This window comes from Salminus brasiliensis, chromosome 3 (genome assembly GCF_030463535.1).
Source record: "Salminus brasiliensis chromosome 3, fSalBra1.hap2, whole genome shotgun sequence".
Lineage (NCBI taxonomy): Eukaryota > Metazoa > Chordata > Actinopteri > Characiformes > Bryconidae > Salminus > Salminus brasiliensis.
In genome coordinates, this window is record NC_132880.1 from 40,462,824 (window position 1) to 40,572,741 (window position 109,918).

Consider the following 109,918-nt stretch of genomic DNA (forward strand, 5'->3'; position numbering starts at 1 on the left):
ATCTCCTTTTATTTAACTCGTCTCAAAGTAAACTAAACAGCATGAATTTTATTTTATATGAATGTTGTGAATGTTTATCAATACAAACGAGCTTTTTGACCGTATCAGAATATTTGGTCAGATTGTCCTCCTGTCCAGCGTTCAGTCTTTCCTCCTGTTCACTGTTCTAGAATGTGCTCATATCCACAGTGTCTAGAACGTACTCATATCCTGTGTTCTAGAATGACTTACTCCATTTACACTGTTCTAGAATGTCCTTCTGTCCAGCGTTCAGTCTTTCCTCCTGTTCACTGTTCTAGAATGTGCTCATATCCACAGTGTCTAGAACGTACTCATATCCTGTGTTCTAGAATGACTTACTCCATTTACACTGTTCTAGAATGTCCTCCTGTTCACTGTTCTAGAATGTTCTCATATCCACAGTGTCTAGAACGTACTCATATCCTGTGTTCTAGAATGACTTACTCCATTTACACTGTTCTAGAATGTCCTTCTGTCCAGCGTTCAGTCTTCCCTCCTGCTCACTGTTCTAGAATGTGCTCATATCCACAGTGTCTAGAACGTACTCATATCCTGTGTTCTAGAATGACTTACTCCATTTACACTGTTCTAGAATGTCCTTCTGTCCAGCGTTCAGTGTTTCCTCCTGTTCACTGTTCTAGAATGTGCTCATATCCACAGTGTCTAGAACGTACTCATATCCAGTGTTCTAGAATGAATTGCTCCGTTCACACTGTTCTTCAATGTGTTCCCCATTCACACTGTTCTAGATTTTATTGTTCACACAAATTTAAAGGGTTCTCCTACCAGTTCACTTGGTTCTAGAATATATTCCTTCATTCACACTGTTGTAGAATGTTCTTTTCCCATTCACACAGTCCTTCAGTGTCCTGTTCGTTGCACACAGTTTTATAATGATGGTGGTTAGTCAGTTCTCTGTCTCTGTCAGTTCTACACACCACATTAAACATTAGACTGCTGGTGTTAGATGCAGGGGGTCTGGTCTAGGGGGCCTCTAGTGTTTATTCACTGTGTTCTGTATGTTGTGTAACGTTTGCAAGCAGCAGTTACGGAAAGAACTCTCAGCTCTTTGGTCTATGCGTCTGCTGTGGCCATGAGAATCACTTAAACCTACAGCAGACATACGACTGCAAACCTTATCTTTTACCCGGTATTGATTAGCGTCTTCAGTTTATCAGCAGTGACTCCTGGGTTTGTCAGGAGGACCCCTCATGCGATGCTGATTATGTGGATTATTTATGAGCATGGATCTTTCCTGCCACCTACTGCAGCCGTGGGTAACCTGTCAGAAGACTTGATTTTTAGTGTGGTGCAGGAGTGTGATCGTTACCAGACGATTTAGGAGGACCAGAGCCTGGACTGGATCTGAAAAGGGGGGCCTGGAGCTTCTGAAAACTGGGACGGACATCCATGTGACCGCCTTGAGATCTGAAGGGAGAAGTTGTGAGTTAGTAATTTGCGTCAAAGCCACATTCTTCGATTGAGCAATGCCTTCTTAAAACCTTCTTTTTTTGGATCGTTTGACTCCATTAGAAGACCTAATGGTGCTGGTGATGTAAGGTGGAAACAGCTAAGCTTTGCTCAGTGGCAGGTGAGGGAGGGGTTGAGGTACAAAAGGTCTTTTGAGTTGGAAATGGGGCCTGGCACACTTTCTCACCCCATACTGCTCTCTCAAAAGCTCTCTTTCACTCAGACGACAGAGCTTCTGCTTGGTAGTAGGCACATCCCTATGGCCTTCCAGCCACTGCTGTGCCCTTCGGAAACTGCGATATCCACTTGGGTGACCTGTAGATATAAGTTTGGGGTTAAACCGAGCCGAACTCAAAGCCATCTCTTTGGATCCTGAAAAGCTGTTCTGGAATCTAAATCATGGTTTGACCTTTCCCCGTCATTTGTGTGTATTATGTAGCTTTCTCTGAAAGCAACATGCTGTGCTGTACAGGATCTAGGGTAAAGAGCAGAATACTCTGTGGAAGAGAGAGATTTTAAAAGTCAAATGTCACAGTGGGCTGTGGGAAAGGCCCACGGTTTGCTGGACGTCCACCGCAGAGCAGAAGGCCTGAGCAGAGCAGCTGATGTGTGTGTTCAGTTCTGTTAAATGTCCCGCTGCGGCTGTCTGGTGCTGGGTGGTTCTCTCTGGGGCGTGAGTGAATGCGGCCTCTGTGTGTGTGCACGCGCGTGTGTTTGGCCTGCCCCGTCACTGCTTATCCCCTTCTACGTCTACATGAGGCGGAAGACAGGAGGCTGTTCATGACTGTAGATGTGTTTCAGTACAGGCGTTTGGAGTTGACATAAACGTGTGAACTCAGCGTGTGTTTGGAAGGGTGTGTGTTTTCTTTGGGTGCAGACAGTGACCTTTACCAGCTGCTGTGTGTCATCAGCGCTACAGGATGAAGGGTGACCGTCACTGTGTGTGTGTTCTTTAGTGCCTTTGCCTCAATTACAGTAGAGTGTTTGTTTTTGTAGGAGTGACAGCAGGCACTGGTTTTGGATCTTACCAGTGAAAGTCCTGAAAGTGGCCTAGCTGTCTGATGAAGACTCGGTTTACCCAGTTTTGGGTGGGTGTACATACTAAAACCAGTCCTAGTTCTGACCTCTCTTTATCCCCTAGAACTAAACAGGCTGGTTTTGTTATCGTGCTACGTCTGTTCTGATCGGCTGTGCTGTTTTGAGCTTGATTTGAAAAGCAGTCCAAGCTGAAATGCTCCTTATACTGTCAGTAGAAATGTGTGCAGCAAAACTGTCAGTAGAGACAGGACAAGACAACCAGATTCACTGTTAGCGTCGGACACAGATCCGTCACCCATCCGTTCAGTGAACACACACAGTGACTATGAGCACACATGGCCGGGCGGTGGGCATCCATTGCTGCGGCGCCCGGGGAGCAGAAAGGGTGAAGGGCCTTGCTCAAGGGCCCAACAGTGGGGGCTTGCAGAGCCTGGGTATCGAACCCACAACCCTGTCATCAATAGCCCAGAGCTCTAACCGCTGAGCCACAATCCGGGGCACTGCCAGGGATTGTGGGTCCCATAAAAAGATATTACATTGGGCCCTGTCAGTCACAGGCCTCTAACATTGTCCTAACTTTTCCCCCCATACGGCGCCCCTGAGTAGTGGTGCTAGCATCCCGGAAACCGCTAACATCTTGGGATGTTCTAGAGCTGTCGAAGTGAAGGTGTACGGAGAGCGGACTTCTCTCACATTGACTGTCTAACAGTGGTGCATCATGGACAATTGATTCCAGAGCGGAACAGCGACTTCGGCGAGTGGTACAGAGAAATCGATGCGGCACTGTGGAGCAGTTCACCTCTATACTGAACACCTTCCATCAACTATTGCAGTCCATGCCGTAGTGTCTCGCTACTGTCAGCCAAGCCAAGGGTGGTTATTCCCACTATTAGATAAGTGGTCATAGTATTCTGATATGACTGTGTTAAATAAATGAGCCATAACATTAAAACCATCTGCCTTGTATTGCCAACACAGCTCTGCCCCATCAAGGCATGGACTCCACAAGATCTTTGAAGGTGTCCTGTGCGAAGGTGTCCATTAAGAACAGATCCTTTAAGTCCTGTCCAGATGGGCATTAGTAAGTCTTGAACATCCATGACCCTGTCCCCACTTCAGTGGTTGCCTTTCCTTGGAGCACTTTTGACAGGTACTGACCACTGCATACCAGGATCACCATATGAGACCTGACTGATGTTTCGGTGATGTTCTGACCCAGTAGTCTAGCCATCATAATTAGGCTCTTGTCAAATTTGCCCAGATGTTTATGCTCTGTCATTTTTCCTGCTTTTAACACGTCATCTTCATCAATGAACTGACTGTTCTCTTGCTGCCTAATACAGTATGTAGATCCAAACCCTGGACACATAACCCTGGTGGTCAGATGAATCATGATACTTTATTTAGCCTAGTGGTGAAGTTACTCACTTTCCACACAGGAGAAGAGGGTTCGAGCTTAGCATAGGGAAGCGCTTGTTAGCTTTTAATGCTGCATCTGTTAATATAATTGTCCCTTTGGCTGTGCATGTAGTGTAACTGGATGTTCAGCCATTAATGGCTTCTTTATTGAGTAAAATTGTGTGAGTGGTAACGGGACAATTGCACGCAGCCCTGTAATGAGCTGTAAATATCTAAACCACTGGTGTGGTTTCCAGGGGTCGAGTAATGGAAGACAGTACAACACAGACAACACATTTTTGTAATTAATGTGATAAGTTCAGGAGTCTGGAGCTTGTGCGTGACGCAGATGCACTCGCATGTTTAGATGCCAAAGCAATGGAAGCTTTCGACAAACATGCATGGGAAGTAATGCAGACTAATGCATTCTGCACTCCATCTAATGCACCACACGTTCCACAGATGCCGCGAAGTATGCTGTCCAAGAGGCCATTAGGATGACTTGCATAAAATCACATAAACCAAATGCATGGTATTGATTGTTGATATGCTGTCCTTCCACAAACTGCTCATGCTGTAAACACAGCATGTCAGGAGCATACATTTCTACATCCTCTGTGAGCATATTGTGAAGAATGGCGTATAGGGCACCTGTTCAGTTGTTAAATGGAGTGCTCCTAATGGTAATAATTCCATTAGCTTGTATCATTTTCTAACCTTTGCACATTTTAGCCATACATTTGACTCAGACATGTTTTTTTTTTGGTCAGATGACGCATGCGGAGAGCATTGGCACGCAGCGTTTTACAGCCCTGTTTTGTTCCCAGTACTCGGAGCATTGTAGTGCATATCCCCAGCACCTGTTCAGCTGGGATAATCTTGCCCTTGACATAAACAACATGGAATTTTGTGCTCATTCTCTGCACGTGGCACATGGCTAGTCGCATGTTTTCACAAAAGTACAAACGTCTCTCTCTCAAATACACACGTTATACACCGATCAGCCATAACATTAGTACCACTGACAGGTGGTATATTGATTATCTTTGTCTACAGTGGCATCCGTCAGTGGCTGGGATATATTAGGCAGCAGGTAAGCAGTCGGTTCCTAAAGGTGATGTGTTAAAAGCAGGAGCGAAATTGTGAAGGTTAGACATGTGGGTCAGAACATCTCCAAAGCATCAGGCAGGTCCTGTGGGTTTTTTCTGGTATGTGGTGGTCATAGGGGTCATGGGCACCTAAGACTCACTGATGCGACCCATGGAGGCCCCACCTCAAACCTTACAGGATTTAAAGGATCCGCTGCTAACATCTTGGTGCCAAATATCACAGGACGCCTTCAGAGGTCTTGTGGAGTCCATGCTTTGAATGGTCAGATCTTTTGTGCAGGCACAAGGGGCACAATATTGTGCTAATGTTATGACTGATGATACAGATAATTTTGTATGGAAACAAAATACAAGAAAAAAGACATTACGCTATTTGTCTGAGCTGTTGTTCATGTGTTCTATATCAAATATGAATGTTTTAATTACATGACGTCTGTGGTTGGTTTTGCTTTAAAAATTGGGGGTTTGGAGTTCTCCCATAGTTTCTCCGGGGAGGGGTTGGTTGTCACACTGCATTATAACTAACCCCAGTGGCTTGTAGTTTGGCCATCACAGCAAAAACACATTATTCCTTCTAATAATGACAGCGGTAATCACCACAGTTTCTCACTCCCAGACATGTTTTAATGTGTTTTGTGATAAACATTGGTGATAATAGCTTTCATGTTTATTTGGATTTTTTCCAACATTATTATTTCAAAGGAAAACACACACTGCATTTCTCATTCATTTAATTTTGTATCTCCATTCTTGCCTTTTTTCCGCTTTTCGACATGATTTGATTCTGGCAGTTGTTTCCATTTCCATTTCCATTTACGGCATTTAGCTAACGCTCTAATCCAGAGCGACTTACAAGGTTACTGGTATTACAGAGATGAGCCAATGCAGTGTTAGGAGTCTTGCCCAAGGACTCTTATTGGTGTAGCACAGCATAGCCACCCAGACTGGGAATCGAACCCCAGTCTCCCACATGGTGTGGTAGCTCACTGGCAGGTAGGGGTGTTATCTGTTGTGCCACAATGTGTGTGTTCTTTACATTGTGTCAAAATCTCAGGATGACTGGACTGTATTTGGAGGAAGAGTGCACTGTTTCTTCACCCCCCACCCCCCCACCCCCAACTGTCTGCTAGTCCAGAGGATCAAACTGGGAACCTTACAGTCCCAAATCTTCTTAAACCTTTAGGCCACATTTATTAATAAATATATGAAGTATGTTTATGGTCAGCATGCTCATACAGGGCAACGCATTTCTTCTCTCAGCATATTCCAGCAGAGTGGAGTAAGTGCCTTGCTCAAGGGCCCGGATATCGGAGCCACAACTTTGTGATCAATAACCTAGTCCTCTAACCATGGAGCTACCTCTACTGGGTTATATATATATATATATACATAAAATAATGAATAAATACTATATATTTTTTGTATTTATGTAATCAGATCAAGCTGTGCTCTTCAAAAGAACATACTGATAGATCAATGATAGATCAGTAATTGATCAGTGATTGATTATAGTCTCATTGGAAAGTAGCCCCCTCCCTATACACTCACACTCACACACACACACACACACACACACACACAAACACATACACACACACTCTCACACTCAGCCACCCTCCTGTCCTACCCTCGAGCCCGTGTGTATGTGCGTTTTTTTCCCCTCCAGCGCTGTATGCTGAGGGTCCCACCGCGCGCGCACACTCACTCACTCACACTCTGTGCTGTTCAGGAGTTCACGGCGCGTGAGCGGCCGACCTGAGCGGAGAGCAGCGCTGCTGTTACAGCTCGAGCCATCGCGGAGCAGAGAGCGCGTGACCGCCGACTTTCACTTCTCCACCGGCGCGTCGCTCCGGGTTTGGAGCCGAACTTTCAGCGCACACCGTGAGTGCGTGCGTACGCGCGCGTGTGTGTGTTTATGTGTGTTTGTGTTGGCGCGCTCCTCTTCCTCGCGCGAAACTTCTGCGCGTCTGCTCTCTTGCCGCTCGCGCCGCCATGAAGTGCTCTCTCTCCAGCTACGGGCCGGCGCGGCTAGCCCAACTTTTCCTGACGCGCTGAAATCGCCGCGAGCGAGAAAACTGGAACGGCTGGACCATGGTCGCGCGCGCGCTCGCTCTTCCTGCCTGGTAAAAGCTCGCGCAACTTTTCAAGCGCGCAGATGAAAGCGATGTCTCTAACGGAAAGGGCAAAGTGACTTTTCGCGCGCTCGTCTCGCTCTCCAAACAAAAGTCCACAGGCTAAAGGGGGCCGAAGGACTCGCCTCGCTCGTGCCGGGCGACTCGGTCGCACGCGCGCACCCCCTCCATAAATCACTCGGACGCTTATGGCGAAGTCGCGCTTGCCTTGCTGAGGCTCCGTTTCCGCGCAGGCATGCTGGGAAGCCCTTCGAATAACGGAGGCGTGAGGATGCTCGCCCCCCCGGGGCCCGGCGACGACCGGCGAGTGGAGTTCGTGGCACTGGCGGCCGTGCACGCGGACCGGAGCGAGCCGTCGAGCCCGGAGCGCGCGCAGCCGCCCTCGCAGCGCACGGGGCTCCTGGGGACGCCGCTGCCCGTGCCTCCCGGAGCGCGTGCCTCTGCCTCGGCGTCCAGCAAGCGCTACAGGAAGCTGCAGAACTGCCTGTACAACGTGCTGGAGAGGCCGCGAGGATGGGCCTTCATTTACCACGCGTTCATGTGAGTCCCCTCTCTCACCTGCAGCCAGGAAGAGTTTCAGCTCAATACCAGACACTGCTGTTACACCTGCTGTTACACCCACAGCTTTAGGGAACTCTAGAGTGGTGCTGGGGAAGCTCAAGCAACCGTTTGAGAGCTGCAGAGGCCTTTCTGTGTGAGGGGGAACCTGTATAAAGTTCTGTATATATTATATTCTGCACATATTATATAGAACCTTATTATCTGAGAGTCCACTGACCTGAGCATCTGCTACACTTTCACCTGCAGCTTAAATCTATAGTCAACTACTGTTAGACCAGTAAAAGTAACACACTGAAGTTACTACTGAAAACTACTAACTGAAGTAAATACTAAAAGTTACTACTAAAAAGATATACTATAAATTACTGCTTACTGATGTAACCACTGAAAGTTACTACTATAAGTAATTACTAACTGAAGTAAGTTATTACTACAAATAACTGCTAGAAGTAGTGAAAGTAACTCCTAACTGAAGAAACTACTAATTGTAATTACTATAGTAACTATTAACTGAAGTAAGTACTAAAAGTAGCAGAGTAGCAAACGGAGTAAAATGAATACTACAGTCTATTAATGAAGAATACACACAGATAGAAATCATACTCAGTATAATCATTAGAGTAGAAATAGGTGTAGCTATTAAAGATGAACTTAAAAGGAAAATAAAAAACAGTAGTTGTTTAACTGAGTTTTTGTACAGAACTGCAGAGGAACACCAGGAGCATCCAGCCAGGTCCCAGTATGTCTCTTTTGGGGTCCAAAATGAAATGCTTAAGCTAGACAATGGCAGTTGTGAGCAATAGGAGCTGAACTGACAGAGAGAGAACGAAAGAAAAGCCTAAAAAACTACATGCAACTGAAGAACTAGAACCTGAATAAAACCACCCTAACAATTTTCATAATTTTACTACAGACATAAGTAAATAAAAGTAATCTGTCAGGTCCATTCAAATGTTATTTAACTACTTGGAGCAGAGGAAGTAGTTCCCACCTACCTCTGATTGTCTGTTTGTCGGTGGCACTTGTGCAATGGGAAAATCCCAGATATCAGCTGCATGGTCTAAGCCTGATGAATTTTCACCTCTTACAGGCTGAACGCTATCAGAATTCCTGTCCAGCAGAGCTAATCAGGCTTAAACTTTCTGCGTAACTTTGTTTGGGTGCCTGCTGATGGTACAAATCAACACTACCATTCTCCCAACTGACCTCGCACAAAACAAAGCCGAGCGACGGGCCCTGTTGTTTCTTTCTTAGCATTGTAAGACAAGTGGATCCACACACATTCTCATCTGTGAAACCAGTTCAATGATTAGTTTATTTGTGAATTCAGTATAAAATCCTCAAACCTTTAAACAACAGAGATCGATGTAATAAGTAAACATTGTTAAAGTGACAGAACACCCCCACTCCTGCTCCATCCACTTCTTATATGGAGACTAAGCTGCACAAACAGCCTGGTTCGGTTGTTTGCAATTTCAGCCAGGACTGCTTTTAGAACCAGACATAACACAGGGCAGCCAATCAGAACAGAGATTATTTACATGCATCAGTTATTTACATGCATCATGAGATCATTTACATGCATCATGTTGTATTTGGACACATGAAAAATGTTGATACTGGCCCTTTAAGTAGACTTTAAGTAAGTTTAGCTTAGCAGTATGTAAGAAGTCTTTCTGCATTAAGGGGTTAAACCTCTGCAGTCACATAAAAAATAGACGAATAAATTAAATAAGAAGCAGTAAGAGTCCACTGACCAGGGCATCCGCTAAACTTGTGCACCTTTACCTTTACCTTTACCTTTTTCACCTGCAGTTTAAATCTATATTCAACTACTGTTAGACTGTTAAAAGTAACACACTGAAGTTACTACTGAAAACTACTAACTGAAGTAAATACTAAAAGTTACTACTAAAAAGATATACTGTAAATTACTGCTAACTGATGTAACTGCTGACAGTAATTACTATAGTAACTATTAACTAATTAACTAATGTAATAAGCCTTTCTGCATTAAGGGGTTAAATCTCTACAGTCACATAAAAATAAACTAATAAATAGAATTAGAAGCTGCAACTTAGAAATGGTAGAACTTGCTGATTGAATCCCCACACTCGAGTTTCTACACTTTTGTCCTCCTTTCGTCAGCTTGGCACACGCATCAAAGCAGAGTGATACGGCCTGTGTATCAGTCAGCGATTACTGTACATTTCACCGGCCTATTAGGATCATGTCCGCTGCAGTTAAGAGCATATCAGTCTAAGATGGCATAAACAGAGTGATGGCTGGCATGCTGGAGTGAGCGGGCAAATGTAGTCTATTGGAAACACTTAACTCAGACGGAAGGCCGTGCAATGTGGTGTCCAGTAGCTAATTGTCATCATTACTGGTATTGTGCTGAAATCCCACCGCAGTACGTTGTGAATGGGTGACTTCATGTGACCTTGAACCGTCCAGTAAGTAAACACCCGATCCCGCTGTGTGAATTACTGCAGGAGTACAGGATCTACTTGAACGTGCTTGTGTTTTTCTCTTGTGCAGTTATGATGTTGCTGCTGTGGTGTCAGTTTTCCTCCACACACTGTGATCTCTACACACAGAGCTTATCACAGCCTCTCACACCCAAAGTCCGTCCTTCATCTAACACGCCAGGCTCTCTGGTGAGAGGAAACCACAGCACAGTCTAAATCAAGGCTGAAAAGATCTCGTAGTTTTATGTTTATTTTCCCACTCAGAACTACGTCACATGCATACTAGTTTCATACCGCACTCTTAGACATTGAGGTTCCTAATAGAGGTGGGCGATATGCCGATATTTTATTGTATTGTGATAAATTTTGTTGTTGTGATACACGATAGGCTTTTTTAAGCAGATGGATGACGAGGATATCGTCAGTGCTTACAGAACACTGATCAGCTGCATGTTGCACTGCTAACTGTGTAATTAGACTGGTGTAGTGCTGCACATTTTGGCTAGAAAGCACTGCACTAGGTATGGCAGAGGAATAGCAGTTTTTAGAATTTGTTGCTACTTATGGATTTTGTGTGCGATCACAGGTATTGTGAGAAATATTGTGTAGCATGAAAATGTTATTACATATCTCAGTATAACATTTTTACCATATTGCCCAGCCCTAGTTCCTCAGTAGTTCTAGGCTTAAATGTTCTTGAAGCTTTAACTGATATATTGTGGTAATTGTTGTATATTTATGTGAAGGATCTACACTCACATATGGGTCCCTATTTACGGTACCTATTTTACTGCATTTTTATGCAGTACTCTTTATGGGAACTATGCCTTTTTACAACCTAAATGGAACATAATTTAAAACAAAAATGTATCCATGTCTAGAAGTTCCATTAATCTGTGTGGTTTTGTGTTGTATTGTGTTTTAATAGCAAAAAAGCTGCAGTTGTGTTGTCTGTTTTAGCTCACCATGCCCTTTTTAAAGAGAGACGTAAGTTGTGTTCACAGTGGGGGGATTCGTAACCCCTCATTGCTCAGTAGAACCTCAACTTGAAAGAACAACATTTACAGGGGATTATATTTTTTTGCTTTATATTTTATCACAGCTAGCTGACAGAATGACCACTGGGGATCTACAGGAAGACTACAGTACACAATTCTCTATCAATTGGTTCTTTAGAGCAGTGGTTTCCAACCCTGGTACCAGTGGATCCCTAGCTCTGCACATTTTAGTGTTTACCCTGCTCCCATTCCAGTATTCACCAACCGTTCCTCCTTAAACCCCCCTGGGCTGTTTTCATCCAGCAATGCTTTCTTATTTGGGATTTGTTCAGTTTATGAAGAGAATGAGATCCAGCTTTATAAAAGCAGAGCTGTGAACAACCACATCAATCTGACGTATCAGACTTTGTGTTAGGACTTGTCTAAGTAACACATGTAAGAAAGTTATTAGGAAGATAGTGGTGAACGAGGCCCACTATGAGCTTAGTTTTAACTTCAGCTCCTTATTACGTTTTATTTTCTCAGGAAAGCTTTGTAAATTCGTCCTCAGATCCAGCTAATCAGCTAATAAACAAACCCTTCCTCTGCTGAATGTGGTAGGTGGTGTTAGAGCAAGAAAACACACCATGCATGGCAGGGTCCTGCATCTAAAGGACTAGGGTTAGGAATGACTGCCTTAGAGCTAGGTGAGAGGTTTCAATGGATGACTCAAGGTTGGTGGAGAGGTAGAAAGGGGGGACGGTGCTGTATTTGGTCAATATTATTTCTCCCTGCCTGATTTTTATTGTTTTAAAGGATATGATAAATAATGTTTAATACAACCAGGCACATGAACTTGCAAACATGCTAGGTTTAACTAAGTAAACATGTTAAAAAACAGGTGATATGCTAGTCTATATCTGATGTACACCTATCTGTACTTACATATGCTGCTATAGTCTGTTTAGTAGATATTTAATGATTCTAATATACACAATATGGACAAAAGTATTGGGACAGACCTCTTAATCATTGAATTTAGGTGTTTATTCATCCCCATTGCCACAGGTATATAAAATCGAGAACCTAGCCATGCCGTCTGCCTTTTTGTGAAACATTAGTGAGAGAATGGGTGGTATTAAAGAGCTCACTGAATTCCAGCGTAGTGCTGTAACAGGATGCCACTATTGCAACAGGTCAGTTTGTGAAATATGTGTGAGTGATATTATTGAAAAGTGGAAGCATTTAGAAACCACAATAACTCAGCCACAAAGTGTCAGACCATGTAAAGTTACAGAGCATGGTCTCAAAGCACTGAGGTGCCTGTTGCATAAAAGTGGCCAACGCTCTGCTGACTCAGTAACTGCAGAGCCCCATTCCTGCTGTTAGAGCTGCAAAGGGGGGCCTACTCTATATTAATGGCTATGGATTTAGAATGAAGTGCTCCTGCAAGTGTAATGTGTTGGCGTCCCAATACTTTTGTCCATATACTGCAATTCTAAGGCATGTTCAGACAGTAGAATACTGATTATTTTTATCTTATTATTTTTGTCTTAGCGCTCTGGTGCCCATAGCTGCAAGCTAACTGAATCCAGGTATTGAGGTGCGTGGGTCAAGAGGAGTTACACAGTGTGTTGGGAGCTCAAACTGTATTATTGTGGTTAGTGTTTCTAAAGGGTCTTGCCCTTTATCCACGAGCAGAAAGGCTTCTGTCTGCTGTGCTTCACCCACCAGAGTTTAAACAAGCAGTGCTGTCTGTCACCAACTGTTTACACCAGAGGGAAACCCAAGACGGGACAGCATTCTCTCTTTCTCTCTCTCTCTCTCTCTCTCTCTCTCTCTCTCTCTCTCTCTCTCTCTCTCTCTCTCTCTGTCTCGTTCACTCACTCTCTTTATTCCTCTCTTTCAATTCTTCTCTCTAGTCCAGTGTCTCTCTCTCTCTGTCTCGTTCATGAGTTCATTTTTCTTATGTCCGACTCTCTCTCTTTTACTCGCTTCTCTTTTTCCTCTCCTCGGACACTTTTTTTCTTTGTATCGTATGCACCAGTAGGTCTGTGGGGTACCAGCATTATGCTCTAATGTATGGCTATATCATTGTTCCTGTCTGAAATATTACCGCGTATCACTGGCGTTGCAGTGAGTCAAAAATAGATCCAAGGCCTTTTTGAGCGAGAGGGCTTTTGATGGTCGCTGTTTCTATCATAAAGGTATCGTTCTGCAGTTTACTGCCTTAATTAAATGACTGGAGGAACATGTCGAAAATCTAACCTTTTCCATTATCACCAGCCTCATGCTTGTGTTGCTCCTTAAACATGCCTGGGGTGTAACGAGGCCATGTTGGCATTAGTAGTGAGATTGTCAAGGTTACTACCCTTTCAATAGTCTTGTGTTTCAGGTCATGTCACTACTGGTCAGTGCCTGATAACATTATAGACCATATCATGAAAAGCACCATATGATGATGAAGGTTTTGGAAATGAGCTGTAGAAAGTTTGAACTGATTTGAATTTACCAGCAGAAACCACCAGTGTGGATCTGACAGGACTCCTACTTCTGGTGTTTGTGGAGTTTAGTCTGGTGTCTCAGTCCAGTTTATTTGCTCCATATTGCCCTCAAACCAGGAGCAGCTCGCCCATCTAGGCTACGTCAACACTGCTTAAAGAGATTTAACGTTTTGGGGATTTGGGGATTTAGAGACCTCTCTGGTGAGAATGTGTAATTGCACAGAGCTTGAGCGGATGAATTTGAGGATTGCTAGTTTACGTTCCACTTCAGTGGAGTATTCAGAGAGAGGACAGTCAAAAACTGGTGAAGGAAATGTCCCAGTGGGGCAGTGGTGGCTAAGTGGGTAGTGATCCTGGCTATTGATAACAGGGTTGTGGGTTCTATACCTGTGCTCGGCAAGCTGCCACTGTTGGGTCCTTGAGCAAGGCCCTTCATTCTCTCCGCTCCCCCGGGTGCCGCAACAATGGCTGCCCACTGCTCCGGGCAAGTGTGTCCACTGTGTGTATTTTACTACAGTATGTGTGTGTGTCCAACACAAATGGTATATGAATTATGCACATGTGACATTGTTATGAGTATAATAACTGTGTTTATTTTGAACCATTTAAATGCTCAGACATATTGTTACTGCCTACAGAGAAATACATGCATATCCACAATAGTAACTTTTTAGTTGAATAATGAATGCAGGTTACTAAATAAATTGCCATGTGAAACTGTATTCTGGGTTTTTGAGCATATCGTTTTGTTCACTTATGATGAAATATTGTTTCTGTGAGGTGCAGCGATACAGAAATACAGTAGAGTCCCGTAGCTAAGTAAAGCATGCACTCAGTCAGGGAGATATTTAGGTGATCGTATAGGTTGTGTTCACGAAACGAAAGCGAGGAAAGCTTGAACTTTTCTGAGAATAGAAATGAGCTCTGTTTTTGCAACAGAGGCAAAAAAAGTGCATATAGGTAAAACAGCTGTAACACAGGTAGACTGTAGCTAATCACAAAAAATAAAATTACCTGCTTAGCAAGAAAAAAGCCAACACAGCTCACTGCTGAATGCTTCCGGGTCACGGGGCTCTCACCTTCTTTTACACATCAAGCCAGTGTTCGTCCTGGTTTCAACAAGGACTCTTTCTCTTGTCATGCTCACCAGTTCGCAGTAGCTTTCGCAGTAACCATTCTGTTTGTATCAGTGCCGTTAGCACACTGTGGGTTTTCATTGGCTGTGCATGTGATGTCAGTTCGTAAAAACGTGACGTAGGCAGAAAAACTCCCTCGAAAATCAACCAGACACCTCTGTTGTTAGAATGACGCTGCAGGGATGGTTGCGCCAGCACACATGGGACATAATGAGATTTGATATTCCCTATGTTTGATGGGTCTGATTGGTTTTGCCTAAACAGTTCATCCTTCTGTTAACAAATTAGCTGCGCACTAGCATGCCTGAATGGAGTGGATGGATCAAATCTTTTGTGCAATTTAATTCTAGAGGAACTTTAAATTCTAGAGGACTCTGATTGGTCAGGTATCATCACTTTTTAACACTGTATAGCAATTTTAAGCCAATTAATCAAATTAATCTCCCAACCAATCACTGTTCAGTTGCTGCCTCTAATCAGTTCATTGTTGAGAGAGGGGGACACTCAAGCACAGCTTCTCAGAACAAACCAATTCAGACGAGCTATCCTGATCATCCTGAAGGTGCTGGAGTTTTCATTTTATTTCTGCCGCTGTATCTGGAAGACCACATGCACAGCTCAGTGTTTAAATTATTAACAAGCCGTCTAATGAAAGCTACACTTCATATATTAGTTGGCGATTGGTGTGGCGCAACACGTAACACCAGCCCTTGCCAGTTAACTGCCACACCGTGTAGGAGACTGGGGTTGGGTTCCGGGTCTGGCTGATTACGCTGCGGTACACCAATAAGGCAAGCCTCCTAACACCACATTGGCCCACCTCTGTAATTCAAGTTACTTTGTAATTCGCTCTGGATAAGAGCATCAGCTTAATACCATAAATGTAAATATGGGTTACTGTTAATGGTGTAACACAGATTAGATAATCCTGTGGTTCAGGATGCACGTGAATCATGGATTAATCATCAAAGTTCAAACCTAAGAGTGTGGATTACAGTTTTACTGCTGCTCTTACTTTATACAGTATTAATTCACCAAATCTGGACACAGAGCCACACATGCTGTTTCACAGCCTACAAAGTGTGCTACATAGGGAAAAGGGGGTCATTTAAGACAGAGCCTCAGAGAGTAAACACTGCATGCTGCTTTTTGGAAGAGTGAAAGAAGAAATAAGAGTTCTTTCACAGATTAAACTCTAGGGGATCTTCTGCACGCGGCTCGGATGCGGACAGTTCTTGGAAATGCAGCTCCACGGGTTAGGAGGATACACAGTGAGGTCAGTTATTAAAAGCTCTAGTTGTCGGTAGTCACGGCTCCCTGTTACAATCAGAAAGAGAGTGTCTGATGTGCAAATAATTTGCTCCACTCAACTGTTACATCACAAATAGGCCATGCCAAAATTAAAGTCACTAATCCAAAAAAAACAGACCATGTCAACATAAAAGTCACTAATACAAATGAACAAACTGAGCGTCTCTAAATAAAAGTCACTAATATGAACGAACCATATTATTCACTAATACAAACGAACAAACAGACCATGTAAAAAATAAAAGTAACTAATACAATATATATAAATATATTGTATTAAAATATATCTTATATAAATGAACAGACAGTCTCTAAATAAAAGTCACTAATATGAATGAACAGACTGCATCAAAATAAAAGTCACTAATACAAACAAACCATATCAAAATTATTCACTAATACATATGAACAAACAGACCATGTGAAAATAAAAGTCGCTAATACAAACTAACAGATCTTAACATAATAAACATAATACAAACAAACCGATCATGTCAAAATTTTCTGCTATAAACATAGAACTAAAAATAATAAAAGCTAAAATTTACAGGCACTAAAATCACATTTGTCTCCCTGTGGTTTTTTTGCTGATCCAAATAATTATCCGATCCATGACTCAAAAATCGAGATCCGACCCATACTGTGAGATTTGTGATCCATTACACCACTAGTTACTGTATTTGCTTACATTAATTTGAAAGTGTTGTCTAATGCTAAATAATGTCACAGCACAGTGATACAGTCAGTTGGTGAGTTAGCTGAGTTAGCTTTTCTTAACGTAGCTGTTGTCAGGTTGATAAATTAGTCACATTAAACAGGACTGCAGTGCTCGCTATGTGCAAATATAAATACATTTTCACTCGCACAAATGCCTTCATTTATATTGAACCATCAATGACATTGAGTGTCCTTGTTTTGCTTGAAACTGGACTATATTTATACTGAATCAGTTCTTAGATGTATATATACAGAAAATGCTGAATTGACTATTTTTGCTTAATGTTTTAAATGTATTTTTGTGCTTTTCACATTTCCTTGGTGCTACATTTTAGTCTGTTGGCACAACTGATATAGGCACCAAGTGACTCCATGCCCTCTCACCCACTTGGCATATTTTTTGTCTCTGTAATGCTGCTTAATACCTAAACATGACCACCAGCTGGCAATGAAGCAAACCCAGAAGAATGACCAAGATACAGTCATCAGTCTTCCTGAGATCTTGGTCCCAATGATGTTGCTAACTTTGCTAAGCAGTTGGGAATCACTGCTACCCACACTGGGTTCTGGGTTGCGTAGCTCCGATGTGAGGTTCTTCTAGATCACTTAATTAGGTTTGCAATTAAGCACAGAGTATAAATGTCTCCTTTACTTAATTAGGTCTGTGAGTGGGGAGCAAGCAGCTGAATGGGGGGAGGGGGTCTTCCTCCCTCAGGGTGCTGTTCTTTTGGCATGGCTGCTGGAACAGGATAGATGAAATTGCTGTTTCATGGCATTAGCACACTTCCTCTCACACTCAGCGCTCAGTCCCAGCTGGTGCACAAGAAAAGCCTTTGCTTCTCACGATGTTGAGCATGTCCTTCGTATTAAAAGCCCGGGCTGGAGTCGAGATGACCCATGTTTTGACTAAAGCTCCAGCAGTGGAAAAGTCATGTCTAAGAGACCAGAACAAAGCACTTTGTTCTCCAGGCTTATGTTGGGTGAAAGTGGAGTCGTTAAAAGCAGATCATGCTGGGAACACCTGCTGTTCTTCCAGAAAATCCACCGCTGACAAATTCCTCTGGTCATGAACCTGATATGTTGCTAGGACATGGGTGGGAGTCCTAACACTTCATAAGGGTCCAAACAAAGGCCTGGCAGCCTTTAAAAAGGGTTTCTTCCCCAAAAGACACAACTTTCCTCTTTCACCCTACATTTTCCAGATCTTGTCTTGTACTCCTGTAGAAAGATGGCGGGAATGGTTTAAGTTGTTCTCATTTTACAACTCAGTGCGATTATTTGTGTGAGTGGAGTGTGCGGGGTGTTCAGAATGTGAGAACTTGTTCTGTAAACTAAGCAATTGCCTGTGATCCAGCTTGAGCAGGATCAAACCTCTGGCCTCTGGCCTCCTCTATTTCCTCTCACACCGCATATAGAAAATCACATGGTGATTTCAACTGACCCTTAACATTCAAGGCCTTTCTATTTCTCCTACTGTTCTTCACATTACTGGAGGCTATAAACGGGATAGTGGTGCTGATTACTCTTGAACACCAGGATACAGGTGCCGTATGGAGTCCTAGGTGGAGCAGGCTCTAATGTCTCTGTTTTTCTTTTGTGCTTTTGAGCAAGTGCCCATGACCCCATACTGACCATAGCGTACTGTGGCACAAACCCACAGCATCCTGAAACAATAAACTAAAGAAATTTCAGGTAGAATAATGACTGAGCGCTTGTGGAAACATAAAGCCAATTGTTTTTGCATATTTAGGCATATTTTAGTGCTTTAGCTTTACCTGGAAAAAGAACCATATTGCTCCTTCGGACCCTTTCCCAAACTTCACAAAGTCAGCCCGAAATAACTGCCTGCTCCATTTCTTAAAATGCTGCCCACATCCATTGAATTTGGGTTAATAAATATCTAAATAATAAACACGTGCTCACTCAGTACAAACACAGTCTGGTCCAGAGAGGAACTGTGCGTGTAAGAGAGGCCTTACTGCTCGCTTTGCTGTTATGCTCTTTAATAATGCATCATTTGTGCTTTTAAAGAAATGACTCAGCAATCACAAATCCGATCAGCATAGGACCCTTCCCTGGAAAGGTCATTGATTTTTCACCAGGGTGGCAAGTGCCTCGTCAGGTCCGGCCTGGTCTTGATATCGCCCAGAGATCTTAGAGACACAGCGTCTACAGTGATAGTCACACTCTGAGTGTGACTACCAGACTTAAGCATAGTGGTGCCAAGCCACAAGCCCCTGGCGACAGCAGCAAGAAAAATCTCCCTCAGAGTGAGGGTGAGTGAACACCAACCATCATTTCACTGCTCCACAGCTCAATGCTGGAGGGCTTTATACCCCTCTAGCCCACATCTGGCATTAGGCATGGTGCAAATATGTTGAGGTTTATCTGCATCCAAAGAGTCCTATTCTATTGGCAGTACTTCTCTACAGGGACTACACAAGCTGTGTGTGTATGTACAACCTAAAGTGGCTGAATACATTTATTAGAATGGCTGTACACAAACATTTGGACATATAGTGTATATGCAAAATGATGTGTAGCAGGAAGATGAATGTGAAAGGGGTTAAGGGGTTAAAATAACAGTTTTCTCTTCGCTGTTCACTCTTCTGTAGATTCTGCAGGTTCTGTTGATTTTCAGTTCTTGGGTCCGTTGAAAGCACACAGTGAATGCCCAAAATTAGGAATGAACCATTCACCTCATCTGTTATTCCTCTCTCAGCCCCTTCAGGGCCGCTTGTTTGACTCATGCTTGACTCCACATGCATTCAGGACAGCTTTTCCAACCTGCTGTATATTTTCTCCCGTGTGTCTCCCTATGCTGTCCTGCCATTTTAACGTATCCCACCATTTAACTTTTTTACGATACGATCAGGTGAGGTCAGTGGAGATGGATTCTGTTTATGAGAGCATCAGCTTAAACCCTCATTATTTATAGATGGAGGAAGAGATGGACCACAACGCTCTCTCTGCAGCTCCTGTCCACACAACAGGAGATGATACACAGCCTGTCAGACACAGGCATGGCCCAGACCGCCGGCCAGCTACCCTAATGAGCCTTGAATATCACGCTGGCCTGAAGGGTAGCGAGCGGAGGCGGTGAATTACAGGTGTGTGTGCGTGTGTGTGTGTGCGTGCAGGGCACAGCATGGTAAGCTCAGGTCAGTGGAGTGGAATGTGTCACCTGGACGACTATAAATATGTGAGAAGTGCTCTTAACCCACGCAAGCGTGTGCTGACTGTACTGCTCCCGCCATCACGTTCACCTCAACCACTGCAAGTAGGGGGTTATTCTGTTGTAGTGGGGCTTAATGGACCTGAATTGCCTGTAATTCTGCTAAAAGTTTGCCCCCCCCCCCCATAGACACCTTAAGACTGGCACTTTCTTTTCATTGCTAACCCCTCAAACTTGCAGTTAATGCTGGCTTGCTATAACTTTATATGAATTATTTCTAATGTTCTTTAAAACAGCAAAAGAGGAGACATTGTATTTATGATGACTGAAATATTGTATTTATGATTAATTTTGTTTTGAAAAGTTATTGTTGTGTTTAAAGGTTTTTGTGCAAGGATTCAGTGATGTGGAATTTTTGGAAGGATGGTGATATTTCATATTTACCCAGTATCCAATATTATGTACATTTGCCAATAAACAAACTGTTAAAAATGTTAAATTAAATGTAAAGTAAATTATTGTAATTACAATTGCAGTAATTACAGAGTGAAATATACATACACTCATCGTGGACATGGATGTCATCTTTAATAGGAAAAAGTTATATTTATTATTTATAGCAAAAAAATATTTTTTAAACTTGCCAAGGCCTCTTAACTTTCTGGTAGTGATCATGATTGACTACAGTTGGAAGCTGATTTGTTTGACCAAGGTCCAAGGTAGATGATCGTAGGTTTACACAGTCAGGAATGTCTTTTGGAGCCGTTTCGAAGCCACTTCTAAATCACGATTCTAAAATCACATCGATAAAACAATTGTATGTTAGTTATAGGGAGGTATAGTACTGTGCCAATGTCTGCAAGAAGGCCCAAACTGAAATTGGTTTGCATGGTTAGGAACAACCAAAGAATCGCAAAGGCACAGGCCTGCCATGAACAGGACATTGCTGGACCATCAGTGTCGCTGTCTGAGTGAGAATTGACTGAAAGGCTGCCATCCAAGAAAGAAGCCCTTGAGCCAAAACCAACACTCTCAAGCTCAGTTGAAATTTGCAGCTGACTACACTGACAGGGAAAGAGCCTTCAGGAGGAACATTCATGATCAGGTGAGACAATGATATTTGGAAGAGTAAATATGAGATCTTTAGCTCAAAGAAAGCTTCCCAACTGTTAAGCACGGTGGTAGTAGCACTTTGCTCTGGGTCTGTTGCTACCAGTGGAACTGGTACATTTTACAAAGTGGATAGAATAATGAAGATGCCATCAGTTAGACATTTGAAACTCGGACACAATTGGATGTTCCAACAGGACAGTGACCCCAAACACATATTCAAGGTGGTTGTGGCATGGATAAGGCAGGCTAACATTGCGCTTTTGGAATGGCCTACCCAAAGTCCTGACCTCAACTTTATTGAAAAGTGCAGGTAAACCAGTGACTTTAACTACCAGTTCTGCCAGGTATGCAATCCAAAGCTACCAAAGGTGTGGGCTCAATGGACAACTTGCTGAAGGACATTTATCTAAATATAATATGTGCTGCATGTATTTTATATGTTTTATATTGTATGTATTATTTTGATCCTAAGATGATTTCAGAAAACCTCTAAAATGAAATGTTATTAACCAAATGTTTTTTTTTATTACTGTTAGAGTGTGTAGTAACTCATTCTGCTCCAGAAAAAGAACAGTAAAAAATCACTGAAAGCTCAATATTGCTGTTCATGTAAGCGATGAGTGTAAGTACACTTGCAACCACTGAACTGGTGGAATTTTATTTACATAATAAGGTCATGTTTAGTCAAATGTTTACCAAAATGGCAATAATAACTAGACTTCTCAGAATGAATGAACTTCATTTCACTGGAAGCAGCTTCCCTGCCTTTTGTTTTCGCAGTTCAGGTAGGCTTTTGATTTTGTTTACTTGATGACTAAGGAGAGTGAAGCTTATCATATGGAGAGAGGAGCTGGAAGTAAAACACTTTCTGCACATCATCTCCATTTAACCTGCGAGCCTGTGCGCAGCCCCCTCCCTCTCCTTTTTTATTGCTTCACAGCAGCGGAGTGTGTAAATTCTGCCCCATTAAAGACCTCCAATAGCCCCTTATTTAGTTATCACTCTCGCCTCCCTCGTCGGCTTTACTGGATTATTATCTCTTTTTCTCACACCGTTTTTAATTGAGCCTGAAGCTGCAGATTGTGCTACAGCACACCCTGTACCTCAATGCCACTTTGTTTAGTTGGTGAACGCCTAGGATCAGGGTATGGAAGGCTGCCAAAAAGTCATCTTTGGAGTTGGGCAATAGTCAAAGTCTGTTTCCTTTATACATTAAAATGAGATGAACCTTTTGAACCATTTCCTGCTTAAGCAGAACATCCCTAGAATGCGCTTCCACAAAAAGTTCTGTAATGGTTTTAACCTGGTGATTCAGTCTAATGCAGTAGCTGTAATATCGGTATTACAATTACAATGCCTGTGTAATTCCTATTTCACGTCATTGATCCCCAAAATCCTAATTAGCCGTAAACCTTGCCCCAAAGGTTTTCTCCAGAATAACCTGGAATAAAATTGAGCTCCATTAAAAGTTCAAAAGTTTGTCATTTCCTATAGAATGTTTAATCTACATGTATATAATAGTAAGTCATATAATAAAATATCCCTTAAGAAAAGCAGGCCTGAGCTGTTCAACAGAGCAGTCCCTTCTTCCTTTCCTTTCTTCAGCTGGCTGTGTTTTAGTTCTTCTCTCCATCCAAACAATGTTAAGGTTCTGTAATTAATGGTTTTTCATATAATCACTCAGATCTAAGCCAGGGACCATTTAAAAGCTTTCATTTTTAGACTATGCCTTTGAAATCTGCCCCTTAACAGATGTAATGATGGTCATTGTCAGCACTTGTGAGTAGGAGTTTTGAGAGCATGATCTCAGAAACAAGCTGCACTCCAGTTGAATGGCAAAGAAAGTCACATTATCACACAAAAGCTGCAAGACTTAAACTCTGAATTCACTCAAACATACACTCTTAAAAATAAAGGTGCCAAATGGGTTCTTCAGATTGATGCCATAGAAGAACCACTTTTGAAGCTAAAAAAGAAGCTAGAACCGAAGCATTGTATACCAAAGGTTCTACTTATCCAAACCAAGAACGGAGTTCAGATGAGACCCTGTTTTTCCAAGGCTATAGCTGAAGGCTGAAGCTCAGCAGAGTGAGGTAAATTAGGTGTATGCTGGGAACACTCTCTGTATCTGCACTCCTGTCTGCTGTTGTTTATGGAGGCTTTGACTCACTTCATTATGTGTCATTATCGGAGAAGCAGCATCCACAGGAGGCCTTGAATGCGGCTGCCCCTTTGAAGAGACCCGCTCTTTTTTCACGCGGGACGTGCACGAAAAGCTAACATCTAATTGAGCAAAAAACGAGATTAGTGTCAGAGTAATTAGATTGCATTAACGTAGAGCAGGTGATTTGGTAGGATTAGGGCTATCTGCTTCTGGAGCCGAGGCTGTTTGGATAGAAGAGCATCAGAGACTGGTACATGGGCATACCCACAGGTCCCCCCTCCCCTCTCTCACTAGAGTGGATAGGTGTCTATGGCACACAGCACTCATTATACTGTACTAAATAATATTGTGTGTGTGTATATATAGTCTATGTGATGTTACTGTCAAATAAACCTTGTATCTCCATTTTTGCAGTTTTTCACACACATCATTTCATGATGAATAGAATAATCGAAATGCTCCAAAATTACTTTCTTTAAAAAATCTTTTTACATTGTCTTTAATTTAATGCAAAGAAGGTTTTTGCCTTCTGCTGTAAAGTTGCCAGTTTGGAGATATGAAGGTTTTGCTTGACAGTGGCGAGATTATACTTGTATTATGATACAGGATGGGTCAGAGCGTCTTCAGAACATCAGGCAGGTCTTGTGGGGTTTTCCAGGGATGCAGTGGATAGTACCTACCAAAAGTGTTCCAAGATAATACAACTGGTGAACCGCAACATGGTCATGGTCACCTACGGCTCATTAATTCCATCCATGAAGATCCATGGATCACACAACTTCCAGGACTTAAAGGATCTGCTGCAAACACCTAGATATACCAATGAAAGGTTTTTCACACCTTGTAGTGTGTACTATTTCCCTTATTATTTTACAAGCAAAGAAGGAACCTTCATATTTAAAAGTGTACTTTGGTCCTGGGAGGAGTGTGTGGTATTCTGCGGTGGGCCTGCCTGTCTACACTGTGCTTTTACAACCATGGTGAGAGTTTACATGCAGTATGTGTCTACTGCAGCAGTGGTATACCAGCTTGTTAGGGCATTTACTTTGTTCACATCAGAAGTATCATATCAGTATCAATTCCCGTAAGAAGCTGAAGAATATCTCCAGCATCGTTGGTGTAGCTGTGTTTGTTTACGTAAATCACCACCTTCTGAATTGAAATGAAATGTTATGCTGAGGTTATGAGATGAGATGGAAGCACACAGAGCTTAAACTAGCAAGGGTGTGGTGGGTATTACCGGCAGACATACATCGATGAACACAGGTGTTGCTGTGTTTTAGGGGCGCACTTTGGGCGGGTTAGATGAACTAGTGGAATTATCTAGTGGAATTGAGGTAGGTGACGTAAACATACTGCTAACTCTGATTAGATATTTGCTCAATCTGACATCAGATGGGTCAAATTTAGTCCTTTAATCCAACAGGACAAATCTCAGTGAGAAAAGAATCATGAACACGAGTAGACAGGGGCTTTACATTACAGTACTGTGAGAAGGTTGTACAAGGTTAGCATAAGCATTTGATTCAAGTTAATTAGAGGGCCAAGCCATGACAGTACTAAAAAAATTTATGCAAACCTTTAATCCACTGAAAAAGATTAGTCTCTTATGTCTTATTTTGAAATGACGTCTTTAAGGAAATAAAAAAAAGTACATACCCTGAATCAACTAACAGATGAACATACGGTGAAATGAAATGTATGGAGTTGTAAAAATCTTGTAAAAAATCTTTTACTTAAGCGTACATAAACTTTTGGCCTCAGCTGTACATTTCCTCCGGACTCTTGTGTAGACACATGAGCTTCTCTCCCCGTAGCACAGTCCAGCAGGGTCACATGCTCTTCTGTAAATCTAAATTCAGACATTTCCAGTCTTTTTAGTCAAACCCTAGCTGGTCTGTACTAAAATACGAGTATAAATAAAAGTGTTTTGCTCGAGAGAAACTGGATTTGTGCATGATCAGCTGCAAACACCATACCTGTCTACTGTGCATTACTGAGTCAGTATAAAGGGGTAAAATTTCATCATCTTTTTTGTGTTTCTGCTGGTTTGTAAATGAAATTGTAAGTGTAAAAGAACAATACTCTTCTGAAAGCACTTGAGTATGTTATTTCCTGTACTTGCATTCAGGTAGCTTGTGTAAGGCATGAATAGCCTTACTTCAGATAAACTGTATTTGTGTATGATAAGCAGGAAAAGCTGTAGCTTAATTTTGCTCACTGATTTTTTTCCAGGACAGGATTGGGGGATACAGTACTTCTTACATTGTTTCTGTCCTTGTCTCTTAATTGAGCTTTTGACTGCTATTTAGCAAAGGATTAGGTATTGGAAATATAAAGTGGTGGAAAGCATACGGCACTTGAGCAGGTTTTTTCATGGTACTCTCATTCAAGTAAGTGATCAATACAGCAGCAAACTTCTTGCTTATAAAGGGATGATTTTCAGCTGTCATTCCATACATTTTATTATAAGGTAAAAGGGCAGGTATTAAGAAGTACTCAGAAAGTACAGTGGAAAAAAATACTGGAGAGTTAGTGTCGGCTGTTGGCAGTCATTTACGGGACGTGTTCAGAGCGTCAGATGGCAGGTCCTCAGGGCCACACTCACAGCCCTGTGTTGTCCCACTGCTTTGAGTGCTCTATGGAGGAACACTTAGGCCTTGGTCTTTATTATGTGACAAAACACGAGGGAGCTTTTTGCCTCTGTTTATTTGTACTGGCCTCCTGGCAACATTGCTCATTGTGCTTCCCCTGTATAGGAATCCCTCTCCCTCAGTCTCTGTCTCTGTCTCTCTCTGTCTGTCTCTGTCTTTTTCTGTGTAACTCACTGTCTTAGTTTGATATTGCAGTTTCATTCTGTCACATACTCATGGGTGTGATTAGACATGAACATTGCATTGCATTTTCATTATTTTAACATCAATACAACATATACAGTGGCTTGCAAAATAACTTACAACCACAAACAATTTTATTGAAATTTGTAAGTGATAGACCAACACCAGGTAGCACATAATTGTGAAGTGGAATGAAAATGATACATGGTTTTCAAAAATGTACTTAAATAAAAAACTGTGTGATGTGCAAAAGTATTCAGCCATATCATATCAATACTTTGTAGATCCACCTTTGGCTGCAGTTACAGCTGGGGTCTTTTGGGGTATGTCTCTACCAGCTTTGCGCATCTAGAGACTGAGATTTTTGCACTTTCTTGCCTGCCATCCGATGCTCTGAACATGTCCTTTAAATGCCTGCCAACAGCCGACACTAACTGATGACAAGTATTTTTTTCCACTGTACTTTTCTCAGCCAGGTTGGATGGAGAGCATCTGTGAACAGCAATTTTCATGTCTTGCCACAGATGCTTAATGGGATTTTGGACTTTGACTGGGCCATTCTAACACATGAATATTCATTGATCTGAACCATTCCACTGTAGCTCTGGCTGTATGTTTAGGGTCATAGTCTTGCTGGAAGGTGAATCTCCTCCCCAGTGTCAAGTCTTTTGCAGCCCCCAACAGGTTTTCTTCCAGGATCGCACTGTATTTAGCTCCATCCATCTTCCCATCAATTCCGACCAGCTTCCCTGTCCCTGCTGAAGAAAAGCATCCATACAGCAAGATGCTGCCACCACCATGTTTCACAGTGAGGATGGTGTGTTCAGGGTGATTAGCAGTGTTACTTTTCTGTCACTCATAGCGCTTCGCATTTAGGCCAGAAAGTTCAAAGTCAGTCTCATCTGACCACAGCAGCTTCTTTCACATTTGCTGTGTCCCCTACATGGCTTGTGACAAACTGCAAACTGCACTTCTTTTGTCTTTCTTTCAACAAAGGTTTTCTTCTTGACACTCTTCCATAAAGACTAGATTTGTGGAGTGTACAATGTATAGTTGTCCTGTGGACAAATTCTTCTACCTGAGCTGTGGATTTCTGCAGCTCCTCCAGAGTGACCATCTTGGCCTCTTGGCTGCTTCTCTGACTAGTGCTCTGTCAGTTTGGGTGGACGGCTATGTCTTGGTAGATTTGCAGTTGTAAAATACCTTTTCCATACCTTATCTTTTTTATAACCTAACCCTGCTTTAAACTTTTCCACAAGTTGATCACTGCCCTGTCTGGTGAGGCCCTTGGTCTTCATGATGCTGTTTGTTCACTAGTGTTCTCTAACAAGCCACTGGGGCCTTCACAGAACAGGTGTATTTATACTGAGACTAAATTGCACACAGCTGGACTCTATTAACTATTAAGTGACTTGGATTGATTTAGGGGTATCAGAATAATACTTTTGCACATCACATTTTTTTAATTAAAATTTTGAAAACCATGTGTTAGGGCTGAGCGATATGGTATAAATACTATATCACGATATTAAAGACTTTTCGCGATACACAATATTTATCACAATATAATGTAATCACAGACTAAAAACATCAGTAGTGACAGATTCTTATAAACTACTATTCAGATACTCTCCTGTACTGAGTACAGTGATTTGTATTCAACATCTGTCTAATCCAGTCTAACCAGTCTAATAACACTGTTTGTAATAAAAGCTGCAGCCAATCAGTCTTTATTGAGCACTAACAGTATCCTCCATATGCTTAGAAAAGCATATTGTTATCACAATAACACAATTTATCACGATACAATAAAATATTGTCATATTGCACAGCTCTTCCATGTGTCATTTTCGTTCCACTTCACAATTATATGGTACTGTGTTGGTCTATCACTTAAAATCTCAATAAAAATAATAATTCGTAATGAAACAAGCACTTGCTCAGTGCTCAGATCTTGCTCAGATCTTATTGCACTAGATTTCAGTATCAAATCTATAATAAAGCCTGCCTTCACTTTAGATGGGAAAAGAGAGAGAATTGTTGAAGTGAAGGCATATTGGGCATTAAGATGAGGTTTGGACTGTGAAGGAGGCAGTGACCCATCGGTTTGTCCTTGTTACAGAGTACTGGTGGTGAAGTCCTGATGAGAGGTGACGCGACGGATTCATTTCTCCTTTCAGGGCAGAAACGTTTTCCCGCGGGACAGCCTGTCTCTCCCAGGATGTGCAGCGGCTGGTTTTGGGTTTCCAGAATAATGACAAACTGTAGCTGTTACCACACTCATATTCGCTCTGGACATTCACGCTGTCATTTCCAAAACGCTGTCTCAGGCTCGCGGGTGCAAGCTTGTGTGTGTGTGTACGTTGTAGTCTGTGCAGTGTTAGTGTTGCTTTTTTTGGTCCTTTCACCATGTATCACTATGATGAACTACCTTGTTAAGCCAACAAATATATATAAATGCTAGTCAAGTTGCTGCTTTCGCTAAGCCCTACTTGCTTAAGAGATCATCCTGTGGATTCAAGTTTTAAATATTAGCCACTAGAGTGGAAATCTCTGAGGCTTCAGGCTCTACCGTGTCTATCAAAAGGAAATACACACTAATAGACCTAGCATATGCTCATCCTTCAAGTGATCGAACCCACATCTAAATCCACTGGGGGAGGGGGTGCAAGTGTATAGCTGCTACACTCTGTAATGTGACCCACACCAGTGTTGACACCCCCCTAATCTGCACTAATCTGTGTTTATGTAAGGCTATTTTTGACTAGCGCTGCCGCAGACCAGCTCAGCTGGGCAAAAGCGCTGTGACTTTGCGAAGTTTATTTTAAGTGGATGAAGCCATCAGGTTGCCCTGGGGAAGGTTTCGCAGCCAAAGCCGGACCACTGCCCTGCCCTGCCCTGCCACCCCCCCAAGGCACTTCATCAGCAGAGCTGTAAGCAAATGAAGCAAAATAAAAAACACACAATTAAAAATACTGCTCAGTGGTGCATTTTCCTCAAATAAATGTGCCTAAGTCATATTTCTGGCATTCATTTCTGATTAGCCCATCACACAGAAACATCTACAGCCTGGCTGGTCTAAATGTACAGACATTGTGGTCTTACAGCAGATCGAGTTCATGTTTTGGTACCCTCACCTTAACTAACTCCAAGTCAAAGGGAAGTCATTCCATTGTAATGAACGTACTATGATGACGATGATTATGATGATGATGATGATGATGACGGCGATCAGTTTTTTCAGAGGATCATTGACAGTAAAGCTCTCTTGTTACCGGGAAATTCATTAGGATTACAGGATGCGTTTAAGCGTCACTGAAAGGTTGGGGGCCATGCCGTGTTCGTCAGTATTAAATTCTGTTTACATGAGTACGCCAGGGACCATTTTCGTGTTCACAACTGTCAAAGGTATATGTGTGTGTCTGTGTATGTGTGTGTTTTTATTTGTGCGCTCATGCCAGCTTGCTATTCAGCGTTTTTGACCTCTGTTTCATCCTGACTGCACAGTGCAGTCAATGTATTGCCATTGAATCCACAGGACAATTCACATAAATTGACCTTAAAACATTGTGTGGAATGTACACCCAGCAGCCATAATATTAGCACCACTGACAGGTGAAATGAAAAACATTGATTTTATTCATCTACAGTGGTATCTGTCAAGGGGTGGATATATTAGGCAGCATATGAACAGTCAGTGCTTAGATGAAGGTCAAGCTTAAGGATCTGAGCCACTTTGACAAGAGCCAAACTGTGTTGGCTAGATGTCTGGGTCAGAACTTCTCCAGAACATCAGGCAGTTTTTCTGGTATGCAGTGCTGAGTACCAACCCAAAGTGGTCCAAGAAAGGTCGACCGCTAAAAAGGCGACAGGGTCATGGGCACCTAACCTCACAGCGTACAGAACTTAAAGGATCTGCTGCTAACGCCTTGGTGCCAGATACCACAAGATGCTTTCTGAGTCCATGCCTCAAATGGTCGGATCTGTTTTGGTGGCACAGGGTAGGTAGTGCTAATGTTCTGGCTTTTGTAAATAAAGGTTATAAAATACCCCGTTTGGTAAGTCTCACAGCTTGTAAACACTTTTTCGCAGCGTCTAAGTCAGTTCTTGATTTGGGGCAATTTTGCCCATTCCTCCGTGTAAAAGGCTTCTAGTTTTGTGAGATTAAGCCATTAAGAACTGTGAGGGCCATTGCAAACCCTTCAGCTTGAGCCTCTTGAGGTTTCCCATTGTGGAGGTGTAGAAGCCATCCTCTTTTCATCTTCAGATTCTTTACAGATGATGTGATGTTTGCTGCCAGAATTTATTTGATATTTAATTAAAGTAATTTTTTCCTTCACCTGTAAAATGTTCTCTGTGCCACTGGCTGCAACACAAAGTCCAAAGCATGAGGTGTTATTTTCATGTAATGGTTGAGGCTTAATATGTTTCTTTCAAAACTGCTTAATGCTGAGGTTTGTGGTGAGGACGCAGAAAAGGATTTCTTCTGATGACTCTTCCGTGAACGTCATATTTGTGCAGAACTGTTCATCGCCACTCCAGAGTCTGCAACATGTTCCTGGTGGTCTTTTGCAATAAAACAGTGGATTATATTTGCCTTAGCAGTTCTCTCAGAACGTTTTCTTAGTCGTTCAGACCTCAACTTGACCTCCACTGCTCCTGTAAACTTCTCCTTCTCCTGCATTGTGGGCATCAGTTATTGTAATTGTCAGAATGCTAGACAGTTGCTTAGAGGAGTCCAGGGCTGCTAAATGTCGGGGCAAGGTTTGCGAATATTTATCACTTCACTTTTCCTACTGCTGATTGTGTGTGGTAAGCAAATTAAGATTTGAGACATAGTTAAAAGTTGTCTAAAGAAGCTGAAATCTGCTGGGGTGCCCAAACTTTGGCATGGTTCCAAAATAGAGGAAATACCGTTTATTTAGAAAAGGGCATTCAAACAGTTTTTTTTACTTTTTATGATTTGAAAAGAAGCATTGCCTTTAGAAGAACCTACTTTTTTAAGGGTGCACCCTCCACCTTTCAATACTTTATTCGTATGGTAGTAAAAAAATGGTAGCCACAGAAGCAGAAACCACAGAAGCAGATCACTGACAAATATGGAACCCCTGTCAAATCCTCCACTCAGACCTGGGGACTACCAGTATGTACCCCCATCTCTCTCTCTCTCTCTCTCTCTCTCTCTCTCTCTCTCTCTTTCTCTCTCTCTCTACCACCTGCTTGTTGCTGGTAGTCTGCAGTCTCATGTAAGGCCTGGCTTAAGTGTTGTTAAGACCGCTTTAATTTATAATGGCAGCTTTTATAAACATGTGGGGAAACCTCACCATGGAGACAGCACTAAAACAAATTCATAATATAGAGCCGTATTTATAAGGGTCGGCTTCCCCGCTCCTCACTCATGAGTCTGGCTTTTGTGTGTGTTGAACCTGGCTGATGTAATCTCTCTGTTTTTGAAAGGCTGCAGTGCTGTTTTTGAGCTGTAGTGCTCAGATAATACACTTTGCCCTAATAAATAAGAAGAAATGGTGAAATTAGACTTCAGCCTAATTGCTCATTAAAATTGCACAGCCCTGTTCTTCATGTGCCCCTCTACTGTATTTAAGGGCTGGAACACAGTTACTGAAATTTGAAACCCCATTCTTTACATGTGTGTACTGAATGTACTGAATGTAGAGGAGAGCAGGACACAAGCTAATACAGGGTTTTAATACAGGTGTCAAGTAGAATGTGCTTTTGGTTGTGGTACATTAGTATAATTATTTTTTAGTAGAGCTGTGTATAGAAGTTGCTTAATTTACTCCTACATTATTTAGGGCTGTAGTGGTGCTGTGCTATCATTTTGAAGCATGTAAATAACTCACAGGAGGTACAGCCTCCACACAGTGGCTTTTAGTAATATGGTGTTACAACTTAGCTCCCCTTTTTTTTTAAACTCACCAGACTTCCCGTTACATTTGCATTCATTTATTTTATTGCTGAAACAGACTTTGCTGAAAACAAAATATTATTCATTTTGCTCAAAAAACAAATGTGTATTCGCTGCCCTGTAGGCCTTGTAAGACTGAACCCTGGCTTATTGGCTTATTCCTTTTTTTCACGTAGACAAGCTAATCTATGCCAATATATTTGCACGAGTTGATGATTTTGACCATATTTGACCATAACATATTTGATAAGCATTTAAAATTCAGGATGTTTTGATGCAAGATTTGAATTGTCGACATATAATGTAGAGCTAGCATATGGGAATAATGAGACAACCATATTCACACACACGCTCACACACTAGTGATAGTAAGCATACATGCCCAGAGCTGTATTTTAATTTAATTTTAAGAGCTGTATTTTAATCCCAATCCAATTCCAGTTCCTAGTTGTAACCACGATATTCAGAGTGCCATCTGGTGTCCTCAAGACGCTGTTAACAGACATTAATGCCCACCTGGCAGAAGTGAGGATGTTTTCAGAAGGTAAATAAAAGAGTTTGGAGTCTAATAATAATAATGCATTATTAGATATTCGTGCATAGTGCATCTTATCTAAACACAAACATCAAACACTGCTGGTCTTGAAGAATCTCAAGCAAACAATTGGTCTCAGACAAATGATTCAACCCGTCTACTTTTAGGGGTCAGCCCGAGTGCCCTGCTTCTTTCTACTAGATATATGCTGACTGTATCAGAAGAAAAAAATGCAAAACACGCAGCTGGCTTTAGAAAAATTTGGTCAGGCTCACACTCATCTTTCATTTCACTAGTTTTGATGACTTAACTAATTTTGGTATGATAGTGAAATGCAATCCTACTATGTATTCCTACAGAACCTTATCTCTGCGTTCCCTCGCCAGGACCCAATTCTCTGACTCTGCACTAACTCAGTGTTAATAGTTTCCATTATGAGAGAATAGAGAGAGTAAGCTCTGCCTAAAGGTCAGCCTGATTGCACCATAAATACCACATCATCAGCTCATTCTCCATTAAAGCACATGACGATTTTGCGCTGTGCAAAGCTCTGCATCTCATCAAGCCATAAAGCCACCGACCTGTGTGTGTGTGAGTGTGTGTACATCAAGGGAAAGGCTAATATTTTCTCTCGCTTGTTGTTTTTGGATTTTTACCCATTTTTAACTTTTCTTTTTTTTAATTTAATTATGGCTAATTTACCTCTCGCTATGCCACCCCCATTGCACTATGCTACCACCCTCAGTTGGTAAATGCTTCCTCTGAGGCAGTTGAAACTAGCTAACACATTATTTTGTTGCTGAACACACTTGGAGGAGACTGCTACCTGTGTGGTTAAGCTGCATATCTTTGATTATCTAGAATTGCTCTGAACAATAGATTCCTGGCGTACCTTTTGCAGGGCAATGCCGTTCCAAAGTAGGCATTGGGCAAAGTAAATGTACTCACTTTACTATCCTAATGCTAATTTCTTCCCTGAAAGTTTGCTTGAACTTACACTTTATAGACAAAAGTAATAGGACACCCGGCTCAGTCATTGTTTCGTCAAGGGTATTAAAATATTTTATCTTGCTTTTGTCGGAGTTACTGACTCTGCTGTCCAAAGTGTGTAGTTTGGGACACATCATCACTGTCTAACGTTAATGTTAGTCCTGTCTCAGTCTTGTTAAGCTCATACTTTTCAGTGTTTACCTTAACGTAAATTGTTTTGTCGTCTCATTTCGGCATAATGACTAAATGTTACTTAAGTTTGATAAAAGAGTTATTTATTATCTGTTTATTGTATTTCCAAATCGGTGCACACACTGTTTTTAGTGCCTTAGCTAAAGTGCAATCTGCTTAAAGCTAGCTAATATTTTAGGGGATGGTGTGGGGTTTGATTCATAGTAGCCAATGCCCTTGGGTGCAAGCTGTGCTTTGCTGTGGTTGATCCTAAGGGTGTGTTCAGGGAAGTGATTCAGGACAATTTTGGCAACTTGCAAAGATTGTGCTGATTTCAAAGAGCTGATGCCTTGTCTTCAGTGTTCTTCCTCTAGGGCTGTTTATTCAGCAGCAATTCTGACACACCATCATTTGGGCCTCTTAGCCCCAGTGGCCCAGTGTAAAACTATCACTTCCAATGTTCCTGCAGTGGAGGAGCTCCTTAGATTTGGTGAGATAATAGGGTCTCCTTTTATTTGATAGAAGGTTTCTACTGCTAGTACAATCATTTTTAGCCATGCCATTCCACGATTGTTGGGACAGGTGAATCAGCCTCAAAATCAGGCCAGTTGTCCTGAAGCGCAGCCCAGGCATTTGCTGGACACATTGCATGCAGAACATCAGGCACGTTCCTGTTGGACTAGGGGAACAGTGTGTAAAAGGACTTTTGGCATCAAGTATTTCTTGAACCATCACATTTTCTCTCATGCATTCAAGGTGCTCAAGTTCTCATGGATCATACTCCTGCTGTCTAACATCAACAGACCCTGATATTATTAGAGATAATAGTCTGCATCCTCTCCTGGGCAGATAGGTGGCCGGTATCATTGAGAGTCCCTGTGTGAGGATGGGAGCCCACCATTGAGTGGTCAAGTGCATTTAGAGGTCTTTTGCAGAGCAAACATAGATATGTTTGCTTGTTGGCGGTTGACTCATTGCCCTATTTGGTTTTCAATTTATGAGATCGACACATCACTAGAGCTCAATGCCCTTGCACAAGTGTGGTCCAGCAGGTTCCAAAAACCCTCTCCATCATTCCTTTCCTCCAGGCTTTTCTCTACATAGATGATACAAGTTCTGACTGCTTCTCTCTTCCTGAATCAGTCATACTTCCCCTGGATGCCTTTGTGCTAGGCCTGGTGCCCTTTTGTCTACTGTGTAGCTCTCAGATTTTGATTGAGAGGAAATTTCAGTTGTGTTTTAACCCCACACCACAGTAGACATGACCTCTGGCCTCAGTAAATATGATGGCAGAGCTCACTAGCTTTTGAATCCACATGGCTAGCAGGCAATATCAAGGAATGGATGCTGGAGCTCCAGCAACCTGGTCTAAACACAGCCTATGTGAGCTCCAAAATAAACCATATTTCTATACAATGTAACCTGAATACACTAAAGAATGAATACAAATATGCTTTTACTCACTTATTTACATATTTATTTACTGCCTGAAATAGAACTTTATTTTAGCAAATACATTTTAAAACAGCCCATCTCACTTCAGCAGAGCTGCTGTTTTGGTCTTGTTCCTCATTATATATATTTTGGATATGTCAGCGGTTCTAGGTCAGCCCATGAATGCATGTCCATTCAGGGCAATATTCACTGTACTACTAGATTACAGAATTACATTTTTCTGTCCTGACATCAGATTTGTAGTCTTTGCGACACTGATTGCTAGAAGACTAGTCACGATTCTGCTAAATTGGACAAAACAGAATTCTCCCTCCCCACACTTACTGGATCAGAGACATTATAGCTCTTCTTAGCTAAGGATAAGATAACTCATACTATGTGTGGGTCTATTGGTATATATTACAAAACATGGCAAATATTTCTATTCTATTTGGAAACAGTGAATCTGGACCTTCCAGAATGTACGAAGATCTGATCATAATTTCTAGTAACCTAGAGATTCTTCAAGAAACTATTCATATTTCACAGAGTAGTTCTAAGAGTAGATCTACATATGGTAGCATAAAGATTTTCTAGGAACCTTAATTCAAATGAGTGTTTTGATGAATTCCTAAAGTTCTCTAATTGCATTGAGGAACATGGTTGATTTTTATCTCCGCTCTGTTTCTTTAAAAACCTTGGTGTTCGATGAGACCTCACAACCAACCCGAGTCTTTGCCTGTCTCTGAAGCTTTGAAAGTGGGTGGGCAATTTCAAACTATAAAACTGAAGTCTAGAAACCATGTCTTACTCTAGCCTGGAGTGTTACAGTACATCTTTATTAGTCTGGGCTCCACCAGTTTGGCTCCACGTTCAACAGTCTTTAAGGGAATTCTTTGTGTGTACTGTCTATAACTGATGTTAACAGCAAAGTGTTAAATAGTTCTTCATCTAGTATTTTGTACAATTTTAGAGGACAAAGAGGAAAGGATCACCATGAAGATGTTTGAGCTTTCAGACCTTAGTTTAGCTTTTTAGTGCTATGGCTTGTTCACAGTTACCATTAGGAAAGCCAAATACCAGCGAATTCTGGAAGCAAACATGACATTGTCTGCAAACAGCTGAAGACGGACTGTTGTAAAAAATCCAGAATGGGCTGCCTTAAGAAGCGCATGCTGAAGGTTTTGCCATGGCCCGCACAGTCCCCCGACCTAAACAACATTGAAAATCAGTGCAGCAAGACGGCCCAAGAATCTCACAGAACTAGAAGCCTTTTATGAGGAAGAACAAGAATCGAAAGACTCTAAACTGGCTACAATAAGTGTACTTGCCAGAGAGGGTATTAGAAAGTACTAAACATGCATGGTGCCCAAACTAAAAGATGGAAATAAAATGGATGTTGGATGATCACCACCACACCTCATCCCCAATTCCCTAACTCATCCCAAAAGTATTGGATGAAGCATCAACCATCATTCCAGAGAACACAGTTTCACTGCTCCACAGCTCAATGCTGGGGGGCGTTATAGCCCTCTATCCCATACCTAGCATTAGGCACTGTGTCAATAGGTTCATGTTTATCTTCTCCAGAGAGTCATATTTTATTGGCAGTACTTCTTTACAGGTACTAGACAGTGTGTGTGTGTGCATTTGGACCTCTGTGTCAGCAGTGCGTCCAACCTAGCTTTCATACCTAGCATTCGTTAGAAGGGGCGTCCACAAACATTTGGAGATATAGTGTCATTTGACCAGGGGTGCCCATACATTTGCATGCCACTGTATGTGCTGTTTCTTTCAATATAAATTTATTACACCATTTAAAAAGCATCCTTCATCCCTTTACATTGTGTGTGCATTCCAAGGCCGATATGATCCAAAATTCCCTCAAATGCAAACTTGCTATGGACATTAAGAGCATTTTATGCCTGTAGGTTTCAAATATCTAAATGTATAAAGTTGTGTTAGGATGTGAAAATTAGCAGACCTACAGTTGTACAGTTACGTTCTATGGTCACTATAGGCTGAAGCCCCATAGCAGGGGAAGTGTATAAAGGTGATGTAGCTGTCCTAGTCTTTCTGTGGTGTGTCTGCTAACAGCTGCACTAGTGCTGACAGACAGGCTTGTGCCCCAGCTGAACCCTCACTAGGTGCTGCAGTCTTTCATGTCGACTGGAGATGTTCCATGTTTGAAGTCTTGGTCAGTTGTAGCTCAGTGGTCATATTACTTGTGGATGATAACAGTAGTGGTAAGATAACACTGAACATCCTCTTTAAATGTTTCGGAGTTGCCAGACCCACTTATCAATCAGCTTGAATAGAGTGTTAATAGGGCTACTATAAAAGTCAGGTGTTCCCATCTGCTGGCCAGAGGTTACCACTACTGCAACCCAGACTTCAAGTGTGGCACTAGCACTGAGATCAAATCAGCTGTGTTTTCTGTTTTATGCAGTAGTAGTATAGGGGTCTGTGGCAGTTATGCCATGTTTTACTGACGGTGGATTTTTTATCATGGTAATGTGCAGGAAAAGCGCAGGAATTAATGCCTGCCAGTCTCCTTACTTTCTACCAAGAAAACCTTTTAATTCTTTGAACCATGTTAGCAGATGTTACCTGTAACATAATAAATACATAATCAGCCATAACAATAGTAACATCTACCTAATATTGAGTAGGTCTCCCTTGTGCCACCACAACAGATCTGACCATTTCAGAAGGTGTCCTGTGGTGTCTGGCACCAGGATGTTTGCAGCAGATCCTTTAGGTCCTTTAAGTTGTTGTGGGGCGTTTATTGGGGTGTCACCTTTTCACTGGTTGTCCTTTTTTGGACCACTTTTGGTAGGTACTGACTACCACTGCATACCGAGAACACCCCACAAGACCTGCCTGCTGCTTTGGAGATGTTCGGACCTTCAGGCATCACAATTTGGCTCTTCTCAAAGTGGCTCAGATCCTTATGTTCACTTATTTTTTCTGCTTTCAACACATCGCCTTCAGTAACTGACTGTTCACTCACTGCTAATGTGATGGCTGTTTTTGTGGTGTACATCTGTGCTTCTTTTGTGTTTATATAAAATGCATGAAAGGAGTGAAATGATGGGCCTCTACAGTGAGGGACAGTGAAGTGTCTAAAATTTAAATATTAGAACAAGGCTGAATTGTCGTACATTCGAGTAGTAGCAACACTGAGTCATCTCTTGAGAAAGAAGCAAGATTCTGTCCGTACTATATTTCAATTTGTATATATACAAGCTGTGTGTGCGTGCATTTGCATGCACATCTGTGTCAGCAATGGATGCAACTTAAAGTAGCTAAGTGCATTCACTAGAAGGCGTGTCCACAAACATATGGACTGAGGAAGTGAAACTTGTACAATATTTACAGATTTCTTCAAACTCCTTTATTTAGAAAAAAACTGAGTCATTTAGTTTCCCACAGCCTTTAAAGTGTCCCTATATAGGGAGTAGGGGGTGCATGTGAACAGAGGTGACTTGCTAGTGTTGACGGAAGAACTACTTGGTTAACATGACTAACAGCAAATGATTGTAAGGTGTGTGTGTTTCTGTGTGTCTGTGAGTACTCAACTACAGTTTGGGAGCACAAGACCCTGCCCAGTTCAGTGATTTCCTTGCTCCAACACTTCTGATTATCTCATCATTTAAATGATGATAATGCAAAGCATAGTATTTGCTTTTGAGTGCTGAATTGCAGCCTTCTAGGACTTCAGGTGGCCTCCCCATCACTAGACTAAAAAGCAATAGGTTATGCACTCCTGTGAGAAAATAGTGTATTCTAGGAATAGAGTGAATATGATACTTATATGGTATTTGTATATGTTTGCCACCATGTACTTAAATACTGCAAAGGGCAGATCGATTTCATCTTAAGGGCAGACTCTACTCCTGAGTTTAAGATACTTTACTAACAGCAGTGATTTAAATTTCCCAGACACCATAAAGAGAAATATTCAACTCATATTTGCTGTTTAATGGGACATTACTGCTACTCTTTTGTACAGTCCCAGTTGGTGGTGATCATGGGGGTGCCAGAACATAGAGGAGCCTTGACATGGAGCCAGTAAATCTATAGCTACAGAATAAAGTACAGTATTTCTTTCAGTTGCCCTGATCAGCACGGCAGTGTTGTGGGCTTAATGTTAATTACACAACACTCAAGAGTTACCTCTCAAATCTTTCCCAGTCCAACAGTTGCATGTGTGCTCTCTGGTATGTGAAGTATTCTGCTTGTCAAGCTTATCCATGAGAAGTGGCTTTAAATCGCTGACCACCAGAGTTGTGTCCGACCTCCACCCTTTTCTTACCCCAGAGACTTCAAAAACGATCCAATTAAGCTCTGATCAAATGTTAAAGACACTCTTTTCTTTTACTATGTTCAATCCAATAGACCAGTCTGTTCTTATCTCCTAATCCACAAGACGAGATTCTGGCTGGGTTAATTGGATTAATCTGTGACTCACTGATGATGATGATGATGATTACTGTAATTCCTGCTCTTATGTCGCTGCATGTACAGACTGTCCCCAGTGATTTATTAACTCTTTTTAGTAGTTAGGTGGTGGTAGTTTCGTTATTGAACAAATGCCTCAAATCTCTTCAGTGACATCAGTTAAATTGTGGTTCTGAATTGTTTCATAGCAGTGATTTCAGGGGGGCAGGTTGTCTGTGTGGGTCTTCAGCTCATTTATTAGGGCCTACTTTGGCTTCGGTTTAGTCAGTAAAGGTAGCTAATGGCACCTATTCTAGTATAGTTCCACACAAAGGCAGGTTAACCTAGATGGTGATGGCTGTTACTCTTCTTTAGATACTTAAGTGATGTGATTCAGATAAGTGGTAAATTATCTAGAGGTTTCATAACAGCTTTCATCAATCTTAGCTAATAACGAACCAACTAACGAAGCATGTGAGAAATGAAGGAGTCTGTTCAGCGTTTCCTGAATTTCCTGAAAAGCTGTAATTCGCTTACTTGAGGAATTATAATTTTTTTTTATGCTACGATGTATATTTTTTATATATTTGTTAATAATACTATATGTGGATAATAATGTGGATCCCTTCCCCAGGAATTAGCAGCCCCTGGCTTTTGTGTGCTGCACTGCAGGCAAAACCCACCTAAATAAGCGGATAGGTCAGGTTATATGTTAATCTCATAGCGTTCACATGCTGCTTTAGTTAAAGAGGTTTTTGGTATTTGCTGTAGGGTTGCACAGTATATCATTTCACCATCACAATGTGCACATACGCAGTAGTCACATTGCGGGACGTGGAATGTCACGTAAGGCGAATGATCTCAAACACATCGTGTTTTTTGCTGTACAGAAGGGAAACTGCTATTTTTCCCCTCACATCTCTACCAGAAGCAGATTATATCTATGTCTATCTATGTCATCTATTTTACTTCAATAGTGGATGTTTGGATCATTGACATCTTGTTACTTGCGAAATCTGGTGATATCGCAATATATATCGCAGAAAAAAATGTCAGGATTTTCCAGAAGCACTAATTTGCCATGACGAAGCTTTTGGGAAACTCACCCCTGTCATTTTTGCTTAGATGCAGCTAATTTAGCTATGGCGTCTGTAATTAGTGTTACCCCAGGGAATACTGTGTAAACCTGTGGAAAAGGGGGATAATATGTCATCCTGAAAGTAAAGAGGCAATACCAAAATCTTATATATATCAGCTGTTATGGATTATTCTGAAATGAGTGTCATTGCAAACCCGCCTCTCACTGATCACACGTTTCCTACTAGCTTCATAGTTTATACTCTGTCCTCATCCCCTGCGTATCTCCAAAGAATATGACACCTGTGGTTTTAGTGGTGAAAAATTCCTCATATTTCATAATTTAGTGGTGAGTGGTGGAGTGCAAGAGTCAGGCCATATAATGATGGATATCACTGTTGTTGGCGATTCCAAAAATGAAAACACTGGTGAATGTCAGAATCTTCGTGAGAGGATAACCACTGGGTTAGTGGGTTTTAGGAAATGTAAAAAGACCCAATCAGTGTTTTAAGGAACCAAAAAACTGCATAGAGGGATTCGCCCCCTGCATATGGGTTTTTAACAGAGAGAGGAAAATGTAAACAGTAGAAGACAGTGAAATGCATCACAAGTGATCAGCATGATCAATAGATTAACATTGTGTATAACAGTAAGGATATGCTTACTGTCAGCGAAATTGTTCTCCGCTCCAAAGCAGACTTTATTAAATATCTAAGCAGGTGGGCTTGCAGCTTCGATGTCTGTCTTCCATCTAGTCACCCAGTACAGTAGTAATGAGGGAGAGGAAGAACGAGGAGAGGGGAGAGAGAGCGAGAAAGGGGTTGTTATAAACGAGTATGACTTAAATTGGCCCCTGCTCCTCTCTCACCTTTTACAGAGCCTTAGCCCAGATGCACTGACTTCACTTTTTCCGCCCGCGTGTAAATAAAAGCATTATATTTTGCAGGGGTCTGGGCTTTTTTAAAAGTAAGGTTAGCAGTGCATTGAGTGGTGAAATGTCAGCACATAAATACTGTAGCATGGGCAGCAGAGGGGGAGAGCAAGTGTGTGTATGTGTGCATGGGGCTGGTGCTTGTGTGGTCTAGTCCATTTATACCTATTACTAATATTTTAGTTGTTTGTGTGCGTTTTTCAGTGCAGCGTTCAGCAGCTAGCACTGGGCTTTGATTTTTTTTTGTATGTTCAGTTTGTTCTTGTTTTTGTCAGCTATGCATACATACAGCGTACCACTACTGAATTCTGGTAGTTTGTGAGTTTGGGCCTGTGACGCCCTGTTTGTGTAGGTTGGTGCTAGTGGTGCTTGAGTAAGGGCTCGGTGCTAATTGTCTGTGCACAGTAACGACATTGTCTGAAAATGTCAAGCCTCTCAGCACCTTCCGCCATCCAATTAACATCACTTACAGCCCCCCCTCTCTCGCTCCACTCAGCCACCTCAGCAAATATCAGCCCCGCAACACCATGCCACAATAGCCCGTGATTGTGCACGCTGCCCTTTCAAACCGTTGCCGCGCGCAGGGGTGAGTGAGAGACTCCGGATCGCTGGACTGAAGTTGAGAAGGCCACTGTGTGTGTGTATTCTCACATGGTTTTGTATTTTTCTGTGTGTGTGTGTGTGTGTGTATGTGGTTGCAAATGTAAATGAACACTCATTCTGTCAGTATATTAAGACCTTTAAAAACATGCTCTCACACTGTTAAATCCCAGGCTTTCAGAGTGTGTATCTGTGTTATCCAGAGTACTTGGGTTTTATGAAGGCTTTAGTCAAACTGTCACACCACTGCTTGGAATCTTCTGGCATCACAGGCCAAACCAGGCTCTATAAATCAGGCCATTCTGTGAATCAACCCTTAAGTGGCAGCCTAGGAATCCTCTCAGAGCCACTTGAGCCAACTGAAATACGAAATGATGGATGATGTCTCTTCAAGCAAACAGTTCTAAGGACTTTCACGGATTTCTCCCTAATTATTTGCTGGGCTTTTTGTTTTATTTAGATCTGTTTTCACAGATAGTTCTTCATTGTTAGGCTTCCACTCCACATACAGCTTGAGCAGCGAGTGCTCAGCACTTAAAGGACGCTAGTTATGGAAATACGAGTTGCAATGGGAACCAGGCCTATTGGCCGCTGATTTTCCTGTACCAGCATCTGCAGAATTGAAGCTAAAACTCTGAAGCAAAAGCTGCAGAAGCAAACAAAGATCGGTTCTAGGCTAAAAGCTAACACCAACCTTTTACCATCTCTTCTCTTCATCATCTGAAAGGGAAGGCACTGACTCATTTTTAAGAAATAAGACTTGAGAAAGACAATTCCTGGGAAGTGAGAGGGCAAGGCTAAAAGCTAACCAGCTACAATCTCTTCAGCTGGCTAAAACTAGACAGGACACAGCAAGAGGTAAGACAAAGAGAATAATTACAGTGGTGTTTTTGCTACAGTGTTAAAACTATGCTATAGTATTTGGGTTCTGAGAGCTTTTTGTAGTGTTAAAAATCAGCCAATTAAAGCAGCTCATCATTAATGTTTTCACAGACTCTCCATAAAAGCAAAACTGACTTCCTATTGGTACATCGGACAACAACTTACATACTGAATACATGCATTTATGGCACCTTTAATAGAGAGGTTGTTTATCCAGAATTGAATCTGAATTCTAGGAATATTCAGATGGAATTCCACAAAGCGGTATCATGTCCATTCACATTGGTTACACTCCTTTCTGACCTGAATAATGACCATGTGTAAACTTTAGTTTTTCCTAATGGGCTCCTGAAGTCCTTTAGTCGCTTTCTGTGGCTGTTTTGCAACAGCGCTGAATTTTGCTGTTTGCATTTTCAGTCTTGCTTCCCTTGGAAAAGTTGGCAGTCCCCAAAGACGTCGCTCAGAAGGGATTAGCAGGGCAGGCGCTGTGGTGTGTACCTGGACAAATTTGCTGGCTGTCGCTATTTAAGGCCTGCAGGTGCTATTCATAGCATTTTCTACTGTTACCATCTTTCTCCTCTCCTCTGCCTACTGAGACAAAACCTCCCTCTGTTTCTCTCCTCTCCCTCCCCCCTCTCTCGTTCTCTCTCGTTCTCTCTCTGGTTTCTCTCACACACTCTCTCTTTCTCATTCTCTTTCTTTTTCTCTCTCTCATTTAAGCCTGTGTGCGATTTACCTATTTGACTAAGGGCATCCATGGTTCGACTGTTAGTGTGTGTGTGTGTGGTGTTTGTGTATGTGTGCGGGTGTGTATGGTAGGCAGGTGCATGATGTGCATGTGACCTCCCTGTAGAATACAGGTCAATGTTGCTTTCACAGCATCTGTTTACCACCTCATCGATCATGCCTGGCACCACTCTACACTTTGCGTGCTCTCTCTTCTCTCTCTCCCTCTCTCTCTCTCATACACTCTCTCTCTCTCTCTCTCTCTCTCTCTCTCTCATCTTATCTACCACCTCTTTACCTCAGTCTTCTGGATCTTCTGTTCCTCACCTCCGGAATGATCAGTGGCTCTTTTTCCACGTCTTCCTCACTCTCTCTGTCTCCCACTGTGTAACCGATGCTTGCTCCATCATCACGCTCTGATTGAATCAGAGGGGCAGGCTCTTACACTGTGTGCAGATGTCCTGTGGCACAGAGTTTGAAGTGTCCAGCTAAGCACTATGGAAAAGCTTGAACTATTCATCATCCCACACCTAGACAAATGTCCTGTGTCTCTCATCGCATCTATGATCAGTTTTTGGAGATTATTAATTGTTCACGAGCGGAGACTTCTAACGCAAGAACAGCTGAATTTGCAGTATTTTTTTGGGAAAAAAGACAACACAAAACTGTCTCAACACTGGTGTATGTATGTGTGTATTTATTTTTCTGTTTGCAAATACTGCCTGTGAAATGAAGCACAGACAGACAGTTGTAGTTTTCAGTCAAAATAACAAAGAAACACTAATTGATAAAGGGTTTCTATTTTTTCTAAGTATCACAAGAAAAAAGAAATATCTGTTTAAAACATGATATAAATATGACAAAACAAAGACAACAATATATAATATAAATATAACCACTGCTGTTTATTATTACTGTTTAAATGAAATAGTCTAATAGTGAATAGGTGAATAGTGTATCTGCTGTAACTAGGAATGCACCGATACCACTTTTTCCTTTCCAATACCAGATTTTCAAGTATCTGCTGATACAGAGTATTGACACCAACTCTGACTGAATACTCGATAGATGGCCATAAATCCTGATATTTATAGGTTGTACTTTTTTATATCTTATCCTAAAAAACAGCATTTACTGATTGAATAACTGCACATATAAAAAGCTATGAAAAATATCAAATAAAATAAAAATTGACACAATGCAGAAATACATGCAAGTAGGGAAGCATACACTGGCTAAGCTCGACTAAACAGCTTTTTAACTGGTGTTTAAAATTCACATTTCAGAGCAGTGAAAAAAACACCAGTTTAGAAACAAAAATCTATTAAATGTCTGTTTATTGGTAACAACTATTTATGACTGGCTTTTATTGGTTGTTTAAATGTTTGGTTTAATAACAAAAATACAAGCAAATATGTTAAAAATATGTTATGTAAAAAAAAAGTTGGGCATCAGTAAGCTTGATGGTATCAGTGCTCTCTGTTGTGATACTGGATCAGTTTTGCAACACTAGCTGTAACTGTTAACTGCAGAGTAACCACACCTTTCCTGTTTTCAGGTTTCTTAGTGGTTACTGACATACCATGAACCTCTAACACTGTTGTGTCTCTACTGATCTTCTCTTTGGTAAAGACAAAACAGTGTTTGAGGTTCATGGTATGTCAGTTCCATGTATGAATCATAATTCAACTATGCCAAAGTAAATACAGTATGACAGTCCAAGGCACCTTTAGGTCAGTTCTTTTCAGCTTTTCAATCAAACTCTGAAGACACTTACTTCTTGTCTCCTACGTGCTCTCTGTACGTCAGATGCATTGACATGATTAACAGCCAGGCTGTGCTCTTGTTTGCAGAGGATCAGAGAGACACTTCTGAAACTGCTCCATTTTGACCTCTTGGGAGCATCTTTTTGCTGATTTTGAAGATTTAATTTCTGTTTTTCTTTCTAATTGACTTTTTTTTCTCCCAATATGGAACAGGCTTGCAGGATGGACCTGAAACTTGCCGCTCAGCTGAAATGTGACCCAGTGCACATGGTCTTTGTATGCTCTAATGTATCTGTCTTTTACCGTGTTCATCATTTTTGGCTGGGCGGCATTTGGGGCAATCTGAGAGGTTTCTGGACAGGCCTCTCTTCATCCAGCCTGATTGCTGCTGATTCAGGACTGGAGCACTGGAACTTGGCTCTCAGTTCCTCTATTGTTTTCCTGGGATCTTTTTACCTAATATCAGTCTGGAGCTAATGACTAATGAGCCAGGCTGAGCGGTGGAAGAATGCGTGTATGGCTGACACATGACCCCATAATCTTCTGACACAGTCACCCAACTATTTCTGCCTAGTGCTCTGTAAACATTTGGAGGCCTTTGTTTTCCACATCTACCTCATTTTGCACATTTCACGCAATGTTAATTAGACAGTGTGCTGTCACAGACTGTGTGGTGTGATTTATTTCATTACAGTGACCTAAATACACGTGCAACATTCAGGGATGCTGAATTGCAATTTTCCCCAAACATGCAACTGCTTTTGAACCAGCAGTTGTGATTTCTGCATAGATCAGTAGAATTGAAAGAATCTACTTTTATGAAAGGTTATGTTCTGTTCTGTGTTTTTGTGTGCTTTACAGTGGTGTTGATAGGAATCAGGGTCACAATATATTGTATATAAATGGAATTATATATTTTATTTGCTATCCAAATTAACCAGTGAACCTCAATGTGTCTTCTGAGTTTTCATATGTAATGGTGGTGGTGGTAAAACAGGGGTACATTTGAAAATACAGTTAGTCTGCATCCAAAACCATACTATATGACTGTAGTCCATACTAGTATATAGAGGTTGGCAGTATGACAATAGTTTATCGGATTGTGATAAATCACAATATGCTTTTCTAAGCATGTCGGGAATATTGTCAGTACCTAAAGAACACTGATCAGCTGCACATTTCATGACAAACTGTGTAATTGTCTGCTTTAATTGGATGAAGTGCAGCAGTAATCAGTATTTGAATAGTAGCTTTTAAGAATCTGATGCCACATATACAGGATCATGTGTATCATAGTAAATACTGTGTATCGCAAAAATGCCTTTATATATTGTGATACAATATTTTTACCATATCACCCACCTCTACCCCTACAAGCATGAGAGTGTGATAATCACTCGCTTTTTGGCCATTAATAATTCTGCAGTAATTGAAGAATGTGCAAACATTTAAGATTAACGCAAAAGTGTGGTTAACTAACTACATTTATAAAGGAACAGTTCATTAAATACACTTCTTTATTTTTTACTCAAAGTATAAGGGCAAATATTAGCACAAAACAAATGGAATATACATCTACTGTATGTTTCTGAAGAATCTGTAGATAAAAATCTCCAAATCTTTTGAGTTTATAGGGAGTATGTACTTTTTTTATTGTTTCTCCAGGGGCATTTAGTTATTACACTGTGGAATAACTAACACAACCAGGTGGAGGCAGTACTTTATCTTGGCATGCTCTTGATTTGTGTTGTTTAAATAGTTTAAAATGGTGTTATATTGCAGCCAGCAAGAGGGAGGTTAAAATAATATAGTGAATATTGAGAAATACACTATATGGATAAAAGTATCAGGACACCGGCTCTTTCCAAAATCAAGGCTATTTAAAAGGCTATTTGTATATAAAGGAGTTTATCTTGCTTTTGTTGGAGTAACTGTCTCCATTGTCCAGGGAAAGCTTTCTAGTAAATGTTGGAGCATTGCTGTGAGGATTTGGTTGCATTTGCATTTGCACGTTTGTTTGTATTTTCCAAACGTGGTGCATGTAATTCTCTGTTGTGAATGCTTTAAAAAAGGTTTTAGGCCAAGACTTCATCTCAGAGTGATCGTAAAACAATGTCTCAGGCATCAGGCAATATATTCATAACTATTTCATGTAATAGCTTCCTGTGCGGCTGCTTTTAGAGGCATTAAATGCTTCACAGGTCTGGTTCCACCACTGTGATTCATTCTGACTTGGTAGGTTTCTCTGGGATGGCAAATTTCACATCAGACTACTCTGAAATACTCTTGTTTGTAGCTTAACCATTTAATTATGTAGACATTTTGTAAGGTCAGTATTATTCTTTAAGGCTGACTAAGTACTATATTTCTTTTTCGTAAATGCACAGGGTTCTGATCTACTTGCAAAACATCCAAATTGAATTTACTTATTTCTGTAATTATTTTTTTTTACAATTCAAATAAAACAGTACAATACAGAATCAAATGTAAAATTAATATAGTACAAATTTTATGCAATCAGACTTTTTCCACTGTCAGAAATAGTCTCTTATATAATCATGCAAATCAATAAGTTAAATAAAACTCATCCAGAAGTGTTAAGTCAGGCTTTGAAGTTCATTGCATATTTTTTTTACCAGAAGGTGTCTGCTGGGTGAGATAAGTATAAGTATATTTGCAATAGTCTTAGACTGTATGCTAACCATCTCAGAAACTATCATGGTTTTAAGGTATCACCATATATGATATTTCATAATTCATCCTATTATTGTTGTTCTTCTTATTATTCCTTATTATTATACACCCTTAAAGGCATGACAACAGCAGTTATTTTTACATAGTTAATATACTAAAATAACATATTGAAAGTATATTTAAAATGTCTCTCTTTTCAAATATATATAAATAAGAAGTTATGCTCTTTTGAACTATTTCTAGTTAATGATTATTTTCATTATGGATAAAACGGCTAATTTTTTTTCTTTATTTATTGATTGTTTTTTAAAACTCAAATACTGGTATCAAGCACATATACATGGTAAGACAACCATCAATATTAATACCATGGTATACCTAAAACTGATACCGCTGCAACCCTACATAATAGGTGTATGTTCTCAGCCAACGACTGAACTTTCCCCCAGCTGACTTACTGGATGTTGTTTTTGTTAATTACAGTAATTAACGTCAACAAATTCCCTAGTGCTATTAAGACTGATCACTAGGAAGCTCATGATCTCAATAATCTTGCTGACTTTCTTTGTTGCTTCTCGGTGTCAACTTTTCGGCCTTTGCCTGTGCCATTAGCTCAGCACGTCCCACTCATGCTCTAAATATGATTTCTGCTGTTCTCAGTACCAGCTGCTGCTTTTTTGTCCAAAACGGGCAGTGGAAAAGTTTAGCTCTGCTCTGGAAATCCTTCCTCACTGAAGAAATCAGAATCATTGTTTGTACCTCATTTTATGTTGGTCCTAGAAAAAACCATAGTAACGGCCAATTAAAACAGACATTAATAAGCTAATGCATGTTAATGAGTAGTGCTCAGCTCCTGCTGAGTGTCAAAACAGAAAATCTCAGAATCAGAGCCACAAGTTCTAGAAAATGCAGCAACACTTGCACAAAGAAAGACGAGTAAACAAACAGTTTCAATACAAAATTAAATGTAACAACAATTTCCATCCAATCCAGAAGCCAAGATGGAAAGTAGAGAAAAGCATCCAGAAAAAAATGCAGTTTCAGTGCTCTACACAGACAGCATGTCTTCACTGACCTGAAGACTTTACTGAGAACTTTAATTCTTTTAAATCCTAGCAGAGCAGGATTTTCATTTTTATTTATTTAATTATTTTATTCTGAAGGGCTGAACAAAACAAGGTTGTTAAGTTACATAAAATCTTGTAAATTGTATGCTAATTTTACACCCTGCTTGTATTCCAACCTAGTATGCCCAATTTATGCAATTTCATTATTGGACAATGTTGCCTCGGGGTCATGTGACCAGTTTTTTGCACTTTCATTGGATAGTATTTAACTAAGTGTATAACTCCTATATAGATAGCATTGACTAATTAAATGGGTGTCTTATTTTATTTTCCAAAACAATAAAAAAAAATATTTTCATTTAATCCATGCTGATTTTTTTGTGTGCCAGGGTGGTTTACGAATTCCTAATGGTGCATGCACATATGGGAAAAGAGCAGTAGGGCCGGATAATGGCAGTAGTAGTGCCAAAATCTTCTGGTAAAACCGCAGATAATCCTTATTTATGAATGAGCAAACGTGTTACCGTGACACTGCTCCCTCTTAAGATCACAGAAAATCTGCCAGTACACTTTATGGCTCTGTCCCAGTATGTCCTTTGTGGTTGAGACATATTCACTTGACTTCTGACCTTAATGACTATAACATCTGTGAAAATGATCACACTGTGTTTCTCCAAACAAGTATGTTAAGCGATTACTTCCACACTTACCCTCTCCATGTGTGGTCATATTACACAACCCAGAATTAAAACAGCAGGGAATGAAGTGGTCCGGCTTGCCAGATGACTGAGTCGAGGACGCTGCTCCACTCAGGAGAAGGATGATCTGCTCATTGTGGGATCTGGCATCAACCCCAGCTGCTGCTGTGAAGTTCATCCAAAAGCTCCCTCATTCACTGGGGTGCAAATGCAACACACTGTAGGCTTTGTTTCATGGGACTTCAGCTGCTAACACCTGGGGTAGCCTGGGAATCTCCACTGCACAAATTTCCCCCCAGAAACCACAGTGTTCAGCGGGTCATGGGTGAAGACATAAGGGTGCCTTACTGTCTAGTAGCCTACCTATAGTATTTTTAGTGTCTAAAAGTAAAAAAAAAAAAGTTTTAGTTTATGCCTTTTATAGGAGTAAAATACAAAACGTAGTTGCACTGTAGAGCAGAGCGGGGCACAACATCCCACTTTTAGTGTTAGCAAGATTAATATTTTTGATATGATCAATGTGAAGATCCTGAACCTGAACTCTGTCTCCAGCATCAACAATTCATGAAGAGTTCTTCAGTATGGAAATGTTGTCCGTGGATGAGTACAGGTGGAGTTTAGTGGAGTAGATACCCATATCTATGGCCAGTGTTGATCAGGATGTAGGGTTCTAATGTCTTTTGGTTAACCTTGTATTTTACAAGAATGTTCGTCAAGAATTCTGACTCAATTGTGATTATGAGCATGTGTGTATGGCGCATCGGATTAGATGATAGGTCACTGTCCAATCATGTGTAGAGATGTTTTGCAAAACAGAGTATTGATTTATTTTTCATAGGTTACATTAGGGCTCAACGATATGGTCGATACGGTCCTGATGATAATTATCACAGTATTTTGTCATTAAGACAAAATTCACCAGTCGCTGCAGATTTTAAAAACTGCTTTCTAAATACAGGATGATAGTGATTTTTACTCAGAACTAGTTACTCTCTCTGTAATGAAATGTGCAGTCGCTCAGTGGTCTTTAAGTACTGACGATATTGACAATATAGTCATACAAGAATACTGCATATGACAATAACAGCACTTTTTATAATTCGAAAAAATTACGTATTGCCCACCACTAGTTTAGGTGGCAGACGGTGGTTAATTTTGTGTTGTGTTTAAAGCCTGACCACTAGATAGTAGTGTTGACCTTGAGACTTATTGGCCTTGATGTTGCATTTTATGATTTTAGATTTACTAAAATTAGATTTTAGAATTGTAAAAATCATCCAAAAAAAAATCACCTCGCTCACGGTATCGCAGTATATCACAATATATTGAATTTGTAGCCCTGTATCAAAATACATACCATATCACTATGTTCTGCCAGCATACAGCCCTAGTCAACTGGAGTCGGTACTGGAGTCAGGCAACATGCAGCCTCAGCACTGATGGGTCATTTCTTTGTGTTCCATTTGCATCCCTCTTGTGCCTCAGTGCAGTTTGTTGTTTTTTTTTTGTTTGTTTGTTTCTTCCATAAAGTTTCATACTGTTATCATGCTGTTCTCAGACCTGTCAAATATGCTGTCACCAGTGTAGCAACATTACTTGTGTATTCTAGTCCTAGTTTGAGTCTGAGTTTAAAACTTTATATTTGTGTTTATATTTCAGTCCAGATCATCTGAATCCAGGTCTCATGTCTGTGGTTGTGTGTGTGTTTTGTGTGTGTGTGTGTGTGTCTTTGTGTGTTGCAGTTTTCTTCTGGTGTTCAGCTGTCTGGTGCTCTCTGTCTTCTCCACCATTCCCACCCATCAGAAAATCGCCAATGAGGGTCTCTTCATCCTGGTAAGAGGAACAAATACCATGTGCCCCCATATACACTCTAAGCTAAGAAAGGCTTATTCATATACAGTGCTGGAAAAGGGTTCTTTGACTTGACTTGGTCTTTGAATTGATAGTGGAACCTTTTTGGGTCTGTAAAGAACCACTTAAAAGAGGTTTTCCATCAATGCAAAGAAAGCTTTAATCAAACTAAAGAACCATTTAAAAATCCTAGTAAGTGAGTTGTCATGGTCACCTTATGTGGCCACCTTATTGACTTGTGCTTAGTAGTAAACTTTCTTTGAATTTTTAGCCTATTCAGACTAGCTGAGGATATTCTTGAGTAAGTAGCAAAGCACTTTTGTAAGTCGCTCTGGATAAGAGCATCTGCTAAATGCCTTCAATGTAAATGTAAATTTCATGGTTCTATATGGAACCAATGTCTTTACTAAAAAGCCCTCGAAGAACCTTTTTACCAATTTACTTTGACAGTTGTTACCAAAGAAAAAAGGGAATTACTTACTGTATAACTTCATAAAACTTATTATAACAATATAAAAAAAGATATTGTTACGATCATCCTAAATGAGGCTAACACAGCTAATGTATATACACCAACCAGCCATAACATTAAAAAAGAAGAACAGAAGAACAGTGATTATCTGCATCTGTCGAGGGGTGGATGTATTAGGCAGCAAGTGAGCAGTCAGTTCTTGAAGTTGATGTGTTAAAAGCAGGGAATATGAGCAAGCACAAGAATCTGAGCTACTTTGACCAGGGCCAAATTGTGATGAGGAGTGGGTCAGAACATCTCCAAAACATCAGCCAGGACTTGTGTTGTGTTTCTGTTATGCAGTGGTCAGTACCTACCAAAAGTGCCCCAAGGTTGGAGAACCAGTGACAGTTGGGGGCCCCACCTCACAACTTACACAACTTGCTAATGTCAGAAATCTTGTGGATTCCATGCCTCCAGAGCTGTTTCGAAGGCATGAGAGGGTTGTAATGTTATGGCTCATCAGTTTATATTGTTGAATGTAATATAGGTAAATAAATTGACAAAAATGATCATTTGTAGATGGCTGCTCCAACAGTTTTTAGCTATACAGCATAGGTTTGTCTCTTTTTATAGATAATAGTATGTCATACATTGTCAGGAACGATATAATCAAGCATCCAGATACCATTACATTTACCTTATGGCTCCAGTGCAAAACTAAAGTAGTAAACTTTATGCATTATATTACAAACACACACACACACACTCTCTCTCTCTCTATAGACAGTCAGCTGTCTTTTTCCACCACACGTAGCTGATGCACATTCAGGTTCCATCTTTGATTCCCCTTCTTACTGTATTGTTGCAAATGCTAAGCCCTAAACATGCTGTTCTTTAAACACCAAACTGTCACAGAGACATAGTGTTGTCTGTAGCCTGTAGTCTTACCTTAAGAAGACTTTCAGTCCTTTCTTTGCAAACTGAAGAGCCAAAAGGTTGAAGGAAAGCTCTAGTTTACAGGCCCCTGTCAAGCAGAGTCTTTGTGCAGATCCTATTTGCATTGTCTCTATTGTTTCCAAATGCTAACATACAAATGAATATTGCTTGAAGCACCTGACAGTGCTTTTCTATGGATACTGTATCCAATAGCAGTGTATACAACTTTGTGTGTCATTTTTGGAGGTGTGCCTTAAGAAAGTGATGAATAGGGACCATTTTTTCATTTGCCAGCAGTATGGATCAAATGTGCCGTGTTTGCAGCACTTTTTGCAGTCCATTGTTTTTACTAAGAGTTCAACAGATTGTTGTTGGCACAGTACACACAAAAGTACACCCAAATCGTTTTTTTCAAAAGGAGAAGAACAGCAGAATTTGGAACAATTTGGATAATAATCTTGGATATATATACACTACATACAAAAGTATTTGAACACCTGCTCATACATCATTTCTTCCAACAATGAATGAACAATTTTGTTGGAGTAATTGCCTTTGCTGTCCAGAGAAGACTTTCTGCCAGATTTTGGAGCATTGCTGTAAGGATTTGATTGCATTCAGCAACAAGAGTGTTAGTGAGATCTGGATGTTGATTTATTACCACCCCACCTCATCTTTGACTCCCCAATTCATCCCAAAAGTATTGACTGGAGCACCAGTTCCACTGCTCCACAGCTCAGTGTTGGGGGGCTTTATACCCCTCTAGCCCATACCTGGCATTAGACATGGTACCAATATGCTTATGTTTAATAGGCTCCGCGCAACAGATTTAAAACCCTGGTGCTGGACTACAAAGCCAAGAATGGACCAGCCTCTCCGTACTTGATGGAAATGGTCAAAAGCCGATCAGCACCAAGAGTCACTCACTGTCTTAAAACGCAGACTGAAGGCCTGTCTCCTCCAAGAGTACTTGGGAGAAGTGTCGTGTCGAGTATTCTGGTGTCCATACTCTTGTATTTAGTAGTATCTAAGCTTAGAGATATCTTTTGGATTCTAGCCTTTAAAGGATATTTTGTGAGTAAACAGGGAATCACTTTTCTCTCAAGTTTCTCTGGATAAGATTGTTTTCTAAAAGCCTTGAATGGATATGGTTTATCTGCTCCAGAAAGTCCTATTCTGTTGACAGTATTTCAGGGGCTAGACAAGCTGTGTGTGTGTCCATTTGCACATCTGTGTCAGCAATGGGTGCAACTGAAAGTAGCTGAATGCGTTCATTAGAAGGAGTCTCCACAAACAATTGGACAAATAGTGTATATACATTGTTGTTGTTGTTTTTCCTGTGATGTTGTTTTTGGCTTTAGACTCAAATCACATTTAGTCTTCATTTGTCATGTTTGTTATGATTACCTAGAGAAGCGTCTCAGGTTGAGCTTATTTCTCACACTGATTGGCATGATTGGCAGGTTGCAAGCTGGCCTGTACAGTCTCATGTCTCCTTGTGGCCGCATTAAGTATGTGTGTAAGTGTGCATCTTGTTTTCCAGCGGGCTCTTTGCGGAGCAAAATGGCAGTGTAAGCACAGCACAGGATTCAGGTGTTGTTGAGTGTGCAAGAAGTAGCCGTCTCGAGCCACTAATCTTAACGGCAATCCTATAATCACCCATTCAGTATGAAGTGCTTTTGAGGGACGTAATGGAGGACTCTCTCTCTCTCTCTCTCTCTTTCTCTCTAATGGCAGAGAAATATGTTGCCTGACATTTTCCTTCTTTTTTCAGATCATGTTATGTGGAGGACTCAGGAATTCCATTAGAATTAGTCGATACAAGGCTCCAGAGTACAGCCGTAGGAATCAACTGCATTGAAAACTGTGACTACACGCTAGAAGACTAGAGCTAGACGATTTAGTGTTTCTTTTTGTCTACAAATATATTGATGTCTGAAATGCAATGAGACATTGTCAGCCACTACCAATTAACACCTAATACCCCATTTATACCTGGTCACGGCATTCTAACAGGATTACATCTGGACAAGGCCAGGCCACATAAAAATGACAGATACAAATCTGATCACTCAAACCACTTCAGGAGGTGGCCTGAGACGCATTTGAGCCACGTTATAGCAGAGTAAACCTCCTAGTACAACAGAAACTCCAGCAATAACTGACAAATTGCAATTGACTACCAAGTGTAAACACATGTGGCTAAAATCAGGATACAATCCAGATACTAGTCACATAAATTTACCAGGTATAAACTGGGTCAAAATATCTACATTTAATCCAAGCCAGTTGGCATGTGATGTTAAAAGTTGGGAGAAATGTTGAAAAAAGCCAGTAAACAGCTAAAATTAACAGCTGAAATTAGAACTGTCATTATGAACTCCTCATGAAATCCACATTTAGGCCGATTAGCCAAAAATACTTTCACTTTTTCTGCCCATTTTCATCTGTAAGTGCTCTGCCATGATGTAGTATTCCCTCAGTAAACAGATTAACAGACTAATTTCCCTGTTATATTAAAGCCTTCCTGTGAAGTTGAATGCTTTCTCTGATTGCTGTGACACCTGAGGTAGCTCAGTTTTGTAGAAAGCATAGTTACTACTGTGTCACATGGCTAGTTGTGAAAGTCCAGGTCACGCTATTTGTGTTCAAATCACTCATTCTAACTTTTGTGAGAGAAGGAGAAAGCAACTGAGCACAGAACTCTGACAGGTGTCTGTGTGCTGTGTGTCCTGCAGGAGTTTGTGATGATCGTAGTGTTTGGGCTAGAATACTTTGTGAGGGTTTGGGCTGCTGGCTGCTGCTGTCGCTACAGAGGATGGCAAGGTCGACTGCGCTTCGCCAGGAAACCCTTCTGTGTTATAGGTAAAGCATGCATCTGTTATTCACTACTGACAATTTGTTATATTGTTTGATATGTTGAATGGACCAATAGAAATGCTCTGAAAGGACTTGGAAAAGAACCTTTTTACATTAAAAGTTAAGAATATATACAGTATATCATTGCTGTCCAGTGAAAAACATGTATCTCCACAATTGTGAATAGAAATGTTTTATAGGAAAAGGGAAAATGTTCTTAACTTTAAATGGATGTTCATGTAAAAATGATTATATTCCAAGTGATTTAGAGCATTATTATGTATTATTATGTATTATGTATTATGTATGTATGTATGTGACAAATTATGTGTGTATATGTATGTATTCTAGTAATGTCACTTTTAATAGAAGCCACTGGACAGTTTAAAATTACAAATTTAAAATGACAACCATATTAACCATACAATAACAGTACACTTACATTACAACCATTTCTGTTTATTTCTTAAAGCCCTGCCTGCTCTTATATGGCCATGCCATTTACCCAAGCAATAGCTCATTCAGACTGAAAGTAATTGGAAGTAAATTGTGTAGACACACAATGTATGATGGATTTTGGAGAGTTTTGAATCAGTGTGTAATACCACTACTCAGATTCATCTCCAGAGACAGAGATCTGATTAAAAACACTTCAGTATTTCTTTAGTCTGGGGGAAATCAGTCAAGACATTGCCTGCTTACTGTCTCTCTCTGTATCTACTGTCTCTGTCTGTCTCTAGACTTTATAGTGTTTGTGGCGTCGGTGGCTGTGATAGCGGCCGGCACGCAGGGGAATATCTTTGCCACCTCTGCTCTGCGCAGCATGAGATTCCTGCAGATCTTGCGCATGGTGCGCATGGACCGCCGCGGAGGCACCTGGAAGCTGCTGGGCTCTGTAGTGTACGCTCACAGCAAGGTGACCACACACACTCATATACACACACACACTTACACGCAAACAGTACAGTACAGTGCCTTAACCCCATTCCAGTTTCTTTTTGTGGAAACTGCTTGCTCTCACATGGCTGTGCCGTTTTGTCAAACAGTAAGAGAAGCAAATTCAAACTGAAAGGAAATGGAGCGGTCATAGAACGTGTAATGTATAATATGTCTATAACAAGTGCTCTGGGTTTGGGGATTTAGGTAGGATTGACAAGTCTCTCTTTCGCTGCAGAGCTAAACTGGTAGACTACCCTATGACTTTTTTTAGGGTCCATATTAAAATTGTATCTATTCTGAAACATACGCAGTCTTGTGAAAAATGTATTTTATGATCATTTTATTATTTTGAGAGATGGAGATAATACAACTGAAGACTTAAAAATAATTTCTAAAAAGTAATTTAATGTGATTCATAGATATTCAGATTTCTTGTAAAGAGGAAGTTAGTATGTATTACTATGTGAAATTCCTAACATTAGAACCAGGTGATCCACATCAACTGCAGATGATAGAGCATGGTTAGAAAGGGGTTGTGGAGGAGTTTAAACCTCAGACATTTAGTTTGGTTTGCTCTTGATTGTTGAAGTGAGTGGCCAGATTCAAAGAACTCTCTCTCTCTGCCTTCAGAAAGAAGGTTGTAGGTGCAGTTGAGTCTGGGAGGAGATTTTAGAAATAAGCTGTTCCACTAACTGCTAAATCAAGTGGGGAACAACTGAAAAAATGGCCAGATCAGGCCATTCTAGCCAGTTCAGACCTCGAAAATTACAGGATCTACAGGTAGCTCTTACCACCACTGCTGATGTATACATTTGGTGTTCTAACCTATTCTTCACAGGAAGTTTGCATTTGTATTAATTACACTTAATTACAAGTAATGAAAAAAGACGCCTCTTTAGTTGTCAAATGTCCAGGTGTTTAAATATATTAAAAAAGATAAAGGTTTTTATGAGGTTTCCTATTTCTTTCACATAACTGCACATGAAAGTCCTGTAAAACCACTTCATTTGTGAATAATGAAATGTGTTCAAAGATGCCCTTCTGTATGTTTCTAAAGTCCTCTCCTTTGCATTATTGAACTACTAGTATCTGTAGCACCAGTGTTATAGATATGATATTGTGGCCTTATAAATGTAGAAACAACAGGTGTTGTTTCTTGGACTTTTTCTTTTACAGTTGTAAAGAAAAGTGTAAACTGTGACAAAGATTTTCTCTTGCTCCATCTACCTCTCTGTTTCAGGAGCTCATCACGGCCTGGTACATTGGCTTCCTGGTATTGATTTTTGCCTCGTTTTTGGTCTATTTGGCTGAAAAAGACATCAACACAGAGTTCTCGACCTATGCAGACTCCCTCTGGTGGGGAACTGTAAGTACAGTCAGGCCCAGAGCTGAGCTGTTATTGAGTTGTTTCTCTAATTCTTGTTCTCCAGTTGGGTAAACGGTTGTACAATAGTACCTTTAAAGAAATTAGGATAAATATTGTGGAAAACTCTCGTTAGTGCCCCTGTCCTCTTAAACACAGTATCTGTTTCCAGATAACCCTCACCACAATCGGTTACGGTGACAAGACTCCACACACCTGGCTTGGCCGACTTTTAGCAGCTGGCTTTGCCCTGCTGGGGGTGTCGTTTTTTGCCCTGCCTGCAGTAAGTGCATCTGTTAATCCATCGATGGACCATTCACACAGAATCTGGACCTTCTAACTTATGTGTTTTGTTCTTCAAGGGGATCTTAGGTTCAGGGTTTGCTCTGAAAGTCCAGGAACAGCACAGACAGAAGCACTTTGAGAAGAGGAGAACGCCTGCAGCCAACCTCATACAGGTGATGACCTGATCCGCAACACACCTGCCTACTGTACCCACTGCACCTCACACAGTGAAAATCTTTTTTAGGATAGTCATCTGTATAATTAGGACAGATTCTTTTTTCATTTCAGCATTACACTGTAATTTATCCTGATTTTCAAGCACACATTGCATTCTGGGTAATTTAATCATGGCCTACTCACAGCTTATTATGCAGAGTAGAAGAGAAAGAATAAGACCATCACTGTGAGAGAGGGGATAATTGATAACTGTATATGTTTTAACTGTTTTTGTAACTGTGATATTGTTAGGTATAGTAGAATAATTAGTATAATAATATACTATTATTTGAATATGACATGTAGCCAGTGATGAACCTTAGGCATTAGCTAAATGTAGCTATATTCCATTAACCAAGTTAACAAACAATATTTACAGCTTTAGCTACTGTAGTACTGTAGTTTTCTCTCGTATATCCTGATTTCAGAAGCTTTGTCCAAAGATGGATACCAAACTCTATGCATAAAAAAAAACAAATAATAATAAAAAAAAAAAAAAAAAAAAAAAAAAAAAAATATATATATATATATATATATATATATATATATATATATATATATAAGTCTAAAGATAAACTGAGCAAGCCAAGGAAATTCTCCCTCAGAGCTGGAAGAAGCAACTTTCGGGAGAACCAAGACTTACAAGTGGGGACCTATCCTCCTCTGGTCTAAACTATGAATATGTTTTCAGGTCAATGTACCACTACGTAAGACTGTTCTTGTGTTCAGATTTGCTGATAGTTACAGTATAATACAAAGTACAGATGATAGTTAATGGTGGTAATAACAATAATAATAATAATAAACTGAGCGGGAGCAGTGAGCGGGAGCACTGAGCAGGAGCACTGAGCAGGAGCAGTGAGCACGAGCAGTGACCAGTGGCAGTGAGTGGGAGCAGTGAGCGGGAGCAGTGAGCGGGGGCACTGAGCAGGAGCAGTGAGCACGAGCACTGAGCATTGAACATGACTGCCCAATGAACATTACTAAGAGTTAGCATAGCATTATACTCTCCAACATAACACTGCAAACCAGTAGGTTAATCTTTATGTTGGGTTAAGGTCACAGAGGGATTTATTCATGTTAAACAATAACGTGAGTTACAGAATACAGTTGAATATTGACACCAAACCCAGCTGATGTTTTGGTTAGACTGACTCAGTTATCCTACCCTCACAATCTTGACAGGATCTTGTGAAAGTGGCTCAGATTCTTATGCTTGCTTATTTCTTCATCACCCTCAATAACTAACTGTTCTCCTGCCTGAAGATGATCAGTGTTTCTCCACATCACCTGTCAGTAGTGTTTATGTCATGGCTGATCTATGTAGAACATGTCTTTTAATAGTACTTTTTGAAGGAGTGACAGAAGTGTTTGTTGACTTTATGGACATTATGATGGTCATTGTGATGAGATTCTTTGAATTAGTGACCGTAACATTTGCAAATGTGTGTGTCTGTGTGTGTTCATCAGGCTGCATGGCGCCTCTACTCTACAGATGCTCAGCATTCATATCTCACAGCTACCTGGTACTTCTATGACAGTATGCTTCCATCCTTCAGGTAAATATGTTCTGTCCACCTATGTCCTGAGCTACCTGCCTGTGTGCTGTGCAGACTGAACCATCCCATGTACTAGCCCTGTAAAAGCTGCTTCAGAAATGTCCTGACAGATCTTTTTTAAAATCTTTTTTATCTTTTTTTTAAATCAGTAAAGTTTAGGCATTAATAACAGGTATTAATCATTTAATTATTTAAAATAACATTGTTTTAAATATAAATTACTGAGAATTAAAGTTAAAACATAACATTGTTATTAAAACTGTAGTTACATTAAAATCTGCCCGGGAGAACCCATGTCTACTAGCCTGCATAGGGATGCTGAAACAGTCTGTTATAGCACTCTGAAACTATTGCATCAGGTGCTGAATTTCAGATTTTGTAATGGACACTTTTTATGCTACTCACAATATATAAAATAGTTGTAAAAATGCCTCAGCAATATTTCAGCCCATTTACAGGCAAAGGCATTAAAATGTCACTTCTTTGACCCACATCTACTGAAAATGAAGATGTCATTATGATCATTCCTTACTTTTTTATTTTAATCAACATTTGGTTTTGTGTTTGTGAACAATTCTTCTTGTTCTTTGAGATTAAACAATTATTTCAGAGTTAATATGTCTAATTGACTCTCGTTAATGTTCTTCACCAAACTATTAGCTGGTTTTGTTTTCATATCTCTTTAATTCTTTTCATTCTGCAAAACTTGTTTTTGAAATTTCTTTCAATGCTGTTACTTCCTTGTGTTCACATGCTTTTTTATTTCTTCATTTGACTATTGTTTGTTTAAAAAGACAGAATATATGTAATTTATTTAAAGTATGAATAATAATATGAATAATCATATTATAATAATGAATAAGTCTAAATATTGAATTTGATATCCAAGTATTTTTCTGAATCCATATCTCTGTCTTTTTACATGTGGCTTTTGTTAATAAGTTTGCTCTTATTTTATGATTTTCTTTTTCCTTTGTCATATTTTGTTTTGTTTTTTGCTCGTGGGTAAGAGAGTTGACGCTACTGTTCAGTCACCTCCAACGGCAGCGTAACCCCAAGAAGGTTCTTCACAACTATCAAACCCTGCTGTCGGGCCTTCGGCCCTATAGCTCCCTCTACCTGTCGGGGGACAGGTACGCTACTGTCCAGTTCCAGTATTCACTTTATAGTTTTGTCCCTATTCAGTGGTTGCATCCTTCAAAGGACATGGTCTACAGAGGCGTAGACTTTGAAGGCTGCGTAGACTGCAAAGGCTGAACTGAAATGAGACAGTTTTCTTGATGGCGAATTTCCTGTTTGTGCCTAGTTGCACCGTTGTGACACAGTCAGTATTCGAATGCAGCCACTTAAGGATGCAGCCCCTGAATTGGGACACAGCTAATGTCTCTTCGTTCATACATACATTGTGCTGTTATTGTCTTCTAAAAGAAATGGAGTGTAGCGGTCACTGAATAGTGTGCAATTTACTACGGAATTTAGACAGGGACAATATAGCAAACTGCTATGCAAACTAATGTAAATCCAAGGTAAAGTGAGGTATATTTGTGCGCCCGGGTGCTTACTCTTGTGTGCTCTTGACAGCTGGTACTAACATTAATTAAACGCTATGATCTTGTTTTCTAAACACAGCCTTGTTATTTAGTGAATTTAGTGAATAATAACATTTTCTTCTAGAAAACAACAACAACAACAACAACAACAAAAATAAATGGCATAAATGTTGCTCTGGTAAAATATGATATGAACGGTTATGCCACTGATGGTCCCTGGAAAACCAACTTATTTCTATTCCAGCGTGTTTAAAAAGGTCAGAAATTCTCAAAATGAAAACTAGTCTCAGAAGCCCATACATTCCTCACATTCCTTTCATTCATCCTCTCCATCTCCTCTCCTCTTCCTCATTTCTCTTCCATCTTTCTACCCATCTACAGTTTCGGGAGTTCTGGAGTCCCAAGGTTTGTGGTAGGCTTTTGAGAAGAATTGAATTCCTTTAATGGATAAAGCTCGCTGGCTGTGCTTTGCTGTTCATTCTGAACAGATCTCTGCTAAATGTGCTAAATGCAATGGTATCTTGAATGGTGCTGTCTTTCTTTATGGTTAAATTCAACTGACTGTAATGGATACAGTGTGATTGTGTTTTTTTATGCGGCCTACTGGCTTCAGTATGTGTGTTTGTATCTTTTCATTGGAAAGGAGCCTGATTTCACACATGATGTGCAGTATCTGCATGCTCTCCCTGTTTGCAAATGAAACCTTTTCTTCTGTTTTTGCCTTAATAACTGTATTAAGTGTCCTTTAACCTTACCCTACTCTTTCAACCCTTCACACTAATGCTAACAACTGATCCTCGGACAGTTTTTTTGATTGTGCTCATGGTGGTTGTGAAATGTTCAGGAGGCTTACCCATGGTTCATTCTGATTTTACCCAGTCCTCCTCCTGTGACAAAGTTACTCTTGCTTTTTAAGTGCGTATCAGCTAATATCTATGCTTAGTGTGACAAGCTGTGTGAAAGTAAGTGAAAGTAATGGGTTAAAAGTAAGGGATAGAGTCCTCTAGAAAATGACACCTACAAAGTGAACAAAATGTTATATTCAGTCTTGGTAGGAAGTGAGTCCCTTCGATTTTCTGTGTTAATGCATAAACTGAAATGTGAATAGATCCTTATCTCAGGTCCTAAAACTAGATCAAGAGAACCCAACAAACCAAATGATGCAACAACATTTTTTACCTCAATTTTAGTCAATTTTAGTTTTTCAACTCTCACCCAGTAGCTAGGACTGCAGCTATCACATAATGCAGCCAGTCACATGTCACATGAAGTCAGCCACCACATCTTTTCAGACTGCTGGCTGCTTGGCTTTCACCCAATACAACACTTTAAAAACATTTAAACCAGAAAACTCTATTTTAGATTAATCTGTCCACAGAACTTTCTTCCTTTAGACTTCTGACTAATGCATGCTGTCTGTTTGGAGAGTAGTGGCTTCCTCCTTCTTATCCTGTACAGCCATGTACACTGTTCATGTTCAGTGTTTGCCTGATGATGAACCTTGTTGGTGAATTATTGATATTATATGATTGATTTTGCCTGTAGCCTGTAGGTTCTTAGATGTGACTCCCTGTAATATTATTTGCCACACCCTTGAAGTTTTTTGGTGGATGACCACTCCTTTGGAGAGCAGTAGTGGTGCTTTTCTCATTTTCTCTTTAAATTGTCTGCACAGTAAACTAACACTGGTCAGAAACTTTAGAGGGGTGTTGTAACCTTTTCCACGCTGATGAGCTTCGATCATTCTTTTTCTCAGGTCCTCAGGAATCACACCAGACAGTGACAGTGAAGGCTTAAGCCCTGACTGCCATGATCTTTTTGAAAATTTATAGGGACTTCAATTCCCCCTATAAACATAGTCTTGGAGGGTCAAATACATTTTCTTCTGACCGAAAAAGTTAATGTTGCTCTAGTATTTATATACAGACAATTTTTAATAGAATTTGTTAAACTCTTTAACACTCCAAGGCTTATTACACACTGAGGTGTGTTACATAGAAATTACAGGGACTGTACAAATTGGTGGGGCTATTGTGTAATAAAACTTTTAGCCCACCAGCAGACCACTGGCCGTTGCAGTGGTTAACAGGGTTTTCTTTACCTAGTTTTTAAGAGAAGACGAAGATCTGATTACATTCCTGGTCAACTTTATGCACAAATACAGAAGAATCACACACTTTCTAGCTGCACTGTAGTTAAACAGTTGGAGTGTCATGTTCGGTTATATAAGTTTGGATGGGTTTTTGTGGACTGACGGGGAATATCTTGAAAGAGTAACGACACTAAAATACATCCATGTTTTGATGCTGCTTTACCAGTAAAAGCAAGTTTACAAACCACAGTTTAATCTTCAGAATTAGCTGATGACCGCCACTTAAAGAAAGCAAGTGTAACTGTTGTGTCCTGCCACAGCCCACTTCCCCTCACAGCCCTCACGCTTTCCACCTCTGCCTTGTGTGTTTCCTCAGTCAGCTCATATCTAAAAAGCGGGGTTTCTTCCGGATTCATGCTGGCTGCAAGCAGAGGTATCCATGTCACAGTGCCTGCTGCACAATGGGCACGACTCCCCCTCCTCTGCCTGACTGTTTTAGAGCCTTACTGGACCAGAGCAGCTGCTTGGCTCAGTGACCACCAATGATAATAGCATGCTCTTTTACAGAAGTATTGTCGCGGTCATATCATAACCTCAATTGCCCTATTTGAAAAGACCAGCTAGCCTCACCAGCATGTGAACTAATTTGTCAATTGACTAATTCGTCAAAATGAATGGCAACAATTCATTAAGAAATATCTGATTACAATAACATATAAAAAGGAAAAGACATTTTTCTCCTTTTAATAATAAGAACCTTTTGCAAAGTGACCATCTCAGAGATGTGAGGCCTTCTAACAGCAGCAACCTGAAATAATACAGGTCATAAGTAACCATGGTTCACTCAGTAATAGGAGGTTTGACATTTGACGTTGATTAGAAGAGCCTTTTATAAATAGTGTTAGAACATTAGATTAGCAACATTCGGTAGCCTGAGTTCTTGTGACTCGACGCTCTGTTTTGGGTCACGGCTAAAGAGCACAATTCACAGCTCCGTTAAAAGGCACTGCTTTAAGATTTTGCACATTCCTGACACATTCCTGACAAAGAAGAACAAAGGTGGCTCTGGTTCAGTAATCTCTGAATGTGGCCTGTATCGCGTGAGAACCAGACCAGAGATGAGGAGTACAGTTCTGCTTGAGGTTTGCCTGTGCTCGAAAGGTCGATATAAACCATGAGTTCAGATGTAATTATATTACCATTGTTCATGGTTTACTACTTTAATGGCTGTTCTTCATGGTTTATTTGGATACGAAATATCAGCATTACCAACTGTACGTCTTTGAAGTCCTGAGCTTAGCTCTCAGTGTTTCTCTAGCATGTTTGAACGTTATGAAGATGTAGAAATGTGCTGAACTCCTGGAGTAATTACAAAGCAAGTTATGCATGCTTGTGTGTATATATGTGTGTATCTAGATATTTTCATGTTTGGAGCGTGAACGCCTTTGGGGCAGACATATGACTCGCATGTTCAGCTCAAGCAAGTCCTGCACTGGGCCATCATGACTAAATGGGTGTAAGCTCAGTTGCATGTGAGGTTTGGGTAGTTAGAATAACACTTGCATGCTGTGTATAGTTTATTGCAGAGCCAATTATGTGGAGTCATGTTTATGATTGACAGTTTTGATGGGTCAGATAAATAAACTAGGCTGTCTTTTTGGAGACAGTCCCTTACAGGAGGCCCTGTTATCATACATTATATGTGGACACCCCTACTAATGAATGCATTTGGCTACTTTAGGTTGCATTCACACACACAGCTTGTCTAGTCACTGTGGAGACATATTGCCAGTAAAATAGGACTCTCCGGAGCAGACAGACATAAACTTTTGGCACCAAGCCTAAAGCCAGGTGTGGGCTAGAGGGGTACATCCCCCTAGCACTGAGCTGTGGAGCAGTGGGACTGTGTTCTCTGTATTGATGGTGCTCCATCCAGTACTTTTGGGATGAGTTGGGGAGTTTAGAATGAGGTGGGGTGATGATCCTCCAACATTCTGACCTCATTAATGCTCTTGTTGCTGAATGTAGCCAAATCCTCACAGTAATGCTCTGAAATCAGTAGAGACAGTTACTCCAAGAGAAGCAGGACAATTTCAGTTGAAAAGAATGAACAGGTGTCCCAATACTTTTGTCCAGTGTATTATGTAATCCTTACTGTGGTTACGGCTTTTCGGCTTGACCAGCTTACCTCGGCTTTTGAGATTTGCTAACGTTGATGTTCTCAGTGTATGCTTCAGCCATCTTTGAAGTGCATGCTTTTGCTTGAACAGTGTTGCGATGTTTCTGAAAGTGCCTGTTCCTGTAGCATGATATGGGTTAATTCACTTTGTCTCCTCTGTAATTCTGAACCTACCAGAGCGTTTCAGCTCTCAAAACGAAACTGCTAAATCTGCTTATAAACTTGCTAATGCTTCTTCAGCAGTTTAAATACTCTATAATAATGACTGACCAACCACAAAGTGCACACCACTGCGAGATGTTACAGTGGTGTATTTACTGTTGCCCATTGTAGCCCGTTGTGAATGTTTTGTGCACATTCACTAAATGATATACATGGTGGAGGGTGTGTTATGCTAAGTTTTGAAGCTTCTCTGTCAAATCAGTTCTGTTGCTCAGACAAACTAGGCTTTAAATGATGACACTCAGAATAGCTGTATAAAATGTTTTTTCTCTGTTCCTTTATCTGTCACTTTACATAACTGCTAACCATGCTTTAACACATACATGTTTAGCTGTGTCTGTCTTTGTTTCTATATACTTGTACCTAAACAGACATATTTTCCCCATGGGCTCTAAAGAAGATTTATTTGTATGTATTGGACGAATCAGCCAGTATATAGCGCAGACTTAAATCTGACTAAACATATGTTGTTCAGCAGTTTATTAGTTTTTAGAGATAAATATTTAAATAAAAGATTTGTCCCTGTTCAAAATCTAATACTTGGGTTAAAAACTCAAAAAATAAATAAATAATAAAGAACTGAAAGTATTTAAGCCCATTTGTGTTCATTCAGAAGAACAAATGAGCCAATTTATTAAAAGAGAGGCTGATACATGAACAACAGACTCTGTCTGAGTTATTTGTCTTTCAACACAGACAAATAATAAACATTTAAAATGGGATATTTATAAATTATAAATAATAATTATAATAATTATAATGATAATAATACATATTTCTATAATATATCACAAAAACTTTAAAAATGTGATCAAATTTGCCCAGTTATTTTTTTAAAGGCATTCCAGTTATTCAAAAAAGTAATACGTATTACGCAGTAAAAGTGGGGCTATTGTGGGGTGTGGAAGCTTTCCCTCTGTATTCTGAGTAGATTCTAGTGTAATATATGTGATTTTATGGGGTGACAATGTGAACACTGGTAACTCCTGCTAAATGTTCTAAATGCCCTGGCAGTGGGAAGATTCCGTTTCGGGACCGTATTAGGATGAACAATTCCCGCTCCACTCAGGCAGTCCGGGGCAAGGCATCTTCTCCTGTGCCCCCAGGGAGTGTGCGTCGCTCGCCTAGCACTGAAAACATCCCAGAAGCCACCAGCCCAGGGAAGGTGCAGAAAAGCTGGAGCTTCAACGACCGAACCCGATTCCGCACTTCGCTGCGCCTCAAACCACGGCCTGCCGCGGATGGTATGATATAGGCTACATTCATATTACTGGGTAGAAGAGGCCCAGGTCTGGTTTTCAGATCTAAGCCATGACTGTAATGTTCATTTACAGTGTGCAAGTCTGCCTCATGATTGTTGTTTGTCTTGTAGTAGAGGGAGTTGGTGAAGAAAACACAGAAGATAAGTCTTACTGTGATGTTGCTATGGAAGATGTTATACCAGCAGTGAAGACCCTGATTCGAGCAGTAAGGTGAGTCTGGACATTCCTCTGTGCAGTCTTTCTTGTAGGTTAGCTTATAGGACCCCCATCATGAAAAGCTGAATTTTCCATTTTCCTCAGTTTTTTCAAAGAAAATGTGAAAACACTGTTAAAGTTTCAGAACAATGCTTTTCATAAATTGACACTGACCTGTGTGTTCATATATTCATTCAGCACAGCAGCTCAGCCCTGCCCACTCACGCTGAAGTTACATGGAGTGTTTCAGCACAGACTGCTTTTTAGAAGAGACACAATACAGGACAGCCAATCAGAACAGAAGACAATTAGTCTGTAGCCCTAATCGGACAAGATTGGTGTTACATGGGGAGTTGGAGTAATGTAATTGTACTACAGGACATCTGTAAAATTTATGACCAGTTTGCATGGGATAAGAAATCTCGACATGATAATATCTTATCTTACCCATTTATTGTAATAATGAAATTTTAGTTTGAAAATTAGCAGCTACATGTTAATAATGTATATGTAGACTGTAGGCTACGCTACACAGAAGCGACGCAGCTTAGCTCGTCTTCTGGATTTGAATGTTGTACGCCATACAATACCCAAGGTTTGTCACAGAGTCATGTGGATTTTCCATTTACAATGAAACTAAATGCCTACTTGAGCACCTTCATACTTAAGACAGAATATTATGATGGAATATTTACACACATGCCGATTTGCACGGGATTAATATAACCTGACATGGCACATTCAGACAGGACTAAAATCACTAAGAAACGAATAAAATTGTTGTAATGTTAATAGTCAAATGTTGAATTCTGACTGATTTTGCTGTATAAACCCACACAAATGTCAAAAGTGGAGCTCAGGGGGGGAATAAAATACAGTAAAATGGAGAATCTGTGAATATATTCAATTTTGAAATTATGTTATGTTGTTTGCCAATTTCAGGCATGAAATTGAATCAAATCCTGAATCCAATCAAATAACTTTTGTAAACACAGGCCTCTGATTCTAACAGGCATTGTTACAGTCTTTGAGGTTAATTCCCTCGGCCGCAGGGAAAGAAATGAACATTTTATCTACGTCACTTAGACTTACAATTGGATTTGAAAGAGCTGTTTATCGCCAAGAGGACCCTCACCACAGAATATGCTCCCTCAGCCTTGACCTTTTCAGAAGCAAACTTCAACCACTATTAATATCACTATTATGATGACAATAAAGAACGACGACACACATATAGGGCATGGCAACCTTCAGCTATGAGTGCTGATTTTTTGCTTAAACAAGCAGAAAGTAATAAAAGATGCACAATGCTGACATGTTCTAGCTGATAACTTGCCGTCCTCATAGCCACCGATAAGGTTTGTCCATTCATCTACTAATCAATTGAAATAGCATGGCATAGTTACTTTCATGTGGCTTGTGCAGTACATTGGGGCATGTCTGTGTAAAGAGGAAGCTGAGGCTTAGAGGTGTAAATGCTCCCCTTACTAAAGCATGAATAACCACAGTAAAACATGCAGAAAAGATCAGAAAAGTTTGCAACAAATCAGTCTGCATCTAAACAGATTTGTGCAAGATCCTTACTGTGATTATTTTTCAATATCTTCATTGTGATTCTATTTTTTTTAGACAAACTATGAAAAAACTGTAATAGTAAACCCGTGTACAAATAAACCTACAGCCTCAGTCCTTTTAACTGTTGAATTGACTGAATGTTTGGGATTGTAGATTTTTACTATGTATTCCCTTCACCTTTTGAAGTTGCCAAAGTTTTAAATTGTCATTTGATTTGTAAATAGTAAGTATGATTTTGGTTGGGACAAAAAAGTCTATCTCAAAATAAAACTTGCTGATATTCTATTTTTTATTCTTTAATTTGGCTTTAATTTGGTTTAAGGCACCAGTGAAAGGTTGCAGAAACTGCATATTATAGCCAATTATATTATAATAGAATTATTCCAGAGTCTTACCTCCAGAATTGCTGTTCTCTAGTTGTGTCCTCTCTGTGCTATGTGCTGTTAGCAAGCTGAAGAGATTGTAGGCAGATTAGCTTTTAGCCGTACTCAAACTCACTTCTCTAGGTTTGGCTTTCCCCAGTCTGTAAAAAAATAGGCCAGTGCTTTCCCTCCTGATGTGTTTGGTTCAGCTGAGGTTCAGTTTGTTTTCAAGGGAATGAATGTTGGAGAGAAGAGATGGTTAAGGGCAATAGCAATAGTGTTTAGCTTAGTGCAGATCCCAATTTCCCCCTGCCTCGCTTTTGCTTCTTGACAAGTCGAGATTGAGCACCCCTTTTGTGGACACTGGCACTGGCACATAACTAGCATGGTCTGGAGGCGATGAGCTTTTCTCCAATATCAACTGCCTCATTTTACCATTTCATGAGCTTTGCCTAAGGATTTCACAAGTGGGCTGAATTTATGTAATTTTCTTTTTTATTTTAAATGAGCCTAGATTTGAGACTTCATGGGACTTCATTGAGACTTCTTGAGGTTCATGGTATGCTAGTTCCATGTACTGAACTCCCGTTAATCAACTATGCCAAGGAAAATACAGTTTTTAAAGTAATCTTTTTGCCTTTTCCATCAGTGACTATTAGCTTTGTAACAAGAAATCCCATGTTATTGTCTGTCACACATAAAACTAAAAAAACAACAACAAAAAAAAACAGGGAAGAAACAACCTATACATAAAACTACCATTAAACAGCGTTATATTGCTGCGATTAGTCTTGTGAGATTAACAAATTTCAAAGAAGCTCATAATTTGAGGCCACATACAGCCAGCTGTACCCTATTTGTGTGAATATTACACTCAGTAGGTAATAGACCAGCAGAAAAATACACAATGTTCAGAATAGAGCTCATTCACATCTGACTCTAATCTGACCTAATAAATGCCACATAGTTCCATTCACTGCCTGGAATTACCACATCTTAAATCTGAGCCTTTTAGCCTGACCGATTTAGTGGGCTACTGTTAACTTAGTCACAGCATCCGAGCACACACAGACTACGAGGCTCCAGGTGTGCGATACTCACAGGTGCATTGTTGCCGGTGACACAACAGGATTTCACGCTTTACGTAAGGCTCCCATAAGATTGATGTCCTTTGGAAGCAGGCAAATTTAACTTTACACAATGCTGAGGTTTCACTTTAAGGACAGTATTACAGTTCATCAGCATTCCTCTGCTGGATATGCGAGCTGGGCTTTTTGCAGGCGAGAAAACCTGCAATAATGGTCCCTAAAATAATAAACCGAACCACACAGTGCACTTCTAATGTTTAGTTACTGAACCCTCAGAAGAAAACATACTAGTTTTTACCTTAAACCTATTTGTGAAAGACTATTATCAGGGACTTTTTGTGGATTTTGGATGATCTGCCATATAAACGTACCCTGGTTCACACTTCTCGTTAGATACAGGAGCATCCAAGCACCAGTGTTCTTGCAGCTATTATTAGGGGCACCAACTGAAAGGTTGCTTGGGGGTGGGGTGGTCTAAAGGCTGAGAGTATAACGATACAACCTTACAGTGCATTGCCATTGACACAGAAAGTCAGCATTTTATGGAAACCCTTGGAGAGTGGAAATAAATGGGATTTCTTTTTGCTTTTCCCCTCTCTCCTTCTTTCTCCTTACAATTCCTTTTATCCGCACCTGAGACCCACCCCAGCAAAATGTGCAGCTACTCGCAAAATTAAAACCTGGGGGGTGGAGGAATGCAGCTTGCAAAAAAAAACCTAAACTCAAGAGTCATCAAGAAACTTGGGTTCTGGGGGGGCTTGACGTGTGCTGAGGCACCAGCTGTAGAGTTCCTCTTGCATCCCGCCAGCAGAAACGGCACTGAGAAGAAGTACAGCTCGGCACTCACCACTCGCACACGCAAGCTATTCCTGCAAAACAATGGTTCTTTTTTTAAACACATCTCAGCCCATAGATTTATTTCACCTGCGTTAGCCAAGGCTGCTTCTTATCCAGGTTCAGTCTCTCCCCCTTCTGGCTAGTGTTGGTTATGCAGCTGAGTTGTGAGACCGCTCTCTCTCTCTCTCTGATAAAGCCTGATCTCTTTAACAGAGGCAGAATGCCTGCTGTCAGGAGATATTATGTTCTTGTAAAAAAAAAAGCCTCTGCTAACATTCTCGGCCCTCACTAATTTCTGAAGTAATTTATCATGGCAGAGGACGGCAGTGCACCTGTTTGCAGATGCTAACATTTAGTGAGTTTTGTGTTTTTGTTGAGTCAGCTTTGTGGAGTAATAGAGAGCAATAAGGAGAATCAGAGCTGAAGTTGTTGGAAGGGACTGATCTGACTGTTTCATCTCTTTTAGCTATGCCAAGACAAAAGCAGCTCGGGTGAAGAAAGCGCAAAGCATTGGGGTTACTGGCCACATCTCTGACTATGTTAAGTAATTGAAATGGTACTTGACACTGACTGAAGTCCAAATGGGAGTAAAACTACAAGCAGTGAAATAATAACAGTTTTGGGACACCTGCTTATTCAGAGTGTCCTGCTTTTGTAGGAGTAACTGTCTCGGCTGCCCAGAGAAGGCTTTTTACTTCATTTTGGAGCATTGCTGTGAGGATTTGGGCATGGTGCCAATAGGTGTATATGTGTCTGCTCCAGATAGTCCTATTCTATTGGCAATACTTCTTTTAATGGACTACACAAGCTCTGGGTGTGCATTTGAACATCTGTCAGCAAAGAGGGCAACTTAAAGTAGCTGAATGCATTCATTAGAAGGGGTGTCCACAAACATTTGGACAAATTGTGTATCTAAGGGAAAAGACATTAGTAGAAGGAAGTGTCCGGACATTAATACCAGTCTGTTAAACTGCAGTAAAACTGAGTACACTTTCACAATTTAACTGTTCTTCACTTTTTAGTCCAGGCACTGAACAACAGAGGGGAGTGAAATTAAACCCAGGAGGGCTTATGATGAAAATTACAGTACTCTCTAAGTATCTAAAGTACTGTAAATACGGTATTTCTGATAAATTTACAAATCCATCAAAAATGTTCCATAACTACATTTAACTAAGCAAGTGTGGTTCCAATTCACTGCTGTTGTGCTATTTCCATTAGAAGAAAAGTAGATTCATATTTTCTGAGTGCAGACCACTCCCAACGTTAGAGGCAGGGAACAGGAACTGCATTCTGGGTGGTTTCTGCTAGGCATCGAAAGCCAGGTCCACTGCCACACAGCCACTGAGAGCAAGTGTGGAAGAAAAGGAGAAAGCAGGGTGATGATGAGGGTGTGACATTTCATCACGAGAAGCTGAAGGTAAAGGAGGATTTAAAAGGCACATGATAAAGGAGGAGGGGTTTTTTTACTGTGGACACTCTCCCAAACTTAACTTTCATTCACTTTAAGCTCCTATCTGTCTGATTATTATTGTACATTTGGGTAGTTATTGCATGCCCTCCCTTTCACTCTGCCTTCTGACTTCCTCACTGAGAACAGAAGCTATCAAGTATACAGTATGTAATTTCAGCAGGTTTGAGGTGGCTCCTGACACACTGATACTGCCGGAGAAGCACTTTAAGTACCCATTGTACACTAGCTTGCAGTTGGACTTCCTATTTTGGTCCTTTAAATAATATTATGTGTGAAAAACATTTATAAACAATTTGGAGCGTCTTGCGTGTCCATTGTTCCAGTGCCTCTTATGTTTAAAAAAAAACGACGATTCAGTTACAACACTGAGAGGAAAATAAGTGGCTATATCGGGAAATGTTCTGAAATTAATTCTAAATGTACAGTGAGTCCAAGAAGTATTTGATCCCTTGCTGATTTTCTTTGTTTGCCCACTAATAAAGACACTATCCTTCTGCACTTTTAATGGTAGATATATTCTAACATGGAGAGACAGAATATCAAGACAAAAATCCAGAATATAATTTTAAAGAATATATTTTAATTAATTTGTATTTCAATGAGGAAAATAAGTATTTGATCCCTCTTGCCAAACACACTCAATACTTAGTGGCAAAGCCTTTGTTTGCAAGCACAGCGGTGAGACGTTTGTTGTAGTTAACCACAAGTTTAGCACACACACCAGGGGGAATTTTGGCCCACTCTTCTTTGCAGATCCTCTCTAAATCATGAAGGTTGGTGGGCTGTCGCTTGGCAACTCTGACCTTCAGCTCCCTCCATAGATTTTCGATCGGATTGAGGTCTGGCGACTGGCTGGGCCACTCCATGACCTTAATGTGATTTTTCTTGAGCCAATCCTTTGTTGCCTTTGCTGTATGTTTAGGGTCGTTATCATGTTGGAAGACCCAACCACGGCCCATTTTCAGATCCCTGGCAGAGGGGAGGAGGTTGTCCCTCAGGATTGTGCGGTACATGGCTCCATCCATCTTCCCAGTGATGCGGTGAAGTAGCCCTGTACCCTTGGCAGAGAAACACCCCCAAAACATTATGCTTCCACCTCCATGCTTGACGGTGGGCACAGTGTTCTTGGGGTCATAGGCAGCATTTTTCTTCCTCCACACATGGCGGGTGGAGTTGAGGCCAAAAAGTTCAATTTTGGTCTCGTCTGACCACAAAACCTTCTCCCAATAACTTGGTTCATCTTTCAAATGATCATTGGCATACTTGAGGCGCGCCTCCACATGTGCTCTCTTCAGCAGGGGTACCTTTCGGGCACTGCAGGATGTGAATCCATTGTTGCGCAAAGTGTTGCCAATTGTTTCCTTGCAAACTGTGGTCCCAGCTGCCTTCAGGTCATTTGCTAACTCCTGCCGAGTGGTTGCAGGACGATTTCTGTCTGTTCTCAGCATCATTGCCACCCCACGAGGCGAAATCTTCTTTGGAGCACCGGGCCGAGGTCTGTTGATTGTCATGTTATACTCTTTAAACTTTCTGATAATTGCACCAATAGTTGTTACTTTCACATCCAACACCTTACTAATCTTTTTGTAGCCCATTCCAGCTTTGTGAAGGTCAACAATTCTGACTCTGAGGTCCTGTGACAGCTCTTTGGTTTTACCCATGTTGGAGACTTGAAATCTGTGTGATCTGTCTGATTCTGTGGACAGGTGTTTTTCACACAAGTGATTAGTGAGAACAGGTGGCTTCAGGTCAGGTAACAAGTTGATTGGGAGTGTCTAACTGGTCTGTAAAAGCCAGAACTGCTAATGAATACTAAGGGATCAAATACTTATTTCACTCCATGAAATACAAATCAATTAATATATATTCCTTAGATTTATTTTCTGGATTTTCTTTTTAATATTCTGTCTCTCCATGTAAGAATACATCTACCATTAAAAGTATAGAATGATCATGTCTTTATTAGTGGGCCAACGAAGAAAATCAGCAAGGGATCAAATACTTCTTGGACTCACTGTATGTTATGTTTAATATATAAATAATATTTCTGTTAAAGAGAGTGAAAATATCATAAAACTAGACAAAATGTCTAGGTAAGGATCATTTTTTTATTTTAAATGTTTATTGTAACCGCATGGGGACATTCCTGTAATGTTGTTAGGACATCAGAAAAGATGTCCTTTATAGCATCTGTGGAACCCTACAAAATGACATCCTCACTATTATTAAAACTATTTTGAGAACATTTTAAAGACACTAGTCTGTTTTAATGAATTGGTATATGTGTATATGGACAAAAGTATTAGGACACCTGCTCATTTTCTATTTCTTCCAAAAGCAAGGGAATTGAATTTAAAAAAGTGTTTACCCTGCTTTTAGAGTAACTGTCTCTACTGTCCAGGGAAAGGTTTTCTACTAGATTTTGGAGAATTTGTGGTCACCACCCCAACTCACCAACCATCATTCCACACACACTTCCACAGCTTAATGCTGTGGGGTTTTATACCCTCTAGCCCATGTCTGGCGTTAGGCTTGTTTATGATCATCTGCTCCAGAGAGTCCTATTCTATTGGCAGCACTTCTTTGTGACTTGACAAGCTATGTGTGTGTGTATGTGCCTTTGTTTCTGTGCAGAATCCTCAAATTCCTGGTAGCCAAGCGGAAGTTTAAAGAAACACTTCGACCATATGATGTGAAGGATGTGATTGAGCAGTATTCAGCTGGACACCTGGACATGCTGGGCAGAATCAAAAGCCTGCAGACAAGGTTTGATTTAATGAGATTTACTACGGATCAACGTTTTTATGTTTGTTTGTTTCTATATTACCGAACTTCACAGCACTGCCATTCTACAAAGATGCAAAAGAATCCAGCTAACCGACTCACTCTTTTTCCTAAAAAGGGTAGATCAGATTGTTGGTCGCGGTGCTGTTCCGTCTGATAAGAAGGTGAGGACAGAAAAAGGCGAAAAGACTCCACCAGAACTGGATCCCATGGATGAGCTGAGCATGATGGGACGTGTAGTTAAGGTGGAAAAGCAGGTAAGGCATGTCCAAGTGGGGCATTCAATTCTCAGTACACAGTCTAGTAGTGCAACTAGTAGCAGCAGTCTTGATGGGACTGTCCTATAAAGACTCCTTATTAGTAGCCTATAGGTTACACAAATGGAACAGTCTAATCAGGCTCTGTGGTGACTTCACCGGAAAGGTCCTGCCTCTTGTAATTGCGGCACGAGACTTTTTCATTTCTTCATGAAATTGAATTATAATTACAGAAACCTAATATTTTTAAACAAACTCTGCTCTGGAGGATTTGCTTTAAAACATTTTCGCTGTATTTTTTCTTTTCTCACCCATTTGAGGTGTGTGCATCTGTATGTGCACTGAGAACTGTGGGTAACTGACTGAAAGACATATCAGATGCATCCTCCAAATTACTCAGCAATTCTGGGCTGTATATGAAGGGTCCTTCTCTTTGGAACAACCTTCTATGACATTTATAGAGTTATAGAGTGTCCTCACTGATGCATGTCTCTTGAGGAAACTTCACAAGAGCTGTAGACCCTGCCTGAACATTTATTTGCATCAATCCACAAGCAAACACCTCTTAACGATGTCTTTCTCTGGTCTCTCAGGTGCAGTCCATTGAGAACAAGCTGGACCTGCTGTTGAACTTTTACTCTCAGTGCCTAAAAAAGGGCTCCTCCCACTTCACCCTGTCCTCTTTGCTGGAGCCTGACCTCACCTCCGACTACCACAGTCCAACCGACCACCGCGAGCTCTTCCCCTCTGCCAACACACTCAACATCTCCCATTCAGACAGTGGCAACATGGACTGACAGCAGGAGAGCGCAGGAGGACCATGAGCGTCCAGCAGCCCCACAGTGACTGGAGCCATAAGACACTCAGCCGGGAGCTTGAACTTTCACATTCTGCAAAAGCTCTTCGACTGAGTCTTACAGCTTAATGCTCAAGCCACCATCACTTTCTCACATAGGTTCGCCTACCTCTACACTGACTCCTCTCTCCGTAAAAAAATGTTTCTGCTCAGAGTCAGCATCACGCAAGGACCCCTTTAGAGTGTGTGTATATTTTACTGTTGTCACAATTCTGCACTAGATGTTTGTCCCACTCATTTCCAAACCAGGCATACAGTAGACCCCATTCCTAATGACCACATCCTTTTAGTTCTGCCTCAGTGTCACTTCCTTTATTTTTCCCTTATCTTTGAGGATTTGAGGATGATTAGCATTACAAGTCTCTCTGTATTTTTAGGAACACACTCACTGAGAGTTTGGGTAAACACTGGCATTCTCACAGCATCGTCACCAGTTTCACTGTAATTCTTGGGTAGACACTAATATGTGATCTGAAGGAGATCAGTGTCATAAGAAACGCAGTCCAGTAGAGCGCAAGGTCTTCCAAAAGAGAGTGGATGGAGCACTGTTACTTGACCACTACAAACTGTCTCACTATCTACCACCTCTCCAGTCTCTTTTATAAAAGGCAAGTAACTGTAGATAAAAAAATGTGTGCAAATGAAATTTCTGGCATTTATTTCTTCATGCTGTAATGCCAGTTTTGTTTGGTTTTTAATCAGTAGATTTCCAGTGGAATTCTATTTTTGAGATCAGGGCTTTCAGATGAATTTGAACCGAGTTTGGATTTTAGACTCTTCTTCTCTGTTTCGTTTCTGAACTCTGAGCTGATGCAATGTCCTTTGTGCCACAGGGCATCACTGAGCTTCTGCAAATGTATGAATGTGCTGTGTACCCTTACCTTTGTGCTGTCCTGCTGAACTCTGCCCTGAGTCTATAGGACAGACTGCAGGACAGTTCCACATGATTGCCTCAAGCTGGACAAAGGGACAAATGGCAGTTTTCACCAAAGCATCATCTCTTTTCTAAACTCCTGATCTGTTCGTTGAATGGCCCTGCAACCTACCCCGTCGGACATGCCCAGGATTGGAGGAATGAACCGATTATTGGTCCACTGTGGCACTCAGGGTTCAGTCATGCATTGTGGTAACTCCATAGCTTGTTGCGGAGCTTTCTGTTCTGCACAGATTTGGGTACAGCGCCCTGTCTCTCCCAAGAGCCCACTGTACAAAAAAAAAGAAATTAAAGAATTAGAAATAGAGAATAAATATTCCTTTATCGCAGCATTAAAGTGCATGTTAGTTGGGAGGCTGGGAGGCCTTCAAGAAGAATAATAGCATAAGGCAGTACGCTTAACTTTCTTTTTTTAGTGAATCTAGTCATAGAGCCTGTTTATATACCCACTTCTTGCCCGTTTAGCCTCTTACCTTTCTGCCTTGCAGCCCATTTTTTCATCCTGCATGATCCAGATCAAATGGTGCAGCACTTCTGGAATCTAATGAGAAGCCTACACTGCTAAAAATAAAGGTTCCAAAAAAGTTCTTCAGAGTAATGCCATAGATGAAGTTATTAACGAACCCCTCAATGGGTGCTTCTTTAATGAACATTTTTGTAAATGAGCTCTGTGAGTGAGGAGACACCTCCACATTATATAAAGGCACCATACCAGTTAGTTTTTTCTTGAACAGCACATTCAAGCCAGGAATCTTTTAGGAACCTTTATTTTTAAGACAGTACAGGTGTGTTTTTCATTGTATTATTTCTACCTGCTGACACTAGCTTTTTGCTTTGCAGTGTAATCTTTCCAAGACAAACATTGACAAATATTGACCCCAATAATCCCTCATTCCAGAGGCATGTAATGGCATGAGCCATCGATGAATCAGCTATGTCACATTAATTTCCCTGTGAAGCACCTGTTGAAAGTTTTAGATGGTCTCACATGTTTGCCCCATTCAAAGCAACAACAAAAAAACAGTTTGGCTCGATTAAACTGATGTGATTGAGATGAAATGACTGATGTAAGTCTTTGTGCATGAGCTCCATATCAGTATCTATGCATGCAACTCGGGGAGGGGGGATCCAGCTTTATAAGAAATGCTGCAGCCAGGGTAAACATCAGCATGGCAGGAGAAGCAGCGGAAACGGCACTCCTCAGCCTTATTCACGTAGCTAGAGCACACTGATGTGTTTACGATAAAAAGGTAGACCTAAGCAATGGTTTGGGCTACTTCTAATGGCATTATTGAATCATTCTAAATGGACTGAACTGGAGTACAAATCCAAAAGGAGTTTTATACATAACCACATTTGCACCTGCACAGACTCATGTATGGACAATATATGCTCTTGGCAAAATAATTTTATTCTTCTCTCACAGCCTACATTTCACCCAGACGTATTCTTTTTGTATGGTTCTTTATATTTCTTCATTTCTCCACAGCTTCTGTTTATTGCAGTTTCTGTTTGGTTCTCTTTTGTTGCCATGTTCATCTTCAGTTCTTTACTTGTAAATTTTGTATCTTTTTAAATGCATAGCTCTACACCAAGGTACTTTTAATGTTCCGAATATTTCATTTATTGTTGCTGTTCATTGACATAATTGTTCATTGCTAATGTGAGAGATCATTTGCTCTGTATGTTTAATCTGGTATGATTGTAAAAAAAATTAATAAATCCAGATTTTGTTTACAAAAAATCAACATGACCAAGCATTCTGTCTCCTGAACTCGACTGCGTGCTGCTGTCTGTGTGTAGCACTTCATCTTAGATTAGGGTACTTTATCATCAGCTGGCCTATTATCGTGTAGGTCCTAGAGACTGTAGAAAACTCTTTAGTGGGTCCTCTTTCATGCAGTCAAAGCAGCTGTGACATCTGAGGCTGTCCTGTGGTATCTGGAACCAAGACGTTAGCAGCTGATCCTGTAAGTTGGGATGTGGGTCTTCCTTGGATGCAATGAATGAGCCTTCTGTACCTATGACCCTGTTGCTGGTTCACCGGTTATCCTTTTTTGGAGTACCTTTTGGTAGGTCGTCACAATTTGTCCCTTGTCAAAGTGGCTCAGATGTGTAACTTCTTATGTGTCTCACTCAGCAAATAAGCAACAGACAGTTATTCAGTTATCATAACTCAACAAAGTTAGCCTCATTTTGTACTTTATTTATTATTATTATTATTATTATTATTATTATTATTATTATTATTAATAATAATAATAATAATAATTAATTAATTAATTGTTTTCCTCTAATTACATTGATTTTTTTTAACAACATTTACTGAACTACAGCAAGATGATTCAAAGCACACTTACTTTATCAGCTGTTTAACCCTTACATACCAACCAACCTTGCAAAAAATACTTATTAATAATACTTCTTTTCTTTGGAGGGTGAAGGGCAAACTACTGTGCCTGGGTCCAAAATTCAGTGCCACACAGCTGGTTATAATCATTTGGTAAATTTATCTGCAACCTTTTTACTTTTTAGTGTAAGTGACCACATTACACACCTACACCTGTTTCATCTAAATTTTTCAGTAATAGTTATAATATTAGTGGTGACTTTTTACTATCTAAATTTTTGTAACTGAGTGTCTTGCTATCCCTTTCTTCTGTGGCACTGAGAATTTCCCCACTGCGGGACTAATAAAGGACTATCTTATCACATCTTATCTTATCTGTTTCCTAGACTCTGAGGAGAGAGGTGTAGCTCCCCTTTCTCCCGTTCACACCTCTTGCCAGTAGGTGGCAGTGTTGCACCAAACCGCTGTTGTTTCACTTCACGGCGTTTAAAACCCCGACCAGAAGGGGGAGAAGCAGACGTCACCAAACCGGATCTGACGTCAGCGTATTGCTCACGTTCAATATGGCGGACAGTCACGTCTTCACTTCTGTGTTGTAAATAAAGTCCCGGGTTAAAAACATCTGAGCAGTGATCTGTCATACGACCGGGGACGGTTTTTGACCATTGTGGACTCCATCGGGTCCCGTCACGTCCTCACAGCGCTGACGGGGGGCTGGTGGTCTGAGGTAAGACCCGGCTGTGATTAGTCCCGTGTGTTTAACAGGGATAGCAGCTTAGCTACATTGCGTTAGACAGCGAGCCAGCGTTCAGCCTCCCTCTCTGAGTTAGGAGCGAAGTTAAGAGGAGAAACGTGTCTTGGGGTATTCAGAGGACAGAGGTGTCTTTACCCCCGTTGGCGAGCTGGTACACAAGCTCTGGGTGTTTTAGGATGGAGCTGAAGGCGCTTCTTCCACCAGTGTTCTGTTCCTCCTTAAATGGTGCAGCAGCATCCTTCATCCTACTAGGAAGCATTAGGCTGTCTTAAGTTAAAACTTAATGATGGATAAAACTGGCAAGTGTTTTAAATGACTGTCATGTGATGGACATTTAATCCAAGCTGTTTTATCCTAAAATGCCACCAGTGATACAAAACCTGCAGTTTCTGATCCTGTAATGCAGTTTCTGCTGGTGGAAGTTATATTTATATATAACTATAGTTATATCTGTATTTGTCTTAGTCAACTATGATGTTTTACCAATAATATCATCTCTCTACAGCTAATCTCAATGGCCATATTGCCAGGATGACACATCCTTAATGTAATTATGATTACCCATATGGTACCATTGATTTACATAAAATATCATTCTCCCGTCTGTAATTACAATAATATGTATATAAATTCTACTGGTAAAGTTGAATTAAGCGTATCTATGTTTTGTATCGCCAGTGTAATTCTGATAAAGTCAGAGAAAAAAAAAGTCCAGGTCCGTGTACCTGTCAATGAATTATGGCTACTGCAAAAGCTAATTCAATAAATGTCCCATTTAATTTAGACTAGTTTTAATGTATGTTTAAGATAAGTGCAGATTCAGATTATTCAGATCTTTTAAATGTAGTTTTAGAAATCAACAGTTTTAGTATTAATGTTCAGTATTAGTATTAGTATATACAGTATTAATATTTCAGTATTATTGGAGCTACAATTTTATTAGAGATCTTTAATTGGACTTTTTGCTATATAAATGTAACTATAGATGAGTGAGAATACGATTAAATGGAAATTAATGGTAACATGATGACTAATCAACATTACATAAAGGGTATGTCATCCTTGATAATGTCAAATAGACTTATAGATCTGTAGATCTGATATTACTAGTAAACACGTCAGTTGATATCTGAAATTAGAATTTCGGCTAGGAAAAACTGCATTATAGAGATACTGAATTCGAGGTTTTACTGGTAAAACAATTACAGCTTTCTTCACTAATAAAGTTAAAGCTTATAATACAGATGTCCTTTTTGGCTAAAACAGCTTGCCAGTTGTCTAACTGTCACATCTCACAGAGGTAGGCTGCCTTATGTACAGCTAGGAAAGTGTGCCGAAGCTAGGCGGTACCGTTTTTGTTTGTTGATGTGTGAATATTTAGACATTAGCCACACCTCACATCGTCCTAAATCTCCTGTTTCATCCTGTCTCTTCGTGTTTCCCCCAGGCAGGAAAGCTTTTCTGTGAAGTAATGAGGGATTGTTCATAAGCAGTAGCAGTGGCGGCGTGTGTGTGCGCGTGTGCCCGCGGGATGGAGAGTGACTGCAGGATCCCGATGGCCTGTCTCAGACCAAGAGTCCTGGCCCTGCACGCTCTCTTCTGGGGCCTGGTGTCTCTCAGGTTAGTCCATAAGATGACTAAAGGCTGTGATTTTAGGCTGATAAGTCCCTGGTTTTCATCTCTTGGAAATTTCCCTTTAAGGGCAGATCAATTGTGCTACTCTGAGATATGGATTCTCTATGAATTTATGAGTTGTGATGGTTATCAGTGACCTTTCGCTTTGTTTTTATTGTGCTTTCAGAGTGTTTGGGGCAGCACTCCTTAGTGAAGAGAAGACCGCAGGTACGTATAAATGTTCTGTCGAAGCTCAATAATCAATACTCACAATCACAAAGCAGCTTGCCTATAATGTGTTTGCACAGTTGAACAAAAACGCATGTGGGGTTTAGCTATTATATATATATATATATTACATTTACCGGATTCTTAGCAGAACAGGGATACTGAACAAAAGCTGGTACAAAATCAGAATCAATGAAATCAAATGTTGTAAGGGGAACAGTATGTTAAATATTCACTCTGCTTTGGACCTACCACGTAAGGATGTACACAAAAGCCATGATTCAGTTCACACGCAATTTAAACATTTAATTTAATCATGGTTTTGTGCTTTTAGCAAACACTTCCATCCAGAATGACATGCAAAGGTGAACTCAGCAGTTTACAAGCAACCTAGTAGTCTAAATAGAACATGTCTGTGCATACACATCAGTTGTAATAGACTAGTTCAATTCTGAATACAATTTCTATCTGTTTGAACGAGGGGGGTAATTCTTAAATAATCTATTAAATAGAACAGTGATCACCATGTAAACACTTTACATTCCCAAATGGAAAGTGTGTTCTGCGCGTGATGCCTAACTTGTATGAGACGACAGCAGCATGTGTTATTACTGGAATAGAGGCTTGAGGTATGTTCTTGCAGGGAGGAGATAATCTGTCATAAATGACCACCAGTCTGTACTGTGCACTTTTATCCAGAGTTTTGTGCCCTCTGCGGTGGGCCTGGCATCCATCTCATGTGCCTCAAAATGTTGCAGAACATGACCTTTTCCTCTCACCCTAACTTTAATAAGTGAAGGTGAAGTACATAATTCTTGAATCTGAAATCAGCACTTAAAAAGGAAATGTAAAAAAAAAAAAAAAAAAAAAAAAAAAAAAAAATTTTTACAACAAAGCAACTAAAAACTTCTCTCCTACTGGACTCACATGATGCTTGTTGTCATAGTAATGTGTACATTGGATCAGATTACATGTATTCCCTACCTGAATGGGTAGGGTGATTTGTAGGGTGATTCTGCATATCGAATATGTATCTAATTTCAATACCACATACAGTGGGGCAAAGAAGTATTTAGTCAGCCACTGATTGTGCAAGTTCTCGTACTTAGAAAGATGAGAGAGGTCTGTAATTTTTATCATAGGGACACTTCAACTATGAGAGACAAAATGAGAAAAAAAAATCTAGGAAATCACATTGTAGAATTTAAATTATGGTGGAAAAGTATTTGGCCACCCACAAACAAGCAAGATTTCTGGCTCTCACAGACCTGTAACAACTTCTTTAAGAAGCTCTTCTGTCCTCCACTCGTTACATGTATTAATGGCACCTGTTTGACCTTGTTATCTGTATAAAAGACACCTGTCCACAGCCTCAAACGTAAGTTAGACTCCAAACGTAACCATGGCCAAGACCAAGGAGCTGTGGAAGGACACCAGAAAGAAAATTGTAGACCTGCACCAGGCTGAGGAGAGTGAATCTACAATAGGCAAGCAAGATGGTGTGAATACATCAACTGTGGGAGCAATTGTAAAAAATGGAAGACATACAAGACCATTGATAATCTGCCTGGATCAGGGGCTCCATGCAAGATCTCATCCTGTGGGGTCAAAATGATCATGAGAACGGTGAATAAAAATCCCAGAACTACACGGAGGGACCTGATGAATGACCTGCAAAGAGCTGGAACCAAAGTAACAAAGGCTACCGTCAGTACCACACTACGCCGAGAGGGACTCAAATCCTGCAGTGCCAGACGTGTCCTTCTGCTTAAGCCAGTACATGTCCAGGCCCGTCTGAAGTTTGCCAGAGAGCCTATGAATGATTCAGAAGAGGATTGGGAGAATATCATGTAGTCAGATAACACCAAAATAGAACTTTTAGGTAAAAACTCAACTCGTCGTATTTGGAGGAAGAAAAATGCTGAGTTGCATCCCAAGAACACCAAACCTACTGTCATACCTCATTCCATCAGTGAGAGCATTAAAGATGGAACGTGGCTGGGTCTTCCAGCATGACAATGATCCCAAACACACCGCTCGGGCAACAAAGGAGTGGCTCTGTAAAAAGCATTTCAAGGTACTGGAGTGGCCTAGCCAGTCTCCAGACCTCAACCCTATAGAAAATTTGTGGAGGGAGTTGAAAGTCCGTGTTGCCCAGCGACAGCCCCAAACCATCACTGTTCTAGAGGAGATTTGCATGAAGGAATGGGCCAAAATACCAGCTACAGTGTGTGCAAACCTGGTTAAGACTTACAGGAACCATTTGACCTCTGTCATTGCCAACAAAGGTTATGTTACAAAGTATTGAGCTGAACTTTTGTTGTTAACCAAATCCTTATCTCCCACCATAATTTACTTTTAATGTGATTTCCTGGATTTGTTTTCTCATTTTGTTTCTCACAGTTGATGTATAACTATGATAAAATTACAGACCGCTCTCATCTTTCTAAGTAGGAGAACTTGCACAATCAGTGGCTGACTAAATACTATTTTGCCCCACTGTACAAAAGCGGCCCAAATTGGAACCAAAAATGTCAGATTCAGTGAGGGCTTTTTCGTTGTTTTTTTTTTTTTTTTTTTTTTTTTTTTTTTGCCCATTCACAATGTCACAAATAACAGATACACACCTGTGTCCCATAAAAGATCAGATTTGGCCCATTTTTATCTGCTGTGTGAACAAAATAGGCCAAAATAGAGTAGTATTTGTATGGACCATTAAGCATGGCCTGTTTTGCTAATATTCATGTTTCTCAATTGCAGTAACAAGGACTGTAACCATGCCCTGCTGGCAAGTGGAAGAGTTTGTAGTTGCAACAGACTGCACCATATGCAGTGCTTTTCAAGCGGTAAGCCCTTATAAGCCCTGTTTGCAGGTATAAAAGTTGACCTCTGTGTTCTGCTTTAATGAGTGATCTTAAATCTTCCTGCGTAATCTCTCTAGAAGACCTTACCGGCCTGCCTCCAGACAGGATATGTGGAGAGGATTAACTGTACCAAGTCCAACAAGGATGAGTACAAGAGGTAGGTTCTTATCTGGCTTTGTGGTGTTGTTGCTACCTTGATCTGTGGTTCTGGTTGGTCCTGTGAACAATCTACTGTAGGACTGTCTGTCATGTTCAAGTAAAGTGTTCAGTAATTGTCTTCTCTCTGTCTGTCTCTCTCTTTCTCTGCCCCCCCGTTTTATGGTAGCTGCCGCTCTGCAATGATGGAGGAGCACTTATTTTGGAAATTTGAGGGCGCCATGTTGGGGCTCACAATTATCTTCGCCTTGCTGGTGGTCGCCCGGCAACGCTCCCTAGACCGACAAGCCTCAGAAAAGGTTCGCAGACAGATTGAATCCATTTAGTATTTCGAACTTTATTGAGATATGTTGCACAAATCTGACCAGGAGGTCCAAGTGCTACCAAGTGTAGTAACCAGGCCACGTCCTAGGTTATTGATTTCGCAAGATCAAGATCACTGGACACTTGTAAACTAAATTTGCCACATCTTTCAGAATAGTTGTTATGTTTCTTCTCATTATGACCATTAAATGTGGACGACGAATGGCTGCTTCCATGCAAAGTTGACCTTTTCCCAGGTTTTTTATGCTATGCTACAGTGATGCTGTTTTAACTGTGAACCTTGAAGATTGGAATAGGGGAGTCAGCATCCAAATAAAACGGAGGAACACACTCAGACATTACAGGAGAAACAACTGAAAGATTTTTGGATGGTTTCTGTTTCTGCTCACAAAGTGTATGGCTGTTAAAATGTGTTCTCGCTAACACTGTGCTGATCTTTGTTTAAAACATCACACATGGTTTTAGGAGTATGAGATTTTTTTTAATCACACAACTCAAGTCCTATTTTTTTTTTTTTAACGTTTTTCCATATCGTACTAGACTGAATGTAATTCACCAAAAATGGATGTTTGCCTTTTTTGTTGTTGAGAAAAAATTAAATTCAGTCAAAGCATCCAGTTTTTTGTGATTGAGATGAATAAGATTTTTGGGAGTGAGCTTTACACATACAATAAATTTCAGTGCTTTATGATGATTAATTTTCTATTGTTAGATTGGGTTTTTATTGTGCGTTTTGGGTTTTGGAATGAAACTCTTCATACACTCTTTGCCTCATTTTCCAGTTTGAGTTGTCCACAATACCACATTAACCCTGAGAAAATGTGCAGAGATGCATTATTGTAATTAGTATATATATGTATATTTTATAATTTCACTCAATATGATTTCTTTTCATTAGACATTTTAAAACGGCAACCATTCCCTCTTGGTCACGTCTTGCATGATTTTCAGTAAGTTGTCAGATCTGTCTCTTACCTGGTTGCTGTGTTTGGAAAATCTTTTTTTTTTTTTTTTTTTTTTCTTTTACTGTATACTGATACTCTGAGCACTGCACTTAGTGTTGCTGCTGACTTCTCTCTGAAACGCTGCAGGGTTTTTTTGTTTTGTTTTTTTGTGTTAATGTACTAAAGTTGCATTATATGCTGATTAACATTGTCAGTGTTCTGTTTTAAATTACTGGTCACGTGATCTGATGTGTGAAGCAGTCATGTTTCATCTTATTTAGGGCGAAAAGGCTGCATGCTTTTGGCTAAGGTTCCCCCATTGGCCAGGTTTACTGGCCCCTCAAATTGTAGATAATGTATTTTTATGAAAGATCGGAGAGACTTCCTATTCTGTGTGTAAATAAGGGAACTGAAGAATAAACAGAAATGGAGAGTGTTCTTTTAGTATCATTTTTACAGCATTTGTTTAATGAGGGTTTACAAAATCTGAGCAAATCTGGAAAACCTGGAAATGTATGGACTTGACTTCTAGTCATGGAAACATCTGGGATTGCCTTTAGCTATTGCTGCCCTGTTTATTAAAGTTTGTAATGCTTCACTGCCATCGGACAGATACATCACACCCCCACCATGTTGAACAGTGTTCTGTCATACATAGATGCATAGGCCACTACTCATTATACAGATTTATATTGAGTTTAAGGCACTGTTTATGCAATAATTCTGCCAAAGTAAAACTCCAAAAGCTGATCTGAAACCAGTGCGCCTCACATTTGAAAAAACGGGTTGATTTACTTTTTTTTTTTTTTACAAAAAAAAAAAAAAAAAAAAAAAAAAAAAAAAAAAAGCATATTGTTGCTATTCTACAAAACTTTACAGGAGAAGAAAAATACCTTACTTTTACTGGAAGTCAATGTAAAACTACTTTACTTTATTCTGTGCCATTTATAAACATTTTGAAACAAAGTAAAGAACCAACATTCAAACTATGTTAAAAAGTGGAAAAACAAGGTTTTTTGTCTGACAGCAACAATATAGTACTCGGTTTATGAACAGTACATCCAGTAGCCATGTGTGTAAAACTGATATTGAAAGACCTTTAATACACTCATTGTATGTATGCTGCCAAGTATGGAACATAGCCTGGAAAAGTCCTAAAGGAGTGGGAATCCTGTTTCGTGTATCCGTCCTTATGCTCATCACAAATGCCTGCACATGAGAACTGTCTTGTCGTTTTTCGCAGTTGTGTGTACTGAGAGTTTAGAAGCTCTTCAAGTAGAAGTGAGTGCATCTGGATGCTTTGGGGCAGGGACAGATATGGCCATGCAGAGAGTCTCTCCGAGCGGAGCAGTACTTTTCAACATTGCACTGTGGAGAGGAAAAAGACATGAGAACAAATGATAAATCCTTTGTTATTGCACTTCTATTTTTAGTGTAATGAGGGACACCTACGCAAGCACGAAGCCATTTGAATGGTAAAGATTTTCAGTATATCAGGAACATCTTCCTTATGCTTCTCACACTTATCCAGCAGGTAATGCTACTGTGTACTGCTTGTCAGTCTAAGCCTATTAGCCTACATTAAACAACATTAATGGGGGATGCGTGTTCTCAACATTCATGTGTATGTGTGTTATGTGATAGAATTACCAGAATTGTTATTCTCCTTCTCTTCAGACGCCTGCAGACTCCTGGAAGACGATTAAACCTCTTCTTTAACGTGCCTACACCATCAGTGTGCAGGTCTCCATGTGAGGGTCTTGTCTGCAGAGATAAAACACATTAGGTATTACTAGCCTTGGTGCTAGGTTGATAACTGGTTTCAAATGGTGTAAGCTGGGCCTTGAGTACGGCCCAACTGGTCGAAAAGCTGGTCATCCAGGCAAAAACATACCCTACACTGGTTGACCAGCACAGCGCATGTTTTATTGCATGAGTTTTATGATCAAGCTGGTTTTACTTCATGGAAAAGCACTTCTATGATACAACAGGACACCCTGGAGTTGCCTAACATGAGTCTGAAGTCAACATGCCTGTAGACAGGGCTGTAAAGCCCCCAGCACTGGGCTATGGAGCTATGAAACAGACTTCTCCAGAGATTGGGAGCTCCAGTCAATACCCCTGGAAGGCATTTTTGATCTATAACTAATCGTGCATTTTCAGTACCTAATGCTCTCCTGGCTGAATTCCATCAAATCCTTACAGCAATTTTCTGAAATCAAGTGTAAGGCCTTTACAGAGGAGCAGCAGCAACAGGAAAACAAACTCCCTGTTATCGCCCTTGTTTTCAAAAGCATCTAGAGGAGCAGGTGAACTTTTGTATGTAAAATAATTACATTATTAATACATGCTATAAATACACTATATGTCCAAATGTTTATGGACACCCCTTATAATCAACTTTAAGTTGCACTCATTGTTGACACACATGAGCAAATGTACACATTTAGATTGCTTGATTGCATGTCAAGATGTAGAATAGAATAGAATAGAATAGGACTCTCTGGAGCAGATAAACATTGACTACAGGGGTATAAAGCCTTCCAGCACTGAGCTGTGGAGCAGTAGAACCGTGTTCTCTGGACTGATGATGCTCCATCCAATATATTTGGGATGAAGTGAGGTGGTGATCATCCAACAGCCTGACCTCATTAACATTCTCACCGCTGAATGCAATCAGATGTTCACAGCAATGCTCCAAAATGTAGTAAAAAGCTTTCTTCCCTGGGAGGCAGAGACAGTTAACCCAACAAAAGCAGGATCAACTCTTTAAAACCCTTGATTTTAAATGAAACAACGAATGCACCGGTGTCCCAATACTTTTGTCAATATGGTGTATGTTCCATTAGGAGTTACCCCAACCCCTAACTGAATCCTAACTGGGTCAGATGCAGATGTTTGCCAATCCTCTGTTATATTCCAGATAGTGTTGCCTACTCATTGAAGAGTTTCTCAGGAGCTTCACTCACCAGCTCTGTTTTGGTGTCAACATCAACGTCAATCGGCGCCAGGGGCAGGTTTTCTGGGGGTCTCGCTCCCACACAGGTAACACATAAAACTACACAAACTACAAGCAGCAAAGTTACATCAGCCATTATGTGACTTTACGTCGTCTGTGAGTGACCGAGACGATAGCTTACCGCCGCTCTCTGGAAGGACACAATCCAACCGCGTGATTGTTCACACCTGTATTCAGACAAGCCCCGCCTCCTGCTTCACGGTTGGCCAGTAGCTCGAGCTCACATTACGGTGGTTACCAATCCCAGCGCTGGGGATTTTTTCAGTGACTCATCCAGCCAATCCTCACACAGAAGGGCATGGCTTGTCAGATTACGGGTGGGAAAAAAGGTGGTGAGAAAATGAGATTCCCTTAGCTGAAGCAGATCAGCGACCCTGTGCTGCCTGTGTGGTGTGTGCTGTTTATTATTATGATAACAATGACAAAGACTGTATGTGATTATCAGTATTAAACCCGAATGACTGAATATCATATAGTCTAGACTTTGAGCAACTTGAAGTGTAGGTTAATCCTCTCTACTACAAAGCGGATTTGCTGTGTGGGCCTGTTTTGCAGGCTCCTCTGCCAGCCACCCCTGGTCAGTGTGTGTTGTTTATCTCCCAGGCGATGTAAGTCAATGGAGCATCGAGTGGTTGCTGGTATATGGATAGTTCTTTAGACGAGGGTTTTTTTTTACCATTTGAATTAAAAATTTATCAGTGATTTGGTTATTATTTATATCAAGACAAAGTTTCATCGCTGTCAGACCAAAACCTTGTATGTCAAATATAGCAACTTTACTGCAGAAGGAAAAAAAACTTAACTTGGAAGTTGGAAGTCAGTGTAAAATGATTTTATTTTGAAGTATATTTATTAATAATATCTTCTCTTTGATACAATTACTGCCTGATTAACTTTATGTCAAAAGGTGATGCAATAGATACAAATACAAAAGTGTTAGAATACAGAAATCCAGGTCATTCCAAATGGGTTCGCCTAATTTTACTCTTTTTCTGTATTCTCTAGAGCTCTCTACTGATGACTTTTACAGCCATATTGACTAAAAAACAGTAACATAAGTATATATTTTCTGTTACACACTCTCTCTCTCTCTCTCTCTCTCTCTCTCTCTCTCTCTCTCTCTCTCTCCAACCATTTATCCTAGATAAAATGGGAAGTATTTTTTGCACAAAGCATTTGCACTAATAACTTTACTACCTCACTGGACTCAATATTTATTGCACACTGCATAATTTGCACACTACCCCCAATTATTTATTATTCTCTGTCTGTACTGTGTTGTGTTGTCTGTCCGCACTTGTTTGTGTTGCACTTGTGTTCTGTATGCACTGTGTCTATGTTGCACCATGGTCCTGGAGGAACGTTGTTTCATTTTACTGTGTACTCTGTATGTAGTTGAAATGACAATAAAACCCACTTGACTTGACTTGACTATTTTAGGAAGTTTAGTTTGCATTTGTCTTTAATTTCTAAACAGTTAATGATGGTGAAACTGAAAACCTGTCAGTACTGTCACCAGGTGTCTTTACCATCGCTACCAGTTTTGTGCTGGTAATGCTGTAATGACCATTTTTCTATTCTGTTCAGGATAAGATATCTTAGATCAAGGGTTTCCTAACAACTTGTATAAGACACATATGAAAAGCATATAAAAAATCATCATTTCATTATTATTATTATTATATTTGTAGTAATGGTATCTACTCCACAGTCAGGAGGAATACTTGAGTAAATTATGAACTTTTCCTGCTTCAGTCCTTGCTGACATGTGCTCCTTTGTCAACTCTGACCATTAAAAAATCCTGAAATGACAGTCGTGCAGTGATCTTAAGGATGATAATAAACTGCTTTAATGTAAATACATCATGTACATTCTGTGTCTTTTTAAGCTATTATAAAAAAACAAACACTGTGATTTTGTAATGATCAACATTTTATTGGAGCAGAGAAGTTTGAAAGCTTGGGCTGGGGGCAAGGCCCAAACAGCAAGATACTGATGTTTAAAATATGAAAGTAATTCTTAAAGATTTACTTACTTACTTAATAACTTACTCACTTACATTTTGTGGTGTTTAATGCTTAAGCTTTGTACTAAAGTAGCCCATAGCTAACATGAATGTATAACCTGGGGACATGGGGGACATGGGGTTCTCCTAATTGAAGAATCCTCCATACCCACACGTGTATGGGCCTACTACGTCCGTAGCAGCCAGCCCTGCTTCCTTTCCCAGCAGCAGGGAAACAGGAGATTATGGACATAATAGTGTTCTGACAGTCAGTTAATTTGAGGTTTTATTGAAATAAATGTCAGTGCGCTGCTGACGCGGAGCGGATGACAGGAAACCCATTGATTATGTCAGCGCAGGCTGTACGGCCATGTTATCTTTGTGATATTGCCGAAAGGTCAGAGTCAGTACTGGAGTAAGGTTTGCTGTGGTGTAGGAAAAGGGCACAGCGTCATTAATCCTCAACATGCTCTGATTTACTGCTGCATTTGTTTAGAGGAGTCTTAGACTGCTGCTACGTAAAGTTCACCATGGAGCCCAGAGCCCTTGATGAGGACATCAGAAGAAAGACCCATTACACCCATCTGAGATAAGTAACCACAGGTCAGCAAAAGCTGTGTCCACACATCCCACTGATCTGTATTAAAGCTAACCTTTGTTCCCCTCGTGCCCTTTGATGCTGGCCTTCCTAATTACAAGGCTTTGGTGGAATTGAGATGGTTGACATTAAGGGGGTGCAAATAGCCCATGTGGGGGCGCCACACTGATGCGTAAAATGACAGGTTTTATTTGACGTGTTTTAATACGTGTACAGTGGAAAAAAAAACACTACAGTAGGCTGATTAATTACACGTTATGCAGAATCAATTGTCCTTAATGACATTTTATTAAACAAAAATAGATCTATTCAATCGTAGCTATGCTTAATCACACACATGTGTCAAGATCCAAAATTACGAACAATACAACGCCAAAAGTTTTAACACGTCAACGATATAAATTCACGAATAAACAATGAGACGAAGGAGCACGTTCCCGGCTGGTCGCGCAGTGGCCCATGGGAAATGTAGTTCTGGGGTTCAGTAGCAGCGCAGGAAGAAGGTGTTGCAGGCGGTTCCTCTCATGCAGTCACACAGGCGGCCGATGCGCGGTCCATGCTTCAGAGCGCAGCGCTCCCCGACATCACACTGCAAAACAGCCACTGTCAGGATCCTCAGCAGTTCCCTCACGTCTATCAGGGGGTTCTCAGTTCTTAGTTTTACTGTCGCACGTGTTCAGATTCTTATACACTGATTTAAACTGAATATGCTGCATCAGCACATGTTTGAATAAACACCTACATTATTCATCATATTTGCAGTCAATTGGACTTCATATGAACGAGATGGCCTGTATTATAGATTAATCATTTTGAATGCATAATGGACCTTTAATGTGGTGTATTTTTTGTTTATGTGCATAAAATAGAAGAACCATGGGGGAACCACTTCTGGTTCCTTAATGGACACAATGTGAGAGATGTGTGAAGGTAAAAAACCTTCTGGAGATTTAAAGAACCGCTCCATGATGCAGAGGTTCTTCACACTAACATATCTTTTCAACCAAAATGGTCAAACAATCCCTTGTAGCACCTTTATTTCTATGAGTAAAGGTGCAGTTTTACTGGACAGTTGTTTTTTATGCCCAGTATTTTCTATTAATTCACTGCAAAGTCAAAGCATCTGGTTATATTGTCTGGTTAATAACATGCTATTGCCAAATACTATGCACCAACACTACCACCAACAATAATAATAATATTAATATCAACAACACCACCACTAATAATAATAACAATAATAGTAATATCAATAATAATAATATATCAACAACAACAACAACAATAATAATAATAATAATGTATTTTTACCCTTGGGATGACGCTGGCTTTTTTCTCCAGTGATATCCGATTGTCCTCGTCTCCATCCAACATATCTTCCAGAGCTTCAGCCTGAGCAAGAACAGCAGAGACGACAGATATAAAGAAAGTCAGTTTTCTAAAACTACACAGTTCAGTACTATAAACTTTCTAAAGCAGCTCACAGAACAGACGTGTTGCGTTACTTGCAACAGGTCAGCAGGGCAGCCGGTGAATAGGCTGCATCAACACTGCATGATAATGCCCTGAACATCATCCTCAGCATCTTCTTCTTCAACTTAAGTCAAACTGTTCTCTGAATGCCAGCCTTAATATCCTACCAGTTAACTTCTTACCAAGTCTCTGGTGACGAGCTGCTCCTCGTGCGCTGACAGTCGGTTGTCCAGCGACCCCTGGCCGTGGCAGACGACGCTGAGTGCGAGGATGAAGACCCCCAGGTACACGGCTGCTCTGGCGCTGTCCATGGTGCTGGGCGCTTTGGCGAGGAGGGACTCAGGCGCTGAGAGAAAGCTTTCTGGCGGAGTTTAGTCTGCGCTGCTGCTGCTGCTGCTTCTGCTGCTGCTTCTGCTGCTTTATTGCTTCATGGAGACGCTTGGAAACTTTCTCCATTTATACCATGCAGAGTGGGGGCTGATGAAGTCGTGTGACGTCACTGCCCCCGTCCCCGAAACCCATTTCTCCACAGGTGTGAGTAAGTCTCTAGGTCAAACGATAACACCGCGCTGACAGTCCAGAGATGAAAAACCGCGACCGTGTCATCTATACACGTCAGGGCTGCGGTGCGCAGAGGGAAGCAAATGATGCGTTTTCTGTATCACATTATAGTTCTCACAGATTTCAGCTCATCACTGAGGATTTACACCAGTGAATGAGCACATTTGCCTGGAAATGAACTGGTGTTGAGTGCTAAGTTCAGAGACATCCAAGGGAATGATAAGCTGAATAAAACTGGGCTGATCTTATAGACTGAGACCAACACCATTTGCTCATTTAGTCAGCTGCAACAGTAAGACTCTTCCTTCATACTCTGTATTACTGACCATGGCTTCCAGATGATCACAGAGGGGGAACTAGCCGTAGTGTAGCCACAGTCCTTTTATCATTCCTCCATAAAATTGAAACCCGAAGCGCCATGTCTGCATTTCACTGTAGCTTTCCCGTATTTTTGATCTGCTGGGTATCTCAGTATTATAACCAGAGCCAGTGTATGAGGAGTCTGTCAAATGATGGAAAAAGCTTGGGTGAGCCTGAGTGAGACCTCATTCAATGGGCTGAATTGGGTTAAATGGCTAAAATTTAATCAGAAAATATTATTCTAGTCTTTTGCGCCAGATATTTTTCTACCTTTACCAGCATATTCCTGTTTTTCTTGGTCAGAAAGACACAAGCATGCAAGCAAGTGCTGATTGGGTAGCCAGCTGATGAGTTCATTGACTGTTGATGCTCACTGACGCATTGACTTTAAAGTTGGGGTCAAGAATCTACATGAATGTCTTGGCAATATTGGATTCTCCATTATTATTTTTTGAACGGTTCCTTTCTGGCCCAGCAGGAGTTAAAACACACTTTTTTGGTCAGGATCAGCAAACCCAATAATTGATTTAATGTCTTAGCAAGTTGCACCTTGATTAGATGGTTTTAGTAGCCATCAACAAGCTTCAGAATTCTGGTTAGATATTTGACCACTCTTCTTGGCAGATTGGAAGACTGAAAGATTGAAGATTGAAGTAATATTGAAACAACATTGACATTTTAACAACAAAATCAACAGAAAACCTACTTCTATCATTTGAAACCTTTTATAAATCAGATTACTGCATTACAATATGGTAAACCATCCCTGCTTTATGTACAGTAAGGGTATTTTTGTGAAAAGCAGAATATGGAAAATAATACTGAAAAGAGACTTTGTCAAATGTAGAAATGTTATGGTTCAGAAGTTTTAGAAATATCAGTCATCATCAGCACAATAAAATAAAAATAGCTTTGTCTAAATATATGCATTAATGCATTTGTTTAAATAAATACATACATGTATGCACAAATCTGTCCCCCTCCAAAAAAATGCTCCCCATGCTGAAGCTTATACAATAAAAGTATGCATTGCCATTAGCTGACAGCTGAAGACACAGCTAGCGAGTTAGTCAGCTTCAGTCACAACCAGGCATTTTGCCACAGTAATGTTAAGGTAATTTAGTTAATAATCAATATTTAGTTAGAACTAATATGGATCATCAACAGTCACTCATAAATCGAACATTATGAAATGTAAAAGTGATCTTCTGTGTCCTGTGTCACATGATCTCCCAATCTACTACAACTCAATGTATCCAATGTAATTGCTGCCAACTTTCGTTGATACTGTACCATTGATCCAATACAGTACTGATATCAACATTTCAACCAAAATTATGAATCTGATCAAATCAATAATGTATCACTATCACCTTGCTATCTGGGAGTCCACATATTACTTGTTTTTCAATAGAGTTGAGGTCAGGCCAGGGAAGGTAATCTGAAGAGCCTAATGTTAGTCTGGTGATGGGATGTGTTGAAGAACAGTCACATATGTCTTATTCTCATTCTCAACTTCTTAAACTCATATTTCTGTATCGGTGAGTTTAGACTTCAGTAGCCAGACACACTTTTCACTTTATAAATTACATCATAGTTTTATAGTAGTTTCTAAGTAATCCACAATAGCTAATATGGCTTATACTTTATATCTGACTCTAGAGCCTAAAGTTGGAGAGTTTTAAAGGTTTGTTTTTACATCGAAGCCAGGAACCATTCAGATCCTGTATTTTAAGAGTGTTAATTTGAAGAAAGATGAAGAACTTCTCAATGGTTCAACTTGAAGGGTCTTCTATTTAAAAGTGTGCGAAACTGCACAGTGGTTCATGAAATAATCAGCACGTACATACACAGGGGCTAAAATGAGGAGGTCTGGATTCCTGGGAAGTGTTTAATAAAAGCCTGCTTGTTATGTGCACCCTTCATTCCAAGAGCCTGACAAGGTGTGATTAGGTTGAGCTGACTAAGAGCAGAACCTGGTCTCCATGGTACCAAGCGCAGATATCCAAGAGCAGATATCCAAGAGCAGATATCAACAGGCGGAACACCCTCTTCACCTTAAGTCATTAGGATAGAACCCCACTGTGTGGTGGATGTGTCCCCTTTTCACCCAGCTGCTTTTTCAGACACAGGAGACATTTTACACAAACTGGGATTTGTTAGCCAAATTACCCTTTGATGTTCTTCTATTGTAACAATTTTGAAGGTAAGAGGTTTTAAAAGAATAACGTCTGTAAGATGTTAAACACGTCTGTATTTCTCTAACAAAGACAATATTAATAACAATGCAGCACTGATATTTCTTGTATGTGTAAAAAAACAATTCTAATAGCATACACTATATGTCCAAATGTTTGTGGACACACTTTCTAATGAACACACCCACTGCTGACACAGATGTGCAAATGCACACACACAGCTTGTCTAGTCCCTGTAGAGAAGTATTGCCAATATAAAAGGACTCTCTGGAGCACATAAACATCAACCTATTGGCACCATGCCTAGTGCCAGGTGTGGGCTAGAGGGGTAACAAGCCCACCAGCATTGAGCTGTGGAGCAGTGGAACTGTGTTCTCTGGAATGATGGTTGGTGCTCCAGCCAATATGTTTGGGATGAGTTGGGGAGTTGGGGGTGAAGTGGGGTGGAGATAATCCAACATGGTTAATCGATTGCTGAATGCAACTACATGAATAAAAACAATGAACAACATGACAATCAGTGAATGAGCAGGTGTCCCATTAGCTTTGTTTATATAGTTTGTACATATATATTTCATTTCGCTTATCAGAGGCAGATTAATTGATTTTAGCAAAACAGAGCTAAGCCATTAAGCCTAGAAGAACCACGTTTGGTTGCATAAGGACCATATTTGTAGTAGACTGTGAAAAAAACATTTAAAGGTCTGAATAACCTTCACTTCTCTTTTACAAACATGGTTATTTATAGAAACAAATGGTTCTCTTATGGGATCATTCAAAGTATTATTTGTATCAACTTTATTTTAATAATGTATAAAAATAATTTCAGTGGGCCAAACCCTCCAAATGCACTGTGCAGAAGTTCTTAATGAACTGTTGTAAAGCCAAAGTGAATGCAGATGAATGATGTAAATTAACTAAATAATAACAACAACAACAACAATAATAATAATAATAATAATGATAATAATAATAATAATAATAATAATAATAATAATAATAATAATAATAATGTATTTCCTGGTCAAAAGTGTTTATTCATCTGTTTTATCAGCACAACATATTATTTAGAAATTTATTACCATTAATACTATTTATTATTAGTATGTCATATGATATGTTAAGTATTAATAAGAAGTTGGTATCCTCAGGGGAATTTTTCATCTTTTTTTATTGAATGATGTTCCGGTGGTGTGACTATCTGTGAGCTGAGACAATCATGAAGAATTTCTACAAGGTGCAGATATCGGTCATTCTCGACCTGTCTCATTACATTCTCATCCCTTCAGCTGGTGACATGACTAAAGAACATATCGGACATTGTCTCAAGTAATGACTGTAGATGTGAAAACACAGGAAGGACAGGTGTGTAATGAATTGACGTGGTACATTTACTTGAAAATGTCAGAAATGGAGAATCAGTCACAGTGAATACCCACAGTGAATATTACTCATATTAAGGTAAACAGGCTCAAAGATGATCTACTGGATTCAGATTGGGGGGCTGGGAAGGCCAGTAGTCGTTAATAGCTATTACACCACCTCCACCAGTCCAGACTGTCGACACAAGGCTGATTGGGTCCATGGATTCATTTTGTTGGTGACAGATTCCGATCCTGCCATATGTGTGCCTCAGCAGAAATTAAGCTTAATTAAACCAGGCTACAAAGCCCCTAAAAAGTTCTGGTGCAACCAATTACTTTAGACTCCCCAAATATGAGGAGGAAGGTTGAGACCAGGTCTCAGATGACCTTTCAGTCATCAAGGAAAACTCTGACGCAAAACCAACACATCTCATCACCCCAAGAACATGGTGGTGGCAGCATCATACTGTGGGGATGTTTTTTAGCAGCAGGGGAAGAGGCATAGTGCTCAATACAGTAATATTCTTGAGCAAAACCAGTTTCGGTCAGTCAGTGATTTGAGACTGGGATGGAGGTTTACCTTCCAACAAGACAATGACCCAAAGCACACTGCTAAAGCAACAGTGAAGTGGTTTAAGGGGAAACGTGTAAATGTATTGGAATGGCCTAGTCAAAGCTCACTGAAGTTTTCTGTTATTTTGTCCTATCTGTTGTTTGCTTCACAATCTAATTTAATTCCAGGTTGTGAGGTAACCCCAAGGGGGGTGAATACCTTTTCAAGGCACTGTAGATGTTCCTAATAAAAAGTGTGGGCTCATGCATATACTAAGGGGAAATAACCATATATATCTACATGAATAAACTTCAGTCTTTCAGTAAACAATTCTGGAACTTCCACTATCTAGTCATATAATTAAACCCAACAAGCCCCAACAAACCCCTCCTCTTTTTTATGCATATTGTATAATCACTCATATGCTTTAGGGTTTGTTCAATGGACAGAAAATCCATTTTTTGAACAAAGAGAGACTTGCAGTAATCTTGCACGTACATGTTCAACACGTGCTGGTGAGCATTTGTTTGTTTGGTATGCCCCTTGCATTATTCAGAGCTTCAGGGTCGGCCACAGGTCTACATCTCCACACTGTCAGGCCATTAATCAACTCTTCACCTGGCCACCACAGTAACCTTGTAGAACGCAGAGGAGCAAACCAAGCTCTATAAAATATGTATGGACCAATGTGTCATGACACAATCTAATGAAGGAACTTCATGGCTTGAGGGGCCATGTTTGTTGGCAAAAGTCATGAAAGATCACGGAAGCCTGATCCTTGTGGACATTACTGATCATGAATCTCTACAGCCTCACGCTAACGTAGAACTTGATCATTTCGGATATGTACAATCTATGTATTTAATGGCATGGTCGAGAATAGGTTGTAACAAATCTGAGCATGTATGTTTATTTGTATGCATTCACATTTGCATGCATGGTTCACACATAGTGTGAAACAAAAAAGAGAAAAGGAGCTATATAATGAGGCAGAGATAACAACAAAAAAAAAAACACTAACTAATCGTGTCTCCATCCAGTACAGCATGCAGTACTTAGTAACCTTAGATGATGTAGGCTACCGTGATTAGGAATGGCATCAAAACCAACAAAATACAGATTTGCTGATATGCAGATTTCAAGCTACATTTTATTCCACAGGGTCCCTAAGCAGTGCTTTTGTATTCCCTGCACATTAATCACGTAATATCGGCTAAGAGAACATCACTTAGTGAAATTCCTTGATTCAGAATGCCCTGCATTATCATGTAAAAGACACATGCATGTTGCATTGACCACAATCTGTCCTCTCCTTTGCTTTCTACTGTAACTAGCAATACTAATGAATTGCAGCCATGTTATCTTACTATATATAAAATAGGGGAATGCATGGCATTTTATAGACATACAACAGGTTTGTTTTACATTGTGTTGTATTGCTTGTTATTCTCTCAGATAAGGCGCCAACATTTCTGTGCAGTGATAAACCGTAACTCCCTATGCAGTCTGAAGTTCCCTTTGAACTGAACACTTTCACCAACCTATGGATTGGAATCTCACTTTAAATGTCAGTATTTTCTGTGTAGTCCACTTCACAGGGACTACTGAGGTGAATGGAATGCACCTTCAGTCTTTAATTTTGGCAGAATCATTTTACACCCATTTGTAGTCTTTTCATGGCTGTGTTTGTGTGTTTGCAGTTCAGAGACACCAGGCAAGACGAGCTGTGGCCCACCTAATGAGGGCTGAAATCTCCTTGCCACCTGATGACATCCACCATACATCTGAGAGCCCAAACGGAACCAGACAGTTCATTTTTCAGGCGAGCTCTGCATTCGGCATTTCAGAATGTCGAAAGCAACCTTTGAAAAGCTATGTGTCATGATCGGACCTTCTGTAGGGCCATTCATTTTTCCAGTCACCGGCCACCTGTGCCAACTGATAAGAGAATCATGTGACGGCTTGATACGTTTATTCGGAAAACCCTGTTCCTTCACTTCTTTTCACATTTTTTGCTTTAGTGATATTCTATAGTGAGATTTTTGCACCTCACCTTAGCGGAAAAATCTTTTTGTGGTATCTGAATTTTGACTTTTTCACAATTTCGCCAAAACTTGGTGGATGGAAAACCTGCTAAACATGAGTAGAACTTAGAACTAGTGTAAATTCCATGTGTTGGCAAACTATTAAGTTCAGCAGCCATTGTTTCAATCATAGACATTTCAGTACCGTTGCTCTCTGCTGCAGTCAGCAGCAGCTGCAAATGTTAATCTAAAGAGCTCAGCTAGCTAGCTAGATACATTGGCTAGCTAAAAACTACTGTTGCCATATGTGATACACCACTAAAACAGTGCTATAAGGACAAAAATGTCAGTCAAAACCCATCTAAGTTAGATTATTAAGATAACTAGGACACAGTGAGGCCTGGGCCGCCATTTATCATGCACTGGCTGTGAAACTTACACAGTTAACTCTAATGTCACATTCTCATGCTACACTTGTCATTTCTCACAAATTATTACAGACTAAAATGACCTCCGGATGAGTTTAACAACTGATAAAGTTTCCTACAGCTGCCGCTCTGGATTTTACTGATTAAATACATACTGGACAGGCCAGGTCAGCCTTCTGAAGAACTGAGGGAGAGCGTGCTAACTAACTAGTCTGTCACAGCTGTGTAACGTGGACTGGTAACCACGACAACAGCAAAGTAATGAGGGACAACATCGATACGTTTATGCATGTCACCTCACCTTGTCGCTTCATGTGACTTGTATCTGGATTGTATCTTGATAAGATTTTAGCCTGGGAGGGGTTTTGGTTGTGGAATGCGTCTTGGGGAGACGGATGTGTTTACACTGCTGCAACGTGTCTCAAATATGTCTCAGGCCACCGCCCAAAATGGTTTGAGTGATTGGGATTAAATGAGTCTTGGGTATTTTTACACTGCATTTATATGTGGCTATGCCTTATCCAGATATAATCCTGATACTCAAGACACATGAAGAGACCAGGTGTAAACGGGATCAAAGTGACTCATTTTTCACCTGTGTCACATTAAGGCAAAAAAAAAAAACAGATTTAAATCACTTCAGCCTGGTAATATGAAAGTAGCTTAAGGGTGTGCTTAGCTTGACAGCTTTTGATTGATTAAAATGAACCCTGGTGTAATTACTCTATTGGTGTGGTTTGTTAAATCAAGTAAATTTGAACACTGACCGAGACTATCTGAGCAGGTGGGTTTCGGTCTGTTTCTAAACCAACCAAACACAGAGCTTTGCACAAGAACACTCCTGCCTGCAAATTCTAGTATCAACCCTGCCCACTCACTTCACCAGTGTCACCATTAGAATTGCATTCATTAGTGTAGTTGCCTCAGAGAAATAAAGTGTAAGTTGGGATGCAGCCAAAATAACGTTCAACTTTACAGCTTTAAACTTGTTGCGCAGTTGTTCCATAAACAATTGTAGGACATGTACAATATCAAAATTGATATCAAGATAATGGGGTTTAATAAGGGTCCCTCATCAATGTTTCAGAGGAGGAGCATGTCTGAAGCCCCTCCTTCCTAATCTAACGTCCTATAAATTCCATCGCTATCTTCATGTGTCTACGACAAGTCTGCACAACCCTCCACCATCCTGTCACCTCAGTTTTAACCCTATCATTTAACATTCCTGGCTCCACTTATCAGACACCACAAAGCAGAAGCCCCCCGACATCCAGAGTTCTCCCCCTTCTCTTATAGTCTCCTTCCGAATCATCATAAGCTGAAGGCTTGGTCTGAACTAGCAAAAGAGGACCTAGAGCTTAGGGCACCTTTTGAGACAGGGCTACAGTTTATTAGTATGTGGTTGTTTGGAAGGCTGAGCTGCAACAAAGAAAAGCAGGACTTGGTGAGTAATGAGAGAGCAGACACCTGTATTCAGTTAAGTCCACTCTATTTAGTGAGCCCTAGAGAATTTAAGGCAGAGTAAGAGGCTCAGAGCCCCTTTATGGTATGTTTAGCTTTTCATTTCCTTTGAGAGATCATTTAATGTGACATCCCGCTATTCTCCCAAAATAAAAGCAAGCTGTTTAATCTACATGTCTCTTCCAAATTGAGCATATCTGAAGAGTTTTCCATTGAGTGAAGCCAAATTTTCATGGCTGACTCATTCCTCAAGGGAGACTGAAAAACCAAACGCACAAACCATGGTTACACACAAGGTTCACTTTTACTGTGACACCAAGCATGAACCCCAACCCCAAGCTCCAGGCACATTGCAACACGAGTCCCACAACTTCTTGACCCAGACGTGCTGGCTGTAAAAATGAGTGATTGCTGACCGCCTGCCGAGAGTAAGTAAGGGTTTAAAAAATACAGCAAGGTTCAGGGCGACTGCTATAATCCAACAAATGGACCTGTGTCTTTTCAATTATTGCCATGTGTTTATGGATGGAGTGGTGAGTATTCTAAAGCTTCAATAATGACCTGAGCCTCTTAGATCACTTGGACCATATCATTCAAGCATGGAGTTAATTACAGACTGTAGAAAGGACTGTTTGAGAAATTGGGTATAGCCCTGATTAAGCCACAAAAAACTCTTCCAAGAGGTGACAAACAAATATTGGTTATTGGTGTTTTTTCATTATATACTGTATGCATCTGAGGTATAAACTATAATTTGGGCAATACATGAGTCTGTGCTCTAAAATCAAAAGCAAGTTGAGTTACTGTAAGTGTTAAACCTTTTCCTGTTTATTCATGCTTTATAAAGAATAGCTTGAGAACTGAAGCTTTACTGTTAGCAAAAAAAGAAATGAATTAGTTGAGATGACACACTGATATTTATATAAGAAAAACTAAATGGTAAGAAAAACAGTGTAAGTTCAGTAAACTTCAGTCTGTTTTTATAGTCACAGAATTAGGCAAGACATTAGGCATTACTCCTCATTATATCTGCTCTTGCCCAGAAATATTCTGTTCTGTAAAAATGAAAAATAGGAACAAACCCACTGAACAATGAATGGCCAAAAATACATCAGTAAAATGTGTTTGACAAGCGTTCAGAAAACTTTTTAAATGTCTTCTGAGGATAAACTTAGGGTTTTCTATCCCAGTCCTGGGGAACCCGCACTATACACATTTTTGTGCTTTCTCTCATCTAGCACACCTTAACCCATGAACCAATTAATAAGAAGAGAAAACAAAACATATGCAGAGCAAAACAATTATATCTTTATATCACCCACAAGTTCGCTTCACTAGCTTCAAAGTTTGATTCTTACCCTCTGGGGTCGTGCTATTGAATTCTCCTCTTGATGAAAATCTTTGACACATGAGAGTAGTCTTGATCTGGAAACTTTCAGGTCATTTGCAAAGATATTTTAAAAAATTCTTTAGACATTTTGTGCTGTGGACGAGTTTGCTTGGCACTACTTAGCTATTTTTTCTCTTCTATGAAGTTTATTTCTGGGATTTATTATTATTAACAGACAAACCAAAGTAAGACCAGATTCTAAGCTCCTTAATTGGCTGGTTTACATCACTGTAGCAGCTCAAAAGGAGCTACATACTGTAGCATAGCAAAGCAAGAATTTCATTCTTCCAGTCTTACCAGACAGTGTTGCTGTCCTCTCTGTGTCCTCTCAGTGTAGTATGCAGTTAGCTAGCTGAAGAGATTCTAGCAATAAAACTCGCCAACTTTCCTGGCTTTAGCTTTCACAAGTTTGAGTTCCAAGTCCAAGTTCAGACACTGACACAGGAAGAAATGTGGCTACGAGGTTTTCCTTTAACTAGCAGAGTCTGCTGTTGATGTTCACGCTAATCACAGACAACTGACTATGACTAAGTATTAACAACACTAAACTCTCCTATAGTGGCCAAGGCATTTTATAAGTTTGGCAGCATTTCTTGGAGCTAGAAAGGCTTTCTCTAGTGGGATGGGTGAATGTAAATGTTGGGTGGTGTAAATATAATGGGCCTGTTATGTAACAGTTTTGTGGTTTTTAAACTCGTTTCACAGTCTTGTTTTAGTTAAGCCGGACTTCAGTGTTGTTCACTAAACCTGTAGTGAATAGGAATAGAACACATTTGCATTGCAAATAGTGGTCATACTGAACAAATCAGCATCAGCAAAAACTCACATATAAACACAATTTGCTCAAATTTGAAGCCTTTAGTTTTGTTTCATGACAAATCCCTTGCCCTGTAATGAGAATGTGATAACAGGGGCATAACTGTGATTCAAACTGCTCATAGATTCACAGAATGCCTGAGGTTGTTCTCCTGCACTGTTGAGTCTTGATTAGAAAGTATCCTGTTGTGACTTAAGGCTTGTGTTTGCTCTGTTTGGAAATAGACAAATGAAAGGGACCTGAGTGCACAGCAAAGGACAAAAGAGGACACAAGTCTCAAAACGCTCTCTCTCTCTCTCTCTCTCTCTCTCTCTCTCTCTCTCTCTCTCTCTCTCTCTCTGTTTCTTTCTCTCTTTTTCTTTGTTTCTGTTTGATCACAGTGTGAATCTAAAAAGTTTCAATATGGCGCTGATGAATAAAGGAATTAGTTTAAAGTGAATCATCAATGGTACATGACTACAGCTGTGAATGATCCATTATGCTGACTGAAATGTCTGTCCGTAGTCTGAAGAGACCACTGTGAGAATCAAATGCAATATTGGATCTCAGTAAGAATGACAGCATAATTAGGCTATTCAAACTGATAATAAAACCAAGGTGGCTAATGCTTTTCAGGGTCCCTCCAGCTAGGTATTCTGCTATGAGATCCAGTCATTGAATTGTCGTTGTCAAATTAAGTGAAGTTTTAGTCTCTGATTAATTGTCTCAGGCCAGTTTCAAAAGCACTTTTGTTTTCAAGTACTCCTAAAAGATTAGTAAAGTCATGGTCATATACATATTCTAAAGTGCCCAGACACTCCTTCTAGTTATTAAATGTAGTTGCTTGAATAACACACAGCTTGTATAATCTCAGGCCTAATCTTAGGTCATTAGACTCAGTGCCTGGTATATAGCAGGTATATAGCTTCTCAGCATTGGGCTGTGGAGCAGTGGAACTGTGTTCTTCGTAATGGAGCTCCTTCTTGTATCTTTGGGATGAGCTGGAGAGTTGTTTATGATCCAGAACTGACCCAGATCCAAAGAATCCACATACCTGATCTTACTAGTCTGTGTACACATCTTAATAATTGATTTCAGGTATCCTATTGCCACAGGTGCATATAACCAAACACCTAGCAATGCAGTCTGCCATTCCACACATTAGTGAAAAAATGGGTGGTTCTCCAGAGCTCACTGAATTCCAACATGGTACTGTAATAGGATGCCACAATTGGCACGTACAGTTACAGTGTGGAGTTGCCGAGTGCTGAGGAGCATAGTGCCGACTCAATCCAAACCTGCTGTTAGATCTGCAAAGGGGGACCAACTCCATATTAATGCCTATGGCTTGAAAATTGGATAGAAGCTTCTATAGATGTGATGTGTAAGTGTCCCAATACTTTTGTCCATATAGTGTACATTCCAACATCTATAGTACAGTCATTCTAGAACAGTAGAGACTGTTCCTGCGGAACAATTTCGCTATTAATACACTCCAGAAACGTAGATGTGGATAAGATAAAACATGTAGTACTGTAAAAAGCTGAACATTTCATAACATTCATCTGGTTATAAATTATGAAGGTAGAGCTGCAACCTACATCTTCTCTTTGCAGGCACTAGTCTTACTTGAGCATCTGAATTCATAAATAGGCCTACTGGCCCTTTTTGTATCACAGCTCATATTGGGGAAGCTTTATTTGAGCTAAAAGATCATGGCCTGGCTGCAAAGGGCCAATAAACATCAGTTTCAGACAGACGTTCAGATATCACCTGCCGCCATCAGCACGCGCTCAGCAACACCAGTTCTGACCTTACGCTTTGTTTGTTTGTACATGCACACCGACACTCCGGTCCTTTCTTCCCACAGTGACCTATTGACTTGGGCCCTCTCCTGAAACATACAGGAGGAGAGAATCATGAATATTTCACTGGCTGCAAGTGAAAGGCGATGACGGACGTGGGACAGAATGCTCCATGGCTTCTCTATTTTAACTGCTTGATTTGGTTAAATATAGACATATTTATTTGTAAAAGAGAAAGCAATTAAAACAGGATTTTTGTGCTTATTTAATTAGACTTACACTGGCCCATATTTATCAAACATCTCAGAGGATTAAAGCTGATCCTAGATCAGTTCTTTTACTCTGTAGTGCTTAATAATGAGAGCTATTGTGTGTACTGGTTGACATAGACGTTCAGGGTTATTAGTCTTAATTTTTTGTACCATGAAATAATAGGGAAATGATTTTATACAATTTCATTAGTGTGAAAGTGGATGTGTATGAGTGGATGTCTTTGATGACACTTACTCACATTTTTATTTTTTTCTATTATGATTATATATATATATATATATATATATATATATATATATATATATATATATATATATATATATATATATATAAAAACACATTTTTACATTACCGTTTTCTAACCTTTCCTCATTCCATAAATGTAAGCAGCTTTTTTTGTTACTGTGCCTTTAAGGATGTTTTCACCGGTGCACTTTTTAGTCTGGTTAAATCTACTGTCTGGTTCGTTGACACTGTGCGATTCATCTGGGCCAGTGTAAATACATTCATCGCATTACATAAATGAAGGAGGTGGTCTCTGCCCGATCCCAAACACACTATGGAGCATTTTGATTGTGGTGAGAACTTGATCTGACCAGTTGTACTCCACATGTTTGAGCTAAATGTCTCACATAACCAGGGGTTACCCTGGCATATTGTCCAGATAATTACTACACCTGTTAGCAAAAGCCATCCCTGCCGTGGATCCATTCTCAACCTGTATTCATGTCATGTCATCCGTACAGTCCGAAAGCCCGGATGTGTTCTTGTTCTGCCAATGTTATCGAGGTTGCATCAGGATGTGACTTGTGTGTATTTGGCACAGCAAAATATCTCAAAATGCATTACGCACCACACTGCTGTTCCAAGTCAAACTGCCAAGTCAGTACTACTAAGAACACCAGTCTGAGCCTAGAGTACTTTGTATTAAAAATCCCCCATGCACATAACCTTCTTCCTGTATTTACTTTCTTGCTCAAGCACCATCTGACCAGGGTTTGTTGTGACACATTTTGGTCATCTGTGTAAAAATACACCAAACCAAGGGGAAAATGCTTCATGTTTACAAACTCAATAACTAATTCTGAGCTGAAGAACTATAGTATGAAAACGCCTTTAGAATAATATATGTAAATGAATTCTGTCCCAATTGGCAGCCCTCTATTGTGCCACACTGGAAAAGTAGTCCACACAAAATCACCATTCATCAAGGTGAATGGACAGGTCTAGTCTAGAGTACTCTGTATGTATATACGTATGTATGATGTAGGATGTCTCTATGTATGATACATGAACGTGTCAGTTTTCATGACATCACAAAAACAATGAATTTCAAACATTTCTGCAGCTCTGTTTCTGTATATGGACTGCACAATCACAGTTTGATGATTGGTGTAATTTTTATACACTACATCATTTTTCTCTCAGGAATGAAAGAAATGAAATATGGGTTTCCATTATATGGACTCTTAACCTGAAGTGACTGTACAGTGCATTGTGTGGGCGTTTTGAGAGTAAACAGGGGTTCAGGGTTCTGACAGTAATATTATACATTGCAAGGATATAAACATCCACCCATTTATTAAAAGATAGAGAAATCAGTTTCCCTTAGCCCTGTTCCTCACAGCGCTTTGCTTTTATCTTCTGCGTGCAACTGATTAATCATCTGTATTTGTGTTAGGTGAAGATTCCTCCCATTTGTTGTGTTGTTCTGAGCTCAAATGCAGAAAATAGTCATAATGTATTCATAGAGCTGTCTTATCATCTTGTTGTTCACCTAGGCACATCCCACTGTTCCCAATAGATATAAATGTCTTTTTCCTGGCATTACCGTGTTCTTTGCCTGTTTCTTCTATTAACAATTTGTTACTGGCTATGACTCTCATATCACTCATACGGTTTCTTCATGGCAGGGCTTCTGATATATTGAGATGTTTTGTTGGGCAAAGATTCATGCTGCTATGATGATATCAATGAGCTGTCATTTAAAGCAACACTATGTAACATTTTTACCTTCAAACAGCAGCTTAAAAATCCACTTACTGTAATAGAGTTGAGTCATTGCTACTTTGGGCTCTGAACATTGCTGACTGCAGCACGTAACTGTGTAATGCTGCTCAACCCTTTAAGCAAAATCCTGTAATTCTACTGCACCACACCAGTCCACATGCT

At 40.3% G+C, this 109,918-nt stretch overlaps 4 protein-coding genes across 6 annotated transcripts; 2 read left to right on the plus strand and 2 right to left on the minus strand.

The window, feature by feature from the left end:
* The first annotated feature begins 6,922 nt into the window (after nucleotides 1-6,922).
* LOC140552140 (potassium voltage-gated channel subfamily KQT member 4) lies at nucleotides 6,923-79,896 on the plus strand. 2 transcript variants are annotated; one of them, XM_072676157.1, is made up of 14 exons: nucleotides 6,930-7,708; nucleotides 51,817-51,907; nucleotides 56,054-56,180; nucleotides 56,915-57,090; nucleotides 58,354-58,479; nucleotides 58,649-58,759; nucleotides 58,839-58,934; nucleotides 60,448-60,536; nucleotides 61,547-61,669; nucleotides 67,594-67,823; nucleotides 67,952-68,051; nucleotides 76,007-76,138; nucleotides 76,275-76,413; nucleotides 77,007-79,896. In XM_072676157.1, the coding sequence occupies exons 1-14, from the start codon at nucleotides 7,404-7,406 to the stop codon at nucleotides 77,208-77,210; spliced, it is 2,049 nt and encodes a 682-aa protein (XP_072532258.1). In that variant the 5' UTR covers nucleotides 6,930-7,403; the 3' UTR covers nucleotides 77,211-79,896. The 2 variants fall into 2 exon arrangements, with proteins under 2 accessions (XP_072532259.1, XP_072532258.1); XM_072676158.1 differs by lacking the exons at nucleotides 76,007-76,138; nucleotides 76,275-76,413; nucleotides 77,007-79,896 and adding an exon at nucleotides 68,235-69,488 and having other exon boundaries at nucleotides 6,923-7,708.
* Nucleotides 79,897-81,065: 1,169 nt separating this feature from the next.
* Nucleotides 81,066-87,873, plus strand: jtb (jumping translocation breakpoint). 2 transcript variants are annotated; one of them, XM_072676160.1, is made up of 6 exons: nucleotides 81,066-81,280; nucleotides 82,755-82,927; nucleotides 83,109-83,149; nucleotides 85,910-85,995; nucleotides 86,094-86,170; nucleotides 86,339-87,873. In XM_072676160.1, the coding sequence occupies exons 2-6, from the start codon at nucleotides 82,839-82,841 to the stop codon at nucleotides 86,493-86,495; spliced, it is 450 nt and encodes a 149-aa protein (XP_072532261.1). In that variant the 5' UTR covers nucleotides 81,066-81,280; nucleotides 82,755-82,838; the 3' UTR covers nucleotides 86,496-87,873. The 2 variants fall into 2 exon arrangements, with proteins under 2 accessions (XP_072532261.1, XP_072532260.1); XM_072676159.1 differs by having other exon boundaries at nucleotides 81,068-81,280; nucleotides 86,091-86,170.
* A 545-nt stretch (nucleotides 87,874-88,418) lies between these two features.
* Nucleotides 88,419-90,574, minus strand: LOC140551427 (uncharacterized). The gene is made up of 3 exons (XM_072674851.1): nucleotides 90,407-90,574; nucleotides 89,088-89,201; nucleotides 88,419-88,805 (listed from the first exon to the last, which is right to left on the minus strand). Exons 1-3 carry the CDS (start codon nucleotides 90,530-90,532, stop codon nucleotides 88,698-88,700), a joined length of 348 nt encoding a protein of 115 aa, XP_072530952.1. The 5' UTR covers nucleotides 90,533-90,574; the 3' UTR covers nucleotides 88,419-88,697.
* A 2,652-nt stretch (nucleotides 90,575-93,226) lies between these two features.
* On the minus strand, nucleotides 93,227-94,950 carry cart4 (cocaine- and amphetamine-regulated transcript 4). Its single transcript, XM_072674852.1, has 3 exons — nucleotides 94,716-94,950; nucleotides 94,372-94,452; nucleotides 93,227-93,649 (listed from the first exon to the last, which is right to left on the minus strand). Exons 1-3 carry the CDS (start codon nucleotides 94,842-94,844, stop codon nucleotides 93,542-93,544), a joined length of 318 nt encoding a protein of 105 aa, XP_072530953.1. The 5' UTR covers nucleotides 94,845-94,950; the 3' UTR covers nucleotides 93,227-93,541.
* Between the last annotated feature and the right edge of the window lie 14,968 nt (nucleotides 94,951-109,918).

What these genes read in the sequence shown, in the direction of transcription:
- LOC140552140 (XM_072676157.1), top strand. Translation starts at nt 7,404, where the DNA reads ATGCTGGGAAGCCCTTCGAATAACGGAGGCGTGAGGATGCTCGCCCCC. An exon ending in CGTTTTTTGCCCTGCCTGCA is followed by an intron (nt 58,760 to 58,838) that starts GTAAGTGCATCT and finishes TTGTTCTTCAAG; the next exon opens with GGGATCTTAGGTTCAGGGTT. An exon ending in ACCACGGCCTGCCGCGGATG is followed by an intron (nt 67,824 to 67,951) that starts GTATGATATAGG and finishes TTTGTCTTGTAG; the next exon opens with TAGAGGGAGTTGGTGAAGAA.
- jtb (XM_072676159.1), top strand. Translation starts at nt 82,839, where the DNA reads ATGGAGAGTGACTGCAGGATCCCGATGGCCTGTCTCAGACCAAGAGTC. An exon ending in TATGCAGTGCTTTTCAAGCG is followed by an intron (nt 85,996 to 86,090) that starts GTAAGCCCTTAT and finishes TAATCTCTCTAG; the next exon opens with AAGACCTTACCGGCCTGCCT. An exon ending in AACAAGGATGAGTACAAGAG is followed by an intron (nt 86,171 to 86,338) that starts GTAGGTTCTTAT and finishes GTTTTATGGTAG; the next exon opens with CTGCCGCTCTGCAATGATGG.
- LOC140551427 (XM_072674851.1), bottom strand. Translation starts at nt 90,532, where the DNA reads ATGGCTGATGTAACTTTGCTGCTTGTAGTTTGTGTAGTTTTATGTGTT. An exon ending in TTGACACCAAAACAGAGCTG is followed by an intron (nt 89,202 to 90,406) that starts GTGAGTGAAGCT and finishes TTATCTCTGCAG; the next exon opens with ACAAGACCCTCACATGGAGA. An exon ending in GAAGGAGAATAACAATTCTG is followed by an intron (nt 88,806 to 89,087) that starts GTAATTCTATCA and finishes TCCTCTCCACAG; the next exon opens with TGCAATGTTGAAAAGTACTG.
- cart4 (XM_072674852.1), bottom strand. Translation starts at nt 94,844, where the DNA reads ATGGACAGCGCCAGAGCAGCCGTGTACCTGGGGGTCTTCATCCTCGCA. An exon ending in AGCTCGTCACCAGAGACTTG is followed by an intron (nt 94,453 to 94,715) that starts GTAAGAAGTTAA and finishes GTTCTTGCTCAG; the next exon opens with GCTGAAGCTCTGGAAGATAT. An exon ending in AAGCCAGCGTCATCCCAAGG is followed by an intron (nt 93,650 to 94,371) that starts GTAAAAATACAT and finishes GCTGTTTTGCAG; the next exon opens with TGTGATGTCGGGGAGCGCTG.